This window comes from Bos mutus, chromosome X (assembly GCF_027580195.1).
Source record: "Bos mutus isolate GX-2022 chromosome X, NWIPB_WYAK_1.1, whole genome shotgun sequence".
Taxonomy (NCBI): domain Eukaryota; kingdom Metazoa; phylum Chordata; class Mammalia; order Artiodactyla; family Bovidae; genus Bos; species Bos mutus.
The window spans coordinates 32,375,846-32,520,024 of NC_091646.1; the positions used below are offsets into that span (position 1 = coordinate 32,375,846).

Below are 144,179 nucleotides of genomic sequence, written 5' to 3' on the forward strand. Positions count from 1 at the left end.
GGATGGCATCAGCAACTTAATGGACTTGAAGTTGAGCAAGCTCTTGAAGATGGTGAAGGACAGGGAAGCCTAGTGTGCTGCAGTCCATGGGGTCGCAAATAGTTGCACACGATTGAGTGAGTAAACAACTACAATTCCCACCAAGAATGCATTAGACATTCAGTTTCTGTGTGTTCTCACCAGCATCTAGTATCATCACTGTTTTTCATTTGAACTTTTCTAATACATCTGTGATGATATCACATTGTGCTTTTAATTTGCATTGCTCTAATGGCTAATGATGTTGAACCTTTTTTCATGTGTTTATTTATCATCTGTGTACTATTCATTCTCTTTGGTAAAATGTCTGTTCATGTCTTTTGACCTTTTTCTAACTGGATTTTTTATTGCTTTTATTGCTGAGTTTTGAGCCCACTTTATATATTATGCATACAAATCCTTTATCAGACATGTGGTTTGCAAATATTTTGTCTCAATCTGCACCTTGCATTTAATACTATTTTCACAGTGCAAAAGTTTTTAGGTTTGATGAAAGTCCAATATATCATTTTTTTTTAATTTTATGGATTGTACTTTTGGTGTGATGTCTAAGAATATATTGTCTGTCTCTAGGTCTCAAAGATTTATCCTATGTTAACTTCTAAAAATATTTACAGTTTTACACTTTACACTTAAATCTATGCTCTATTTTAAATAAATTTTTGTATAAGGTGTGAGGTTTAGATGCTAATTCATTTTTAGGTGAATGGATTCATATATTATTTGGATAATTCAAATTTAATTGAAATTAGAGGTGATAATAATATCAGGTTAAACACACTCCTATATTTAACTATTCCTATTAATTCTCCATTTTGAAGATATAGAATCTTTCTAAAATACAATTCATATCGTGTTGCTCACCTTCTTATGGGTCTTCAGTCAGTTCAGTTCAGTCACTCAGTCATGTCTGACTCTTTGTGATCCCATGGACTGAAGCATGCCATCCTTCCCTGTCCATCACCAACTCCTAGAGCATGCTCAAACTCATGTCCATCGAGTTGGTGATGCCATCCAACCATCTCATCCTCTGTCATCCCCTTCTCCTCCTGCCTTCAATCTTGCCCAGCATCAGGGTCCTTTCCAAGGAGACAGTTCTTCCCATCAGGTGGCCAAAGTATTGCAGTTTCAGTTTCAGGACTGATTTCCTTTAGGATTGATGGGTTTGCCCTCCTTGCAGTCCAAGGGACTCTCAAGAGTCTTCTCCAACACCACACTTCAAAAGCATCAATTCTTTGGCGCTCAGTTTCATTATAGTCCAACTCACATCCATACATAACTACTGGAAAAATCATAGCTTTGACTAAACAGATGTTTGTCAGCAATTAATGTCTCTACTTTTTAATATGCTGTCTAGGTTGGTCATAGCTTTTATTCCAAGGAGCAAGTGTCTCTTAATTTCACGGCTGCAGTCACCATCTGCAGTGATTTTGGAGCCCTCACAAATAAGGTCTCTCACTGTTTCCATTGTTTCCCCATCTATTTGCCACGAAGTGATGGGACCGGATGCCATGATCTTAGTTTTTGAATACTGAATTTTAAGCCAATGTTTTCATTCTGCTCTTTCTCTTTCATCAAGAGGCTTTGTAGTTCCTCTTCACTTTCTGTCATAAGGGTGGTGTCATCTGCATATCCGAGGTTATTGATATTTCTCCTGGTAATCTTGATTCCAGCTTGTGCTTCATCCAGCTTGGCATTTTGCATGATGTACTCTGCATATAAGTTAAATAAGCAGGGTGACAATATACAGCCTTAATGTACTCCTTTCCTGATTTGGAATCAGTCTGTTGTTCCATGTCCGGTTCTAACTGTTGCTTCTTGACCTGCATACAGATTTCTCAGGAGGCAGGTCAGGTGGTCTGGTATTCCCATCTCTTTAAGAACTTCCCAAGGTTTGTTACGATCCACACAGTCAAAGGCTTTGGCGTAATCAACAAAGCAGGAGTAGATGTTTTTCTGGTATTCCCTTGCTTTTTCTATGATCCAACAGATGTTTTCAATTTGATCTCTGTTTCCTCTGCATTTTCTAAATCCAGCTTGAACATCTGAAAATTCATGGTTCACATACTATTGAAGCCTGGCTTAGAGAAGTTGGAGCATTACTTTGCTAGTGTGTGAGATGAGTGCAATTGTTCAGTAGTTTGAACATTCTTAGGCATTGCCTTTCTTTGGGATTGGAATGAAAACTGACCTTTTCCAGAAATTAGAGGTGGTAATAATATAAGGTTAAACACACTCCTATATTTCACTATTCCAATTCATTCTCCATTTTAAAGTTAGAGAATCTTTCTAAAATATAATTCATATTGTGTTGCTCACCTGCTTAAGTGTCTTCAATGGTCCTCACTTATCTTAAGATAAATTCCAAATTCCTTAATATGAGCAAAAGCTTCACATAATTTGGGAACTCTCCAGTCTCATTTTGACACTTTGCCCTCTTCCCTTCCCCCAGTTACACTGCACAATCCAGCTACAGTGAACTCTTTATGTTCCTACAAACCATTGCTAACTATCACCTCCAGTTCTTCAAACATGTTTGGAACATTTAAAAATTCTCCTTTTCTTGGTTAGCTCCTATTCATCCTTTAGGTCTCAGATTGGTCATAATTTCTTTCAAGAAAGCTTTACCTGACTTTCCAGTCTATCTATACTAGGTGCCCTTCCTATGTTCCTACATAGAGTTCTGTATCACCCACATTATGGCATTTTTCACTTTGCATTGTAGTTGTCTATTTACTCGTCTATATCTTACCTCCTAACTTTGAGTCTCACAAGAACAAGAATTGTTTCTATTTTGCTCATCATTGTCTCATAGGTCACTAACACAGTGTCTGAATTATATTCATGTTCAAGTATTTGTTGAATAAGAAAGACAGAATATATGAATAATATAATTAACAATGTGGATCACATTTAGCATATTATTAGAAATTATTTTCAAATGTCTATAAAAATGCTATAAAATTCCTTGTGTAATATGCTATAAAGAAAACAAAATGTTTAAGAATAGCAAACTTAGAGGACAAATTCTCTGACCACTAATTAAAGTAAAAATTAAATAAAAACTAAAATGTAAACACTTGGAAATTTTTCAACCTCATTTTAAATATATTGGACTGAAGCAATTCTTAAAATGCAACAACTATTAAAAATTATGAAAATTAAGCTAAATTCACTTCTGTTTTCTGATCTGACATGTAAAGAGCTTTAAAGTCAACATAACTGTCCTCACAACAAGAAGAAAGCTGAAAAACTTGAAATCAACAACTCTTCTTAGGTTCTTCAGAGAATTGAGGTTACAGGGCAAGCCACTTCCACAAAAACTGGAGAGGCAGATAAGACAGGTGGGTCATAGCTTAGTGGGAGCAGAAACTGCACTGAAGCCAGTATGGATTAGAAACACTTAAAGGATAATTGGCTAATTGCTGGACACTGAGCATATTAAGTAATGCTTAAGAAGCTGAAGTTGAATGGTTCTATGAAGACCTACAAGACCTTTTAGAACTAACACCCCAAAAAGATGTCCTTTTCATTATAGGGGACTGGAATGCAAAGTAGGAAGTCAAGAAACACCTGGGGTAACAGGCAAATTTGGCCTTGGAATACGGAATGATGCAGGGCAAAGGCTAATAGAGTTTTACTGAGAGAATGCACTGGTCATAGCAAACACCCTCTTCCAACAACACAGGAGAAGACTCTACACATGGACATCACCAGATGGTCAACACTGAGATCAGATTGATTATATTCTTTGCAGCCAGAGATGGAGAAGCTCTATACAGTCAGCAAAAACAAGACCAGGAGCTGACTGTGGCTCAGATCATGAACTCCTTATTGCCAAATTCAGACTTAAATTGAAGAAAGTGGGGAAAACCACTAGACCATTCAGGTATGACCTAAATCAAATCCCTTATGATTATACAGTGGAAGTGAGAAATAGATTTAAGGGATTAGACCTGACAGATAGAGTGCCTGATGAACTATGGATGGAGGTTCGTGACATTGTACAAGAGACAGGGATCAAGACCATCCCCAAGAAAAAGAAATGCCAAAAAGCAAAATGGTTGTCTGAGGAGGCCTTACAAATAGCTGTGAAAAGAAGAGAAGTGAAAAGCAAAGGAGAAAAGGAAAGATATAAGCATCTGAATGAAGAGTTCTAAAGAATAGCAAGGAGAGATAAGAAAGCCTTCCTCAGTGATCAATGCAAATAAATAGAGGAAAACAACAGAATGGGAAAGACTAGAGACCTCTTCAAGAAAATTAGAGATACCAAGTTTTAACAAACTGTGGAAAACTCTTAAAGAGATAGGAATACCAGACTATCTTACCTGTCTCCTGAGACACCTGTATGTGGGCCAAGAAGCAACAGTTAGAACCCTGTATGGAAAAATTGACTGGTTAGTAGTATCACCGATTCAGTGGACATGAACTTGGGTAAACTCTGGGAAATGGTGAGCAACAGGGAAGCCTGGAGTGCTGCTGTCCATGGGGTCACAAAGATTCAGACATGACATGGTGACTGAACAACAACAACAAGCATAAATGAAAGTGAAATAAAGTATTTCATATTTATTGTTCTTAAATGATCTAAAGTGAAAGTGAAGTCATGTCCGACTCTTTGCAACACCACGGACTGTAGTCTACCAGGCTTCTCTGTCCATGGGATTTTCCAGGCAAGAATACTGGAGTGGGTTGCCATTTCCTTCTCCAGGAGATCTTCCCAACCCAGGGATTGAACCCAAGTCTCCCGCATTGTAGGCTTTACCATCTGAGCCACCAAGGAAGTCAAATGACCTAAAAGTTTATTCAAAATCATAATTTCAATAATATATTGGATGATTATTGCTTATAAATAAGCAAAATGTATGACAGCAATGTTATAAGACATGCAAGAGAGAAATTAGAACTATTTTGTTTTTGTAAGGTACTCACACTACCCGTGAAGCAGTATAGTATTATATAAAGGTTGATTTAGATTAGTTGAAAATGTATATTGAAAACTCCAAGGTAAACACATAACATTTTTTTAAAGTATAATGTTAGGAGGGGAGACAAAATGGAATCATAAAATGCACAACTAAATCAAAGAAAGTAAAACAAGAGTGGAAAACAAAGAATCGAAGAAAAAAGACAATGATTAGAGAACTGTCACAAATAAGGTAAATATTTATTAATCAACTGTTAATACTGACTTTAAATGTAAATGATCCAAATATTCCAATTAAAAGGCAGAATATCAGAATGAATAAAATCCAAAACTCAACAACATGCTGTCTACAAGAAATCCACTTTAAATATAGACATTGTTACATTAAAAGTAAAAGGATGGATAATAATATACCATGCTAAAACCAATCAAAAGAAAGCTGAATTACCTATGTGAATTTCAGACAAAGCAGATTTCAGAGCAAGAAAAAGTTTCAGAGATAAAGAGGAGCATTACATAATGATCAAGGGGTCAATACTAAAGACACAACAATCCTTTGTATGTATATATATGCCTAAAAACAGACAATCAAAATACATGAGGCAAAAACTGACAGAACTGCAAGGAGAAATAGACAAATTCATTATTAGAGTTGGAGACCAACATTCCTTTCTCAGAAATTAGATCCAGAAGACAGAAAAATTAGTGAGGAAATAATTGAACTTATAGCACCATTAACTAACTGGATCTATTAATAATTGACATTTATAGAATGCTTCATCCAGCAATAGCAATACACACTCTCAATCTCACATGGAATATTCACCATGACTGACCACATTTGGGGCCATGAAACACACCTTAATAAAAAGAATTAAAAAAACATACAATGTATGCTCTTAAACCACAATGGAATTAAACAGCAAGATAACTAGAAAAACCTCAAAGTATTTGGAGATTAAACAACACGCTTCTAAATAACACATGGGTTTAAAATGTGGTCTCAAAAGAAATTTTAAAAATATTTTGAAATAAATGAAAATGAAAATACAACTTATCAAACTAAGTGGGATACAACAAAAGTAGTGCTTAGAGGAAAATTTACAACCCTGAATGTATACACTAGAAGAGAAGATGTAAAATCAATAATCTAAGCTTCTAACTTAGGAAAGAAAAAAAGAACAAATGTAATGCAAGTAATGCAAAAGTAATGAAACAATAAAAATAGGGCAGAAATCAGTGACATGGAAAACAGGACACTGATAGAGAAAATCAATGAAACCAAAGCTAGTTCTCTGAAAAAAATCAATAAAATAGATAAAACTTCAGCCCAGCTAACCAAGAAAAATAGAGAGAAAACAGCAATTACCAATATCAGAAGTGGAAAATGGGCCATCACAATTGATCCCATGGACATTAAAAGGATAATAACATTATATTGTGAGCAACACCAGCCCACAAATTTGATAACTTAAATGAAATAGACTAATTCCTTGAAAGACACAATATCCCAAAACTCACAAAGAGAAATAAATCATCTGAATTGGTTTATATCCAATTAAAGAAGTTGAACCAGCAGTTAATAAAGTTCCAAAACAGAAAGCACCCAGATGATTTCACTGGTGAATTCTACATAACATTTAAAGAAATTATATCATTTTTTCTACAATCTCTCCCCCCAAAATTGAATAAAGATAACACATCCTAATTCATTCTAGAAGGCCAGTACTAACACTAAAACTAGAAAAAGATGATTACAAACAAATACAGATGTAAAAACATAGATGAACATAGATGTAGAAATCCTCCCAGAATATTAGCAAAAACTCTCTGAAAATATTAGCAAATTCAATCCAAGACTGTATAAAAAGAATTAGACACCACAATCAAATGATATTTATTCCAGGTATGGAAGACTGATTTGACATTCAAAAATCAATTAAATTCATCATTAATAGGCTGAAGAATAAAAATCATACAATTCAGTAAATTTTTTAAAAAAGTCAAAGTCCAGCACCCATGCATGATAAGAACTTTCAGCAAACTAGGTTTAAAGGGGAACTTTCTCAACTTTATAAAGAACATCTTCAAAAACCTACTTAATGATGAGGAACTAAATGCTCTACTACTAAGATGTGTGAGTGTGCTCAGTCATGTCTGACTCTTTGTGACCCCGTGGACTGCAGGCTGGCAGGCTCCTCTGTCCATGGATTTCTCCAGGCAAGAATACTGGAGTGGGTTGCCATGTCCTCATCCAGGGGATTTTTCCAACCTAGGGATGGAACTCGTGTCTTCTCTCCTGCATTGGCAGGCAGATTCTTACCACTAGCAACATCTGGGAAGCACACTCCTAAGACTGGTAACAAAATAAAGATGGTCTCTCTCACTGCTCATTATACAAAATTGTACTGGAAGTAATAGTTAATGCAATAAGACAAGAAGGGAAGATAAAAATACACATATTGGGAAGTTTATGCTCTTTTCCAAGGCAAATGATTCAATATCACAGTAATCCACGTCTATGCCCCAACCGCTTATGCCTAAGAAGCTGAAGTTGAATGGTTCCATGAAGACCTATAAGACCTTCTAGAACTAACATGAAAAAAATGATGTCTTTTTCATCATAGGGGAATGGCATGCAAAAGAAAGAAGTCAAGAGATACCTGGAATAACAGGCAAGTTTGGTCTTGGAGGACAAAATGAAGCAGGACAAAGCCTAACACAGTTCTGTCAAGAGAACACACTGGTCATAGCAAACACCCTCTTCCAACAACACAAGAGATGACTCTACACATGGACATCACTAGATGGTAAATACCAAAATCAGATTGATTATATCCTTTGCAACCAAAGATGGAGAAGCTCCATACAGTCAGCAAAAAAAATCATGACCTCCTTATTGCCAAATTCAGACTTAAATTGAAGAAAGTAGGGAAAACTACTAGACCATTCAGGTATGGCCTAAGTCAAATCCCTTATGACTATACAGTAGAAATGACAAAGAGATTCAAGGGATTGGATCTGATAGACAGAGTGCCTGAAGACCTATGGATGGAGGTTTGTGACATTGTATAGGAGGCAGGGATCAAGACCACCACCAAGAAGAAGAAATGCAAAAATGCAAAATGACTGTCTGAAGAGACCTTACAAATAGCTGTGAAAAGAAAAGAAGTGAAAAGCAAAGGAGAAAAGGAAAGATATAAGCATCTGAATGCAGAGTTCCAAAGAATAGCAAGGACAGATAAGAAAGATTTCCTTAGTGATCACTTCAAAGAAATAGAGGAAAACAATAGAATGGGAATCTCTTCAAGAAAATTGAAGATGCAAAGGGAACATTTCATGTAAAGATGGACTCAATAAAGGACAGAAATGGTATGGACCTAAGAGAAGCAGAAGATATTAAGAAGAGGTGGCAAGAATACACAGAAGAACTGTACAAAAAAGAGCTTCATGACCCAAATAATCATGATGGTGTGATCACTCACCTAGAGCCAGACATCCTGGAATGTGAAGTCAAGTGGACCTTAGAAAGCATCACTACGAACAAAGCTAGTGGAGGTGATGGAATTCCAGCTGAGCTATTTCAAATCCTGAAAGATGATGCTGTTAAAATGCTGCACTCAATATGCCAGCAAATTTGGAACACTCAGCAGTGGCCACAGGACTGGAAAAGGTCAGTTTTCATTCCAATCCCAAAGAAAGGCAATGCCAAAGAATGCTCAAACTACCACACAATTGCACTCATCTCACACACTAGTAAAGTAATGCTCAAAATTCTCCAACCAGGCTTCAACAGTATGTGAACCAAAAATTTCCAGATGTTCAAGCTGGTTTTAGAAAAGGCAGAGGAACCAGAGATCAAATTGCCAACGTCTGTTGGATCTTGGAAAAAGCAAGAGAGTTCCAGAAAAACATCTATTTCTGCTTTATTGACTATGCCAAAGCCTTTGACTGTGTGGATCACAATAAACTGTGGAAAATTCTGAAAGAGATGGGAATAGAGACCACCTGACCTGCCTCTTGAGAAACCTGTATGCAGGTCAGGAAGCAACAGTTAGAACTGGACATGGAACAACAGACTGGCTCCAAATAGGAAAAGGAGTACGGCAATGCTGTATATTGTCACCCTGCTTATTTAACTTATATGCAGAGTACATCAGGAGAAATGCTGGGCTGGAAGAAGCACAAACTGGAATCAAGATTGCCAGGAGAAATATTAATAACCTCAGATATGCAGATGACACCACCTTTATGGCGGAAAGCAAAACGGAACTAAAAAGCCTCTTGATCAAAGTGAAAGAGAAGAGTGAAAATGTTGGCTTAAAGCTCAACAGTCAGGAAACTAAGATCATGGCATCTGATCCCATCACTTCATGGGAAATAGATGGCGAAACAGTAGAAACAGTGTCAGACTTTATTTTTGGGGGCTCCAAAATCACTGCAGATGGTGATTGCAGCCATGAAATTAAAATATGCTTGCTCCTTGGAAGAAAAGCTATGATAAACCTAGACAACATATTAAAAATCAGAGACATTACTTTGCCAGCAAAGGTCCATCTAGTCAAAGCTATGGTTTTCCGGTAGTCATGTATGGATGTGAGAGTTGGACTTAAGAAAAGCTGAGTGCCAAAGAATTGATGCTTTTGAACCGTGGTGTTGGAGAAGACTCTTGAGAGTCCCTTGGACAGCAAGGATTTCAAACCAGTCCATCCTAAAGGAAATCAGTCCTGAATATTCATTGGAAGGATTGATGCTGAAGCTGAAACTCCTATACTTTAGCCACCTGATGCAAAGAGCTGAATCATTGGAAAAGACCCTGATGCTGAGAAAGATTGAAGGTGGGAGGAGAAGGGGACAACAAAGGATGAGATGGTTGGATGGCATCACCAACTCAGTGGCATCACCAACTCGATGGACATGAATTTGAGGAAGCTCCAGAAGTTGGTGATAGACAGGGAGGCCTGGAATGCTGCAGTCCATGGTGCTGCAAAGAGTCAAACACAACTGAGTGACTGAACTGAACTAATATTGGGAAGAAATAAAACTGCCTTTTTTTTTTTACATGATGATATCCCTTTCTACATGGAAAAATCCCCTCCCCCCAAAAAAGCAAGGAAACAACACATGAAATTCATAAGTAATTATACCATGGTTTCAGCATACAAGGTTAATAATATACAAAATTCAATTGCTAATTGAGAGAATGGCATTGACATACACACACTACGGTGTGTAAAATAGATAACTAGTAGGAAACTGCTGTAGGGCACAAAGAGATCAGCTTGGGGCTCTGAGATAACCCAGAGGGGTGGAGGAGTAGAATGGTGGTAGCAACAAGCTGGGTGTGGGAGAAATGGGCAGATGTTGGTCAAAGGATAGAAAGTTTAAATTACACAGGAAGAATAAGATATAGGCATTCTAATGGCTATAGTTAATAATACTGTATTTATACTTGTAATTTACTGAGAGTAGATCTTAAGTGTTCTTATCACATACACAAAAATGTCAACTAGGTGAGGCAATGAATATGATAGTTGAATTAATTATGGTAATCATTTCACAATGTTCACATGTATCAAAACATCACACTGTACATCTTAAATATATACAACTTCATTTGTCAATTATAATTCAATAAAACTGGAGGAAAAGACCTTGATGCTGGGAAAGATTGAAGGCAGGAAGAGAAGGGGACAACAGAGGATGAGATGGTTGGATGGCATCACTGACTCAATGGACATGGGTTTGGATGGGCTCCAGGAGTTGGTGATGAACAGGGAGGCCTGGAGTGCTGTGGTTCATGGGGTCACAAAGAGTCGGACACGATTGAGCTACTGAACTGAAAGCTAGGGGAAAGCAAACTACAAAATTCTGATGAAAGAAATTAAAAAGATCTAATAACTGAAGAGATATTCTATGTTTATTGATTAGAAGACTTACTATTAGAAGGATGTCAATCCTTCCCACTTTGATCTATAGCTTCAATACAACCCCAGTCAAAAATCTCAGCAAGTTATTTTGTAGATTCTGACAAACTTGTTCTAAAGTTTACACAAAATTTATATGTTTCACAAAAACTAACACCAAACGGATCATAGTCCTAAATTTTAAAATGCAAAATTATATAAATTCTAGATAAATAATATAGGAGAAAACTTGGTGACCTTGGGGTTGATGATAACTTTTTAGATATAATACTAAAAGCATGATCCATGAAAGGGAGGAAAAGCCATGAAAAGGAAAAAAAAATGATGCCGAACTTCATTAAAATTAAAAACTTCTGCTCTGCAAAAGATACTGTAGAGAATGAAAAGACAAGCCATGGACTGGGAGAAGATGCTTGCAAAACACATCATATGTTATAAAGGGCTTGTATTAAAAACATATAAACTAATCTTAAAACTCAACAATAAAAAACAAACAACTCATTTACAAAATAAGCAAAGGATATGAACAGACACTCAGAAAAGAAAATTACAGATGGCAAATAAGCATAAAAAAGATGCTCAACATCATATGTTATTCAGTTCAGTTCAGTTCAGTCACTCAGTCGTGTCCGACTCTTTGTGACCCCATGAACTGCAGCACACCAGGCCTCCCTGTCCATCACCAACTCCCGGAGTTCATCAAGTTCATCAAGTTCATCAAGTCGGTGATGCCATTCAGCCATCTCATCCTCTGTCGTCCCCTTCTCCTCCTGCCCCCAATCCCTCCCAGCATCAGAGTCTTTTCCAATGAGTCAACTCTTCACTTGAGGTGGCCAAAGTATTGGAGTTTCAGCTTTAGCATCAGTCCTTCCAAAGAACACCCAGGACTGATCTCCTTTAGAATGGACTGGTTGGATCTCCTTGCAGTCTATGGGACACTCAAGAGTCTTCTCCAACACCACAGCTCAAAAACATCAATTCTTAGGCGCTCAGCATTCTTTATGGTCTAACTCTCACATCTATACACAACTACTAGAAAAACCATAGCTTTGACTAGACGGACTTTTGTTGGCAAAGTAATGTCTCTGCTTTTTAATATGCTTCTAGGTTGATCATAGCTTTTCTTCCAAGAAGCAAGCGTCTTAATTTCATGGCTGCAGTCACCATCTGCAGTGATTTTAGAGCCCAAGAAAAGAAAATCTGTCAGTGTTTCCATTATTTACCCATCTATTTGCCATGAAGTGATGGGACCAGATGCCATGATCTTAGGTTTCTGAATATTGAATTTTAAGCCAGCAGCTTCACTCTCCTATTTCACTTTCATCAAGAGGCTCTTTAGTTCTTCACTTTCTGCCATAAGGGTGGTATCATCTGCATATCTGAGGTTACTGATATTTCTCCCAGTAATCTGGATTCCAGGTTGTGCTTCATCCAGCCTGGTATTTCCCATGAAGTATTTAGCATATAAGTTAAGTCAGCAGGGTGACAATATACAGCCTTGATGTACTCCTTTTCTGATTTGGAACCAGTCTGTTGTTCCATGTCCAGTTCTAACTGTTGCTTCTTGAACTGCATACAGATTTCTCAGGAGGCAGGTAAGGTGGTCTGGTATTCCCATCTCTTTAAGAATTTTCCACAGTTTGCTGTGATCCACACAGTCAAAGACTTTGGTGTAGTCAATAAAGCAGAAGTAGATGTTATTCTGGAACTCTTGCTTTTTCCATGATCCAACAGACATTGGCAATTTGATCTCTGGTTCCTCTGCCTTTTCTAAATCCAGCTTGAATGTCTCACGGTTCACAAACTGTTCAATCATGGCTTGGGGAATTTTGAGCATTACTTTGCTAGTGTATGAGATGAGTGCAATTGTGCGGTAGTTTGAACTTTCTTTGGAATTTCCTTTCTTTGGAATTGGAATGAAAACTGACCTTTTCCAGTCCTGTGGCCACTGCTGAGTTTTCCAAATTTGCTGGCTTATTGAAGGCAGCACTTTCACAGAATCATCTTTTACAATTTGAAATAGCTCAACTGGAATTCCATCACTTCCACTAGCTTTGTTCCTAGTGATGCTTCCCACTTGACTTCACATTCCAGGATGTCTGGCTCTAGGTGAGTGATCACACAATCATGGTTATCTGGGTCATGAAGACCTTTTTTTGTACAGTTCTTCTCTGTATTCTTCCCCTCTTCTTACCACCTTCTGCTTCTGTTAGGTTCGTACCATTTCTGTCCTTTATTGTGCCCATCTTTGCATGAAATGTTCCCTTGTTATCTCTAATTTTCTTGAAGAGATCTCTAGTCTTTCCCATTCTATTATTTTCCTCTATTTCTTTGCAGTGATCACTGAGGAAGGCTTTTTTATCTCTCCTTGCTATTCTTTGGAACTCTGCATTCAAATGGTATATCTTTCCTTTTCTCCTTTGCCTTTAGCTTACCTTCTTTTCTCAGTTATGTATAAGGCCTCCTCAGACAGCTGGTTTGCCTTTTAGCATTTCTTTTTGGGGGGAATGATTTGATCACTGCCTCTTGTACAATGTCATGAAGCTCTGTCCATAGTTCTTCAAGCACTCTGTCTATCAGATCTAATCACTTGAATCTATTTTTCACTTCCACTGTATAATTCTAAGGGATTTGATTAAGGGCATACCTGAATGGTCTAGTGGTTTTCCCTACTTTCTTAAATTTACTTTTGAATTTGGCAATAAGGAGTTCATGATCTGAGCCACAGTCAGCTCCCAGTCTTGTTTTTGCTGACTATATAGAGCTTCTCCATCTTTGGCTGCAAAGAATATAATCAATCTGATTTCATATTGACCATCTGGTGATGTCCCTGTGTAGAGTCTTCTCTTGCGTTGTTGGATTAGGGTGTTTGCTATGGAAAAACTCTATTAGCCTTTGCCCTGCTTCATTCTGTACTCCAAGGCCAAATTTGCCTGTTACTCCAGTTATCTCTTGACTTCCTACTTTTGCATTCCAGTCCCCTATAATGAAAAAGACATCTTTTGGGGGTGTTAGTTCTAGAAGATCTTGTAGGTTTTCATAGAGCTGTTTAACTTCAGCTTCTTCTCATTCCTGGTTGGGGAATAGACTTGGATTACTGTGATATTGAATGCTTTGCCTTAGAAACGAATAGAGATCCTTCTGTCGTTTTGAGATTGCATCCAAGTACTGCATTTCGGACTCTTTTGTTGACTATGATGGCTACTCCATTTATTCTAAGGGATTCTATCCCACAGTAGTAGATAAAATGGTCATCTGAGTTCAATTCACCTATTCCAGTCTATTTTATTTCGCTGATTCCTAAAATGTCAATGTTCACTCTTGCCATCTCCTGTTTCACCACTTCCAATTTGCCTTGATTCATGGACCTAACATTCCAGGTTCCTATGCAACACTGCTCTTTACAGCATTGGACTTTACCTCCATCACCAGTCACATCCACAACTGGGTGCTGTTTTTGCCTTGGCTCCATCTCATCATTCTTTCTGGAGTTATTTCTCCACTGATCTCCAGTAGCATATTGGGCACCTACCAACCTGGGGAGTTCATCTTTCAGTGTCCTATCTTTTTGCCTTTCATGCTGTTCATGGGGTTCTAAAGGCAACAGTACTCTAGTGGTTTGCCATTCCCTTCTCCAGTGGACCATGTTTTGTCAGAACTCTCCAGCATGGCCCATCCATCTTGATTGTTTTAGATACTTCATATAAATGGAATCATGCAGTATTTGTTTTTTTGCACTTGATTCATTTCACTTAGCATAATATCCTCAAGATTCATCTATTTGTAGCATGTAACAGGATTTCCTTCCTTTTAAGGCAGAGTAATATTCCATTGTAGGTATATACCACATTTCCTTTATCCATTCATCTGTTGATTAATCTGTCAAATTCATTTTTATAAGGCATGAGATAGAACAGATGTTTTTTTGCACCATGGTGTTTCAGCACCATTTTCTTGAACAGGCTCTAATTTCTCCTTTGAAATATCTTTTCACTTTTTCCAAAGATCATATTCCTATATTTATGTGAATTTATTTCTGGGCTCTCTATTCTGTTCCATTGAGCTATGGGTCTATTCTTTCATAAATATCACACTATCTTAATTACAGTAGCATTACAGTAAGTCTTGAAATCAGATAGTGTGGGTCTTCCAACTTTGTCTTTTTCCAAAATTGTTTTGGTTTTCATGGTCTCTTTGCCTTCCCTATAAATTTCAGAGATTAAATTTAATATTAATATCTTCAAATAAAGCCTTATTGCACTGAATCTAAAGATCAAATTGAAGAGAACTTACATGTTAACAATATTGAATCTTCAGTCTCTGAACATAGTATATCTCTCCATTTATTTAGGCCTTTGATTTCTTTTAACAGCATTTTGTAGTTGTCAGCATACTGACACTGGACATAATTTATTAGGTCTATACTTAAGTGTTTCCCTAATGGAAGTTATTGAGTTCTCTCAGTATAGTATACATTTGTTAATTCTTTCTCCCATCATCCATTGCCTCTTCATCTGGTAGCACCACTGTGATTTTACTTTGGGAAGATCATCACTGATGATCAGAAACGTGCTTTGTTTATGTGCTTTGAGTAAAGTTGACTCTATCTCTGGTTCCAAGAGTATACATGTAACACAGGTCTGGTCACTACTAGGCCATAATGTATGATTAGGATATGGGCAGATGATTCAAGTAAAACATTTTGATCCAATCAGAGATAATACCAGGAATCTTGTTTGAGCAATAAAAAGATGTTCTCTATTTTCTGTTGGACTTGTCATAAAGTTGTAAATCAGGAGTTATCAGTAACTATATTGTCATAATAAGGTAAGAAACTATATGAAAATACATATAATACTGAGGAAAGCACAACTGAGAAATGGAGAGTTCATGTCTTGATGATATTCTGAAGTCCTGGATTAGGTCATATTATCTAAAACTAGATCTGTCCCTGGACTATTCTGTTAGTGAGCCAGCACACTGCCCTTTTTATAAAGCTGATTTAGATTGAAATTTTCACCAACTGCAAATATAAGTCTTAACTGAAATATCAGTCAAGAATTATTTCTTTTAGTATGGAGGTATACTGACTGCAAGTCTGCCTGGCCTACATTGATAAATGAAAGGCAAGTGGGTCAGAGACTCACTAAGCCAGGTTTAATTTGGAACATTCCTTGATCAATTTAGAAATGCTGTTGAATTGAAAATATATAATGGAAGAACACCATAATTTGAAGTACGCCAAAGAAGTACCATGTTTTTCATTTTGGTATATCCTGGCTTCAACTCAGTCCAGTTCAGTCACTCAGTCATGTCCGACACTTTGTGACCCCATGAACCACAGCACACCAGGCCTCCCTGTCCATCACCAACTGTCAGAATCTACCCCAACCCATGTCCACTGAGTCGGTGATGCCATCCACCCACCTCATCCTCTGTCGTCCCCTTCTTCTCCTGCCCTCAATCTTTCCCAGCATAAGGGTCTTTTCAAATGAGTCAGCTCTTCGCATCAGGTGGCCAAAGTATTGGAGTTTTAGCTTCAACATCAGTCCTTCCAATGAATATTCAGGACTGATTTCCTTTAGGATGGACTGGCTAGATCTCCTTGCAGTCCAAGGGACTCTGAAGAGTCTTCTCCAACACCACAATTCAAAAGCATCAATTCTTCAGCGCTCAGCTTTCTTTATAGTCCAACTCTCACATTCGTACATGACTATGGGAAAAACCATAGCTTTGACTAGTCAGACCTTTGATGGCAAAATAATGCCTCTGCTTTTTTTTAAAATCAATTTATTTATGTTAATTGGAGGCTAGTTACTTTACAATATTGTAGTGGTTTTTGCCATACATTGATATGAATGAGCCATGAGTGTACATATGCTGTCTAGGTTGGTCATAGCTTTTCTTCCAAGGAGTAAGCATCTTTTAATTTTATGGTGGCAGTCAGCATCTGCAGTGATTTTGAGCCAAGAAAAGAAAGACTGTCACTGTTTCCATTGTTTCCCCATCTATTTGCCAAGAAATGATGGGACCAAATACCATGATATTCATTTTCTGAATGTTGAGTTTTAAGCTAGTAGTTTTACTCTCCTCTTTCTCTTTCAAGAGGCTCTTTAGTTCTTCTCCACTTTCTGCCGTAAGGGTGGTGTCATCTGCATATCTGAAGCCATTGATCTTTTCCCCTGCAATCTTGATTCCAGCCTATGCTTCATCCAGCCCAGCATTTCACATGAAGTACTTACCATATAAGTTAAATCAGCAGGGTGACAATATACAACCTTGACATACTCCTTTTCCAATTTGGAACCAGTCTGTTGTTCCATGTCCAGTTCTAACTGTTGCTTCTTGACCTGAATATAGATTTCTCAGGAGGCAGGTCAGGTGGTCTGGTATTCCCATCTCTTGATTGTGATCCAAAAGATTGGATCTTGTTGTGATCCAAACAGTCAAAGACTTTGGCATAATCAATAAAGCAGAAGTAGATGTTTTTCTGAAATTATCTTGCTTTTTCTATGATCCAACAGCTATCGGCAATTTGATCTCTGATTCCTGTGCCTTTTATAAATCCAGCTTGAACATCTGGAAGTTATTGGTTCATGTACTGTTGAAATTTAGCTTGGAGATTTGAGCATTACTTTGCTAGTGTGTGAGATGAGTGCAACTGTGCAGTTTTATAAACATTCTTAGGCATTCCCTTTATTGGGGATTGGGATGAAAACCGACCTTTTCCAGTGCTGTGGCCACTGCTGAGTTTTCAAAATTTGCTGGGGATATTGAGTGTAGCACTACTGAGTGTAACAGAATCACATTTTAGGATTTCTGAAATTCCATCACCTCCACTAGCTGTGTTAATAGTGATGCTTCCTAAGGCCCACTTGACTCTGCATTTCAGGATGTCTGGCTCTAGGTGAGTGATCACACCATCATGATTATCTGGGCTGTGAAGATCTTTTTTGTATAGTTCTTCTGTGTATTCTTGTCACCTCTTCTTAATATCTTCTACTTCTGTTAGGTCCATACCATTACTCTTTTATTGTGCCTGTCTTTGTATGAAATGTTTCCTTGAGGAGATTTTCTTGAAGAGATCTCTAGTCTTTCCCATTCTACTGTTTTCCTCTATTTTTTTTTTCAGTGATCATTAAGGAAGGCTTTCTTATCTCTCCTTGCTATTCTTTGGAACTCTGCATTCAGATGGGTATGTCTTTTCTTTTCTCCTTTACCTTTAGCTTCTCTTTTCTCAGCTATTTGTAAGGCCTCCTCAAACAACCATTTTGCATTTCTTTTTCTTGGTGATGGTTTTGATCACAGCTTTCTGCACAATGATGCAAACCTCTGTCCATAGTTTTCTTTAGATTTCAACCTAAAGAAAAGGTAAAACCTAAAGGTCATGTGTAGGGAATCTCTAATTTTTCTCCATTATTTTCATTTTCTTGTGCTCCAACCTCCAAACAATCCTGTGGCAGCAATACTGGCTGGCAATGGAGTTATTTGTTGTTTCTTGTTCAGTTGCTCAGTTATGTCCAAGTCTTTGCAACCTCCTGAACTGCAGCACACCAGGCATTCCTGTCATTCACCATCTCCCAGGGCTTGCTCAAACTCATGTCCATCGAGTCAGTGATGCCACTCAACCATCTAATCCTCTGTCATCCCCTTATCCTCCTGCTTTCAATCTTTCCCAGCATCAGGGTCTTTTCCAATGAGTTAGTTCTTCGCACCAGGTGGCCAAAGTATTGGAGCTTCAGATTCATCATCAGTCCTTCCAATGAATATTCAGGATTCCATATCCTTTAGGATTCACTGGTTTGATTTCCTTGCAGTTCAAGGGACTCTTAGGAGTCTTCTCCAACACCACAGTTCGAAAGCATCAATTCTTTGGCACTCAACTTTCTTTATGGTCCAACTCTATTGACATCCATACATGACTACTGGAAAAACCATAGCCTTGACTAGACGGACCTTTGTCAGGAAATTAATGTATCTGCTTTTAAGTATGCTGTCTAGGTTGGTTTTAGCTTTTCTTCCAAGGAGCAAGCATCTTGTAATTTTGTGGCTGCAGTCGCCATCTGCAGTGATTTTGAAGCCCAAGAAAATAAAGTCTGTCACTGTTTCCATTGTTTCCCCATCTATTTGCCATGAAGTGATGGGACCAGACGCCATGATCTTAGTTTTTTTAATGTTGATTCTTAAGCCAGCTTTTTCACTCTCCTTTTTCACTTTCATCAAGAGATCTTTCATTCCTCTTTGCTTTCTGCCATAAGGGTGGTGTTATCTGCATATCTGAGGTTATTGGTATTTCTCCTGGCAATCTTGATTTGAGCTTGTGTTTCATCCAGCTCAGCATTTCCCATGATATTCTTTGCATATAAGTTAAATAAGCAGGGTGACAATATACAGCCTTGACATACTCCTTCCCCAATTTTGAAGCAGTCTGTTGTTCCATGTCTGGTTTTAACTGTTGCTTCTTGACCTGCATACAGAGTTCTCAGGAGGCAGGTCAGGTGGTCTTGTATTCCCATCTCTTTAAGAATTTTCCAGTTTGTTGTGATCCACACAGTCAAAGACATGTGGGAGCCAAAACTCAGAGAGGGTTACATTTCCCTCCATTGAATGGAGTCATCACTCCAAAAGGGCAGGAACATATCCCATTGCTTTTTCCCCCTTTCTTTGTCTTCTTTCTGCTTGACTTTGGACATGGTGTAATCACAGAAGTGGGCAGTTTTGGGTGGAAGAATAAAAAGAAGAAACTTGGGAGCTAAAAAAACATTTTGGAGATAATGGGTGGGGGAGATTTTGGAAGAGTGACCCCCATAAAGTTGTTTATGAACTCCTGAACCAGTGTGACACACTCATGCATGCATTTGACAGTGATTTATATACCAAAGATTTTAAGAATTGAGCTAACAGGTAGATCTTCACTCAGGTGTCAGGCTGACCACAGGATGGTGCATATGTTGGACAGCTGCAATTAGTACTGCAAAACCTGAAAATTGAACTGACACGAACCCGCAGCTCACCAAAGACCAAAGCAAAAATATCAGCATTTTCCTAGGATGTAAACAAATCTGAGACTCTCATGATGTAACATTCTATATGTCCAGGATACAAACCAAAATATACTTGGCATAAAAATAAGCAAGAAAATATCAACTTGCTAAATGACAATCAATAGTAGCAACAATGAGAGGACAGTGATTTGATGAGAACTTTAAAGCAGCTATTATAAGAAGTCTCTGTTGGACAACTGTCAATACTATTTAAACAAATATTAAAATAGAAAGGATCGGCAAAGAAATAAAAGATATAAAGAAGAACCAAATATAAATTTTAGAACTGAAACAATCAGTTAAGAAAAAATCTTCAGATGGACTCAATGGTAAAATAGAGATGACGTAGGAAAGAATAAATGAACTTGGAGATAGGATGCTAGAAATTATTCAATCTGAACAGAGAGAAAAGAGGTTGTAAAAAACATGAGCAGAGCTTGGGAATCCGTGGGTCAATAACAAAAATTCTAAAAATCAAATCAATGGAATCCAAGAAGGAGAGCAGGAAGAGTGCTGTATTGAAAAACTAATGACTAAAAATACCCCAAGTTTTAGGGAAAAAAACATAAATCTACAGATTCAAGAAGATGAGCAAACCCCATACAGGATATACACAAAGGAATCCATGCCTAGATATATCATAATCAAATGCTAAAAGCTAAACAGAAAGAAAAGGTCTTGAAATCAGCCAAGGACAAATAATATATTAGGGGAAAACAGCTTTCATGTCAAAAGCCATGGGATCAAGAAGGAAGTAAATACTATTTTCCAGGTACTGAAAAAAAAGAATTGTCAATCCAGAATTCTAAATCCAGCAAAAATATCATTCACAATGAAGGTAAAATAAATGCATTCTCAGATGAAGAAAAACTAAAAGAATTTGAAACCAGAAACCTGCTCTAAAAGAATTACTAAAAAATTTCTTAGGATAGAAAGGAAATGATACCAGAAGAAAAGTTACATCATTGGGAATAAAAAAAAATTCAAGAGAAATGGTAAATATCTAGGTAAATATAGTAGACTTCTTTCCTCTTGAGTTCTTTATAGCATATTTGATAGTTGAAAGCAAAAAATATAATGATCTTTGATAGAATTTTCAATGCACATAGATATAATATACAATACCTATAGCATAACTATGTGGAAGGTAAAGGTATTTATATGGCAATAGGGTGTCTACATTTCAGTTGAATAGTAAGATATTTATCTGAAATAGATATATTAATTCTAAATAGTTTGTGAAAAGTTAATCCCTACAGCAACCACTAAAGATAATGTATAAAGAGAAATACTCAAAAACACTATAAATAAGTTATAATGGAATACCAGAAACATGTTCAAAATAAAAGAAACATAAAATAGTAGACTTAAATCCAAACATCTCAATAATCACACTAAATGTAAATAAGCTAAAAACACCAATTAAGAGAGAGATTATCAAGTTGGATAGAAGAAAACATGACTCAAATATATTCTGTTCATAAGAGTTAAACAATTAAAATGTTCCTCAGTGAGTGAATGGATAAATGGTAATACATTCATACAATGAAATATTACTTAATATAAAATAACAGCTATTGATACAACAGAAAAGCTTGACCAATTCTCAAAGGCATTATGCTAAGTGAAAGAAGTCAGTGATTTACATACCAGTTTACATACCAGTTCCTGCAATACAGGAGATGCAGTTTCGAAGCCTGGGTCAGGAAGATCCCCTGGAGAAGGAAATGGCAACCCACTCCAGTACTCTTGCCTGGAGAATCCCAGGGACAGAGGAGCCTGGTAGGCTACAGTCCATGGGGTCGCAAAGAGTTGGACACCACTGAGCGACTTCATTCATTCAAAAATAAAAGTATGTAGGTGAGGTGTCCCCAGCAAGGAGGGGCTGAGTTCCCTCCCCATCTCAGAACCCAGTGGAAAGCCTCCAGGGACCAATGAGGGCGTCATCCCCAAGATTCAGCCAAAGCCCCCCTGCCCCCTACTCAGGGCCCAGTGACTCCAACTGAACTGAATGAATTCTAATGAGTGGGGATTGGTGTGTCCAGCCAAAGCAACTGGATGGTAAGGGTCAGGCTGTGCCCGACACCAAGAGGCAGACCAGCGAGGACAGCTCCCGGTGTCCTGCCAGGGGGAAACAGACAAACCAGACCGCTGCCAGACCCGTCCTGAGCCTCAGCCCACAGGTCCGGTTGCCTGCCACCAGCAACCCTCCTAGCAGGGTGAGGGAAAGTCCCACACTCACTGGTGAAGAGATGCTGGATCCGAGGAAAGCCAAGGCCACTGAGGAGGATGCTGACTACGATCCAGGTGACACCCACAGTGATGACCAGGGCCACAATGTGAAGGGGTCCTGGAGGCAGAACAGACGTGAACGAGGCCACCTTCAAGGGCAGCGAGCTCCCGGACGACCCCAGGCCTCCTCATGACCGGATCTCCCCATCCGCTGGGGAGGAAGGGATGGGAGAACAGAAAGGTGAACATCTGCGGTGCCCACCAGGCACGAGAAGGGGACCAGCTCCTGACAGGTGAAGGAGGAAAAGCCACTGCAACTGGAAGGCTCTTGGCTTGGTTCTCCCTGGCAGTGTGGAGGGGCCTTCAGAGCCCCTGCTGGAGAGGGCTTTACCCACCTCCCGTGCTGACAGAGAAGCCCCCTAACCCCTGAGGTCCCCATGTATTTGAGTCCCCACAACCCTGCCCTCCTTTCTCCTGCAATGATGGAGGAGAAGGCTCTTACCCCTTTAGAAGGCCAGGCAGCCCTCCCGTATCCTGTTGTGAGCTGGGCTCCCAGCTCCCCACCCTGCTTGGGGTTCTTGGAATAGCTCACTCTGTCTCACTCTTGGTCCTCTATTGTCAACATTCCCCATTTTCCAAAGGCACAGGAGGAAAGGCCTCTTTGGGAATCATGTCCCCAGCCAGTCGCTGGCCTCTGTCCGCTCCCGTCCTCTCCTTGCAGGCCCCTCCAGAGTTGCATATGCTGACTCCTTACTCCTCACATAGACTTCCCTCCTGGTCTCTCTGTCTCCCGATCTCCTCCACTCAGCCTGGGCTTCCATCAGCCCCACAGGACAGCCTGTCACCAAGGTCCCCAGCCTGGGACCTTCTTGGGGTCAGCATCCCGGGGTTACCTGTGGGCCCTCCTTGTCTCTCATCTTAGCTGGCCATGCCAGGCTGAAGCCCTCCTGCAGAAACCCTTCTGGGCTGGCACCCTAGAAGCCCATAGGATGCTCCTCACCCTTCTTGTCCTCCAAGACTCTGCCCTGAAGAGCTGGTCTTGTCCTGATTCCTGTCCCACATTGGCCTTCTCACCTCCTTCCATGGACTCTTCCCGTATCATGTCATCCATTCTCATTGTCCTTAACGTATAGCTCTGGTTCTGTCCTCTCTTCTGAGCCATATCTGCTACTTTACTATTGCTATTTGGATATTTCACAGGTGTCTTGAACTAAATATCTTCTCTCTTCTACCCCAAATATGCAAACTCTATTCTTCCAGTATTTTATCTTTCAGTAAACGATCCTTCCATTCATACAGTCTGGCAAGGGAAAACAGTGCAGAATGACATTGGGGAATCCCCAAATCCTGTGTCCAACCTAGCACTAAGTGACCAAAACACCTGAAATTTGACTGTTTTCCTCATCTCCACAATTTACCATTTCTACTCTAACTCTGATAGCTCAGTTGGTAAAGAATCTGCCTGCAATGCAGGAGACTCCAGTTCACTTCCTGGGTCGGGAAGATCCGCTGGAGAAGGGATAGGCTACCCACTCCGATATTCTTGGGCTTCCCTGGTGGCTCAGCTGGTAAAGAATCTGCCTGCAAAACGGGAGACCTGGATTCAATCCCTGGGTTGGGAAGATCCCCTGGAGAAGGGATAGGCTACTTACCCACTCCAGTATTCTGGCCTGGAGAACTCCATGGACTGTATAGTCCATGGGGTTGCAAATAGTCGGACACAACTGAGCGACTTGCACTTTCACTTTCACCTCGCTCTAACTCAGTCACCATCATGTCTCACATGGTGATTTTAGTAGTCTCTAGACATGTCTCCTTGTTCTCTTTATAAATCCCTTATATTCTAGTCTCCATACTAGAGCCAGAATAGTCACTCTATACAATACAAATGTGACTGACTTTCCCTCCCTCTCCTACCACATACATACACACGCTGGTATCACTTAAGACCTTTCAGTGGTTCCCCACTGCCCTTAAAATAAAGTCCAGTCTTTAACATAGTTTATGAACCCTGCAAGATCTGTCCCATATTTACCATTTTGGTCTCACTTTTTGGTATTCTTGCTTGGTTTTTACCTTGTAGCCACACTGTCTTTCTTTCAATTATTCATTAGTTCTAGATACTAATAACTCTGGGCCTCTTCATATGCTGCTCCCATTGCCCTAAATATCTCTCTGCTCCTTTCACATACAAATGTTTACCTCATTTTTATCTACCTTTTAGCTTTCAGTGTAAACATCCCATTCACAGGTAAATTTTTGCAAATTATTCAGCTTACACAAGATCAGCTGTATATGCTCTTACAGTTCTCTGTAATTTTTCTTTATAAATGCTATACAGGCTACTATTATGTGACTATTTCATAAATATCCCCCTTCATATTTGAAAGCTCAGCTAAAATAGGGACCATATCTGTTGTTTGCTCATAATGAAAACTTTATTGCCTTATACGTGCCTGACACAGAGTAGCAACTCATTTTATTCATTTGTGTACTGAGTCTATCCTATCTCAATATTGATTGGAGTGTGAAAAAACTCACTAGACTATTATTTCAGTTGAAAACAGAATTTCCAAAAGTTAAACTTTGCTAAGAAAATAAGGAAAAATAAAACACATAATAATAAGTGATATATAGATTATAAATTTCAAAGTCTTTAAATAAAATCTAGCCTAGAGTGACTTGGTTCATCCAGTTTGAAAGGTATCACAATTTCCTATTTCTTTCCCTTGCTTTAACAAAGTATATTAGAAAATCATCCAAAAAAATAAAAATAAAGAAATAAAAACATCATCCAAAAGCCACTCTTTTCAATTATTTAATCGTGTAATTTTCTCCTCTGCTACTTTTGGTCCTCTTTTTTTGATCTAAGGGAAAGGGCTGTTTTGGAAGCTCTGGCAAAGAAACACAGACTGTTAATTTGCTAAGTATTTGCTAAGGGATTTCTCCAGCCAGAAAAATAGGACATTAGAAGTGGATACTTTATAGATTAACATAATAGAATCACAAGTAGACAGGCCAGTATCTTACTCAGCATGGTTTTTCCTCTGCCTGCTGAAGGATACTAGAGTCATTCTATTGCAATTGTCAAAGGTTTTTTTTTTTTTTTTTTCCCTCTTGAAATAAGATTTATAGGAATTTTCTTCTACATTTTAGAAGGTTGGAGGTAGAATGATTTTCTCCTAAATTCAGAGCACATACAATAAAGGTAACTAACACTGTGATCAGTTGTGTCTAACTCTTTGCAACCCACCAGGGTTGAAACCCACCAGGCTTCTCTGTCCGTGGAATTTTCCTGGCAAGAATACTGGAGCGGGTTGCCATTTCCTCCTCCAGGGGATCTTCCTGAACCAGGCATTGAACCTGTTTCTCTTCCATCTCCTGCATTGGCAGGTGGATTCTTTATCACTAGCACCATCTGAGAAGCCCCAATAAAGATAAGGAGAGAAGAAATTCTGCTACACTAGGGGAAGTCCCATATGATAACAAGCTCATTCAGTCCAGAAGTAAAATTCACTGGAGTCTGTAGGAATCCTCACATTTCAGTCCAGGCCATTTCATTCAATGTGGCAGTGCTGAGATATCCCCAGGGATATCTTCCTTTGCCTGTTCAAAAAGCTTACAGGTTTATATGAAAGGTACCAGTATAGCCAAGCCACAAGTATAAGGGTTTTTCAAAGAACCAGATCTTGTGCGTTATCTTTCTGGTGGGAGTTTTCCAAAGCTACTGGATTGGCCAGAAGAAAATACTCATTCAGTAGGCATTTCAGTTTGTTAATGGGAGTAATACAGGAGTCTACTATTAGAAGATCCACAAATTATTGGCCAGGAAACCAATCAACCTTTTTGTTCTGATAAGACATTTGTTGGAATGAGTCCCCAGATACACAATGGAGCATGATGAAGTTCACAGAGGTTGCATGTGACTTCTAGGTTTATAGGAGTTCTTCTTTCTGATTATAAGGGCTTTAGGGGACTGGAATATAGCTCCTCATTTCTTTCCTAAGTTTGAAACCAATTGAAAGATGGAGAAGTCATGCACATGAAGATCAAAAATGTCATCTTTATTACTGATAAAGCAAATGTTGGAGAATGTGGCTTCCTTAATATTGCACAATCCATTTACAGGCAATACTATACAACCTTATATGAAAGACTGTCCATATAAAATGTAAAGAATAAAGAAGTGGGGGGGGGGGAGTAGGCTTCTTGTAGGCAGTGGCAACCAAGGGAACAGGAGAAGGAAGAAGCTCGGTTACAAATGATTAGTTCAGGCTCTCAGTGAAGTGAGTCACCAGAATTAGTAGATGAAGGAATAAACAGATTCCTGGAGAGTGTAGGGAAAATCTTTCCTCATGGAAACCATAGGAGAATGGAAAATTTGGTCTTCACCTTTTAGAACATCAGTTTTTCACCTGCAAAATCGAATGTTCTAAAAGTCTATGTCTACAGATAATTAGATATTTCCAAACTTTGCATCAGTATTTTATTGATGAGTGTTCATTTTTAACGTGATGCTACTAGCAACTTTATGGTACCTTTGCAAGTGAGTCTTTATAATTTGTTGGTGTTTCTCACTGTGAACATGCTGTGGAAGATGCAACTATACAAGTCTATGATTCAATTAACATCTATAATTACTGATCTGAATTGGCTAAAGCCCATCTAGAAATGAACAAAATAAAAGAAAAACATAGGAAGAACACAAAAGGGGCCCAAGATATCTGTAGGGACAATGGATAACATAAAAGCAGTGGGCAGCCAAAACTACAGAAGTTTCATATCTAATGGACCCTTGGAATTACAGAATCTGTAGAAGATAATTGGCATCATTTGTCTCAAATCATTTGATGCTAGGGTTCATAGAAGGGAAGCAACTTGCCAAAAATCACAACAGCAAATGTAAGCATAGGGATGGAAGTGGGTTTAAAATTCAAGTCTTTTGGGTTTTTTTTTTAATATAAATTTATTTATTTTAATTGGAGGCTAATTACTTTACAATATTGTATTGGTTTATTCAAGGCTTTTGATCCCACTACAAGATATCCCACCTTTATCCTTTGACCATCCCTCACATATGCTAATTAATATGGGGAAAATGCTTGGGCCATATGCTACATTAACATGTGATTTAAAAAAAGATCAGAATTTATAAGCTATCATTTTGCCCCCATCCTTTCTGTCAAAGACAATGATTTTTATACTGGACATATTAAAAGTTTGAAAAGGAACATTTTAAGCCCAGTATAAGTGATGAAACAGAGGAAAGTATGTAGTTCATGCAATAGGTCAAGTCTCCTGACCAAATAATTCATAATTATAGTGAGAAAAGTTATGGATGAGACCTTTTTTGGTGATCTTTAAAGACTTATGGAAAATGGAAGAAGAATTCTAAAAGATGGTCAACATCGCTAATCATCAGAGAAATGCATATCTCAACTATAATAAGTTCTCACCTTACATCTGTTAGGATAGATATTATCAAAAGATAACAAGTGCTTAGAGAATGTGGAAAAATTGGAACCCTTGTACACTGTTGATGGGAATGTAAAATTATATAGTCGCTATGGAAAACATATGGGGGGGTCCTCAAAACTTACAAATAAAGCCATCATATGATTACCACTCTGGGTATATACACAAAAGGATTGAAATCAGGATCATGAAGATGTATCTGCACTCACATCTTCATTGCAGTATTATTCGCAATATCCAAGACATGGAAACAAACTAAATGTCCATTAGCAGATGAGTAGAGAAAGAAACTGTCATATATAAACACATTGGAATACTATTCAGCCTTAAATAGAAGGAAATCCTGCCATATGTGACAACATGGATATACCTGAAGGATATTGTGCTAAGTGAAATAAGCCAGTCACAGAAAGATAAATACTGCATGATTCCACTTACATGAGGTATTTAAAATAGTCAAGTTCACTGAATCAGAGAGTGGAATGGTGGTTGCCAGGGACTGAAGAGAGAGGAAAATGGGGAGATGGTGTTCAGTGGCTGTAAAGTTTCAATGCTACAAGATGGATAAGTTCTAGAGATCTGCTGTACAACATAGTGCCTAGAGTTAACAGTTCTGTATTACACACTTCAAAATTTTGTTGAGTGTAGATCTCATGTTAAGTGTTCTCATTTTGATTTTTTTTAATGGGCAAAATATCTGAAAAGACTCCTTATCAAGGATATACAGATGGCAAATGAGAATATGAAAAAATGCTCCTCACATGTCATCAGGGAAATGCAAATCAAAACTGCAATGAGCTACTACTACACACCTATGAGAATGATGAAAATTCAGTGAAGATGAGGCACAACAGGAGCTCTCATTCATTGCTGGAGGGAATGAAAAATTGTACAGTCACTTTGGAAGACAGTTTTGACAGGTTCTTACAAAACTAAACACATTCTTACCATATGATCCAGCAATTATGCTCCTTGGTATTTACACAAAGGAGGTGAAAACTCAGGTCCACACAAAAACTGCACACAAATGCTTAGAGCAGATTTATTCATAATTACCCAAACTTGGAAGCGACCAAGATGCTATTGGTAAGCAAGTGGAGAAATAAACTGTGGTCCATCTGGACAATGGAATAATATTCACTGCTAAAAAGAAATGATCTATCAAGCTATGAAAAGATATGCAAGAAGCCTAAAGCCTAATGCATATGACTAAGTGAAAGAAAACAACCTGAAAGGGCTACTATATACTGTAGGATTCTGGCTTTAAGGCATTCTGGAAAAGACAAAACTATGGAGACAGTAAAGGCATCAGTGGTTGCCAGGGGGTTAGGAAGGGGATGGAGGGATGAATATATGGCACACAGGGCATTCTTAGGGCAGTGAGACTACTCTGTATGACACTATAATGACAGACACATGTCATAGGGCTTATGTTCAAACCCATCAAATGTACAACACAAGAGCGGACACTAATGTAAACTATGGACTTTAGTAAGAACATATCAATACTGTCTCATGAATAGTAACAAATGTTCCACTCTGGTGAAGGGTGTTGATAATGGGGAGGCTATGTGAGTATAGGGTCAGGGGCTATATAGGAAAAATACATCTCTATACTTTTTTCTTTTTTCAGTTTTCTTTTTTTTTAATATAAATTTATTTATTTTAATTGGAGGTTAATTACTTTACAATATTGTATTGGTTTTGCCATACATCAACATGAATCTGCCACAGGTATACACATGTTCCCCATCCTGAACCCCCCTCCCACCTCCCTCCCGTACCATCCCTCTGGGTCGTCCCAGTGCACAAGCCCCAAGCATCCAGTATCATGCATTGAACCTGGACTGGAGATTCATTTCATATATGATATTATACATGTTTCAATGCCATTCTCCCAAATCTTCCCACCCTCTCCCTCTCCCACAGAGTCCAAAAGACTGTTCTATACATCTGTGTCTATTTTGCTGTCTCGCATACAAGGTTATCATTACCATCTTTCTAAATTCCATACATATGTGTTAGTATACTGAATTGGTGTTTTTCTTTCTGGCTTACTTCACTGTTTATAATAGGCTCCAGTTTCATCCAACTCATTAGAACTGATTCAAATGTATTCTTTTCAATGGCTGAGTAATACTCCATTGTGTATATGTACCACAGCTTTCTTATCCAAACATCTGCTGATGGACATCTAGGTTGCTTCCATGTCCTGGCTATTATAAACAGTGCTGCGATGTACATCTCTATACTTAATACTCAATTTTGCTATGAAACTAAAACTGCCTTTAAAAATAAAGCCTATTCAAAATAGAGGCCAGGAAATATACTCCTTAGTTTCAACAGAATAAGGGGAAATTTCAGAACTTATAAATGTGATCTCAATGTAAAGTTTAGTCAGGGCTTTAGAACTGATTACCAAAAAGATGCCAACAAAGGTCCATCTAGTCAAAGCTATGGTTTTTCCAACAGTCATGTATGGATGTGAGAATTGGACCATAATGAAGGCTGAGCACCAAAGAACTGGTGCTTTTGAACAGTGGTGTAGAAGAAGATTCTTGAGAGTCGCTTGGACTTCAAGGAGATCAAACCAATCAATCCTAAAGGAAATCAGTCATGAATATTCATTGGAAGAACTGATCCTGAAGCTGAAGCTCCAGTACTTTGGCCACCTGATGAGAAGAGCTGACTCATTGGAAAAGACCCTGATGCTGGGAAAGATTGAAGGTGGGAGGAGAAGGGGATGACAGAGGATGAGATGGTTGGATGGCATCACAGACTCAATGGACATGAGTTTTAGCAAGCTCTGGGAGATGGTGAAGGACAGGGAAGCCTGGTGTGCTGCAGTCCATGGGGTTGCAAAGAGTCGGACATGACTGAGCAACTGAACAGCAACAAGAATCAAAAAGATATATTGATGACAAGGGAGAACAAGTGATCATTAGAAACTCAACATATATTACCAGAAGATAGAATATTCAAATTTCCTAATGAAAACTCCATGCTGATTTTTGATTGAACAAAAGGCCTAAGTTACTATGAATACTCTATTTTGGTAGCATATGGTACAGCTAGAAATATCTGATGCACCATGACAAGCAGCTTTCTTTTCCCAAAACATCATAATTTGCATGGTGTGCACCCTTGGCCACAATATTACATTAAGAAGCTCAATTAACAAAAAACAATATATAACAATATTGTCAGTAACTGGCATATATAGCTGGCCAGTCATGCCTTTCCCACATTGCCTAATTCATAGTCTTTTGTACATCATTTGTTGATCCCCTGGAGAAGTGCTTGGCAACCCACTCCATTATTCTTGCCTGGAGAACCCCTTGGACAGAGGAGTCTGGTGGGCTACAGTCAGTGGGGTTGCAAAGAGCCAGACATGACTGAGCGACTACCACAATACTTGTCTCACTCATAATGACCAAAGTTGTAGAAAATATTGCTGTTTGGGAACCACGATCTTTGCTTGGTCTCCTAATGCCTTTTAAAATCTTGCCCTCCCCACCTTGGTGTGCCTCAGTTGATTACTTTACTTGTTACTTCTGGAGTTACTGGCATATCTTTAAGCTATGTGTTAATCATTCTCAATTACTCTGATACCTCTCCCTTCTCATTCTAGGACACACACACACCACCTCATTTTCTTCTTCTACTTCCATGAAGAAACATATTTCAGGTTTCCCTTTAAGCCCTTCTCCTCAAGCAAGCCAGAGACACATCTTCAGTAAATCTTCCTGTGTACTTACTGGTAAGTGACAGGCTTCCAACTTAAAATTCCATGCATACTTACACGTATGTTGCACTTCTTTCCTAGGGTTATTAGGTTCGTATATAAGATGAATGCTGTATTCATAGTAATAGTATATCTGTATTGAACAATACAGCCTTGACAAAGTTTCATGTGATATACTTATGAAAGCAACAGGAAGGTAACAACACAATTAGACGCTGCTGCTGCTGCTAAGTCACTTCAGTCATGACTCTGTGCAACCCCATAGACGGCAGCCCACAGGCTCACCCATCCTTGAGATTTTCCAGGCAAGACTACTGGAGTGGGTTGCCATTTCCTTCTCCAATGCATGAAGGTGAAAAGTGAAAGTGAGTTTGCTCAGTCGTGTCCGACTCTTAGCGACCCCATGGACTGCAGCCTACCAGGCTCCTCTGTCCATGGGATATTCCAGGCAAGAGTACTGGAGTGGGGTGCCATTGCCTTCTCTGACAATTAGATGAGATCAGGACTAATTGAACAATCACACCAAAATAGTTCTGTTTAAGGATTCATCATGAGATCCATGAGGATGGAAACTGTAGATGTTTTGTTTGTTCAGTACATAAAAAGTGATCAAGAAAAGTTAATTAAGGGATAAAATGTATCAAATACAGGGAGATATGTAGTTTCTGGCTTATTCAAAAAAAATTTGCTGATGACCTTTATAGGGATGAAGAGAGCTAAAATGGGCCAATATTTTTAAAAAATGAAATGTGATAATGATCAATGGAAAAATCCTTCAAATACACAGGATGGATCAGACTTAAGAGCTTCATATGTGAAAAAAAAAAAAAAAGACTTAGGGGATTCAGTTGAAATTAAGTCTGTGAGTCAGTAGTCTGTAGTTAATTTTTAAAAGCTGGTAAAATTTCAATCTTCTTTAATAAAAGGATGGAATACATAGGGAGGTGTAAAAATTCTAGTTAAATTTGCTCTTACCAAATCCCACCTAAAGGAATGTGTTCTGAGAGGCAAATTTTAGCTTTATAACAAGTGGAACTATATAAACAGACTTCCTTCCTTGAGGGGCAGTGAGTTGCCCAACAGTGGACATATTCAGAGAATATAAAATCTACTTGGAAATCTTGGAAACTCCCAATTGGTGTGTTGTTTTTGCAACACTGGTTCTTCACAAATAGACTATAGGCATGTAATAAGACATAAATTCCTTCAACTCTCAAGGTGATCAGACATGGCTTTGGTTGCTTCTAGCTCCAAGAAGACTTACCTGTATGCCCCAGTCAGATATACAAATATTATCTTCTATTTGTATCATGATGCAAAACAAAATTAGGAACCACTGTACATGAACTCTGGTTTCCTTTCAACTATGATAAATAAATTGTGTAGGTCATTATTAGAGTTGTCACTACAAATGAATCCAGTGTTCTTTCTAAATTACAGCACCTAAAATAACAGAATATAGAAACTTGAAGCAAAGTATTAATAAACATAACTACTATGGAATTGGACTTAGAGAAAGATGGTAAAGAAAACCAATGGGATAGGCTACTTTTCTAATGATCTGGTGCAAGGAGAAGAAACCCCATCCTTCATGCATGGATAGTAGAATTAAACAGAGGCAAATAGCGCTTCCCTCTACTTAAATGTATCTTGAACCAGTGTGTATCTCCAGAGGGTTAGTCTCTCCAAGTCTTCTGAAAAAGAGTATAGATACATTTTGACCAGCAAAAGACTAAATAGGAAAACTCAAACCAAGAACCTCCTAAGTAAGGCATATCTGGGTGAGATGCAATTGGAAGAAGGCTTGGAAAAGTGGGGGACAGTTTGAAGGCACTGAAGATTTGAGAGCCAGTAGTAAGGGAGGTTGGAAGGGCACCAAAGAAACCTTGGCTGATTTCACACTTTGGCAGCACTTCTAACAAACTTCGGCCAGAAACCTCTCCCACTGCAATGTTCCCTTTGGAAAATACGATGCAGAATTTACTAAAACCAACAAATGCTTTTCACAGAAGCAATACCAATATCTTTTCAAATCAACTTCATATGTAGTGAGCAAAGAAGAAAACAGAGTTTTATACAGGCAGTAGTTTGAAAACACATCATGCTCATCGTCATGTTTTGTGCTCATGACATGAGGTCCTTAAGGAAAGAAACTGTCTTGAGGTTTCATATTTGCATTCTATGGTCTAACAGAATACAGCACGGATAGGCAGAGTGATAATAGATAGATAGATAGAGACATAGATATGGATAGGCAGATGGATAGGGACGCTGGATATCTGCTCAAAACAAACGTTTGAATTAAATTGTTGGATAATTGTTAAGACTTGGAAATGACACCCATTAGAAGACAGAGAATTATTTGTCCTAGCACTTGGCATGCTCTGGGCTTCCCTGGTGGCTCAGAGGTTAAAGCATCTGCCTGGAATGCGGGAGACCCAGGTTCGATCCCTGGGTCGGGAAGGTCCCCTGGAGAAGGAAATGGCAACCCACTCCAGTACTCTTGGCTGGAGAATCCCATGAAAGGAGGAGCCTGGTAGGCTACAGTCCATGGGGTCCCAAAGAGTCGGACATGACTGAGCGACTTCACTTTCACTTTCTTTGGCATGCTCTTCCTTCTCCCTCACCAGCCCTCAAGATATCCCCATTCCCCAGAATATTAAGAGAAGCAATAACCTTTCTGTGGAAGAAACTGGCTCCCTGCCTCAGGGATCAGAATGACTCAGGGGAGAGAGTGATTAACAAAAACGTTATCAGGCTAAAATATTACTGCTTAAATTATGAGCAGCCTGGAGTGAAAACCACTTAAAATAAGCAACTGTCTTCCTCTTCCCAGCCCATCATTTCTCTCTGTCTCTTAATTCGACATTCCAAAGCCCCCAGCTTTAAAGTATCACACTCAGCAGGTTATCTCTGCAGCTTCCAAGGCCACAGAAGGTGGGAATATGGTTGGCATGGAGTGTGTCAAGTGTGTTATATGAAAGGAAAATGTTGCTATGGAAGCAAAGATCAGTTCAGTTCAGTTCAGTTGCTCAGTCATGTCTGACTCTTTGCAACTCCATGGACTGTAGCACGTCATGGTTCTCTGTCCATCACCAACTCCTGGTGATGCCATCCAACCATCTCATCCTCTATCGTCCCCTGCTCCTCCTGAGTAAAATCTTGCCCAGCATCAGGGTCTTTTGCAATGAGTCAGTTCTTCGCATCAGGTGGCTTAAGTATTGGAGCTTTAGCTTCAGCATCAGTCCTTCCAATGAATATTCAGGACTGATGTCTTTTAGGATTGACTGGTTGGATCTCTTTGCAGTCCAAGAGACTCTCAAGAGTCTTCTCCAACACCACAGTTTAAAAGCACCAATTCTTTGGTGCTAGCTTTCTTTCTGGTCCAATTCTCACATCCATACATGACTACTGGAAAAACCATAGCTTTGACTAGGCGAACCTTTATTGGCAAAGTAATACCTCTGCTTTTTAACATGCTGTCTAGGTTGGTCATAACTTTTCTTCCAAGGAGCAAGTGTCTTTTAATTTCATGGCCGCAGTAACCATCTGCAGTGATTTTGGAGCCCAAGAAAAGTCTGTCACTGTTTCCATCATTTCCCCATATATTTGCCATTAACTGTGTTTTCCAGTGGTCATGTATGGATGTGAGAGTTGGACTATGAAGAAAGCTGAGTGTGGAAGAATTGATGCTTTTGAACTGTGGTATTGGAGACAACTCTTGAGAATCCATTGGACTGCAAGGAGATCCAACCAGTCCATTCTAAAGGAGATCAGCCCTGGGTGTTCTTTGGAAGGAATGATGCTAAGGCTGAAACTCCAATACTTTGGCCACCTCATGTGAAGAGTTGACTCACTAGAAAAGACTCTGATGATGGGAGGGATTGGGGGCAGGAGGAGAAGGGGACGACAGAGGATGAGATGGCTGGATGGCATCACTGACTCGATAGACATGAGTTTGAGTGAACTACGGGAGTTGATGATGGACAGACAGGCCTGGAGTGCTGTGATTCATGGGGTCGCAAAGAGTTGGACACGACTGAGCGATTGAACTGAATTAATGGAACCAGATGCCATGATCTTCATTTTTTGAATGTTGAGTTTTAAGCCAGCTTTTAAACTCACCTCTTTCACTTTCATCAAGAGGCTCTTTAGTTCCTCTTCGCTTTCTGCCATAAGGGCGGTGTCATCTGTATACCAGAGGTTATTAACTTTTCTCCCAGCAATCTTGATTCTAGCTTGTGTTTCATCCAGCCCGGCATTTTGCATGAGGTACTCTGCATATAAGTTAAATAAGCAAGGTGACAATATACAGCCTTGATGTATGTTTCCCAATTTATATTGTTCCATGTCTGGTTTTAACTGTTGCTTCTTGAGGTGCATACAGATTTCTCAGAAGGCAGGTAAGGTGATTTGGTATTCCTATCTCTTTAAGAATTTTCCACAATTTGTTGTGATCACTGCCTCCTGTACAATGTCATGAACCTCCATCCATAGTTCTTCAGGCATTCTGTCTGTCAGATCTAATCCCCTAAATCTATTTGTCACTTCCAATGTATAATCATAAGGGATTTGATTCAGGTCAAACCTGAATCGTCTAATGGTTTTCCCACTTTCTTCTATTTAAGTCTGAAGTTGGCAATAAGCAGTTTATAATCTGAGCCACAGATAGCTCCTGGTCTTGTTTTTGCTGACTATATGGAGCTTCTCCATATTTGGCTACAAAGAATATAATCAATCTGATTTTGGTATTGACCATCTGGTGATGTCCATGTATAGAGTTGTCTCTTGTGTTGTTGGAAGAGGGTGTTTGCTATGACCAGTGAATTCTCTTCGCAAAACTCTGTTAGCCTTTGCCCTGATTCATTTTGTACTTCAAGGCCAAACCTGCCTGTTACTTCAGGTATCTGCTGACTTCCTACTTTTTCATTCCAGTTCCCTAAGATGAAAAGAACACTTTTTATGGTGTTAGTTCTAGAAGGTCTTGTAGGTCTTCACAGAACCGTTCAACTTCAGCTTCTTTGGCATTAGTGGTTGGGGCATAGACCTGGATTACTGTGATATTGAATGATTTGTCTTGGAAACAAACAGAAATCATTCTGTCATTTTTGAGACTGCACCCAAGTACTGCATTTCAGACTCTTTTGTTGACTATGAGGGCTACTCCATTTCTTCTAAGAGATTCTTGCCCATAGCAGTAGATATAATGTTCATCTGAATTAAATTCGTCCATTCCAGTCCATTTTAGTTCACTGATTCCTAAAATGTCAATGTTCACTCTTGCCATCTCCTGTTTGACCACTTCCAATTTACCTTGATTCATGAACCTAACACTCCAGGTTCCTAAGATATTGTTCTTTACAGGATCAAACTTTACTTCCATCACCAGTCACATCCACAGTTGGGCATTGTTTTCACTTTGACTCCATCTCTTCATTCTTTCTGGAGTTATTTCTCCACTCTTTTCCAGTAGCATATTGGGTACCAACCAACCTGGGGAGTTCATCTTTCAGTGTCATATCTTTTTGCCTTTTCATACTGCTCAGGGGGTTCTCAAGGCAAGAATACTGACCAGGTTTGCCATTCCTTTTCCAATGGACCACGTTCTATCAGAACTCTCCACTATGACCTGTCCATCTTGGGTGGCTCTACATGGCATGGCTCGTAGTTTCATTTAGTTTGACAAAGCTGTGGTCCATGTGATCAGTTTGACTAGTTTTTTGTGATTGTGGTTTTCATTCAGTCTGCCCTCTGATGGATAAGGATAAGTGGCTTATGGAAGCTTCCTCAAGATGTTTTAAGCAAAGATCATGGACTAGTAATTGGTACAGCTTGCCTCAGGAAACTCTTGTTTGAGGATGATCAGTGCATCTGGCCCCCATGAGCCTGCTCACTCAGTAGTGTTCAACTCTTTGCAATACCATGGACTGTATCCCACCAGGCTTCTCTGTCCATGGGATTTCTCAAGCAAGAATACTGGAGTGAGTTGCCATTTCTCCTCCAGGGGATCTTCCTGACACAGGGATCGAACCTGTGTCTCCTAGATTGGCATGTAGATTCTTTACCACTGAGCTGCCTGGGAAGCCTAAAGGGCTTTAAAGGGCCAGTATAGTAGTATGGAAAGAACATTGAAAAAGAAAGACTCTAGATCTGATTCTTTGTGACCTTGACCAAGTCTTTTTGCCAAACCGCTCCTAATTTGTAAAATAGGAAAAATCATACCCACTCTGCCTAATTCATAGATTGTTTTGAGGTCAGACAAGATAGATCTTACAAATGAATTTTTTAAACTGTGAAACAAAATGCAAATAAAAGGAATTTTCTACCATAACTTCTCCATTTCACGGATAATTCTAAAGCCAACAGATATTATGGTACTTCCTCAAAAATACATAGCTAGTTAGTAACAGAGCCAAAACGAGAACTAATTCTCGTGACTCCTAGTCAAGTGCTTTCTACACTATGCTATTTTACCTTCTTCACTAATTTAGTATGTGTGAGAACTCAATTCACTGAGCATGCAAATATGTGATATCCAATTCATTTAGAATAATAATCTACACATTTGCATTCACACTGTGATTCAATTTACTGAGGAATGTCTAGATATTCTCATTGTAAATTTAAGTGTTTTATGTGGAGTTTCATTTGAAATTTTTTTGTAATGTTAAATACGTCTAGCCATTAGTTACACCAGTACTGTTGTCTTTACTGTGATTAGCAAATAATGTATCAGCATTCAGTTCAGTTTAGTTCAGTCACTCAGTCGTGTCCAACTGCTTGCGACCCCATGAATTGCAGCACGCCAGGCCTCCCTATTCATCACCAACTCCCGGAATAAACTCAAACTCATGTCTATCGAGTTGGTGATGCCATCTAGCCATCTCATTCTCTGTGGTACCCTTCTCCTCCTGCCCCCAATCCCTCCCAGATCAGAGTCTTTTCCAATGAGTCAACTCTTCACATGAGGTGGCCAAAGTATTGGAGTTTCAGCTTCATCATCAGTCCTTCCAATGAACACCAAGGACTGATCTCCTTTAGAATGGACAGGTTGGATCTCCTTGCAGTCCCAGGGACCCTCAAGAGTCTTCTCAAACACCACACTTCAAAAGCATCAATTCTTCCACACTCAGCTTTCTTCACAGTCCAGCTCTCACATCCATACATGACCACTGGAAAAACCATAGCCTTGACTAGACGGACCTTTGTTGGCAAAGTAATATCTCTGCTTTTCAATATAGATTGGTCATAACTTTCCTTCCAAGGAGTAAGTGTCTTTTAATTTCATGGCTGCAATCACCATCTGCAGTGATTTTGGAGTACAAAAAAATAGTCTGACACTGTTTCCACTGTTTCCCCATCTATTTTCCATGAAGTGATGGGACCAGATGCCATGATCTTAGTTTTCTGAATGTTGAACTTTAAACCAACTTTCTCACTCTCCTCTTTCACTTTCATCAAGAGGCTCTTTAGCTCCTCTTCACTTTCTGCCATAAGGGTGGTGTCATCTGCATATCTTAGGTTATTGATATTTCTCCCAGCAATCTTGATTCCAACTTGTGCTTCTTCCAGGCCAGCGTTTCTCATGATGTACTCTGCATATAAGTTAAATAAGCAGGGTGTCAATATACAGCCTTGCCATACTCCTTTTCCTATTTGGAACCAGTCTGTTGGTCCACATCCAGTTCTAACTGTTGCTTCCTGACCTGCATACAGGTTTCTGAAGAGGCAGATCAGGTGGTCTGGTATTCCCATCTCTTTCAGAATTTTCCATGGTTTATTGTGATCCACACAGTCAAAGGCTTTGGCATAGTCAATAAAGCAGAAAGATATGTTTTTCCTTAACTCTCTTGCTTTTTTGATGATCCAGCGGATGTTGGCAATTTGATCTCTGGTTCCTCTGCCTTTTCTAAAACCAGCTTGAACATCAGGAAGTTCATGGTTCATGCACTGCTGAAGCCTGGCTTGGAGAATTTTGAGCATTACTTTACTAGGGCATGAGATGAGTGCAATTGTGCAGTAGTTTGAGCATTCTTTGGTGTTGCCTTTCTTTGGGATTAGAATGAAAACTGACCTTTTCCAGTCCTGTGGCCACTGCTGAGTTTTGCAAATTTGCTGGCATATTGAGTGCAGCACTTTCACAGCACCATCTTTCAGGATTTGAAATAGCTCAACTGGAATTCCATCACCTCCACTAGCTGTGTTCGTAGTGATGCTTTCTAAGGCCCACTTGACTTGGCATTCCAGGATGTCTGGCTCTAGGTGAGTGATCACACCATCGTGATTATCTGGGTCATGAAGCTCTTTTTTGTACAGTACTTTGTATTCTTGCCACCTCTTCTTAATACCTTCTGCTTCTCTTAGGTCCCTACCATTTCTGTCCTTTATCGAGCCCATCTTTGCATGAAATGCTCCCTTGGTATCTCTAATTTTCTTGAAGAGATCTCTAGTCTTTCCCATTCTGTTGTTTTCCTCTATTTCTTTGCATTTATCGCTGAGGTTTCCTCTATTTCTTTGCATTGATCACTGAGGTTTCCTCTATTTCTTTGCATTGATCGCTGAGGAAGGCTTTCTTATCTCTCCTTGCTGTTCTTTGGAACTCTGCATTCAGATGCTTATATCTTTCCTTTTCTCCTTTGCATTTCACTTCTCTTCTTTTCATAGCTATTTGTAAGGCCTCCTCAGACAGCCATTTTGCTTTCTTGCATTTCTTTTCCTATGTATCAGCACAGGGATTATAAATATACTTATGATTCATCTTTCTGGCGGGTGTGAGTTTAAAGTCAGTTTCTTAAGATACAGGTAAAAATATAGAATAATAATTTGATTTACATAAATTGCACATCTTAAATAGTTCAAGGTTTAGAATGTCGGGAGTGGGAGGTCCATGGAAAATTTTAAAAGGTTTTGTGGAAGATCACTGAGGAGTATAATAGTATAAGTATTTAAAATGGATTGCATTATGTGAAGGAATAGAAATATAAAAATAGAGAAAGGATGAGAAAAGAAGACAAAAGCAAATTAGCTTAAAGGTAACTCCATAATGCAATGGATATGACCTTGGGCAAACTTCAGGAGATGGTGAGGGACAGAGAGGCCTGGCATGCTGCAGTCCATGTGGTCACAAAGAGTTGGACATGACGGGCTACTGAACAACAACAACTCTATAAAAGCCATTGATGATTATTTAGAGACACATTAGAAATTATTCAGTAGGTACTTAAAGCTCAAAAAGAATCGCTTTATTATTTGTATGATCTAGGTTGTTTATCTCCAAAAGCAAATCATTGGAATGGAGCCAGTACTGCATTAGGGTTCCTAATAGCTCACTGTTTATGATGCCCTACTTTTTGTATTTAAAAGACACTTAAAGAACAAATTCTTCATAAGTATGCCTGGGCTCCTGGAACTTTATAACATGGATAATCCTAAATCATGGAACATGGAAGAGGGTAAAAATAGAATACCCTAGAGCTAGTAGATAACACTGGCCTAAACAAAAGATTTCTGCTTTATTGACTATGCCTAAGCCTTTCACTGTGTGGATCACAATAAACTGTGGAAAATTCTGAAAGAGATGGGAATACCAGACCACCTGACCTGCCTCTTGAGAAACCTATATGTAGGTCAGGAAACAACAGTTAGAACTGGACATGGAACAACAGACTGGTTCCAAATAGGAAAAGGAGTATATCAAGGCTGTATATTGTCACCCTGCTTATTTAACTTATTTACAGGGTACATCATGAGAAACGCTGGGCTTGAGGAAGCACAAGCTGGAATCAAGATTGCCAGGAGAAATATCAATAACCTCAGATATGCAGATGACACCATCCTTATGGCAGAAAGTGAAGAGGAACTAAAAAGCCTCTTGAGGAAGGTGAAAGAAGAGAGTGAAAAAGCTGGCTTAAAGCTCAACATTCAGAAAACTAAGATCATGGCATCTGGTCTCATCACTTCATGGCAAATAGATGGGGAAACAGTGGAAACAGTGTCACACTTTATTTTGGGGGACTCCAAAATCACTGCAGATGGTGATTGCAGCCATGAAATTAAAAGACGCTTACTCCTTGGAAGGAAAGTTATGACCAACCTGGATAGCGTATTGAAAAGCAGGGACATTACTTTGCCAACAAAGGTCTGTCTAGTCAAGGCTATGGTTTTTCCAGTGGTCATGTATGGATGTGAGAGTTGGACTGTGAAGAAAGCTGAGTGCGGAAGGATTGATGCTTTTGAAGTGTGGTGTTTGAGAAGACTCTTGAGAGTCCCTTGGACTGCAAGGAGATCCGACCAGTCCATTCTAAAGGAGATCAGCCCTGGGTGTTCTTTGGAAGGAATGATCCTAAAGCTGAAAATCCAATACTTTGGCCACCTCATGTGAAGAGTTGACTCATTGGAAAAGATTCTTATGCTGGGAGGGATTGGGGGCAGGAGGAAAAGGGGATGACAGAGGATGAGATGGCTAGATGGCATCACTGACTCGATAGACATAAGTTTGAGTGAACTCCGGGAGTTGGTGATGGACAGGGAGTCCTAGTTGTGCTGCAATTCATGGGGTCGCAAAGAGTCAGACACGACTGAGTGACTGAACTGAACTGAACTCTGCATTCTGTTGGCAGAATTCAGTGAGCCTTTGTCCTGCTTCATTTTTTTTTTTTGATAAGATTCTTTTTTTTTTTTTTTTAAACTTTACATAATTGTATTAGTTTTGCGAAATATCAAAATGAATCCGCCACAGGTATACATGTGTTCCCCACCCTGAACCCTCCTCATTCCTCCCTCCGCATACCATCCCTCTGGGTCGTCCCAGTGCACTAGCCCCAAGCATCCAGTATCGTGCATCGAACCTGGACTGGCAACTCGTTTCTTACATGATATTTTACATGTTTCAATGTCATTCTCCCAAATCTTCCCACCCTCTCCCTCTCCCACAGAGTCCATAAGACTGTTCTATACATCAGTGTCTCTTTTGCTGTCTCGTACACCAGGTTATTGTTACCATCTTTCTAAATTCCATATATATGCGTTAGTATACTGTATTTATGTTTTTCCTTCTGGCTTACTTCACTCTGTATAATAGGCTCCTGCTTCATTTTTTTTCTCCAAGGCCAAACTTGCCTGTTACTCCAGGTATCTCTTGACTTCTTATTTTTGCATCCTGGTCCCCAGTGATAAATAGAACCTCTTTTTTGGTGTTGGTTCTAGGTGATCTTCTAGGTCTTAATAGAACTGATCAATTTCAGCTTCTTCAGCATCAGTAGTAGGGGCATAGGCTTAAATTACTGTGATGTTGAATGGCTTGCCTTGGAAACAAACCGAGATCATTCTGTCATTTTTAAGGTTGCATCCAAGTACTGCATTTCAGACTCTTTTGTTGACTATGAGGGCTACTCCATTTCTTCCATGAGATTCTTGCCCACAGTAGTAGATATAGTGGTCATCTGAATTAAATTTGCCCACTGCCATCCATTTTAGTTCACTGATTCCTAAGATGTCAATGTTAACTCTTGCCATCTTCTGCTTGACCAAGTCCCATTTACCTTGATTCATGGACCTAACATTCTAGGTTCCTATGCAATTCTGTTCTTTGAAGCATTGAATTTTACTTTCACCACCAGACACATCCACAACTGAGCATCGTTTTCTATTTGGCCCAGCTACTTCATTCTTTCTGGGGCTATTAGTAGCTGTCCTCCACTCTTCCCCAGTAGCAAACTGGACACCTTCTGAACTGGGGCAGTCATCTTTTGATGTCATATCTTTCTGTCTTTTTATACAGTTCATGAGGTTTTCATGGCAAGTATACTGGGGTGGTTTGCCATATTGCCATATGGTTTGTACATATTACAATTATCTTGTACTCTGTGGATTTCCTTTCCCTTCTATTAATAGTATCTCTTGATGAACAGAAATAATGCATACATATCACATACCACCATCCTCCCAGCAGACAAATTTACCTCTTTTACTGGGGCAACAAAAGCCTCCAGATAGATAGGAGTTCCCTCATTTTCTTGCCACTAACCTTACACTTCCTTACAGCCTTGACATTGAGGCTGTATATTGTCTCCCTGCTTATTTAACTTATATTCAGAGTACATCATGCGAAATGCTGGATTGGATGAAGCACAAGCTGGAATCAAGATTTCCAAGAGACATATCAATAACCTCAGATATACAGATGTCACCACCCTTATGGCAGAAATAGAAGAACTAAAGAGCCTCTTGATGAAAGTGAAAGGGGAGAGTGAAAAAGCTTAAAACTCAACATTCAAAAAACTAAGATCATAGCTTCCAGTCCCATCATTTCATGGCAAATAGATGGGGAAACAATGGAAACAGTGACAGACTTTATTATTTTGGGCTCCAAAAATCACTGCATATGGTCACTGCAGCAATGAAATTAAAAGACACTTGCTCCTTGGAAGAAAAGTTATGACCAACCTAGACAGTGTATTAAAAAGCAGAGACATTACTTTGCCAACAAATGTCCGTCTAGTCAAAGCTATGGTTTTTCCAGTAGTCATATATGGATGTGAGAGTTGGACCATAAAGAAAGCTGAGGGCCAAAGAATTGATGCTTTTGGACTGTTGTGTTGGAGAAGCCTCTTGAGGATGGTTGGATGGCATCACCAATTCGATGGACATGAGTTTGAGCAAGCTCTGGGAGTTGGTGATCGACAGAGAAGCCTAGTGTGCTACAGTCCTGGGGTCACAAAGAGTCAGACACGACCGAGCAACTGAACTGAACTGAACTGAATTTACACTTCCTTTCAACTTATTAGAATTGGAGGCCACAGAGAGACCAGAGAAAGACCAGAGGAAGAAGTAAGTGAAGAACATAAGTGAAGAACCAGTGAGGTTTACAAGACAGCAAATGGCAAGGGGATTTTCTTTATCTGAGGAGGCATTGGTTAGTTTTTGAAGCCCAGGACCTGAACCTAGAATGGTACATGAATGTTGCAGCAGGTATTCAGAATGCAATCCACTGCTACTGTGTCATCTATGGTGAGAAATAGAGTAACTACCTAGACATCACTGGATTTTTTTTTAATTTTTTTTTTAAATTTTATTTTTAAACCTTACATAATTGTATTAGTTTTGCCAAATATCAAAATGAATCCGCCACAGGTATACATGTGTTCCCCATCCTGAACCCTCCTCCCTCTTCCCTCCTCCCTCCCCATACCATCCCTCTGGGTCGTCCCAGTGCACTAGCCCCAAGCATCCAGTATCGTGTAATGAACCTGGACTGGCAACTCGTTTCTTACATGATATTTTACATGTTTCAATGGATTGTTTCTTCAAGAGGGTGGATAGAATTGAGTCCAGCAAGGAGCCAGACACTGTCCCATCAATGCAGGCATGAGTGACATTGCAGCTCACCCTCTGTCTCCTACTGCTCTTGACTTTTCAGCTCTACTATCTCCCACTTCGTCTCCCTCCTCTAGTCAGTAATCCTTGCCTGTTCACTGGATGCCAGCTGTTGTACTGCACTACTGCACTTTTCAAGGTGCTGTGCTATAGATTAAAAATGTTCCCTTTTTTTTTTGCTTGTTTACATTTTATGTATTATTAGTGTGAAAAGTATTAAAAACCTATTACAGTGCAGTACTATATAGCTGATTGCGTTAATTGGGTACCTAGGCAATGGCACCCCACTCCAGTACTCTTGCCTGGAAAACCCCATGGATGGAGGAGCCTGGTAGGCTGCAGTCCATGGGGTCGCTAAGAGTCGGACATGACTGAGCGATTTCACTTTCACTTTTCACTTTCCTGCATTGGAGAAGGAAATGGCAACCCATTCCAGTGTTCTTGCCTGGAGAATCCCAGGGATGGGGGAGCCTGGTGGCTGCCATCTACGGGGTCACACAGAGTCGGACATGACTGAAGTGACTTAGCAGCAGGTTAACTTTGTTGGACTTACAAATTGGACTTATGAACATGCTCTCGGAACAGAACTCATTCATATGTAGGAGACTTACTGTAATATATAATGTATATATACAACTTCATGTATATATAAATGGTTTCATATTGGACACACCTTTTAAAAGTTACTTTTTTCACTTAATTGTATGTTTTTATGATGTATCTATATCGTTAAAAATAGATCTAGCCCATTCACTTTTACTATATACATGTGTGTGTGTTTGTGTGTGTGTATATACATATATATGCTTTTTCTTAGGATTTAACTCAGAAAATAAATTCTTAAATGTCTGTGAGTGGTGTGAGGTATTGATCTACATTTATCTGCTTCCCTAAGAGCCAATTATCCTAACTCTGTTTATTGAAGAGTCAATCATTTCACCCACTGACTTATTGTTCTCTATGTGTCATATAATAAGATTAGATTTATACATAATTCTGCTTATAAGTTCATTATTTTCTCCATCAGTTATTTGTCTACTCATGTGTGCCTTAATACTATACTGTTTCATTATTATGGATTTGTAGTAAATTTTGCTATCTACTAATATAAGTTCTTTATACTTATTCTTCAGAAGTTTCATGACTCCTTTTATCTATTTTCTCTTCTACATGAATTATAATATGAATTTTAGTATCAGCATGTCAAGTTCTATAAGAATAAAATTCTATTGATATCTTGATTGTATTTTCATTTAATGTGTAGAATAATTTGAAAAAAGTAACTAAGTTTATGACAATGAATCTTCCCTTATGAACATATTATAACTTATATTCACCTAGGTCTTTTAAATGTTTCTAAAGTTTTAAAATTCTTTTCCTAAAAACATTACATCTTTTATAGGATTTATTTTAATAGACCTTGTAATTTTTGTTCCTATTATAAATAGTAACTTTGGGAGGAGGGTCTCAGTTTTGGCATATGAATATATGTGTGTATGTGAGTGTGTATTATGCACATAAAATATTTCACTTTACTTTTTGATATATATTTTGCTATTTAGAAAGGTTTCATTTTTATTCTAATGATATTTTTATTCTGGTGGTTTTCAAACTTTACCATATATCAGAATTCCTGGAGAGCTGTTACAACACAGGTTGCTGAGTTCCAACACCAGAGTTCTTATTCAATAGGTCTGGGGTAGGATGGGAGACTTTGCATTTCTAACAACTTTCTAATAGATAAGGACCTAGAAGTCCAGTACCACACTTGAAGAATCATTATTTTATACTAATATTTTCACATACTTTTTTCTTGATTATATTTAATTTTAACTTTTTACTTTGAAATAATTTACATTTAAAGGTAAGTTTCATTTAGGAAGCTAAACAGTTATGAGGGTCTTGGGTACATCTTTCACTCAGATTTACTAATTGTTAACATTTTGCAAATACTTGCTTTATTACTTCATCCCCTCTCTCTTCTCTCTCTCTATGCAAATGTTTATACATGTTTCTGTATATATTTATATTTACAAAGATATATTTGTATGTATATATTTAATCTTTGGTATTATTATTACTTTCTAAACCATCTAAGAGTAAGTCACTGACCTCATACCTCTTTTCCCCTTAAATACTTCAATGTGTATTACTTTAGAACAGGGATATTCTACCAGCAACAGATGAATGGATAAAGAAGATGTGCATGTATTTCATATAGACAATGGAATACTACTTAGCCATAAAAAAGAATGAAATAATATATTATTTGTGTGAAAAGCATTGTAAACCTATTATAGTACAGCACTATATAGCCAATTGTGCTAGTTGAGTACCTAGGCAAACTTTGTAGGATTTACAACAAATTTTCAGACTCATCCAGGAAAAAAAGGGAGATGGTTCAAATCAGTCTAATTAGAAATTAAAAAGGAGAAGTCACAACTGATACTGCAGAAATACAAAGGATTACAAGAGACTGTTTCAAGCAACTATATGCCAGTGAAATGGACAACCTGGAAGAAATGGACAAGTTCTTAGAAAGGTACAATCTCCCAAGACTGAACCAGGAAGAAATATAAAGTATGAACAGACCAACCACAAGTAATGAAATTGAAAAACAGTGAATAAAAATCTTCCAACAAACAAAAGTTCAGGACCACATGGCTCCACAGGTGAATTCTATCATACATTTAGAGAAGACTTGTGAAACTCTTCTGAATATTTGTAGAGGGAGGAACACTCCCAAGCTCATTCTACAAGGATCATCACTCTGATGATCCAACCAGTGATTGAAGCTGTAGGGTGAAAATTTAGGGAGGTGTCAGTAATCATATTTCCTGTTGCATGGACTTGAGAAACAAAAGGAACTTTGGCAGAAGGGGCAGAGGGGTAGAGAAAGGAAGAGAAAAAAAGAGGGGCAGAGAGAGAAAGAGAGTGTACCAATAAATGTATGAGGAAGAATAGATTAAAGAATGATAGAGAATCTTAATAACATTTGAACCCTTGGTTTTGATCATTCTTGAGGCCTAACTGTACCTTGTCCTTTCCAAGTTCTGAATGTTCCACTCCTACCTTTTTGTGAGACAGCCCATTATCTTTTCATAAATTTTTCTCTTTCACTTTAGTTGCAGGTAGGTTTTTGTGCCTTTTTTTTTTTTTTTTTAAGAAAAGAATAACTTTATCCCTTTGCCACGCAAAGGGAGACATAGTGGGCTGCTGCCCCCAAAACCATGTGTCCTCACTTTGGAGAGACAGTGAGAAGTTTTACAGTAATTATTCAAAGAGGAGGTTGTGATCAGCTAGTGGACATTCTTCTGACGGGTTGATGGTGAAATAAGTGGGAGTCAGCATCATCAACCTTCAGGTCCAACTGGCCTGGGGTCTACATGCTTGTGGGCAGCATACAATTGTTAATTGCTAACTGCTCCCACATTGAGAGAGTTTCAATATCTGTAAAGCAAATCTAAGATATTGTTGTATGTATCCATTTGAGGGGAACCAGGACCCTATCCCAAGGCTGCTCTTGACCGTTTCTCCCTGGTCTGGCATCCCCTCCCTTCCCTAATTAAGAACTGCTTGAATCTGCCCATTGGAACTCGCATTGGGTCAAGGAGGGTGAGTGAAGGCTGCTTCCTATCATCAAAGAAAAGGAGGACACAGGCTTTGTGCCCCAGAATCCCACAGGGCCCTGCACAATATCACTATGTTGTGAGGGAGGAACAGATTTTCTTCTACCCTTCTGGGTTCTTCTGGCTGCACAAAGAATTAAATCAACATAAGACAGATTAAGAGGAGGACATCAAAGTTTAAAAACATGTATATATAGGAGGCTCAGCAATAAAGAATCTGTCTGCAGTGCAGTAGATGCAGGAGACCAGAGTTCAATCCCTGGGTCAGGAAGATCCCCTGGAGGAGGGCATGACAACCCACTGCAGCATTCTCATTGGAGAATCCCATGTGTGCCTTTAAACTACTAAAATGCCTTTACAGTGCAAAACTTACTGTACAGGCTACTAAGTTTGTGCTGAACCGTATTCCTGATTAGAGTCAGAAATGTCCATATCCTGTTCATATTCTCATACACAAAATTAATATAATTTTCAGCTTTTACCCAATTTTTATCCATCAGTAGATGAGGGAAGTTTTGTATGGCCTAAACGATTTCTTCTGAAAACCTTTAGGATTCATGTGTTTCTGTATATAGACTAGAATTAATGTTATAGACCAAAGCCTCAACCAAATTCAACATTGCACTGTGTACAGAATATTTATTTTCTGGCTAAAGTCACTTTAAGTTACATAATAAAAGTTACTTTTATTATGAATCTTCATTTTCTTTCTTTTGTAACCTTTCAAAGATAAGAAATTTCTTTTCTAACCTTTCAAAGATTAGAAATTTGAAAGCTTTGAAATCAATTAGAAATTTATTTCAAAGAATCAAAATGGTTGATTCTTTTAGAGATCATTTTGATGAACAAAAATTCAAAATTGCAATACACACTTTGATTCACTTTTCAACAATTCTCAAGGTTATGAACAGCATTAGAAAGCATGAAGCCTTCACTAAAATGCTGATAAAACCAAGATGTAGATGTTGACCAAAGATGATGGCTCCCATACATCATTCCTATACAACAGCTCATTTTAGGCTAGAGCATGCATGCATGCTCAATCACTAAGCCATGTCTGACTTTGTGGAAACCCATGGACTGTAGCCTGCCAGGCTCCCCTGTCCATGGGATATCCCAGACAAGAATACTAGAATGAGTTGCCATTTCCTCCTCCAGGGGATCTTCCTGACCCAGGGATTGAACCTACATCCCCTGTGTCTCCTGCATTGCGGGTGGATTCTTTACCACTGCACCACATGGAAAGCTAAACTGTAAAATTAAGGCCTACAGGCCTAATTCTGCCTCCTGTCTATGTTCATAAATAAATGTTAATGGGAATATATCCACGCTCATCATCTAAATATTACCTGTGACTGCTTTTGGTCAATGAATGTGGATTTGAATGGTGGCAGACAGAGACTGCGTGTGCCCCACAAAGCCTAAAATATTTACTATCTGACCCTTTGAAAAAAATTGCCAACACTTGGCCTCAAATATTAGCAGTACAAGTGGAGACAAATAGATGAGCAGATTATATTTTTTGAGTCAGAGAAGGAACAAGCCTGGTGAGTTCTAGCAACATAAGGGAAGGCAGGCCAGGGTGGTTAAAACATAAAATAACCCAGATATTACCGTTGGTTTTTCCATTTCTTATTTTGTAGCAATTTACAACCATTGCTTACTAATCAGACATTAACTCACTCATTCAACAAATGTTCTTTAAGTTCCCACTCTGTCCTAGACACTATGTTAGCTGCTTCACATAAACACATACATATCATAATAAGGGAAAACAACAATTAAGTAATTCTAACAGAATCATAACTAACTAACTCTGTGCTCAGTCTTGTCTGACTCTTTGTGACCCCATGGACTACAGCATACCACGCTTCCCTGTCCTTCACTATCTCCCGGAGCTTGCTCAAACTCATGTCCATCGAGTTGGTGATGCCATCCAACTATCTCGTCCTCTGTTGTCCCCTTCTCCTCCCACCTTCAATCTTGCCCAGCATCAGGGTCTTTTCCAATGACTCAGCTCTTCACATCAGGTGGCCAAAGTATTGGAGCTTCAGCTTCAGCATAAGTCCTTCCAACGACTATTCAGGACCTATTTCCTTTAGGATGGACTGGTTGGATTTCCTTGCTGTCCAAGGGACTCTCAAGAGTCTTCTCCAACATCACAGTTCAAAAGCATCAAATCTTCCGCACTCAGCTTTCTTTACGGTCCAACTCTCACATCCATGCATGACTACTGGAAAAACCATAGCTTTGACTAGAGGGACCTTTGTTGGCAAAGTAATGTCTCTGCTTTTTAATATGCTGTCTAGATTGGTCATAGCTTTTATTCCAAGGAGCTAGCATCTTTTAATTTCATGGCTGCAGTCACCATCTGCAGTGATTTTGCAGCCCAAGAAAATAAAGTCTCTCACTGTTTCCATGGAGCCTGATTAACTAGGTTTCAGTGTCAGCCCTGACACTTAACTACTGTGTGATCCTTGTAAAACTGCTTAATTTCTCTGAGCCCCAGTGTCCTTATCCTTAAAGCAAAGATATCCTTATCCTTAAAGCAAGGATAATAATATTATCTATCTTAAATGTTATAAATACTTAGTTCAGCCTTTGGCCTATGGTGGTAAATTTAATAAATGTCGGTTACTATTATTAAGGCAAATGGCTTCTTTTTCCCCAGCTGTTAAACAGGCTTTATCTATCAACCTCTGGCCTCTTTCTGGGTACTTTCTACCTGTTGATTTCAACTTCCCCTTATCGATCTTGTCACTCTAGTTGCTATCGTCATGCTCTTTCCTATTACAGGACCTTTGGTCATACTGTTCCTTCCATCTGGAATGTTCCTTTTCCTGTTTGCCTGGCTAATTCCTATTTGCTCTTTAAACTCCATAGGGCATGAACTCTCTCCAGTTTTTGTTTACTATCTTACACTCAGTGGTTAATACTGCACCTGGAGTTTGGTCGACACTCATTAATGTTTGCTGCATGAGTAAACACGAGTCTGAGTCTATCATCTCACATTATTCAGTATTCTTATGTACATTAATTCACATCCTAGCTATAGCCTTTTTTCTTTCTACTCACTGGTTCTAGATAATGCTCACCAAATATTCACTACACACAAGATTTGTTAGGTTCTGGCTAGGGACTCTGAAAATAAATTTGAAAAATATGAATTTCCAGCTTTCAAGAAGCTACCTGCTCACGGAGGGACACAGGCATGCAAACAGAGAAACTATAATCCAGAATGATAAGTGGTTATACTTGAGGCCTGTGACCATTGGTCACACTGGACTCATGAAAAACCAGAATATACACTTACCTAGGAAAGAAAAGGAAGGATTCATAGAGGAGGTAGTATCTCAATTGAGCCAAAAATAATGAGTAGCAATTTTGAAAATAGACAATTAGGGATAAAGCATTTGGCAGAAAGAATTCCAGGGTAAAAGTATGAAGGGGTTTTTTTCCTTTGTTGGTCCTGACTTCTACAAACCTTTTCCTTTTCTATTACCATTTTGAATAACAATTTGCATGTTCAATAACTACGAGACTGCTCAGTCTCTCATTTTCAATGTCTATACATGACATTTGTTATTTGTTGCTCTCAGTTTTTCCCTTTGCCCTGAATTTCCATCACACATAGTATTTCAGTGAGCTTAATTTGTCCTTCTTTGTTATATGTATACTATTCTTCCGTGTTTGCGTGCCTAAGATGTGTGTTCCTAATGATTCGTTCCATTCTAGCGCTCACTGTACTTAACACTGTACCTGGACCTTGGATTCAAAGTGCTCAACTAAATTGAGGGGAAGCCTGGCGTGCCACAGTCCACGGGGTCGCAAAGGATCGAACACGACCGAGCGCCTGAACAAGAGAGTTGGTGGGAGGCCAGCAGTGAGTGCTGTGTTCACGTAAGCTCAAGAGAGCGGCGGAGTCTATTGGAAGAAGGTAAATTCAGTGAACCTCAATAAAACTACCGGAAATAGGAGCATCCGAGGCGGAGTCCTGAAAAGGCAAGCAAGGCGACCTGGGTCTTACACGCATCATTTTATGGGTCCATCTATTTTGCTGTCTGCAACTGATGGGTCCCAATCTGCTAGGAATCGACCTCAGCGACCCGTCTCCATCCTGCTGACCCCAAAGATCCAGCGCGCGCGGCCACCAGTTGCATGCCCGGCGCGAGGCACCGCCCTCCGGCCGGAAGGAGAGGGGCGGGGCCTCCGGGCGGGTAATGGGGCCTCGCGCCGCGGGAGGGGGGAACGTGGGGCTGCCGGTTTCGGGGCCAAAAGCAAAAGGGCGGGCGCAGGGCTGCCTTCCGAGGCTCTCCTCGCTTGCGATTCGTCCACTTGGCTGAATCGGGAGTCGCGACCTCTGGCACAGGTGGGTCCCGCCCCATGGAGCGGGGAAGGGGTGTTCTGGGTGGGTTCGATGAGTGGTGTGGCCAAGGCGCTGGCTTGCAGGCCCGGGGAAGTGAGAGAGTGGCCGCCCCCACCCTGGCTACTTGGGCCCCAGGGCGGTGGTACTTACCTTCACCCTGGCACTGGAGAAGGCCACTTGTGCCTTGCTGCAGGGCTTCCGTTACACGGTGGGAGGCACTTGCGCGACCCAGAGCCCGGAGATCAGCGCGTGGTCTGCTGGACCCAGTGCTTGGGAACAGCTTGCAGAGCTGCAGCAGCCTCGCTTTGGGACTGCTGCCCAGAGGACATAGTCTCAAACTCGAGCAGACTTCCCCGCCCTGGGTCTGTCCTTCACTGTGACCAGCTTTCAGCGAATCCCTCCCATCTCCATGCTTCGCCTGGCTGGGCAGTGCAGTGCACGCTGGAATTCGGTTGTCTGCAGGACCTTGCAGCACCGACTCTTTCTTGCTAATGTTTTCTGCCCAGATAGTACCCTTTCTCAGCCCCTCCGGAGCAGGAAACCTAGCAAGAGGCAGGGCAGGGCCTTGGGGAAGTTAGGCCAGATCTCTCTCTGTTATGCAAACAATTCTGCAAAGCCCAAGGAGGCTTCCTTTACCGCCTGCTGGGAAAACTGGAAACAACATTAATTCAATGCCTTGGTTGAATGTTAACTCTAAAGAATGCCCTTCTGAATGCTTTACCATTAAAGAGTTTAACCAGATGATAAATCATTTTCCAAAACCTTATGGGTTGAATGAGCATTGTACACGGTCTGACAAAAAGTCTAATCGGAAAGATTTGGGTGACTTAGCTGTGTACTCAAACGCTGCAAGACAGACCTGAGCTCTCATATGGAGGAATGCTTTCATATGCCATTCCCGTAGAGTTGTCTTTTAGGGTTGCCTCTTAGCTTGGTATTTTCAGGAAACACTCTATTAAAAATTACACTTGATTTTGCATTAACTATAAGGGCAAAGGAGAAGGCAATGGCAACTCACTCCACTACTCTTGCCTGGAAAATCCCATGGACGGAGGAGCCTGGTAGGCTGCAGTCCATGGGGTCACGAAGAGTTGGACACGACTGAGCGACTTCACTTTCATGCATTGGAGAAGGAAATGGCAACCCACTCCAGTGTTCTTGCCTGGAGAATCCCAGAGACGGCGGAGCTTGGTGGGCTGTCATCTATGGGGTCGCACAGAGTCGGACATGACTGAAGCGACAGCAGCAGCATAAGGGCAAAGAATTAGAAACACTATCGAGGGACATGATGCTATCCCTCTAATTCCTTCTCATTAAGGAACTAGTGACAATGATAATGGCAACCATATATTATGCAAAACACTGTAATCTTCACAACCACAAGAGGTAAATGTGTTTATCTGTCATGATACTTAAAGATGTTATACTTTATCTCATAACCAGTATGATGAAGGGAATGTTCAAAGGGTGGGTTAAGTCTGGGGGTGTCTTTTGCATGTCCCCCGGTTTCTTAGAAGAATGGTGGACTGGGAGGGATCACTTTCTGATTTTAGTATCTGTATGAGGAACCACAAGCAGCTCTGTATCTCTGCTTGTCAACTTTGGAAACAGCAGTAAAATATCCTAACTGATCACTCATTCTCTGCAGTGTTTCTGGCAGCTGTGTTTTCTGCCTGTCAGAATGAGGTGGGGTGGGGTGGACTCAGGCCCTGGGTGAATACACCCTTCTGATGGGAAGAGTCTCTTTCTGCTTGGAGCCAAAGTGAACACGGATCCACAAGCTGGGCACCATTGCGACCCTCTGTCTACAACACCACATGTCCCCCATGCTCATATGGGCTGTACATGCACCTGCTGTTGCCCACATGTAAATAATTTTGCAGGACAATTTACAGGCTTTGGGCAAAATCTGGTCTCTGCCACGCCCGCAGGGTTTAAACAAGGAGTGGTCACTGGTTATGAATGCGAATGTCCTTTAGGATGGGGGACCTGATGATTTCCCAAGTGATCAACATGGTGAGAGGGAACTTCTGCTAGACATCTGCTGAGCCGACCTCGTGGGTGAACATAGGACTGGCTGTTTGGCAGGACCCCGTGGAGGCTTTGGCCATATTTTTCCTCTGTTCATTCACACTGTCACTCCGAAGACAATCAGTGAATACTTCCTCTGTGCCAGGATGCTGATCCACTCTGAGATGAGCAGCACAGGAGGACAGTAAGTTTGAGAGGACAACAGAAATTCAACTTGAAGCATGCTAAGTCCGAGGCATCCTCTTCCTCATTCCTAATATCTGATCAGTGCAAAATCTTGCCACTTCTGCGTCCTGAATAATTTTTTGTAAACCCACTCACTTCTCTTTCCTCCCCTGTTACTCAGAATTTCAACCCAGCAACACTCTTTCTTTTTCTGTTAATTACAAAACTGTATTAAAGGATTCAAGTCCTTGCTTGACCCTCAGTCCTCATGGGAAAATCTTCACTCCTACCATAACCACAACAGCAACATCAACAACATACAGCAGCTCAATGAGGCGTGTATGACCCCTAATGAATAATCAAACACACAAACTTTCTGTTTTTCTCTCCTTCCCAAAGTGTTTTTAAAATTTTGTATTGAGATATAATTTACACACCATAAATTTGACTCCTTTTACATGTACTTTCAAGGATTTTTAGTAAATTTATCAAGTGGTGCAACCATCACTGCATCCAACGTTAGCTATTTCTATCACCTCAATAGCATCTCTCTTGCCCATGTGCACTTAGTCCCCATTACCATCCCAACCCCCTTAACAACCACTAACCCACATCATTTTACATTGTTTACATTCACATGCACCACCAGCACCATATAAAAGTTCTAATTTCTCTACATCCTCACCAATATTTTGTCATTTTTCCTCTTAGAAAATGTATAGCTGCCCTTGTGGATGTAAAGTAATATCTCATTTTAGATTTGATGTACATTTCCCTAATGTAAAGATATTGAACATCCTTTCATCTGTCTTGTCCATTTGTAAATGTTCTTTGAAGAAATATCTATCTAATATTTTGCCCATTTTTTCAATTAGGTTATTTCCCTTCCTATTATTGAGATGTAAGATTTTTTAAGTATATTTAGGATACAAGTGCTTTATCAGGTATATCATTTGAATTTTTTTTTTTTTCCTATCTGTGACTTGTCTTTTCATTGTTTAAATATTTTTAGTTTTTTTCATTTTTAATGATGCCTTTTGAAAAGCAAAGGTTTTTAATTCTGGTTAAGCTCAAGTTATCATTTTTCTTTTGCAAATTGTGCTTTTTCATGTTGTATCTAAGAACTCTTTGCTTAATCCAAGGTCATGAAGATTTTCTCCTATATGTTCTTCTGAAAGTTTTATAGTTTAATCTTACATTTATTTCTAATCCATTTTGACTTCTTTTGTGTGTGTGGTGTGAGGTAGGCGGTCTAAAGCCACCTATTTTTTAAGCTGAAGTATGACCTACAATACCATATTACTTCCAGGTGTGCAATATAGTGATTGGATATTTCTATACATTATGAAATTATCACCATGATAAGTCTAGTTACCACCTATCACCATACAAAGATATTATAATGTTATTGGCTATATTCCCTATGTATACATTATGCCCACACAGCTAATTTATTTTGTATCCAGAAGTTTGTACCTCTTAGGATCCCTTATCTGTTTCTCTCATCCCCCATTACTTCCCTCTTCTCTGGCAACGGCCAGTTTGTGCTTTGTTTCTATGAGCCTGTTTCTGTTTTATTTATTCATTTGTATTGTTTTTTACATCTGACACATACCTGAAATCATATGGTATTTCTCTTTCTCTCTTTGACTTATCTCACTCAGCACACTACTCTCTAGGCCCATCAGTGTTATTGAAGATGGCAAGATTTCATCCTTCTTTATGGCTGACTAATATGCCATCATATATACATATCACATCTTCTTTGTCCATTCCTCCATCAATGAACACTTAGGTTGTTTCCATCTTTTGGATATTGTAAGTAATGCTGAATTTTGGGGCATTTGGAGAGAGGACCTTCAGTGTCCACTCTTGAGGCAACTGGCCCCTGGGAAAGTCTGCACCATGCAGGTGCAGAGTAAGACTCCCGTGTCTTACCTGACTGGGCCCCTGGGGAGACATGCCAGGCCCTTGGATACCCATTCACCTTGTGATGTGTGGGCCCTGGTGGGCGGTGGTCATCTCCGTGAGTGGATAGGGCAGCGTTCTGGGCTGGTGGTGGACAGAGACATCAGTCCTGCTCAGGGGTCATGGCGAGTCCCCTGGACCCAAGAGCGCCATTCTATGCTATCTGCTGCGGCAGCCACTGGCAATCGTGATTCAGACTTGAACCCAAGGGAGACAGTCGGTTCCCCCATCATACCAGCCGCATCTTAGGAACCACCACTGTGGACGTGCCAGCCGCCTTACTGGGCAGCGTGGAGAGGCCACCTTGCCTCCATGGCAGGAGGTTCCATGGGACAGTGCTGCTCCAGATCCTTGGACACACATGTGCAAGGACAACCAGCCCCAGAGGAAAGCCTGTGCCACCCCAGTCCAGTTCTCCAAGCCGGGCTGTATTCTCATGCAAATGTGCCAGAGGCCCGAGCTCTGAGCCCTGTTGCCTCCTTGCAGCCCCAGGGCAGGCAGGAGAGAATGGTGTCCCCTACCCATCCGAGTGGGTGAGCCGGCTGTGAGCAATCCAGGAGGACTTCTGGTGTGGGCGCTGGCAGTAGGGTAGGAGTGGGGAACCCTTTGAATACAGTAGAGTGACCATCTCTGACTGCCCCCCACTGGATGCCCAACACCTGTGAAGGCCTCAGTGTGTTGGGAAACCATGGAACTTTCCCCCAAGGCCTGCTTGCTTTGGGAGACTTTGGTTCTCTTGACCTTCCTCTTGGATTCTCTAGAACTTTCTGGCCCAGCTGAGCAAACAGGGGGTTCTGCATTTGGCCCTGGGCTCCCAGGGAAAAGTCATTCCAGTTCCCTTTGCCCTGACCATACACCCACCTGTCTGATCCCTCCAACCTGTAGTCACAGGTCTATTGTCTTTGGGGTTTGATGGTGGGTTTCTTTTTGGACTGTGCAGCTGGTGGGATCTCAGTTGCCTGTGCCTGTACGCTCAATTGGTAAGTCGTGTCCATCTCTTTGCAACCCCATGGACTGCAGCCCGCCAAGCTCCTCTGTCCATGGGATTGTCCGGGCAAGAATCCTGGAATGGGTGGCCATTTCCCTCTCCCGGGGATCTCCCCACCCAGGGATCGAACCCTATCCTGAGTCTCCTACATTGGCAGGCGGATTCTTTACCATCTCACCACCTGGGAAATCTACCTTAGTTCTCCCTGACCATGGATCAGACCCCTGCCTCCTGCAGTGAGAGTGCAGAGTCTTAAGCACTGACCACCAGGTGAGATCTCAGGATTTGTGTTTTCTAGAGGGGACGTGGTGATATATTTTAGGAGACAGGTCTTTGCTCACTTAGGGGTCGTGGCTGGCAGGTGTGTGATCCTCAAGGATGATGGGGAAGGTATGGGCTTGGTTACAGACTCAGCAGATGCTGAAAAGGTGGGAAGGGAAGGCTGGGGGTGGCGCCCAGGGCTACCCAGGGAGCTATAAGCAGCATCAGTGTCTGGAGGTCCTGTTCCCCCAAGGCCCAGGGGTCCTCCCTTTGCAGAAGTGTGGGGCCCAGCTGCCAAGGTGGGCGGCCAACCTGTTGAGCACGTGGTTGAACTGACACTTGCTGAGGCTTCCTCTCCTGAGCCTGGACTCAGGAACAACTGGCTGTGATCATACTCTGCTGCTCGGGAAGGGACATGTGTTTCTCCTGATGGAGGAGGGCCCGTTGTTACAGAGAAGCAGTTGAGGCTAGGGGCATGCTTGGGGAGCTTTCACTCCTTCCCCAGACCTTTTGCAGAGACAGAGTGCTAATGAGAGGGTGCTGGGGTCCTCCCCCACCTGACTCCTAAGCTGTCACCCAGCAGGTAGGCCCTCCAGACTTTAGAGCTGTGTTGTAACATGCTTGAGAGTGGGAGGAGGGCAGGGAAGGACCCAACAACTCCCCTTCCTGTCCCCCACAGTTTGGAATGTGAAGTTTTGCACTTAGCTGTGCCACCTGTTGGTTTAATAAAAGTGGCTCAGAGCCACTCCCTTTGTCACCGAGCCCACCTGGCCCTGGGACAGATACCTGCATTGGGTTGTTGGTGTTCAGAATCTCCCAAGGCTGCTCCCTGGAGAACTTTGGGGCTGGCCAGTGCATCGTCTAGTCCCTACAGATTTAAGGTGTTACTATATCCCATGCCAGGCCTCCCTGGTGGGCTGCTGGTGATCCCTAGCTGCCTCACATCCCCAAGAATCATGGATGTATTGGCTCATCCCCATGGTCAGCAAGGTGATGCTAGCAGTAAAGAATCTGCCTCCATTGCAGGTGATGTGAGAGACGTGGGTTCGATCTCTCAGCCAGGAAGATGCCCCTGGAGGAGGGCATGGCAACCTGCTCCAGTATTCTTGCCTGGAGAATGGACAGAAGAGCCTGGTGGGCTACAGTCCATAGGGTTGCACAGAGTCAGACAGGACTGAAGCAACTTAGCATGGAGTCTGAGCATCCCTACGGCAGTGGCAGGATGTGTGAGAACCAGAGAAGATGGAAGGGAGGATTTTAGGAAGCATAGCTCTAGCTTATGAACTAAATTCACATGGAAATGTTTGTTGAGGGTCACAACTAACGATCAGAATCATTAAAAAAAAAATAACGCCGCATTGAAACACACAGGTACATATATATTTTCAAGTTACTATTTTGGGTTTTTAAGGTACATGCCCAGGAGTGTTATTGCTGGATCATATGGTATCTCTGGTTTTAATTTTTTAAGCAACCCCCATACTGTTTTCCATAGTGACTGTACCAATTTACATTCCCATCAACAGTGTTGGAGGGCTCCCTTTTCTCTACATCCTTGCCAATACTTGTTACTTGTTGGGTTTTTGATAATAGCCTTTATGACAGATAGGTGGTGGTATCTCATTGTGGTTTAGATTTGCATTTACCCTTTTCCACAGAGATTAGACCTACATCATGACACAACTCTCCTGGACTTCTCAGACTCTGTCTCTATTTTCTGTCAAATGTTTCCCCAGATAAACCACTTGCACAATCTGTGTCTGTCATGGCACCTCCTTTTCAAAGGACCTGGACTAATGCAGTTGTCAACATTACAGATTGGGATATTTCTCATAGAATATACATTTCTGGCTCCTCTCAAATATGGCAACATTAAGACTCTCTGGCAATAATTAGCTAGAGCTACGTAGTGGCTAGGATTTTTGGACAGATCAAGCATTCTTCGATTCACCCATCTCACCACAGTCTCCTATTGTCTCTTATGCTTCACCTATTTATGTTTCTTGCCTAGACCCTGTGGGCATTTAATTTTGAGACCCTCATGTAAAGGAGCATCCTCTTAACTCATGCAGTCCAATATGTTCTTGCACTAGTTAAACCCAGACAAAGATACGTATGACAGATGCAATCTCAGCTTAGAGCTTTTGCTTTGGCCTTCTTTAAACCAGAACGATATCATCATGCACAATTCCCTTTTTGTTCAAACGTCGTTTTTCTCAATAAAGTCTACCCTGATCACCATGTTTAAAAGTCCTACTTCCTTCAGCACACCCCTTTATCCTGCTGCATCGCTCTGACTGCCTTCTAATATTTATTGATTATATTTATCTTTGTCCTTCCACTAGAAGATAAGCTCCATGAAAGCAGTCATTTTTGTTTGTTTTGTTCCCTGATAAATCCCAAGTGCCTAAAATAGTTTCTGGCACAAAGTTGACCCCCAATAAATATGTGTTAAATGAATTGAGCAGGAATAATGAGAGGGAGAAATACAGTAGGCAGAGGAAACCGCATATGTGAAGGCACTGAGGCACGGGGCAAGATAGATGGGGCCAGGAGATGCGTCAATAGTTTTGTCTGCCCTCAAGGAGCTCTCAGCGAATGGAAGAGAGAAGTAATTAAATGGGTAATTATTGGATGTGTTGTAAGCTCATAAGGATATGCACAAAGTGCTGTGAGAACACTGGGTAGGCAGCTCCTAACTCTTCCTAGGAGGGTTAGGAAGATTTTACAAAGGTGACATTTGAGCTAGGTCTCAGGCAGGAGAGTGATATGCTTAAAGTGTTTTAAGAAAATTAATCTGGCAGTAGTATGGAAGGTGGATTGGAATATGGATAGAATGGAGGCAAGGAAACCATCTAGTCTATGGCAGTAGTCCAGGTATGAGCTGATGACGGCATCTATAGGAATGGAAAGAGAAGAACAAATCTGAGAGACATTTGAAAGGAAAAATTGACAGAGGCTAAATGGACTCTTGGCTTTAAGCCTTTTAGGAGGGAATGCTTCTTCCTTAGCAATAACCATGCAAAGGTTCAGATTGACCTATTATGTAATTGCTTACTCTGACTAGAATTTCTAGTGATTGCTGTTCTCCAAAAGTTTCCCTTAGGATGATTGATACTTGATGGACCTTAATTTACATTACGATGGCGTTAGACTCTAAAGATTGGGAAGCTCTCAAAAACATCATTTCGACCATGAAACAGCAAATTATCCTATTAAAGGAGAACTGAGGGAAGCCATGGGTTGCAGGGGAAGTTTTACAATGACCTCATAGGTGCTATTTTTCTTTTTAAAGAATAATATATAAAACAATGAAAAGAAGGATGAATATAGCAGATGGCACGTTCCTAAAGGATTAGTATTTGAAAGGATTAAGGCCCAAAATTATCTCGAGCTTGTATAAACATGTATTTGCAAAGACAGGACAATGTTAACTATGTTCTCAGAAGGAAAAAGTACATGTGTCCTGGGTTGGATAAGTTATAACTTGATATTGTTTAACAATTCCCAATGATCAAAAGAATTAATAAGAATAAAGAAAGGTGCTTTAACACTTAATTTATATAAGTATACTACCACTTCTAACAAAGAAGGAGGAAGTTTTCAATCTACTAATCAATGAGCTAAATATGTCCTTGGTTAGCTTCTAGAACAGGTTTTCAAGTAAACGAATACCTAGAAAATTGCAAAGTTATCAACAAAGACATTCCACACAGATCTAATTTTATTAGAGGTGTTTATGGAAATATGACAGCTATAACATGTACATTGAATGAATGCAATTTCAGCAAGATTTTAACAAGTCTTTTATGATACCCTTGGGAACAAGAATTATGAATCCATATTGGTGGGTTATATAATTAATACAATTATATATTAATAACCATACTCAAAGAGTGCTGATCGCAGACCATAAGCAATGGAAGAATTTGAGATGGCCTATTGCAAACCCTACCTTTGGTTTGATCTCATCAACACTTTCATTACTTAAGTGAAGATTTAGAGCAGACACCTTACCAGATTTAAAGATGCTATGAAACTCGAAGAAAATTAATTCAATCCAATGTCCACAAATGTTTATGAAATTCTCCTAAGTACTAGGAACCATGCTAGATGTTAGGGTACAAACATGAATGACCCATAGGTTTCCTGTTGAGATGTATCCAGGTCTTACTGGTAGTAAAGCATAAAAACATATAATTTATTTTTTTTTAATTTTTGCAATCATCAGAATTTAATTTTAGAGCATTTACATCCCTGCAAAAAGAAACTGCCCACATATTAGCTGTCATTCCCCAATTCCTCCCTCCCCACTGCTCCAGCTGGAGACAAGCACTAATCTACCTTTTATCTCTTTGAATTTGCCTTTTCTGGACATTTCATATAAATGGGATCATATAGCATATGGCCTTTTGTGTCTGACTTCTTTTTGTTTATATTGGAGTATAGCCAATTAACAATGTCATAATAGAAAGGCATACAATTTCAACAAAATGTATTGAGAAGGAAGACAGAGGCATAAACAGACTGTTATGAGAGAACTAAAGAAAGCTGCTAGTTCATTCTGAGAATCTAGGGGAGAATTCTTAGATGAGATGATATATCTCCACTGATTCTTAAAAGATGAATAGAAGAGAGTAGGAAGGGCTTCCACTTTAGAGGAACAAATAGCATGAACAAGAGTTTCTCAAAATTTAGAAAGTATAGTGAGTCTGGGAAACTATGAACAAAATAAGTACAAGGAAGTAAATAATAGGAAGTCAGGCTGAGAGGTGGCCTAGGATCAGGTAATTGGAGGCATTACCTAATATGATGACTAAATTGGGCTTTTCCCAGAAGACCATGTGCTTAGTTGCTCAGTCATGTCCAGCTCTTTGTGACCCCCATGGACTGCAGTCTGCCAGGCTCCTCTGTCCATGGGATTTTCCAGGCAAGAATACTGGTGTGGGTTGCCATGCCCTCCTCCAGGGGTGAAAACCCTAACCTATTTCAGAAACCTCCCTCAGTCATCAGCAAATTATTTTATATCTCTAGCTATGGACTTGGTATATGTGATTGGTTTCATCCCCCATCCACATGAAATTCAGTTCCTTTATCAACTTTTACCACATAGTAACATGTACACATCCACTCAAAGCAAGCATTTTTGCAAGGAGTTATTGAGAAGGTTCACATCAAGCTCCATATTGCTTCTCTGCAGTGGCATGACCTTTTTTTCCCACAAGATGAATGAATTCCTTTTAAGATCATATGCAAATGGTGTCATTTTATTAATATTTATGAAAGCATCACATTCAGGTTGTCATCAACTCCGAGAAAGGTACTTTTGCCAGTAGATATAGCTTATCCCTAATAACAATAATGATGAGGATGGTTAGAATGATAACAGCTAACATATATAGGTCTTACTATGTGACAACACAGTTCTAAGTACACTAAACCCATGAGATAAGTGTTATTGTTATACTCATTTTACAGAACAGGAAACAGAGTCACTGAAAGTTTAAGAAACTCCCACAATTACACATAATCAGTGGAAAAGAAAGTTTCAAGGCGTCAAGATGAGGGTGATCAATAGTGTCACAGTGATGAGTCCCAGAAGGACAAGATCTAAAAAGGCAACCCTTACATGTGGTTGGAAGATTAGAATTAGTGATTTTCTAAAGAACCACTTCAGTTAGATAGTGAGATAGAAGCAAGATTACAGTGCATAATACGAGTGGCTGGTAAGAAAATAGAAGTAATGGTTATCGACCACTTATGGTTAGCTTTTCAGAATTTCTCCTTTAATGCTCTGTGGTTGAGATAAGAAAATCAATTATTTTACATAGTTACATATGTAGTGTTATTCCTATAGCCTTATAAACCTTGTTTTATATTGTTACTAACACTCTCGTTGTTGAATTTTCTAGGATGTGGTGTCACAGGTTGTCCCACCTACAAAGCAGGCTCCAGGACCTGCTGAGGGGACGGGTCACACGTTGGGCCCTTCAACAGTCCAACTTCAAAAGCTTATTTCCACTAGCCATCTATTGGCACCATACAGCCTCCAAGTCTCTGAATTGTGTTTGGCAGCAACATGAAGATCATTTTGGTAAGACGTGTAGAGACAGATACTTTATTTTTAATTGTGATAAAAAAGTAACATAAAATATATCATCTTAACCATTTTAAGTATAAACTTCAGTAAGTGTAAAGTATATTTACATCATCGTGCAATGACACATACTTTTCATGTGGACTGAAAATACTTTCTGTGGAGTTGTGACAACTTCTAGCCATGTATTTCCAGGATTCTTTTACAGGTTGTGAGAAAGACAGAAATAATATGGGGTAATAGTAAAATCTCATCCCAGCTAGGGGAAGGGAGGTCTGCCATGGTCCACCCCACTTTGTCTCCCCGGGTCATCTAAGGAAAAAGGAAAGAAAAAATCAAAGCCTCAGTATACAGGGGAGGGAGCTCAGTGGTAAAGAATCCGCCTGACAATGCAGGAGACATGGGTTCAATCCCTGGGTCGAGAAGATGCCTTGAAGGAGGAAATGGCAAACCACTCTAGGATTCTTGCCTGAGAAATCCCACGGACAGAGGAGCCTGGCAGGTGTTGCAGAGAGGTGGACACGATTGAGTGACTGAGCTTGAGTGTACTCTACAGGGAAGAGAATTTCAAAGACATAGACTGGAAATTCTACAGCCAGGGAAGGTATTAGGTGGCAGAGGGGCCAAAAGCTTTACTCCTGTGTTTTAGTTTCCTGGCACTGCTATGATAAATTTACCATGAACTAGTCAACAGAGAACAGCAGAAATTCTTTCACAGTTCTAAAGGTAGAAAATCTGAAATGAAGTTGTTGGCAGGGCCATGTCCTCTCTGAAGGCTCTAGGAGAGAATTCTTTCTTCCCTCTCATTGGTATTATTTGGCTTGTGGCAACATCACTCCACTGTTTGCCTCCATCATTACATAACCTTCTTTACTGGGTCTCTTCTGTGTGTTCCAATTTCTCTCTCCTTATAAGGGCACCTTCAGTGGATTGAGGGCCCACCCAAATCCAGTATGACCTCATCCTGTCTTGATTATCTTCAAAGGTACTATTTCCAAATGAGGTCTCATTCACAGGTATTAGAGGTGAGAACTTCAACATATCTTTTGGGGGAATACAGTTCAACTTACAATACCCTGGAAAGGGCCAAAAGCAACTGTGAGGACCATACTCCCAAGACACAGACCCACGATGCACTCCAAAGACTTAGACTTAATTCCAAGATCAGAGAATTCCCTTTCCTCCCCTGGCTCCAGCAAGCTAATAAGTCTTCGTTAAAATAGCAGTGGATGACAGCTACAAACACTGTCTCGGACATGAAGCACCAAGAAAAGGGGCAAGGCCAAGAGGGGAGGTAAAAACAAGACCACTAAAGGGATTTAAAGCCTCTGGGACTCATAGACAGAGCAAACATCAGACATAGCGCAACTCTTGGTCAGATTGATATAAATAGTCACCATGAAATCCTATTCACTTCAGTATCTACTGCTCTATACAATATGTCTGGCTGTCAACAACAAGCACAAAATTACAAAACGTACATGCTAAAAGGCAAGAAATAACACAAGTTGAAGAGAAAAAGCACCATCAGAACTAGACTCACATGTGACATATGTATTGAAATTTTCAGTCAGGAAATTTAAAATAACTGTGGTTAATATTTTAAGGATTCTAAATGGAAGAGGTAGACAAAATGGAAGACCAGATGGATAGTGTCAACAGAGTGACAGAAAAATACAAGAAAGAATCAAAAAGAAATCAGAAGCATAGTAACAGGAATGAAGAATGACTTTGTGGGGCTTATCAGACACACCCACGAATAGAATCAGTGAATGTAAAAATAGGTCATTAAAAATTACCTACACTGAAATGAACAGAGAAAATGAGAGTGGAAACAAACAAACAAACAAACAAAAACATAACAGAGTATTCAGGAAATGTGGAATGGTAGCAAAAGGTATATAATATACATGAATGGAATACTAAAAGAAGAAAGAAAGAACTAAGTGGAAGAAATATTTGATGAAATAATTTCTGAAAGCTTTCCAAAATGCATGACAAACACCAAACCACATATCCAAGAAGTTTAGAGAAGCTTAGGATACATTTTAAAAACCCATGCACACACAAACACAACCCCACACTTAGGCAAAAGAGCAAAAACAAAGAGCAAATCTTGAAGGCAGTCAAAGGAGAGAAAAACACTTTACCTACAGAGAAAGATGAGAATTATGTAAAGTTCTCATGAGAAACTATACAAGCAGGAACACAATGGAATGACAATTTTAAGACATTAAAGGGAGGAAAAAAACTGCCACCTATGATTCTATATCCAGCAATCCTTCAAAAGTGATAAGAGAAATAGACTTTCTCATCTAACTTCTCAAAATATTGTAAAAGAATTTCTTCTGGCAGAAGAAAAATGATATAGGTAACAAACTTGGATCTACATAAAAATAAAGAGTGTTAGAAAGGAATGAAGATAAAAAACAAACTTTTCTCCTTCTGAATTACATGAAATTTTAACTATTTAAATGGTAATAGCAATGTGTTTGGTGTTCATAGCACATATAAAAATGAAATAAGTGACAATAATATGACAGGATAGGAGGAAGAAATTAGGAATATTCTATTTATAATACCAAGTTCTAACTAGGATGATGAGGAATCAGAAGTCTTTTTCATAGTTAGTGGTATGCAAAATACTATACAACTTTGAGTGACACTTTAGATTTATTTAAAAATGGGTTTAGATTATTTAAAATGTACATTGTAAACATTTGGAAGAATAATTTTTAAATGTTTTTAAAAATAGTGTGAATAATAAGTCAATGGAATCATAAATATACAATGAAAATCAGAAAGACAGAGAAAGAAGAAAAAAATGGAGGTAAGGAATAAATAAAACTATAGAAAACAGCAAGAAGGCAGATTTAAAGTCAACTACATTGGTAATCTCTTCAAATATAAATTGTCTGATCATACCAGTCAAAATACAAAAATTGTCAAAATGAATCAAAAAATATTCACCTACATGTTGTCTACAAGAAACACGCTTTAAATGTAAAGACTCAGAATAAAAGTTAAGGGATGAGGTGGGGACAGAGGATATATGGATCTCTCTGAACCTTTGTCTCAGTTTTGCTGTGAACCTAAAACTTTATTCTTTAACTTAAGTTGTTGTTGTTCAGTTGCTCAATCATGTCTGACTCTTTGCAATCCTATGAACTACAGCAAACCAGGTTTCCCCTGTCCTTTACCATCACCATATCCTGGAGCTTGCTCCAACTCACGTCCACTGAGTCGATGATGCCATCCAACCATCTTGTCCTCTGTCATTGTCTTCTCCTCCCGCCTTCAATCTTCAGGTCTTTTCCAAAGAGTCAGCTCTTTGCATCAGGTGGTCAAAGTATTAGAGCTTCAGCTATAGCATCAGTCCTTCCAACCAATATTGAGGGTTGATTTCCTTTAGGATTGACTGGTTTGACCTCCTAGCAATCTGAGGGACTCTCAAGGGTCTTCCCCAATACCACAATTTGAAAGCATCAATTCTTTGGTGCTTAGCCTTCTTTATGGTCCAATTCTCAAATCTGTATATGACTACTGGAAAAACCATAGTTTTGACTATATGGTCCTTTGTAGGCAAAGTGATGTTTCTGCTTTTTAATTCACTGTGAATGTTTGTCATAGTCTTTCTTCCATGGAGGAAGTGTCTTTTAATTTCATGGCTGTAGTCACTGTCCACAGTGATTTTGGAGCCCATGAAAATAAAATCTATCACTGCTTCCTCTTTTTCCCCTTTCATTTGCCATGAAGTGATGTGACCCAATGCCATGATCTTAGGTTTTTGAATGTTGAGTTTCAAGCCAGCTTTTTCACTCTCCTCTTTCACCCACATCAAGAGTCTCTTTAGTTCTTCTTCCCTTTCTGCCATTAGAGTGGTATCATCTGCATATCTGAGGTTGTTGATGTTTCTCTCAGAAATCTTGATTCCAGCTTGTGATTCGTCCAGCTCAGCATTTCACACAATGTAATATGTATATAAGTTAAATAAGCAGGGTGACAGTATACAGCCTTGACACTCTCCTTTCCCAATTTTGAACCAATCCGTTGTTTCATGTAAGGTTCCAACTGTTGCTTCTTGACCTGCATACGGGTTTCTCAGGAGGCAGGTAAAGTGATCTGGTATTCTCATCTCTTTAAGGATTTTCCACAGTTTTTTGTGATTCATACAGTCAAAGGCTTTAGCATAGTCAATGAACCAGAAGTAGATGTTTTTCTGGAACTCCCTTGTTTTCTCCATGGTCCAACGCATGTTGGTAATTTGACCTCTGGTTCCTCTGTCTTTTCTAAACCTAGCTTGTACATCTGGAAGTTCTCAGTTCACGTACTGCTGAAGCCTAGCTTGAAGAATTTTGAGCATTACCTTACTAACATGTGAAATGAGTGAAATTATGTGGTAGTTTGAACATTATTTGGCATTGCCCTTCTTTGGGATTGGAATGAAAACTGACCTTTTCCAGTCCTGTGGCCACTGCTGAGTGTTCCAAATTTGCTGGCATATTGAGTGCAGCACTCTCACAGCTTTGTCTTAAGGATTTGCAAGAGCTCAGCTGGAATTCCATCACCTCCACTCACTTTGTTCATTGTGATGCTTCCTAAGGCCCACTTGACTTCACACTCCAGGATGTCTGGCTCTAAGTGACTGACCACACCATCATGGTTATCTGGATCATTAAGACCTTTTTTGTACAGTTCTTCTGTGTATTCTTGGCACCTGTTCTTAATAACTTCTGCTTCTGTTAGGTCCTTACCTTTTTCTGTCCTTTAATCATGCTATCCTTATGTTAAATATTCGCTTGGTATCTCCAATTTTCTTGAAGAGATCTCTAGTCTTCCCCATTCTGTTGTTTTCCTCTATTTCTTTGCATTGTTCACTTAAGAAGGCTTTCTTATCTCTCCTTGTTCTCTGGACCTCTGAATTCAGTTGGGTATATTTTTCCCTTTCTCCTTTGTCTTTTGCTTTTCTTCTTTCCTCAGCTATTTGTAAAGCCTCCTCAGACAACCACTTTGACTTGTTGCATTTCTTTTTCTTTGTGATGGTTTCAGTCACTGACTCCCATACATAGTTACAAACCTCTGTCCATAGTTCTTCAGGCACTCTATCAGATTTAATCTGTTGAATCTATTCCTTACCTCCATTGTATAATCATAAGGGTTTGATTAAGGTCATACCTAAATGGTCTGGTGGTTTTCCTTACTTTCTTCAGTTTAAGCCTCAATTTTGCATAAGGATCTCATGATCTGAGCTACAGTCAGCTCCACGTCTTGTTTTTACTGACTCTATAGAGCTTCTCTATCTTTGACTGCAAAGAACATAATCAATTTGAGTTTGGTATTGATCTCCACATATGTCTGTGTACGGAGTGGTCTCTTGTGTTGTTGGCAGAGGGTGTTTGCTATGAGCAGTGCATTCTCTTGGCAAAACTCTCTTAGCCTTTGCACTGCTTCATCTTTAACTCTAAGGTCCAACTTGCCTGTGATTCCAGGTATCTCTTGGCTTCCTAATTTTACATTCCAATCCCCTCTGATGAAAAAGACATTTTGGGGGGATGTTAGTTCTAGAAGGTGTTGTAGGTCTTCATAGAACCAATCAACTTCAGCTTCTTTGGCATTAGTGGTTGAGGCATAGACTTGGATCACTGTGATGTTGAATGGTTTGTCTTAGAAACAGACTGAAATCATTCTGTCGTTTATTAGATTGTACCCAAGTACTGCATTTCAGACTCTTTTGTTGACTATGATGGCTACTCCATTTCTTCTAAGGGATTCTTGCCCATAGTAGTAGATACAATGGTCATCTGAGTTAAATTTGCCCATTCCTGTCCATTTTAGTTCACCGATTCCTAAGATTTTGATGTGCTTGCCATCTCCTGCTTGACCACATTCAATTTACCTTGATTCATAGACCTAACCTTCCTGGTTCCTATGCAATATTGTTATTTACAGCATCTGGCTTTACTTTCCCAACCAGACACATCCACAACTAAGCATCATTTCCGGTTTGGCCCAGCCTCTTCATTCTTTCTGAAGCTATTAGTAATTGCCCTCCACTCTTCCCCAGTAGCTTGTTGGACAGCTCCTGACCTGGGGGGCTCATCTTTAATTGTCATATCTTTTTGCCTTATCATATTGCCCATGGAGTTCTTGAGGCAAGAATACTGGAGTAGTTTGCCACGTCCTCCTCCAGTGGACCACATTTTGTCAGAATTCTCCACTATGACCTGTCCATCTTGGGTGGCCCTGCACAGCATAGCTCATTGAGTTAGACAAGCCCCTTCACCTGAACAAGGCTATGATCCATGAATGGGTGGTACAGTTTAGTGGCCAGCCAACAATTGGACAGAGGTTAAGCTAAAACCCTTTAGCCAATAAGGTTTCCACTCTTTTTCTTTGTCAAAAGTATTACTTTGTTAATTCTGAATATGAATCTTGGAATTAGTCTGTCCAGTACATGAAAATTTTCACAGGGATTTGGGTTGGAAGTACATGGAGTTTTATGTATTAATTTATGGAAGAACTTCTGTCTTTTCATTTTTGAATCTGCCCAACTGTGAGCATATTTTTCCATTCAAGTTTCCTTCAAGTCCTTCAGAATTTCTCCACAGTTATCTTCCACATTTTCATTTATTCCCAGACACTTTATAGTTTTTATTCCTGTTATAAATTTGAAATCATTTTTATTTACCCTGTCTAAATGAATAATCTGATAGAGTGTTTGATATTTTTTGGTAACTTTTTTTTGATACATCTTCAAGCTAATAGGAAAGTTGCAAGAATAGTTCAAGGACCTCCTTTATATCCTCTATCCATGTTCATTTTCGAAATTTAGAACTCTTATCTGTTTTGAGTTTATCTTGGAAACCTGGTGACAATATGAGGTATGGACTCGATTTTATAGTTTTCCAAATGATTATCAGTTGTCCTGACACCATTTACTTAAAAAGTCATATTTTTCACAGTGATTATATGTGTCAGTTTTTACTAACCAAATTTCTATGTGCATTCATGTATATTTTTTTACTTTTTATACTCTTCTGTTGTTTTGTCTGCCTATTCCTATACCAACATCACACTATTTTAATTGTAGAAGTTCCATGCTATATTTTAATAGTAGGGGGCCAGTGTCCCTCGCATTGCCCTTGTTCATTTGTTGGTAGAAGACTTTTTGAAGGGAGTTTTCTGAATCCAGATTTTTTAGTTTTCCTAAATATTTTATTGTTTTTATAGAATAAATAACGTAATAAATACTAATAAAAGAATGTGATCTTTTCCCTAGAACTGCAATATGCTAACAATGTGATGCGCTTTGATTATGTCTGGCTTCGAGACCACTGCCGCTCAGCATCTTGCTACAACTCTAAGACTCACCAGCGCAGCCTAGACACTGCCAGCGTGGATTTATGTATCCAGCCACAGACCATTCATCTGGATGAGACCACACTCTTTTTCACTTGTGAGTGGACAGGAGACATGGTCTTCTATGGGTACTTTTTTAAAGAACAATTGTTTTATAAAAAATGGTTTGCCCCTTTACAAAGTAGGATATTCTTTTAGTTACTCTTCCTTTTTCCTTTCTTTGGCAGCATTTCTTTTGTGTACCTTTTATTTTTGTTCTTAAATGAAATTGTTATAATCTACAGCTAACATCATAGTTTTGAAAAATATTTTTCCAGCTTTATTGAGATATATTTGACATATCTGTATATATTGTGAAATGACCACAATAAGCTTAGTTAACACATTCATCACTTCACATAATTAGCACATTTGCATTGTGGCTAGAGTATTAATGATTTACTATCTTAGTAACTTTCAATATACAATACAGTATTGTTAAGTATATCACTGTGCTATACATCAGATCTCCAGAACTTATTCATCTTATAACTGGAAAATTGTAGCGTTGATGAACATCTTCCATTTCTTCAAACCCATAGCCTCAGGCAACCATCAATCTACTCTCTGTAGACAGTATTTATCTTTCTCTGTCTGACTTATTTCACATAATACACTCAAGGTCTATCTATCAATGTTGTTGCTAATTGCAGGAATGCCTTCGTTTTATGGCTGAATAATATTCCACTGTATTTATATACCACATTTTATTTATCTATTTATGCATCAATGAACACTTAGGTTGTTTCCACGTCTTGGCTATTATAAATTGTGTGGCTATGAACATTAGGGTGCATGTATCTTTTTGAAACAATGATTTTATTTCCTTTGGATATATGCTCAGAAGTGGGATTGTTGGATGATATGGTTCTTTCATTTTTGATTTTTTCCAAAGTGGCTACACCAATTTAGACTCCAATCAACAGTGTAGGAGAAGTCCCTTCTCTCCACACCCTCACCAACATTTGTTGTATGTTGTCGTTCTTTTTTTGAGGAGGGTAGTGACATTTGAGGTTTTTTTTTCTTTATTTTTAAATTGAAGATAATTAAATGTTGTGTTAATTTCTGCCTATGTTATCTTTTTGATAATAGCCATTCTGACAGGATTGAGATGGTATCTCTGATTTGCATTTCCCTGATGATTATAGATATTTAGCATCTTTTCAACTAACATCATCTATAATGGTGAGGCTGAACACATTTAACATTTCACTTTCGTTTTTATTTAACACAGTTCTGGAACTTCTAGTCATTACAATAAGGCAAGAAAAGAAATAAAATTCATATATATTAGAATGGAAGAAATAAAACTATATATTTGTGGTTTTGATGGAGGGATAGACATGTAGACCAATAAAACAGAAAAAGAAACCAAGAAATAGAATCACACAAATAGAGTCAACTGATCTTTGACAAAGGTGCAAGAGCCAGTCAATGAAGGAGGATAATCTTTTTAAGTAATGATGCTGAGATAATTGGACACTCAATTAAAAGACGCTTACTCCTTGGAACAAAAGTTATGACCAACCTAGATAGCATATTGAAAAGCAGAGACATTACTTTGCCAACAAAGGTCCATCGAGTCAAGGCTATGGTTTTCCCAGTGGTCATGTATGGATGTGAGAGTTGGACTGTGAAGAAGGCTGAGTGCGGAAGAATTGATGCTTTTGAACTGTGGTGTTGGAGAAGACTCTTAAGAGTCCCTTGGACTGCAAGGAGATCCAACCAGTCCATTCTGAAGGAGATCAGCCCTGGGATTTCTTTGGAAGGAATGATGCTAAAGCTGAATCTCCAGTACTTTGGCCACCTCCTGCGAAGAGTTGACTCACTGGAAAAGACTGATGCTGGGAGGGATTGGGGGCAGGAGGAGAAGGGGACAACAGAGGATGAGATGGCTGGATGGCATCACCGACTCGATGGACGTGAGTCTGAGTGAACTCCAAGAGTTGGTGATGGACAGGGAGGCCTGGCATGCTGTGATTCATGGGGTCGCAAAGAGTCAGACACGACTGAGCGACTGAACTGAACTGAACTGAGGCAAAAGTAAAAAAAATAATAACTTCAACCAGAGTTTCACACTTTATACAAAAATTAACTCAAAATAGATCATGGACTTAAATGTAAACATAAAGCTACAAAACTTCTAGAGAAGAATATAGGAGAACATCTTCAAGACCTTGACCTAGGTACTGACTGGCACTAGAACTAAATAACTTTCAAAACTCAATATAAGAAAAACAATCCAATTAGACAATGAATAAAAGACATGCACAGACATTTCACTGAATGGGACATACAAATGTCAGATAAACATTTGAAATATGTTCAGCATTATAAGCCATTAGAGAAACAAAAGTTATTAGCACAGTAAAATTTCACTATATACCTAGCAGAATGACTAAAAGTTTTAAAAAGTCTTGATAACACAAAATGCTATAAAAGATTTGGAAAAATTCTATCAGTTATACACTGCTACTGAGAGTATAAAATGGTATGGTTACTTTAGGCTTCCCTGGTGGCTCAGTTGGTAAGGAATCTGCCTTCAATGCAGTAGACCTGGGTCCGATCTCTGGGATGGGAAGATCCCCTGGAGAAGGACACGGCTACCCACTCCAGTATTCTGGCCTGGAGAATTCCATGGACTGTATAGTCCATGGGGTTGCAAAGAGTTGGACACGACTGAACAACTTTCACACACACTCTGGAAAATAGTTTGCCCATTTCTTAAAAAAAAAAGACTAAACATGTGAGTAACCATGTGTGTGTGCTCAGTCACTCAATTTGTGTCTGACTCTTTGTGACCCCATGGACTGTAGCCTGCCAGTTCCTCTGTCCATAGAATTTCTCATGCAAGAATACTGGAGTGGGTTCCCATTTCCTATTCCAGGGGATCTTCTTGACCCAGGGATTGAACCTGGGTCTCCTGCATTGGCAGGCAAATTCTTTACCACTGAGCCACCTGTGAAGCCTCCTGGGAAGCACGTACTATACAACCCAACAATTGAATTGATAGGCATTTATTCCAGAGAAATGAGAACTTATGTTCACACAAAAATGTGTGCATTAATGTTCACAGCAGCCTTATTTGTAACAGCCAAGAACTGGAAACTACTTTAATATCCTCCAATGTGTGAGGTGTTAAACAAATCATCCACATAATGAAAAACCATTCAGTAATAAAAAATAATGAAAGATTGGTAAGCATGATAACTTGGGAAAACCACAAAGGAATAACAGTGAAGGAAAAATGTAACTGCATGATTCCATTTATGTAACATTCATGAAATAACAGAATTATAAAGATAGTGAACAGATTAGCAGTTGCCAGGAAGAGAGGAGGAATGGTGTGGCTTTAAAGAGGTAACATAAAGGAGTCTTGTGGTAATGGCACACTTGAGTATTTTGACTATAGTACTGGTTACATAAAGTTGCACATGTAATAACACTGCGTTGAATACACACACACACACACACACACACACACACACACACAAATAATTATATATATATATATATATATATATATATATATATATATATAAAACTCATGAGATCTGAATGAGCTCTATGGATTGTATCAATATCACTTTCTAGGTTTTGATATTGTACTGTGGTTGTACAAGATGTTAAACATTGGAGAAGGCTCAGGGAAGGGTGCATGAGACCTCTTTTATATATTTCTTTGTGACTTTCTGTGAATCTGTATTTCAAAATAACAAAAAAGCATTTGAAGAAGAAATATTTATTTGAGTACATTTTACTACTGATTTTTCTACAATGAAAAGAAAACATACCATAGATAACACTTAATTTTTCCAGCAAGTATACTGAAAGATGATGCTGTTAAAGTGCTGCACTCAATATGCCAGCAAATTTGGAAAACTCAGCAGTGGCCACAGGACTGGAAATCGTCAGTTTTCATTCCAATCCCAAAGAAAGGGAATGCTTAAGAATGTTCAAACTACTGCACTATTTCACTCATCTCACGCACTAGCAAAGTAATGCTCAAAATTATACAAGCCAGGCTTCAACAGTATGTCAACTGTGAACTTCCAGATGTTCAAGCTGGATTTAGAAAAGGCCGAGAACCAGAAATCAAATTTCCAACATCCATTGGATCATCGAAAAAGCAAGAGAGTTCCAGAAAATCATCTACTTCTGTTTCGTTGACTATGTCAAAGCCTTTGACTGTGTGGATAACCACAAACTGTTGAAAATTCTTCAAGAGATGGGAATGCCAGACCAGGTAACCTTCCTCCTGAGAAATCTGTGTGTAGGTCAAGAAGCAAGACTTAGAACTGGACATGGAACAAGAGACTGGTTCCAAATAGGGAAGGGAGTACGTCAAGGCTGTATATTGTCACCCTGCTTATTTAACTTATATGCAGGGTACATCGTGAGAAATGCTGGGCTGGAGGAAGCACAAGCTGGAATCAAGATTACTGGGAGAAATATCAATAACCTCAGATATGCAGATGACACCACCCTTATGGAAGAAAGCAAAGAAGAACTAAAGAGCCTCTTGATGAAACTGAAGGAGGAGAGTGGAAGAGTTGGCTTAAAACTCAACGTTCAGAAAACCAAGATCATGGCATCTGGTCCCATCACTTCATGACAAATAGATGGGGTAACAATGGAAACAGTGAGAGACTTTATTTTGGGGGCTTCAAAATCACTGCAGATGGTGATTGCAGCCATGAAATTAAAAAATGCTTCCTCCTTGGAAGAAAAGCTATGACTAACCTAGACATAGGTTAGTCGTAGCAAAGGACTGAGGAGAGCTAGCCGGCTGTGGACTGGCCCACCCCCTGCAAGAGACAGGCAGGCAAGAGCAGCCAGAGCCGGAAGGGGGCAATTGCGGCCCCAGAGAGGCATCCTCTACCAAACTGCAAGCAGGCTTCATTGCTAACCAAGACTTCTTGGGTTTCTGGATGGTCGACATCTGCCAGGAGGGTCGCAGCCAGAGATCAGCTCCCCAGAAGAGACACACCCAGAAAACCGAGCGGCTGGGACAGGGGAGGGCTAAGTCGCAGCCTTCAACTGGGGGTGACTACATGCGCCAAGCACCTGGTCACCTGAACTGCTCGGACCTGGGACAGTGCAAAACGCAGGCCCAACGAAGTCTGCGCCTTTGTGGAGTATCAGAGAACCTGAATCTGAGCGGCTTAGACCTGGGAAGTGCAGGCAAACCAGGGCCCACATTAGACAGTTCCCAGCAGAGCAACCTAGAGTCTGAGCAGTGTAGACTGGGAAAGCACACACATCATGATCGGGGGCAAACCCAGTGCGGCTGAAACACTGCGAGCACTCCCCACACATGCCAGTAATATTTGTTTGCAGTGTTCCTCACTCCCCACAGCACTACTGAACAAGTGAGCCGAAAAAAGTGACCATTAGCACCCCCTTGTGTCAGGGCAGAAATCAGACACTGAAGAGACCAGGAAACAGAAGAAGCTAAAATAAACAGAGGGAACTGCTTTGGAAGTGACAGGTGCAATAGATTAAGACGCTGTAGTTAGCACCAACTACATAGGAAATGGCCTATAGATATTGAGAAGTATAAGCCGGATCAAGGAATTATCTGAAAATGAACTGACCCCACACTATCCACAACAGCTCCAGAGAAAGTCCTAGATATATTTTTACTATTTTTTAATTTTTAATTTTTTTTTAATTTTTAAGTCATCTATTACTCCTTTAATTTTCATTTTTATAACCTACCATTACCTTGCAAAAAAAAGACCCTATTTTTAAAACAAACTTCATATATATATTTTATAATTTTTGTGACTTTGTTTTGTTTTTTTAATATTGTACTTTTGAGAATCTAACCTCTAGTGTAGATTTTTAATCTTTGCTTTTTGGTATTTGTTATCAATTTTGTACCTTTAAGAACCCAATCTTCAGTACCCATTTTTACTTGGGAGTGAGATTACTGGCTTGATTGCTCTCTCCCACTTTTGACTCTCCTTTTTCTCCACCAGGTCTCCTCTATCTCCTCCCTCGCCCTTCTCTTCTCTACCCAACTCTGTGAATCTCTTTGTGTGTTCCGGGCTGTGGAAAACACTTAGGAAACTGATTACTGGCTGGATCTGTCTCTCTCCTTTTGATTCCCCCTTTTATCATCCTGGCCACCTCTGTCTCCTTCCTCTTCTCTTCTCTGTGTAACTCTGTGAACATCTCTGAAGGGTCCAGACTGGGGAGAGCACATTGGGGAGCGATTACTGGCTAGCTTGCTCTCTCCCCTTTTTATTCCCCCTCTTCTCCTCCTGGTCACCTCTATCTCTGTCCTCCCTCTTCTTTTCTCCATGTAACTCTGTGAACCTCTCTGGGTTTCCCTCACTATGGAGAAACTTTTCATCATTAACCTAGATGTTTTATCATCGGTGCTGTATAGATGGAGAAGTCTTGAGGCTACTGTAAGAAAAAGATTGAAAACCAGAGGCAGGAGGCTTAAGTCCAAAACCTGAGAACACCAGAGGACTCCTGACTCCAGGAAACGTTAATCAATAAGAGCTCATCAAAAGCCTCCATACCTACACTGAAACCAAGCACCACCCAAGGGCCAACAAGTTCCAGAGCAAGACATACCACGCAAATTCTACAGAAACACAGGAAGATAACCCTGAGCTTCAATATACAGACTGCCCAAAGTCACACCAAACCCACTGACATCTCAAAATTCACTACTGCACACTTCTTTGCACTCCAGAGAAAAGAAATCCAGCCCCACCCACCAGAACACTGACACAAGCTTCCTTAACCAGGAAACCTTTACAAGGCACCCATCCAACTCCACCCACAGTGAGGAACCTCCACAATAAAGAGGAACCACAAACTGCGAAAATACAGAAAGGCCACCCCAAACACAGGAATATAAACAAGATGAAAAGGCAGAGAAATACTCAGCAGGTAAAGGAACAGGATGAATGCCCACCAAACCAAACAAAAGAGGAAGAGATAGGGAATCTACCTGATAAAGAATTCTGAATAATGATAGTGAAAATGATCTAAAATCTTGAAAACAAAATGGAGTTACAGATAAATAGACTGGAGACAAGGATCGAGAGGATGCAAGAAATGTTTAACAAGGACCTAGAAGAAAAAAAAAGAGTCAATATATAGTGAATAAGGCAACAAATGAGATCAAAAACACTCTGGAGGGAACCAACAGTAGAATAACAGAGGCATAAGATATGATAAATGAGGTAGAACATAAAATGGTAGAAATAAATGAAGCAGAGAGGAAAAAAAGAAAGAAAACAAATGAGGACAACCTCAGAGACCTCTGTGACAATGTTAAACGCCCCAACGTTCAAATCATAGGAGTCCCAGATGAAGACAAAAAGAAAAACCATGAGAAAATACATGAGGATATAATAGTTGAAAACTACCCTAAAATGGGGACGGAAATAGTCACCCAAGTCCAAGAAACCCAGAGAGTCCCAAACAGGATAAACCCAAGGCGAAACACCCCAAGACACATACTAATCAAATTAACAAAGATCAAACACAAAGAACACATTAAAAGGAGCAAGGGAAAAACAACAAATAACACACAAGGGGATTCCCATAAGGATAACAACTGATGTTTCAATAGAAACTCTTCAGGCCAGGAGGGAATGGCAGGACATACTTAAAGTGATGAAAGAGGAAAACCTACAACCCAGATTACTGTACCCAGCAAGGATCTCATTCAAATATGAAGGAGAAATCAAAAGCTTTACAGACAAGCAAAAGCTGAGAGAATTCAGCACCACCAAAACAGCTCTCCAACAAATGTTAAAGGATCTTCTCTAGACAAGAAACACAGAAAGGGTTTATAAACTCGAAGCCAAAACAACAAAGTAACTGACAACGTGATCATACTTATCAATAATTGCCTTAAATGTAAATGGGTTGAATGCCCCAACCAAAAGACAAAGACTGGATGAATGGACACAAAAACAAGACCCCTATATATGCTGTCTACAAGAGACCCACCTCAAAACAAGGGACATACACAGACTGAAAGTGAAAGGCTGGAAAAAGATATTCCACACAAATAGAGACCAAAAGAAATCAGGAGTAGCAATACTCATATCAGATAAGATAGACTTTAAAATAAAGGCCATGAAAAGAGACAAAGAAGGACACTACATAATGATCAAAGGATCAATACAATAAGATACAGCAATTAAAATATATATGCACCCAACATAGGAGCACCGCAATGTGTAGGGCAAATGCTAACAAGTATGAAAGGGGAAATTAACAGTAACACAATGATAGTGGGAGACTTTAATACCCCACTCACACCTATGGATAGATCAACTAAACAGAAAATTAACAAGGAAACACAAACTTTAAATGATACAATAGACCAGTTAAACCTAATTGATATCTATAGGACATTTCACCCCAAAACAATGAATTTCACCTTTCTCTCAAGTGCACATGGAACCTTCTCCAGGATAGATCACATCCTGGGCCATCAACCTAGCCTTGGTAAATTCAAAAAAATTGAAATCATTCCAAGCATCTTTTCTGACCACAGTGCAGTAAGATAGATGTCAATTACAGGACAAAAACTATTAAAAATTCCAACACATGGAGGCTGAACCACACGCTGCTCAATAACCAACAAATCACAGAAGAAATCAAAAAAGAAATCAAAATATGCATAGAAACGATTGAAAATGAAAACACAACAACCCGAAATGTATGGGACACTGTAAAAGCAGTGCTAAGGGGAAGGTTCATAGCAATACAAGCTTACCTCGAGAAACAAGAAAAAAGTCAAATAAATAACTCTACACCTAAAGCAACTAGAAAAGGAAGAAATGAAGAACCCCAGGGTTAGTAGGAGGAAAGAAATCTTAAAAAGTAGGGCAGAAATAAATGCAAAAGAAACAAAAGAGACCATAGCAAAAATCAACAAAGCCAAAAGCTGGTTCTTTGAGAAGATAAATAAAATTGACAAACCATTAGTCAGACTCATCAAGAAACAAAGGGAGAAGAATCAAATCAAAATTAGAAATGGAAATGGAGAGATCACAGCAGACAATACAGAAATACAAAGGATCATAAGAGACTACTATCAGCAACTATATGCCAATAAAATGGGCAACGTGGAAGAAATGGACATATTCTTAGAAAAGTACAACTTTCCAAAACTGAACCAAGGAGAAATGGAAAATCTTAACAGACCCATCACAAGCACAGAAATTGAAACTGTAATCAGAAATCTTCCAGCAAACAAAAGTCCAGGACCCAAGCCTTCACAGCTGAATTCTACCACAAATTTAGAGAAGAGCTAAGACCTATCCTACTCAAACTCTTCCAGAAAATTGCAGAGGAAGGTAAACTTCCAAACTCATTCTATGAGGCTACCATCACCCTAATACCAAAACCAGACAAAGATGCCACCAAAACAAAACTACAGGCCAGTATCACTGATGAACATATATGCAAAAATCCTTAACAAAATTCTAGCAAACAGAATCCAACGACGTATTAAAAAGATCATACATCATGACCAAGTGGGCTTTATCCCAGGGATGCAAGGATTCTTCAATATCTGCCCGCAAAGCAATCAACATAATATACCACATTAACAAATTGAAAGATAAAAACCATATGATTATCTCAATAGATGCAGAGAAAGCCTTTGACAAAATTCAACATCCATTTATGATAAAAAAACCCTCCAGAAAGCAGGAATAAAAGGAACATAGCTCAACATAATAAAAGCTATATATGACAAACCCACAGCAAACATTATCCACAATGGTGAAAAATTGACAGCATTTCCCCTAAAGTCAGGAACAAGACAAGGGTGCCCATTCTCACCACTACTACTCAACAGAATTTTGGAAGTTTTGGCCACAGCAATCAGAGCAGAAAAAGAAATAAAAGGAATCCAGGTTGGAAAGGAAGAAGTAAAACTCTCACTCTTTACAGATGGCATGAACCTCTACATAGATAACCCTGAAGACTCCACCAGAAAATTACTAGACCTAATCAATGAATATAGTAAAGTTGCAGGATATAACATTAACACAGAGAAATCCCTTGCATTCCTATACCTAACGATGAGAAAACAGAAAGAGAAATTAAGGAAACAATTCCATTCACCATTGCAACAAAAAGAATTAAATAGTTAGGAACATATCTACCTAAAGAAACAAAAGACCTATATATAGAAAACTATAAAACACTGATGAAAGAAAGCAAAGAGGACACAAATAGATGGAGAAATATACCATGTTCATGGATTGGAAGAATCAATATAGTGAAAAATGAGTATACTACCCAAAGCAATCTATAGATTCAATGCAATCCCTATCAAGCTGCCAACGGTATTTCTCACAGAACTAAAACAAATAATCTCACAATTTGTATGGAAATACAAAAACCTGGAATAGCCAAAGCAATCTTGAGAAAGAAGAATGGAACTGGAGGAATCAACCTGCCTGACTTCAGGCTCTACTACAAAGCTACAGTCATCAAGACAGTATGGTACTGGCACAAAGACAGAAATATAGATCAATGGAACAAAATACAAAGCCCAGAGATAAATCCATGCACCTATGGACACCTTATCTTCGACAAAGGAGGCAAGAATATACAATGGAGAAAAGACAATCTCTTTAACAAGTGGTGCTGGGGAAACTGGTCAACCTCTTGTAAAAGAATGAAACTAGAACACTTTCTAACACCATACACAAAAATAAACTCAAAATGGGTTACAGATCTAAACATAAGACCAGAAACTATAAAAATCCTAGAGGAAAACATAAGCAAAACACTCTCCGACATAAACCACAGCAGGATCCTCTATGACCCACCTCCCAGAGTAATGGAAATAAAGCAAAAATAAACAAATGGGACCTAGTTCAACTTAAAACCTTTTGCACAACAAAGGAAACTATAAGCAAGGTGAAAAGACAGCCTTCAGAATGGGAGAAAATAATAGCAAATGAAGCAACTGACAAGGAATTAATCTCAAAAATATACAAGGAACTCCTGTAGCTCAATTCCAGAAAAATGAGCGACCCAATCAAAAAATGGGCCAAAGAACTAAACAGACATTTCTCCAAAGAAGACATACAGATGGCTAACAAACACATGAAAAGATGCTCAACATCACTCATTATCAGAGAAATGCAAATCAAAACCACAATGAGGTGCCATTTCACACAAGTCAGAATGGCTGCTATCCAAAAGTCTACAAGCAATAAGTGCTGGAGAGGGTGTGGAGAAAAGGGATCTCTCTTACACTGTTGGTGGAAGTGGAAACTAGTACAGCCACTATGGAGAATAGTGTGGAGATTCCTTAAAAAACTGGAAATAGAACTGCCTTATGGCCCAGCAATCCCACTGTTCAGCATACACACTGAGGAAACCAGAATTGAAAGAGACACGTGTACCCCAATGTTCATCACAGCTCTGTTTATAATAGCCAGGACATGGAAGCAACCTAGATGTCCATCAGCAGATGAATGGTTAAGAAAGCTGTGGTACATATACACAATGGAATATTACTCAGCCATTAAAAAGAATACCTTTGAATCAGTTCTAATGAGGTGGATGAAACTGGAGCCTATTATACAGAGAGAAGTAAGCCAGAAAGAAAAACACCAATATGGTATACTAACACACATGTATCGAATTTAGAAAGATGGTAACGATAACCCTATATGTGAGACAGCAAAAGAGACACAGATGTATAAAACAGTCTTTTGGACTCTGTGGGAGAGGGCGAGGGTGGGATGATTTGGGAGAATGGCATGGAAACTTGCATATTATCGTATGTGACACGAATTGCCAGTCCAGGTTCGATGCATGGGACAGGGTGCTCGGGGCTGGTGCACTGGGATGACCCAGAGGGATGTGATGGGGAGGGAGGGGGAGGGGGGTTCAGGATGGGGAAGACATGTACACCCGTGGCGGATTCATGTCAATGTATGGCAAAACCACTACAATATTTTAAAGTAATTACCCTCCTACTAAAAATAAATAAATTTATATTTTAAAAAATGATTCGTCTAGTCAAAGCTATGGTTTTCCAGTAGTTGTGTATGAATGTGAGAGTTGGACTATAAAGCAAGCTGAGCATCGAAGAATTGATGCTTTAACTGCAGTGTTGGAGGACACTCTTGAGAGTCCCTTGGACTGCAAGGAGATCCAACCAGTCAATCCTAAAGGAAATCAGTCCTGAATATTCATTGGAAGGATCAATGCTGAAGCTGAAACTCCAATGCTTTGGCCACCTGAGGCAAAGAACCAACTCAGTGAATAAGAACTTGATGTTCAAAAGATTGAGGGCAGGAGGAGAAGGGAATGACAGAGGATGAGATGGTTGGATGGCATCACTGACTCAATGGACATGAGTTTGAGTAAGCTCTGGTATTTCGTGATGGACAGGGAAACCTGGCATGTTGCAGTCCATGGGGTTGCAAAGAGTCGGCCACGACTGAGCAACTAAACTGAACTGATACTAGAAGAGGACACCTAGAAACTTGTGCCTGGTTTTTTCTGGACTCAGCCCTATGTACCTTTTCCCTTTGTTGATTTCAATCTGTATCCTTTAACTGTAATAAACCTTAACTGGACTATAACAGCTTTTAAAAAAAGAAAGAAAGCATACCAAAGAAAGGTTTAAAAAAAAACTGACTTTGCAAAATATTTGTAATATATATGATTATATGTGTGTGTGTGTGTGTGCATGTGTATAGTGCTATTAGTGTTCCAATAGAAAAATGTGAGAAAGAAGTGAACGATCATTAAACCACAAGTGAGGAAACATTTTCTAAAGGGCCAGATAGTAAAGATTTTTAATCTTTTTTGAAACACTGTCTCTGCACAACGATTCAGTTCTTTGGTAGTAGGGTAGAAACAGCTATAGAAAATACATACTACACAGCAGATGTTAGAAAAACAATTCTGGGCAGGTTTGGCTACTAGCTCAGTTTGGTAACCCTTGCATGTAAAAAATATAGATGTCTAACAAATGTTCTTCTTCACCTTAAATAACTTAAATTTATTATAATAAGATGAGTTTTATTTACCAAATTAGAAAAATATATGTTTAAAAAATAAGAATACTCAATTTTGATGGGCATGCATATATGCATATATTGTTGGTGGGGATGAAAATCGGTAGACTTTCTAGAAAGTAATCTAGTTATATGTATCAAGACTTTTAAACGTTTGTGTCTTTGGATTTAACAATTCTACCTTCTGTGTGTCTATTTTAAGAAAATTATCAGAAAAATGGACAAGGATGATCACTATTAAATAATAGGGAAACTTTCCAAAAATACAACTACATGCCCCAGGAGAACAGACTGCTTAGGTAAATCTTGGTAGTCCATATTCTGAAAATTATAGAAATTAACTTTTTGAAGCCTTAATTTTTTAATGATAAAATTATTCTTAGAATTTAAGTGACAGAGGTAGGGTGCAAACTAATACATATTTTCACAATATGTTATGTAAAGTAAAAGTATGCATACAAAAAACTAGAAGGGATGATTGCAAGCTGTGGATAGTGGTTTCATCTAGATAATCGAATAAGTATATCTGACCTTTTCATTTCCTCATACTTTTTTATGCTTTCCAAATTCTTTATGATACTTTTACTATAATGGTATAGAAATTTGAAAGAGAGAAACAGACAGAGAGGTAGAAAGAAAAGGAGAGAGAAAATGTCAGGATAGCCTTTCACTCCTCTTGCTGTATCCTTTGCTTACTCATTTGCTTATCCTGAATATTTTCTAAGACATTTTAGGAGCTGGCTTTTTGACTTTTTGTAGAGCAGCGGGTGAAGTTATCATGTTGTACTGATATCATATCATTAGACCAAACTGACCTAATTCATTTATAAGAGGGAGATCGAGGCCCTTTACTATGTAGCTAAGTTTCATAAACTTATTTACCTGCTGGGAAGATTTATTTGTTCATTCATTCACTTATTAATTTATACTACTCAACTGACAAATATTTCTGTCTCAGGAACATTCTAGGCGTTCATTTGAATTTGGTCTCATAAACAATACATATTTGCATGTGTGCTAAGTCGCTTCAGTCATGTCTGACTCTTTGTGACTCCATGTACTGTAGCCCACCAGGCTCCTCTGTCCATAGGATTCTCCAGGCAAGAATACTGGAGTGGGTTGCCATGCACTCCTCTAGGGGATCTTCCCGACCCAGGAATCGAACCTGCATCTTTTATGTCTCCTGCATTGGCACAGTTTCTTTACCACTAGTGCTACCTGGGAAACCCCATAAACAATACCATACTGGGTAACTGGTTGCTGAAAATAATATTCTTAACCAGTAAATTATTGGCAGTATATATAATTATTATTTTTAATACCTTTTATTTTTCCTAAAAAGGGCCAGATGGTCATGTGACTAGATATGATTTGGATTGGCTCATGAAAAACAGCTATGAAGGGCAGAAACAAAAGGTCATCCAGCCTAGAATCTTATGGAATGCTGAAATCTACCAGCAAGCCCAAGTTCCAGCTGTAGATTTCCAGACGTTCTTAGAAACCAAGGAGGGACTGAAGAACTTTCTGCAGAACTTTCTGCTCTATGGAATTGCTTTTGTGGAAAATGTCCCTCCTACTCAGAAACACACAGAGAAGCTGGCAGAAAGGATCAGCTTGATCAGGTGAGTCATTAGTTTTCTTATATGTGCAGAAGTTAATTTCCAGAGCATGAATATGAGTAAAATAATATGACAGGTATGGTCACCCTTGTTTTACCAGAATATTCTGTGGCCTGAATAAGGAGATTACCATTTATAGTGCTTTATTTGAAGCCCAGATTTCTAATCTCTAAAGACACTTACATGTTGACTTCAAATATGATGACTTCAAAGTTGTTGTCTTTTCTCAAGCCCAGTGACGCTCAAAGTAAGAGTCATTCATTGTACACTAGAAAGAGCACTAACTTTGAATAAAGAGAACCAGACTGTAGTCTCAGTTCTCCCATCAAGCAGTTGGATAAACATACATTCCTACCCACATTCACTGTCCCTGTTACCTCTATTTTCCCATCTGACCAGTAAAAGGATTGAATAAGATGTTATCTAAAGATATCTACTTTTGACCTATTATTCCTAAGGCTTGATTCAGACACTGGTTGTTAATAATAATGAGTCCAAAATGCAGTACTTGGATGCAATCTCAAAAACAACTGAATAATCTCTGTTCGCTTCCAAGGCAAACCATTCAGTATCACAGTAATCCAAACCTATGCCCCAACCAGTAACGCTAAAGAAGGTGAAGTTGAACCATTCTATGAAGACCTACAAGGCCTTTTAGAACTAACACCCAAAAAAGATGTCCTTTTCATTATAGGGGACTGGAATGCAAAATAGGAAGTCAAGGAACACCTGGGGTAATAGGCAAATTTGGCCTTGGAATACGGAATGAAGCAGGGCAAAGCAAATAGAGTTTTGTGAAGAGAACGCACTGTTCATAGCAAACACCCTCTTCCAACAACACAAGAGAAGACTCTACACATGGACATCACCAGATGGTCAACACTGAAATCAGATTGATTATATTCTTTGCAGCCAGAGATGGAGAAGCTCTATACAGTCAGCAAAAACAAGACTCGGAGCTGACTGTGGTTCAGATCATGAACTCCTTATTGCCAAATTCAGACTTAAATTGAAGAAAGTGGGGAAAACCACTAGACCATTCAGGTATGACCTAAATCAAATCCCTTATGATTACACAGTGAAAGTGAGAAATAGATTTAAGGGACTAGATCTGATAGAGTGCCTGATGAACTATAGACGGAGGTTCGTGACATTGTACAGGAGACAGGGATCAAGACCATCCCCATGGAAAAGGAAAAAAAAGCAAAATAGCTGTCTGGGGAGGCCTTACAAATAGCTGTGAAAAGAAGAGAAGTGAAAAGCAAAGGAGAAAAGGAAAGATATAAGCATCTGAATGCAGAGTTCCAAAGAATAGCAAGGAGAGGTAAGAAAGCCTTCCTCAGCAATCAATGCAAGGAAATAAAGGAAAACAACAGAATGGGAAAGACTAGAGATCTCTTCAAGAAAATTAGAGATACCAAGGGAACATTTCCTGAAAAGATGTGCTCGATAAAGGACAGAAATGGTATGGACCTAACAATTGCACTCATCTCACATGCTAGTAAAGTAATGCTCAAAAGTCTCCAAGCCTGGCTTCAGCAATACGTGAACTGTGAACTTCCAGATGTTCAAGCTGGTTTTAGAAAAGGCAGAGGAACCAGAAATCAAATTGCCAACATCCGCTGGATCATTGAAAAAGTAAGAGAGTTCCAGAAAAACATCTATTTCTGCTTTATTGACTATGCCAAAGCCTTTGACTGTGTGGATCACAATAAACTGTGGAAAATTCTGAAAGATGGGAATACCAGACCACCTGACCTGCCTCTTGAGAAACCTATATGCAGGTCAGGAAGCAACAGTTAGAACTGGACATGGAACAACAGACTGGTTCCAAATAGGAAAAGGAGTACAGCAAGTCTGTATATTGTCACCCTGCTTATTTAACTTATATGCTGAGTAAGTACATCATGAGAAACGCTAGGCTGGAAGAAGCACAAGCTGGAATCAAGATTGCCGGGAGAAATATCAATAACCTCAGATATGCAGATGACACCACCCTTATGGCAGAAAGTGAAGAGGAACTAAAAAGCCTCTTGATGAAATTAAAAGAGGAGAGTGGAAAAGTTGGCTTAAAGCTCAACATTTAGAAAACTAAGATCATGGCATCTGGTCCCATCACTTTATGGGAAATAGATGGGGAAACAGTGGAAACAGTGTCAGACTTTATTTTTGGGGGGCTCCAATATCGCTGCAGATGGTGATTGCAGCCATGAAATTAAAAGACTCTTACTCCTTGGAAGGAAAGTTATGACCAACCTAGATAGCATATGAAAAAGCAGAGACATTACTTTGCCAACAAAGGTCTGTCTAGTCAAGGCTATGGTTTTTCCAGTGGTCATGTTTGGATGTGAGAGTTGGACTGTGAAGAAAGCTGAGCGCCAAAGAATTTATGCTTTATTTTTTTAAATTTTATTTTATTTTTAAACTTTACAATATTGTATTAGTTTTGCCAAATATCGAAATGAATCCACCACAGGTATACCTGTGTTCCCCATCCTGAACCCTCCTCCCTCCTCCCTCCTATACCCTCCCTCAGGGTCGTTCCAGTGCACCAGCCCCAAGCATCCCTGTGCACGAGACAGCAAAAGAGACACTGATGTATAGATCAGTCTTATGGACTCTTTGGGAGAGGGAGAATTGATGCTTTTGAACTGTGGTGTTGGAGAAGACTCTTGAGAGTCCCTTGGACTGCAAGGAGATCCAACCAGTCCATTCTAAAGGAGATCAGTCCTGGGTGCTCATTGGAAGAACTGATGTTAAAGCTGAAACTGCAATACTTTGGCCATATCATGCGAAGAATTGACTCACTGGAAAAGACCCTGATGCTGGGAGGGATTGGGGGCAGGAGGAGAAGGGGACGACAGAGGATGAGATGGCTGGATGGCATCACTGACTCGATGGACATGAGTTTGAGTGAACTCCAGGAGTTGGTGATGGACAGGGAGGCCTGGCTTGCTGCGATTCATGGGGTCACAAAGAGTCAGACACAACTGAGCGACTGAACTGAACTGATACTGTACAGCATTTAACCAACATATTCACATCAATGATTTCAATTGTTTAGTATAGTAGTCCTGATAAGCGTGTATTTTATCTCCTGTTCTACTGATGAGGCACTTGAGGATCAGATATGTTAAGTGCCTGGACCAGAATTGCTGTGCTAGTAAGCAGTAGAACTGGAATTCAAAAGAGCTCAGGTTTTCTGATCTTAAGTACAAAGTTTTTTCCATTGCATTTCTAGGTAGTATATAGGTTTATCTTCTGTAGTACTACATGATACATAAACTGACTTTGTCATAGTTAATATTTTCCTTTTATTTCATAAAAAGCAGATATAGCTCATTGTGTAGCAGATAGTATGCTGGGTCATTTACCTATGATGTCTATATCTCAAGGAGAGATACAGTGATACAGCAAGTCTCACTAAATACTTGCTAATATAAACTATTCTTTTCTCTTTTTTTTATTCTTCCATGTCTAAAAGGTGGCTGAAGATCTACATTAATCAGTTCTAAAAGCAGCTACCCAAAAACATCTTTTTCTATGTGAGGAAGGTGAGTGCAGGACAGAAATGTGAACCTGAAAGCTGTTCAAAGCAGGCACATAAACAGAGTGAGATGGTTCCCTATTTTCTGTCTACATTATCCTTCCACTAATTCCCCGCAGCTTCCTAGAATATTACTCAGTGGTGGGCTCATTAAGATGGGTGATGAGTTCAACTGATTTCTTTACTTTATAGTTGGATATCTGGACCAAAAAAAAAAATTATATTTTTATTTGTAAATAAAAAAAAGTATTGTAAAGAGTCTTGAATTACAAGAATGAAAATTTCAAATAGCTAAAAGGTCTTCCTATGCTACATTTGACAGAGAAACCATCTATGGAAGGATGTGGTTTTTCACTTCAGACTTCTCCAGAGGTGACACTGCATACACCAAGCTAGCTCTGGATCGGCACACTGACACCACCTATTTTCAAGAGCCCTGTGGGTAGGTGGATTAGAATTTTCCAAAGTGAGATCATTAAATGTGATGGTCTTGAATACTTTCTTAATCATTTTCTGTTTTATTTGAATCAACATCATACTTGCTGCTGCTTACTTACATAATTATCTCTTTTCTCCTTAGAAATATCATTTTTAAAGTCTCATAGGAATAAAAATTTTTTAAATGATTGAAAATCTACCTTACTACATTAATGGATCTTAATTTTGTTTAATTTACATTTTTATCAAAGTGATTGCAAATAATTTACAAAAAATGTATTGATTAACTGTTGGTTTGGGAATTTGTACAGTTTTTCATATTTAGTTATGATATTGCAAGTTCAGTTCAGTTCAGTCACTCAGTCTTGTCTGACTCTTTGTGATCCCATGGAGTGCAGCATTCCAGGCCTCCCTGTCCATCACCAATTCCCGGAGTTTACTCAAACTCATGTCCATTGAGTCTGTGATGCCATCCAACTATCTCATCCTCTGTCGTCCCCTTCTCCTCCTGCCTTCAGTCTTCTCCAGCATCAGGGTCTTTTCAAATTAGTCAGCTCTTCGCGTCAGGTGGCCAAAGTATTGGAGTTTCAGCTTCAGCCTCAGTCTTTCCAATGAATATTCAGGACTGATTCCTTTAGGATAGACTGGTTGGATTTCCTTGCATTTGCAGGATCTCCTTGCAATTATATTGCAAAGGGGTAAAGAGTCTAAACATAGCTGCTTTGGGTATGGTATTAAGAGGAATTTGAATCCAATTTACAAGAAGTTGGAGGGAAAAAGTGAATGAAAAATAACCTTTTTCAAATAAATTCATTCATTTTAATTGGAGGCTAACTACTTTAAAACATTGTAGTGGTTTTGCCATACATTGACATGAATCTGCCACAGTGTACATGTATTCCCCATCCTGGACCCCCCTCCCATCTCCCTCCCCATCCCATCCCTCTGGGTCATCCCAGTGCACCAGCCCCGAGCACCCTGTCCCATGCATCGAACCTGGACTGGCAATTCGTGTCACATACGATAATATGCAAGTTTCCATGCCATTCTCCCAAATCATCCCACCCTCGCCCTCTCCCACAGAGTCCAAAAGACTGTTTTATACATCTGTGTCTCTTTTGCTGTCTCACATATAGGGTTATTGTTACCATCTTTCTAAATTCGATACATGTGTGTTAGTATACCATATTGGTGTTTTTCTTTCTGGCTTACTTCTCTCTGTATAATAGGCTCCAGTTTCATCCACCTCATTAGAACTGATTCAAAGGTATTCTTTTTAATGGCTGAGTAATATTCCATTGTGTATATGTACCACAGCTTTCTTCTTAACCATTCATCTGCTGATGGACATCTAGGTTGCTTCCATGTCCTGGCTATTATAAACAGAGCTGTGATGAACATTGGGGTACACGTGTCTCTTTCAATTCTGGTTTCCTCAGTGTGTATGCTGAACAGTGGGATTGCTGGGCCATAAGGCAGTTCTATTTCCAGTTTTTAAGGAATCTCCACACTATTCTCCATAGTGGCTGTACTAGTTTCCACTTCCACCAACAGTGTAGAGAGATCCTTTTCTCCACACCCTCTCCAGCACTTATTGCTTGTAGACTTTTGGATAGCAGCCATTCTGACTTGTGTGAAATGGCACCTCATTGTGGTTTTGATTTGCATTTCTCTGATAATGAGTGATGTTGAGCATCTTTTCATGTGTTTGTTAGCCATCTGTATGTCTTCTTTGGAGAAATGTCTGTTTAGTTCTTTGGCCCATTTTTTTGATTGGGTCGCTCATTTTTCTGGAATTGAGCTACAGGAGTTCCTTGTATATTTTGAGATTATTAATTCCTTGTCAGTTGCTTCATTTGCTATTATTTTCTCCCATTCTGAAGGCTGTCTTTTCACCTTGCTTATAGTTTCCTTTGTTGTGCAAAAGGTTTTAAGTTGAACTAGGTCCCATTTGTTTATTTTTGCTTTATTTCCATTACTCTGGGAGGTGGGTCATAGAGGATCCTGCTGTGGTTTATGTCGGAGAGAGTGTTTTGCTTATGTTTTCCTCTAGGATTTTTATAGTTTCTGGTCTTATGTTTAGATCTGTAACCCATTTTGAGTTTATTTTTGTGTATGGTGTTAGAAAGTGTTCTAGTTTCATTCTTTTACAAGAGGTTGACCAGTTTCCCCAGCACCACTTGTTAAAGAGATTGTCTTTTCTCCATTGTATATTCTTGCCTCCTTTGTCGAAGATAAGGTGTCCATAGGTGCATGGATTTATCTCTGGGCTTTGTATTTTGTTCCATTGATCTATATTTCTGTCTTTGTGCCAGTACCATACTGTCTTGATGACTGTAGCTTTGTAGTAGAGCCTGAAGTCAGGCAGGTTGATTCCTCCAGTTCCATTCTTCTTTCTCAAGATTGCTTTGGCTATTCCAGGTTTTTTGTATTTCCATACAAATTGTGAGATTATTTGTTTTAGTTCTGTGAGAAATACCGTTGGCAGCTTGATAGGGATTGCATTGAATCTATAGATTGCTTTGGGTAGTATACTCATTTTCACTATATTGATTCTTCCAATCCATGAACATGGTATATTTCTCCATCTATTTGTGTCCTCTTTGCTTTCTTTCATCAGTGTTTTATAGTTTTCTATATATAGGTCTTTTGTTTCTTTAGGTAGATATGTTCCTAACTATTTAATTCTTTTTGTTGCAATGGTGAATGGAATTGTTTCCTTAATTTCTCTTTCTGTTTTCTCATCGTTAGGGTATAGGAATGCAAGGGATTTCTCTGTGTTAATGTTATATCCTGCAACTTTACTATATTCATTGATTAGGTCTAGTAATTTTCTGGTGGAGTCTTCAGGGTTATCTATGTAGAGGTTCATGCCATCTGTAAAGAGTGAGAGTTTTACTTCTTCCTTTCCAACCTGGATTCCTTTTATTTCTTTTTCTGCTCTGATTGCTGTGGCCAAAACTTCCAAAATTCTGTTGAGTAGTAGTGGTGAGAATGGGCACCCTTGTCTTGTTCCTGACTTTAGGGGAAATGCTGTCAATTTTTCACCATTGTGGATAATGTTTGCTGTGGGTTTGTCATATATAGCTTTTATTATGTTGAGCTATGTTCCTTTTATTCCTGCTTTCTGGAGGGTTTTTTTATCATAAATGGATGTTGAATTTTGTCAAAGGCTTTCTCTGCATCTATTGAGATAATCATATGGTTTTTATCTTTCAATTTGTTAATGTGGTATATTATGTTGATTGCTTTATGGGCAGATATTGAAGAATCCTTGCATCCCTGGGATAAAGCCCACTTGGTCATGATGTATGATCTTTTAATACGTTGTTGATTCTGTTTGCTAGAATTTTGTTAAGGATTTTTGCATATATGTTCATCAGTGACACTGGCCTGTAGTTTTGTTTTGGTGGCATCTTTGTCTGGTTTTGGTATTAGGGTGATGGTAGCCTCATAGAATGAGTTTGGAAGTTTACCTTCCTCTGCAATTTTCTGGAAGAGTTTGAGTAGGATAGGTCTTAGCTCTTCTCTAAATTTGTGGTAGAATTCAGCTGTGAAGGCTTGGGTCCTGGACTTTTGTTTGCTGGAAGATTTCTGATTACAGTTTCAATTTCTGTGCTTGTGATGGGTCTGTTAAGATTTTCCATTTCTCCTTGGTTCAGTTTTGGAAAGTTGTACTTTTCTAAGAATATGTCCATTTCTTCCACGTTGCCCATTTTATTGGCATATAGTTGCTGATAGTAGTCTCTTATGATCCTTTGTATTTCTGTATTGTCTGCTGTGATCTCTCCATTTCCATTTCTAATTTTGATTTGATTCTTCTCCTTTGTTTCTTGATGAGTCTGACTAATGGTTTGTCAATTTTATTTATCTTCTCAAAGAACCAGCTTTTGGCTTTGTTGATTTTTGCTATGGTCTCTTTTGTTTCTTTTGCATTTATTTCTGCCCTACTTTTTAAGATTTCTTTCCTCCTACTAACCCTGGGGTTCTTCATTTCTTCCTTTTCTAGTTGCTTTAGGTGTAGAGTTATTTATTTGACTTTTTTCTTGTTTCTCGAGGTAAGCTTGTATTGCTATGAACCTTCCCCTTAGCACTGCTTTTACAGTGCCCCATACATTTCGGGTTGTTGTGTTTTCATTTTCAATCGTTTCTATGCATATTTTGATTTCTTTTTTGATTTCTTCTGTGATTTGTTGGTTATTGAGCAGCGTGTGGTTCAGCCTCCATGTGTTGGAATTTTTAATAGTTTTTGTCCTGTAATTGACATCTATCTTACTGCACTGTGGTCAGAAAAGATGCTTGGAATGATTTCAATTTTTTTGAATTTACCAAGGCTAGGTTGATGGCCCAGGATGTGATCTATCCTGGAGAAGGTTCCATGTGCACTTGAGAGAAAGGTGAAATTCATTGTTTTGGGGTGAAATGTCCTATAGATATCAATTAGGTTTAACTGGTCTATTGTATCATTTAAAGTTTGTGTTTCCTTGTTAATTTTCTGTTTAGTTGATCTATCCATAGGTGTGAGTGGGGTATTAAAGTCTCCCACTATCATTGTGTTACTGTTAATTTCCCCTTTCATACTTGTTAGCATTTGCCCTACACATTCATTGGTGCTCCTATGTTGGGTGCATATATATTTTAATTGCTGTATCTTATTGTATTGATCCTTTGATCATTATGTAGTGTCCTTCTTTGTCTCTTTTCATGGCCTTTATTTTAAAGTCTATCTTATCTGATATGAGTATTGCTACTCCTGATTTCTTTTGGTCTCTATTTGTGTGGAATATCTTTTTCCAGCCTTTCACTTTCAGTCTGTGTATGTCCCTTGTTTTGAGGTGGGTCTCTTGTAGACAGCATATATAGGGGTCTTGTTTTTGTGTCCATTCATCCAGTCTTTGTCTTTTGGTTGGGGCATTCAACCCATTTACATTTAAGGCAATTATTGATAAGTATGATCCCGTTGCCATTTACTTTGTTGTTTTGATTTCAAGTTTATAAACCCTTTCTGTGTTTCCTGTCTAGAGAAGATCCTTTAACATTTGTTGGAGAGCTGGTTTGGTGGTGCTGAATTCTCTCAGCTTTTGCTTGTCTGTAAAGCTTTTGATTTCTCCTTCATATTTGAATGAGATCCTTGCTGGGTACAGTAATCTGGGTTGTAGATTTTTCTCTTTCATCACTTTAAGTATGTCTTGCCATTCCCTTCTGTCCTCAAGAGTTTCTATTGAAAGATCAGCTCTTATCCTTATGGGAATCCCCTTGTGTGTTATTTGTTGTTTTTCCCTTGCTGCTTTTAATATGTGTTCTTTGTGTTTGATCTTTGTTAATTTGATTAGTATGTGTCTTGGGGTGTTTCGCCTTGGGTTTATCCTGTTTGGGACTCTCTGGGTTTCTTGGACTTGGGTGACTATTTCCTTCCCCATTTTAGGGAAGTTTTCAACTATTATCTCCTCAATTATTTTCTCATGGTTTTTCTTTTTGTCTTCATCTGGGACTCCTATGATTTGAACGTTGGGGCGTTTAACATTGTCACAGAGGTCTCTGAGGTTGTCCTCATTCCTTTTAATTCTTTTTTTCTTTTTTCCTCTCTGCTTCATTTATTTCTACCATTCTATTTTTTACCTCGTTTATCCTATCTTCTGCCTCCGTTATTCTACTGTTAGTTCCCAGAGTGTTTTTGATCTCATTTGTTGCATTATTCACTATACATTGACTCTTCTTTATTTCTTCTTGGTCAAAAAATAACCTTCTTGTGTGGACTTAGTAGCTATTGAGCCAAAGATAATATATGCCATACTTTTTATCCATGTTTATTGAGATATAATTGATGTATAACATTTTGTAAATATGAGGTGTACTTGTGTTGATTTGATAGTTATGTACTGCAGTATGATCACCACTAGTAGCTAACAGAGACTAGATCTTTCTCATCACAGAGAAGAAATGGTAATTACTTGATGTGATAGATACCATACTTAACTTTCCTACCATTTGCCACTTATTAGAGGGACCTCTGTGGTTATTTTGTTACTGCTATTGCTGTTGTTTGTTGATCTTCGACATATAGATAATGAACCCAAGGCACAAATATATGAGTAAAACGTGCATAAGTATGAATTCATAAGGGCTTTCCAGGTGGCACTAGTGGTAAAGAATGCACCTGCCAATGTAGGAGACATAAGAGATACAAGTTCAATCCCTGGGTTGGGAAGATGCCTTGGAGGAGATCATGGCAACCCACTCCAGTATTCCTGCCTGGAAAACCCCATGGACAGAGGAGCCTGGTGGGCAACAGTCCATGGGGTTGCACAGAGTCAGACATGACTGAAATGACTTAGCACACACACACGCATGAATTCATAAAGACAATACTAGAGGATGATAATATCCAGTTGATTGTAGTTACTCCGATTTCCTTTGAGGATTGGAACCTAAGAATGTTTGCTTCAGAAAAGGTAGAATAAAACGTGTTTTAGATGTCTGGCTCAATGTCATCAATATACAAAACCACCCACAGCCCTGCATTCTCATTCTCTGGGACACAGAAAGAAGAATATGAGGAAATGGGATGAGAAACAGTTGGACAGGTGTTGAGGTCCAAATATTGACTAGCTCTTTTCTCTCTGACCACTACTGTAGATACACAGTTAGCTGTGCCTTTAATTTAACCCTTTCTAGTCAATGGGGAGAGCCAAGGCATTAGCAGTACAGTGAGAGTGGTTGAGTTCAGGCTATGGCATCAACCAGACCTGGATTTGCATCCCAGCTGAAATATACATTAGCTTTGTGATCTTGGAAAAGAACTTCTCAGTACCTCAGTTTTTTTCATCTGTAGAATGGAACTAGTAATAAAACCTGCCAATTAGTATTGCTTAGGGATTAACTTGGGCTTCCAGGTGGCCCTAGTGATAAAAAACTCACCTGCCAGTGCCGGAGACGTAAGAGCCATGGGTTCGATCCCTGGGTCGGGAAGATTCTCTGGAGGAAAGAATGGCAACCCACTCCAGTATTCTTGCCTGGAGAATCCCATAGATAGGGAAGCCTGGCAGGCTACAGCCCATGGCGTCACAAAGAGTCAGACACCACTGAAGTGGCTTAGCACACACACAGGGATTAAGTTACATGATATATTTAAAGCACTTGGATACTTTCTGGAACATATGAGGTGTTCAATAAATGCTGGTTATTATTCTTATCATTTTAGCCTTTGTCGTCATCATCATCATCGTTTTATGCCTTATGCTTTCTAAAGTTACCTTTGCTCAGGATCTCATTCTTTCCAACCTCCTTGGGGATTTCTCCTGCCTATCAACTTCTCAGTTCTTAAATCTCTATTTTTGTACACTTCCTTTGACTCTGTCTTCCTCTACTTACAGCCCCACCTTATTACTCACCCTCACAGCTAGACTTATTAAAATAATTATCTACATTTGGTATCTTTTCATTCTCACTTCTTATTCACTCTTCAAACCCATAGTCAGCTAGTTTATCCAACCCCCTCTCAATTAAAATTACTCTGTCCAAAGTCACCAGCAAGTAACTTATTGCCATCTCCAGTGTGTACCTTTCAGTCTTTATCTCATTTGAATCCTGGGGCCATTAACCTCTACCTCTTCTTGAATAGCCTTTCTTTTCTAGTTTTCCTTCTACATCTATAGTCAGTTTTCCTCAGTCTCCTATGCTGTCTTATTTTCTTTTATCTGTGTCATAAATATTGTTGTTCCTCAAAATTTTCTCCTTCTCCTTCTTCTCTCGCTTGAAATTATCTCTCCAAATGACTGCTGTGCTCTTGGCTTTAGCCATCACCTACAGATAGCTACAGACAGGACTTCCCTGGTGGCTCAGACAGTAAAGCATTTGCCTAAAATGCAGGAGACCCGGGTTCAATCCCTGGATCAGGAAGATCTCCTGAAGAAGGAAACAGCAACTCACTCCAGTACTCTTGCCTGGAAAACCCATGGACGGAGGAGCCTGGTGGGCTACAGTCCATGGGGTCGCAAAGAGTCAGACACGACTGAGTGACTTCACTTCACTTCACAGACAGCTACAAAATCTACCTCTCTTCTAAGATAAACATCTTCCACTTACTAAATAATCCTAACCTAGAAATTTTGCAGAAAGCTCAACATAGCCAGGACTGACCTTATTCATTTTAATTATATTTACCCTATATTCTCCTTGATTTTATTCCTTCTACCTTTATTTATGTTTATCACTTATTTTACTTCGTTGTTTACTTTTCCTTATTTTTGTTTTTTTCCCTAAATTACTATTGATTTTATTTTTCCCTTGTTAATTGGAAATTATTACTTTAGGTTTCCAGTCCATTAATAATTGACTTGCCTTTTCCTATTAATTTTTCAGTCATATGTAACTTAATTATTTCAAAATGTCCCTAAACTGAACGACTTCCTCAACCCTTCACAGCCCCTTATTACCATCGAATTATGCATCTGCCTCATTCTCTTGGCAAATGGGCATTATTACTTGTCAAGTTGCCCAGGGGAAAAACCTACAGTCATTCTAGATTTTTGCCTATTCTTCATCCTCCACATCTAATCATTTATTTCTTAGATGTGTCCTCTTTTCTATAAGCTCAAGTTCTCAGTATTTTTCTCTCCAGTTTCAGTTATCCATGTTGTTTTTCATGTTTTTGTCATCTTGCTTCTCACCAGTTAATCTTGCATCTTAGTTTAAAATCCTGTGATTCTCTGTGCTAAGCCAACAGAAACTTATCACTCTCTTCCTTGAATATACCTTGCTGTTCTACATTGATATGTTTGGTCATACCTTTTTCCTGCCTGAAATGCCCTCTCCTCACCTCAATCTCATTCCAGCCCAAGCCTTGCTCATTCTTTAAAACTAAGCAAAATCGTTCTCATCCACATCTCAAAAAATTTATCTATACAACATTCCACTACAATAATTTCCTCTTTTTGTGGCTCCACTGTCTTGTATACAACTTTATTATAGTGCCTATCATATTTTATCTGTACTTACTTGGTTCATTCTTCTAGATAGACTATGGGCTTCTTTAAAAGAGAGACTATATCTTATTCATACCTGTATTGCCCAAGTCTGACACATACAGGTTTCAGTACATGTTAAATATGTTTAGAAGGAAACCTTAGTGACATTAATATGGCAAAGTACACAAAAAAGTACAACTGGAAGACAATTGGGAAATGAGATTTATTTCTTAATGAAAAGAAAATGACACAAGTAGAATCAGTAATCATTTTATATATTTTTTTCTAAAAGTTTTATGTATTCTCTTTTCTCCACTGAACAGAGTAATTTAATTTTTCCTTTCTTTAGCATTCAAGTGTTTCACTGTCTTAAGCATGAAGGAACAGGTGGCAGGACACTGCTAGTTGATGGATTCTATGCAGCAGAACAAGTACTTCAAAAGGCACCTGAGGAATTTGAACTCCTCAGTAAAGTGCCATTGAAGCATGAATATATTGAAAATGTTGGAGAATGTCAAAACCACATGATTGGGGTTGGGCCAGTCTTAAATATCTACCCATGGAATAAAGAGCTCTATTTGATCAGGTGAGTACCAAAGAACTATCCCTCAATGTAATATATTTGCCAGATATTAGTTTTCTAATGTAATGAAAATTCCTAAGATCCTATATCTGTCACATTTTAATATTGGTATTCCATAGCTTTTTATTAGTACAATTTCTATTCTTATTAAAATTCCCATGGAATAATAAATAGGCCAACAGCCAAGGAACACTAGATTGGAGGGGTAGATATTTCACATGGCATTTAAAAATGAAAACACTTTTAAAACAAAACAAAAAAAAAGCCAGTTATTAAATTGTGCTCAGTGATCAAGCAGCTAGGGTGCCTAAAGGCATGATAACCACATTTGACTCTTGTCCAGATTTATGCATTTCTCCTGACCTGTGTATATTGCCACCTAGTATCTTATACAGTCATAAAGCACATCATATCCAAAACTGAACTTGTCATCTCCACTCATTTCAAGCCTGCTCCTTCACACACAATTATGAAGATAAAAATAAATTGTTGCCCCTGTATTGTAGTAGGAACTACATAAATCCTAAATCACTTCCCTGGGATAAGCGCCCACTGGAAAACTCTCCCTCCATCATTTCTTGTATCTCAATTGCCTAGAACAATGAGTAGGTGCTCAATATTTTCCCCAACATTTTATTATGAAACTTTTAAATACAAAAAAGTTGAAAGCATTTACAAGGAAAACTTGTATACCTACCACCGAGATTCTACCATTAAGATATTACTATACTTGCTTTGGGCTTCCCTGGTAGCTCAGCTGGTAAAGAATCCACCTGCAGTGCAGGAGACCCCAGCTTGATTCCTGGGCGGGGAAGATCCCCTAGAGGAGGGATAGGCTACCCACTCCAGTATTCTTGCCTGGAGAATCCCCATGGACAGAGGAACCTGGCAGGCTACAGTCCATGGGGTTGCAAAGAGTCGAACATGACTGAGCGACTAAACACAGCACAGCACATACTTGCTTTATTACCTATATATCTATGTTTCTATCCTTCTGTTTATAAATTAATCTTATTTTTGATACATTGCACAGAACATTGAAGGTATATGTCTCCCAATATACTTCAACATTTATAACTTTAAGTCTAACATTCACTATTTGTTTACAGATGTTTAATTTTGATATAAAATATACATACAATGTATATACATACAATGTTGGTATAAATACTGAATATACACTTGCTGAGTTTTTAGAACTGCATACACCTATGTAACCCAAATGCCTATCAAGATATAGACTATTACCATCACTACAGAAAGTACCTTTATACCCCTTTTCAGCCCAACCCTACACACACACACAGAGGAAACATCTGTTTTTATTTTTTACCACCATAGATTTGTTTTGCCTGTTCTAGAAATTCACATCCTGGAACAAATCCATTCTTTTATGAATAAACACCTGGGCTGTTTCCTGTTTGGGATTATTATGAATAAAGCTGCCATCAATGTTCATGTAAAACTATCGTTGTAGATATGTGTTTTCATTTCACACATATAAATACCTAAGAGTGGAACCACTGGATCATAGAGTACGTGACTTTTTAGTTTCATTAGCAACTACTAATGTGTTCCATTTTACAGTTGTCAACAATGTACAAAAGTTGTAGCTTCTCCACATCCTTGCTAATACTTGGTGTTTTCAGTCATTAATTATAGCCATTATATTGGATATCTCCTTGGTGTTCTACTGTGTATTTTTTGGTGACTGATGATGTTGAGCTTATTTCCATGTGCATATTGGCCATTCATATATCTTCTTTTGCTAAGTAACTAGTTAGATTTTTGCCCACTTTTTCACTGGATTGTCTTTTCATTATTGAGTTGTCTCAGCCTTTCCTATCCATTTTGATATGTTTTTTATTTCTCATTCACCAATATGTAGGAGTTACTCAGTTTCCAGATTTCTTTCATAGGGAATTGTTCTCTGTGTAACTAGATTTGTTTCTATCATGGACCAGAACCTCCAGCACTATTTGTAATAGTTACAAACTGGAAATTACTTACACATCTGTCAATAGAATGGATGAATGGGTGAAAGTCCCTCAGTCATGTCCAAAAGTCCCTCAGTTGTGTCCAACTCTTTGTGATCCCATGGACTATAGGGCCCATGGAATTCTCCAGGCCAGAATACTGGAGTGGGTAGCCGTTCCCTTCTCCAGAGGATCTTCCCAACCCAGGGATCGAACCCAGGTCTCCCACACTGCAGGCAGATTCTTTATTAGCTGAGCCACAAGGGAAACCTTGAATGGATGAATACATTGTGGTATAGTCCCACAATAAAATTCTGTTCAACATGAAGGATGAACTATTTACATGTGGTACAATAATGATAAATCTTATAAATATAACATTAAATGAAAGAAGCCAGACACAAAAGAGTACATACTATAGTATTCCATTTATATAAAGTTTTATAAATAAGCAAACTAACCTGTGATTACAGAAGTCATGATGGTATAACAGTTATCCTTGGATGAGGTGAGAGACATACCATGTGGCATGGCCCAAAAATATATTAAAACAAACAAAACATAATATTCTAAGATAGTAGAAACCAGCTAGAACTTTCTTCTATCCCCTACCCTCAGATTTTTCAAAGGAAAAAAAATATGGTCAACAGGCAATGGAACTCTTCTCTAAAATCATATAGTCTTGAGAGAACATTAGCTTATTATTGCCACATCATCATGGGACAACTAATGAATATAGGGAAAGCCTTATATAAAATTGCCCCATCAGCAACAGATGTTTTAACATGTTTTGGGGAAAATCTTTCTTTCTCACAATTTCACCTTAGGTACAACAACTATGACCGGGCTGTCATAAATACTGTACCTTATGATGTTGTCCATCGTTGGTATACAGCACACCGGACTCTAACCAGAGAGTTGAGGAGGCCTGAGAATGAGTTTTGGGTCAAACTCAAGCCTGGCAAGGTGGGTGCCAAGCTCAATAGATGTCACTTAAGCAGTGAAGAGTGAGGACTTATGGAATATGTGAGTCAAAACGTTACAAAGGAAAAAAAAGAAGAGAGTCCTGGGTATTGGCCCTAGTCCTACCACTTACTTACCGAATGACCCAGAAGCAGGCTCCCCCGAGTATCTACCCATCAATGATTCTATTTGTATGATGAAGGAGTTGAACTTGATAGTCCCTAAGAGTCCATCTGGCTTCATGATTCCTTTTTTTTTTTTTTTTTTTGCTCTTCATATTTCCTCTGGATAAAGAATATTTCTAGCTTAGTGTAAGACAGTGAAACAGTTTAACTCTTTGAGAGAGAGAGAGAATTAAAAGAAAAGAACAAAAGAAACCAATGATCTGGTTTGCTTTGATAAAAGAATAATTACTCAAGAAATATAACCTCCTCAGATACAGGGCCTGTTACCTACTGTTGCCTTTGTTATTTCCATTTAGCCTAATACAGAGCTATGCACTTCCTAGTTGTCAAATGTTTAAAGAAAGAAAGAAAGTGAAGCCACTCAGTCGTGTCTGACTCTTTGTGACTCCATAGACTATAGCCCACCAGGCTCCTCCATCCATGGAATTTTCTAGGCAAGAGTACTGGAGTCAAATGTTTACTTAAAAGAAAAAAAAAATCTCATTTAATGTAATCAGAGAACAACCTAAAGTTTTTATTTTAAATGATCTCTTCTGATTTATGATTCCTATGTTCTGTGTTTGTTCTGAGTATTTTTCCTTTCTCTTTTTTTTTCCCCCATTCACAGGTACTATTTATAGACAACTGGCGTGTCCTACATGGCAGGGAATCCTTCACAGGCTACCGCCAACTCTGTGGCTGCTATTTAACAAGGGATGATGTATTAAACACTGCTCGTCTCTTGGGCCTTCAGGCTTAAAATTGATGGCATTGAGATTATGAACATACCTGACACCCTGGCTATCAGAATTTCATTTCATATCAGCAGAATAATATTATGTCAATACCGACTTCAAATTGTCTCATGTCATCACATGAAACTAAAGCCTCCCCTTTTTCTAGTAAGGAAAACCTTAGAGATAGGCCATCTCATATGGTATCTCTCTTCCCCAAGTTACAACATGGACTCGTTTGGTTTTTAGATCCTTTGATGTAATTTTGGTCAATCTTCTTCAGAAATATAATCATCACATTGATGAGAATCAATAATAGTCACTAGGTAAAAATTTGTTTCAACAGGATCTGTCAGAAAGAAGAGCATTATAGGAATAACAGAGTCTAACTAGAGCAGAAATTTGCAACATTTTTTGGTCTTAAGACATCTAAACACGTAAACGTTATTGAGGACACCAAAAGGTGCTTAGATGTGGGTTATATCTATTGTTACTAATTATATTAGATATGAAGACTTAGAAATATTTAAAATTTAAGAATAAAAAAGCATACATCCATCAGAGAGATGACTTTATCACATGTCATATAGCCTCTGGAAAAGTCTTCTGTACATTCATTAGATAATTAAATGGAAAAGGCAATATCATCTTAATATTGTTATTAAAAATATTTTATTGATAATACATAGACCCACTAAAAGAATCTCAGGGACTGTTCCAGGTGTCTTTAGACTACACTTTTGAGAACCAGTGGCCCAGAGCAGCAGTCCCCAAGCTTTTTGGCACCAGGGGCTGGTTTCATGGAAGACAGTTTTTCCAAGAACTGGACCAGGGTGGCGGGAGTGGGGGGTGTGTGGTTTCGAGACAATTCAAGTACAACAATGAGCAAAGGCTGTAAATAGGAAGTTTCGCTCACTCACCCACTGCTCACCTGCTGCTGTGTGGCCTGGTTCCTCACCTGGTTAGGGACCCCTTGGTTTAACTGAAACCTTAAATTTTTCTCTGTGGTCTCCTAGAACTATAGATATTGTAGGAATTGCTTCATAGCACAAGCTCAATGATAAGGTGGGAACTGAATACATAGTATTTTATCTTGTGAGAAGAATTATCTCTTCTAAATCATCTCTCGAGGAGTAAAACTAAGAAATCACAATAGTTCCTGTGGAACAAACCCATCAGTTTGGTAATTCTGTGAGGGATAATTGCACAAAGGTTTTAGAGATTTCTGAGGTTCCATATGATAATTCACATATGCACATACATACACACATACATGTGCATGCCCACATGCACACAAAACAGTAAGTGGAGATTACTATCCAAACTTGCATTTTAATTTTTGAAGGAATTTAGGATGCAATATTTTCCTCCATTTCTACTGCTCTCTTTTTCTGTCTTAAAATATTATACATATCAACTGCCAAGATTTGGCTGGGTTAAGTATACTTTGTTATTTATTTTTAATGATTTTCCTTTATATGTGGAGAGAGAGAGGGAAAAAGAGACAGAAGGATAGATGTGAGATTTATTTTCTCTTGGCTTTCATTGAAAATGAAGTTGTACAATAACCACATTGACTGCTATAGAATGATGTAAGACAATCCAGGCTAGGATGTATGTAAGAGGAAAAAAGCATTATTAGTGAGGATAGAAGTCACAAATCAAAGTCAGTATTCTCTGACAGGGAATAGAGCCTAATCTGATGTTTACAGAAAGTTCTTAATTCACATTTAACAATTTATACATTATTTTATTGACCCATCCAGGGCACAAAACTATGTTCTCAAATATTTCTGCATTTTGATTGTACTACATAGGAATCCTTAGGGGTCTTCCATGAAAAGTGTTTTCCTCTTAAGTCAAAGGATTGATGATTAAGTTCATGTATTAAAGAGTATTTGTTGTTGTTTAGTCACTAAGTGGTGTCTGAGTCTTTGCAACCCCACGGACTGTAGCCCACCAGGTTCCTCTGTCCATGGGGTTCTCCAGGAATACTGGAGTAGGTTGCCATGCTCTCCTCCAGGGAATCTTCCTGACCCAAGAACAAACTCACATATCTTATGTATCCTGCACTGGCAGGTGGATCCTTTACCACCTGGGAAGCCCTTTACTATAATTATAAAATCCTCCACATCTGTTACAATCTGTCCCCCACTCACAAGACATCTAGTCTAAATCATTATGGTAATAGTGTAGAGTATCTACTTTGCTCTACTGGCAAAGACTCCATTTTTCTGTTCTCCAGAACAAGTATATGATATCACTTATATGAGGAATCTTTAAAAAAAAAAAAAAAAAAGAGCTTATTTACAAAACAGAAACAGAATTACATAGAAAACAAAATTATGGTTACCAAAGGGGAAAGGGAGGAGGAATAAGTTGAAAGTATGAGATTAACAGATACATACTACCATATATGAGCTTACTAACTGCACGGGGAACTATATTCCATATCTTGCAATAAACTATAATGGGAAAGAATCCAAACCAAATAGCATTGCAAAGCCTTTGAAAATAGAACTACATTAAGACCACGAACCATACAGGGCTGGTCACAACATGTGGCTGGGACCCAAATGAGTGGGGGAAAAAATAAACAGAGCCGTGGGGACCTGTGGGCATATAACAAAAGGGTTGAGATTTTTCTCATTGGTGTGCTAGAGGACAGGAGAAAGAAGGTGGGACTGGAAAGTATTCAAAGAAAAAATGGCCGAAAATTTTCTGTGTGGCAAAAGACATAAACCTACAGATTGAAGAAGTTGAGTGAATCCTAGATAGAATAAGCCCAAAGAAATCCACATCAAGATATACTACCGTCAAACTTCTGAAAACTAAAGGCCTAGAAAAAAGTCTTGAAAGCAGCAAGAGAGAAACAATATCTTCCACGTATGAGGAAAACAGAGTTACATGGATTTCACATCAGAAACCACTGAGGCCAGAAGGAACTGGCACGACACTTCTCAGGTGGTGAAAGAAAAGAATCAGAATTGGTGGTTCAGACGGTAAAGAATCCACCTGCAATGCGGGAGACCTGGGTTTGATCCTTGGGTTGGGAAGATACCCTGGAGGAGGGCATGGCAACCCATTCCAGTATTCTTGCCTGGAGAAACCCCATGGACCTATGAGCTGGACAGGCTACAGTCCATGGGGTTGCACAAAGTTGGGCACAACTGAGTGACGAAGCACAGTACAGCACATATATGATGATCAAGTGAGATTTATTGGGTGAATATAATGTTGGTTCAACACATGGAAATCAATGTAATATACCATATTTATAGAATGTGGAGAAGGCACTCATGATCATCTCATAGATGTGTGTGGGGGTAAGGAGGGCGTTTGACAAAATCCAACACCAGTTGCATAAAAATGAATTCAACAAAATCCAACACCCGTTTCATAAAAATGAATTCAACAAAATAGGAATAGAAGGGAATTTCCTCAACCTAATAGAGAGCACCTAATGGAGAAGTCACAGATAGCACCATGCTGCTGCTGCTAAGTCGCTTCAGTCGTGTTCAACTCTGTGCGACCCCATAGATGGCAGCCCACCAGGCTCCTCCATCCCTGGGATTCTCCAGGCAAGAACACTGGAGTGGGTTGCCATTTCCTTCTCCAATGCATGAAAGTGAAAAGTGAAAGTGAAGTCGCTCAGTCATGTCTGACTCTTAGCGACCCCATGGACTGCAGCCTACCAGGCTCCTCTGCCCATGGGATTTGCCAGGCAAGAGTACTGGAGTGGGGTGCCATTGCCTTCTCCAAGATAGCATCATACTTAATGGTAAAAGAGTAGATGGCTTCCCTCTAGCATCAGGAACAAGACAAGGATGTCTGTTATTGTCACTTCTATTCAATATTGTATTCAAAGCTCTAGTCAGGATAATTAGGCAGGAAAAATAAAGGGATCCAGACTACAAAGGAATGAGGAAAACTATCTCTATTTTATACATAAAACAATAAAGAATCCACCAAAAATCCACAACAACCTATTCAAATATGCAATGAGCTCAGCAAAGCTGCAGAATCCAAGACCAATGTGCAATAATCAATTATGCTTCTTTCTATATGCTAGAAATGAACAACTAAAAATGAGTTTAGGAAAGTAATTCATTTTACAGTATTGTCAAAAGTAATAAAATACTGAGAAATAAATTTAACAGAAAATGTGCAAGTCTTGTACTCTAAGAACTGCAAAATGTTGCTGAAAGAAATGAAAGAGACCTAAAGGAAATGTAAACCCATCCCATGTAAGTGGATGAACATATAACATTGTTAAGATGGCCATAATCCCACAGGCAATATACAGATTCAGTCCTATGCCTGTTAGAATCTAACCTGGCTTATTTGTAAAAACTGAAAAGCTGATCCTAAAATTCATATGGAAATGCAAGGAAGGCAGATAGCCAAAACAATCTTGAGAAAGAAGAACAAAGTTGGAGAACACACACTTCCTAATTTAAGAACTTCCAACAAGACTATACCAATTCTAAAAAGTGTGGTGCTGGCATAATGGCAGTCATATAGGCCAATGTTTCAGGATTTCGAATCAAAAATAAATCCCATGTGTCTGTAAATAGTTGATTTTCAATAAGGGTGCCAAGATCATTCAGTGGAGGAATGACTAAACTCCTCAAAAAATGCTGGTGAGATGAGAGGATATCCATAAACAAAAGAATTAATTTGGACCCCTAATCTCACATTATGTAAAAGAAAATTAACACTAAATGGATCACAGACTGAAATGTAAAGAATGTAAATGAAAATGTAAATGAAACTATAAAATGCTTGTAATAAAACATGTAAATCTCCATGACTTTGAATTAGGCAATGGTTACTTAAATATGACAGCAAAAACACAAGCACAAAAAAAATTAATTGGACACTATCCAAATCAAAAACTTTGGTGCATCAAAGAATTCTATCTAGAAATTGAGAACCATAATTGAAAGAGATTCATGTACCTCAATGTGAATTGCAGCACTATTTACAATAACTAGGACATGGAAGCAACCTAGATGTCTATTAACAAATGAACGGATAAAGAAGTTGTGGTACATATATACAATGGAATATTACTCAGCCATTAAAAAGAACACATTTGAGTCAGTCCTAATGATATGGATGAACCTAGAGACTATTACACAATGAAGTAAATCAGAAAGAGAAAACTAAATATTATATATTAATGCATGCATATGGAATCTAGAAAGATGGTACTGATGAGCCTATTTGCAGGGCAGCAATAGAGATGCACCAGGACTAAGGGAAAGGAGCAGTGACCCTCACAAGAGACTGAGCCAGAACTGCCTTTGAGTGTCTGAGGGTCTCCTGCAGAAGCATGAGTCAGCAGTGACCTGCTGCGGGGACAGAGGATCTCCAGTTTTTTCATTCAAAAAAACTAAGATCATAGCAGCCAGTCCCATCACTTCATGGCAAATAGATGGGGAAACAATGGAAACAGTGACAGGCTTTATTTTCTTGGACTCCAAAATCATTGCAGATGGTGACTGCTATATTTTCATGGCGCAGCCATGAAATTAAAAGACTCTTGCTCCTTGGAAGAAAATCTATGACAAACCTATATGGTGTATTAAAAAGCAGAGATATTACTTTGCCAACAAAGTTCTGTCTAGTCAGTCTATGGTTTTTCCACTAGTCATGTATGGATGTTAGAGTTGGACTATAAAGAAAGCTGAGCACCGAAGAATTGATGCCATTGAACTGCGGTGTTAGAGAAGACTCTTGAGAGTCCCTTGGACTGCAAGGAGATCCAACCAGTCAATCCTAAAGGAAATGAACCCTGAATATTCAGTGGAAGCACTGATGCTGAAGCTGAAGCTCCAGTGTTTTGGCCACCTTTTGCAAAGATCTGACTCATTGGAAAAGACCCTGATGCTGGGAAAGATTGAAGGCAGGAGAAGAAGGGGATGACAGAGATGAGATGGTTGGATGGCATCACTGACTCAATGGACATGAGTTGGAACAAACTCCAGGATATGGTGAAGGACAGGGAAGCCTGTTGTGCTGCAGTTCATAGGGTCGCAAAGAGTGGGACACCACTGATTGACTGAACAATGACAAATGGAGATGCAGACATAGAGAACAAACTTGTGTACACAGTGGGGAAAGGAGAGGGTGGGATGAATTGAGATAGTAGCATAGAAATATATACATTACCACATGTAAAACAGATAGCCAGTGGAAATTTACCGTATATCAAAGGGAGCTCAGATCTGGTGCTCTGTACAACCTAGAGGGATGAGATGGAGTGGGAAGTGGGAAGGACGATCAGAGGATCAAGAGGGAGGGGACATATGTATACTTACGGCTGATTCATGTTGATGTATGGCAGAAGCCAATGCAACATTGTAAAGCAATTCTCCAATTAAAAGTAAATAAAGAAAAAATTACAATTAAGAACTGAGGCTAAATTATGGTTATAAAGTAGATAGTGTGTAGTATGTAATATCTCTATATACTGACAATGTAGATATAGAAGAAACTCGGAAAAAAAGAGGGGAAATCAGGAGAGGGTATGAAAAATAGAAAAATCTGTTTTTAACATTTTTTTTTTTACCCAAAGTCTAAACTTTTTACTTTGTATTGGGATATAACTGAGTAACAATTCTGTGGTAGTTTCAGGTGAACAATAAAGGAACTCAGCCATACATGTGCATGTATCCATTTTCCCCCAAACTCCCCTCTGATCCAGGTGGCCACATGACATTGAGCAGAGTTCCCTGTGCTATGCCATTGGTCCTTATTACTGATGCATTTTACATATAGCGGTGTGTAAATGACCTTCCCAAAGTCCCTGACTATCCCTTCCTTTCGGCAACCATAAGTTAATTTTCTAAGTCTGTGAGTCTCTTTCTGTTTAAAAGTAAGTTCGTTTGTGTCATTTCTTTTTAGATCCCACCTATAAGGGATGTCATACAGTATTTCTCCTTTCTGTCTGGCTTAAAAATAAAAGAAATTGAAAGGACAATCCACACAATGGGAGAAACATTTGCAAATCTGATGAGTGTACTTTCCAGAATGCATAAAGAACCATTACCAGTTAATGATAAAAAGATAAGCAACCTAATTAAATAACAGGCAAAGGACTTGAATAGGCCTTCCTCCAAAGCAGAGGTGCAAATGTCCAAGAAGCACAAGAAAAGATGCTCAATATCTTTAGCCATTCAGTTCAGCTCAGTCGCTCAGTCATGTCCAACTCTGCGACCTCATGAACCACAACACACCAGGCCTCCCTGTCCATCACCAACTCCCAGAGTCCACCCAAACCCATGTCCATTGAGTCAGTGATGCCATCCAGCCATCTCATCCTCTGTCGTCTCCTTCTCCTCCTGCCCCCAGTCCCTCCCAGCATCAGAATCTTTTCAAATGAGTCAGCTCTTCACATGATGTGGCCAAAGTATTGGAGTTTCAGCTTCAACATCAGTCCTTCCAGTGAACACCCAGGACTGATCTCCTTTAGGATGGACTGGTTGGATCTCCTTGCAGTCCAAGGGACTCTCAAGAGTCTTCTCAAACACCACACTTCAAAAGCATCAACTCTTGAGCACTCAGCTTTCTTTATAGTTCAACTCTCACATCCATACATGACCACTGGAAAAACCATAGCCTTGACTAGACAGACCTTTGTTGGCAAAGTAATGTCTCTGCTTTTCAATACACTATCCAGGTTGGTCATAACTTTCCTTCCAAGGAGTAAGTGCCTTTTAATTTCATGGCTGCAATCACCATCTGCAGTGATTTTGGAGCCCTCCAAAATAAAGTCAACAACTGTTTTCACTGTTTCTCCATATATTTGCCATTAAGTGATGGGACCAGATGCCATAATCTTAATTTTTTGAATGTTGAGCTTTAAGCCAACATTTTCACTCTTTTCTTTCACTTTCATCAAGAGGCTCTTTAGTTCTTCACTTTCCGCCATAAGGGTGGTATTATCTGCATATCTGAGGTTATTGATATTTAGCCATTAAAGAAATGCAAATAAAAATCACCATGAGATACCACTTCACACCCACTACAATGGTTATTACAAGCAAAACAAACAAAAAATAGCAAGTTTTGGAGAAGATGTGGACAAACTGGGACCCTAATTCACTGCTTGTTGAGAATGCAAAAATGGCAGACCACTGTGGAAATCAGTGAGGTGGGCAGTTCCTCAATAAAAGAAACATAAAATTACCATTGTGTTGTTGTTCAGTCACCCAGTCATGGAGTGACACACAACAGGCCTCCCTGTCCCTGACCATCTCCTGAAGTTTGCCCAAGTTTATGTCCATAGCATTGGTGATGCCATCCAGACATATCCTCTGACGTCCTCTTCTCCTTCTACCCTCAATCTTTCCAAGCATCAGGGGCTTTTCCAATGAGTTGACTGTTCCATCAGATGACAAAATACTGGAGCTTCAACATTAGTTCTTCCAACAAGTATTCAGGATTGATTTCCTTAAGACTTACTGGTTTGATCTCCTAGCTGTCCAAGGGACTTTCAGGAGTCTCCACCACCACAGTCTGAAGGCATCAATTCTTTGGTGTTCTGCTAAATTTACAGTAAAGATCTCACAACTGTACATGAGCACTGGGAAGACCATAGCCTTGTCTATACAGACCTTTGTCAGCAATTTCTCTGCTTTTCAACACACTGTCTAGGTTTGTCATCAGCTTTTCTTCCAAGGAGCAAGCATCTTTTAATTTCATGGCTGCAGTCACCATACACAGTGACTTTGGAGCCCCAGAGGACAAAATCTATCACTACATCCACATTTTCCCCTTCTATTTGCCATGAAGTTATGGGACTGGATGACATGAATGTAGGTTTTTGAATGTTGAGTTTTAAGCCAGATCTTTCACTCTCTTCTTTCACCCTCAAGAGGTTCTTTAGTTCCTCTTCACTTTTTGACATTAGAGTGGTATCATTTGCATATCTGAGGTTGTTGGCATTTCTCCCAGCAATCTTGATTCCAGCTTGTGATTGATTCAGCTCAGCATTTGGCATGAATCAGTTCAGTTCAGTCACTCAGTCATGCCCGACTCTTTGCGACCCCATGAATCGCAGCATGCCAGGCCTCCCTATCCATCACCAACTCCCAGAGTTCACCCAGACTCACGTCCATTGAGTCAGTGATGCCATCCAGTCATCTCATCCTCTGGCGTCCCCTTCTCCTCCTGCCCCCAATCCCTCCCAGCATCAGGGTCTTTTCCAATGAGTCAACTCTTCACATGAGGTGGCCAAAGTACTGGAGATTCAGTTTCAGCATCATTCCTTCCAAAGAAATCCCAGGGCTGATCTCCTTCAGAATGGACTGGTTGGATCTCCTTGCAGTCCAAGGGACTCTCAAGAGTCTTCTCAAACACCACAGTTCAAAAGCATCAATTCTTCGGCGCTCAGCCTTCTTCACAGTCCAACTCTCACATCCATACATGACCACAGGAAAAACCATAGCCTTGACTAGATGGACCTTTGTTGGCAAAGTAATGTCTCTGCTTTTCAATACGCTATCCAGGTTGGTCATAACTTTCCTTCCAAGGAGTAAGTGTCTTTTAATTTCATGGCTGCAGTCACCATCTGCTCTGCATATAAGATAAATAAGCAGGATGACAATATACAGCCTTGTCATACTCCTTTCTGAATATTGAACCAGTATTTTGTTCCATGTCCCAGTCTAACTGTTGCTTCTTGACCTGCATACAGGTTTCTCAGGAGACAGGTAAGGTGATCTGGTATGGTTTCCCATCTCTTTAAGAATTTTCCACAGTTTGCTATGATCCACACAGTCAGTGGTTTTCCTCTTATTTATTTGCATTGTTCTTTTAATAAGTCTTCCTTATCTCTCCATGCTATTCTCTGGAACTCTGCATTCAGTTGGGTATATCTTTCCCTTTCCCATTTGCCTTTTGATTCTCTTCTTTGCTCAGTTGTTTGTAAAACCTCCTCAGACAACCACTTTGCCTTCTTGCATTCCTCTTTTGGGGGGATAATTTTGGTCACTGCCTACTGTACAATGTTATGAACCCCTGTCCATAGTCCTTCAGGCACTCTTTCTACTACATCTAATCACTTGAATCTATTCATCACCTCCAGTGTATAATCATAAGGGATTTGGTTTAAGTTATACCTGAATGGCCTGTTGGTTTTCCCTACATTCTTCCTGTACATTCATTCACTACATTCTTCTTCCCATTCTTTCCCTACTTTCTTCCCTTCCATTCTACCTGTATGCCTGGATTTTGCAATCAAGAGCTCATGATCTGAGCCACAGTCAGCTCCACGTCTTGTTTTTGCTGACTGTATAGAACTTCTGCATCTTTGGCTGCAGAAAATATAATCAATCTGATTTAGGTATTGACCATCTGATGATGTTCATATGTAGAGTTGTCTCTTGTGTTGTTGGAAGAGAGTGTTTGCTATGACCAGTGCATTCTGTTGGCAAAACACTGTTAGCCTTTGCCCTGCTTCATCTTGTACTCCAAGGCCAAATTTGCCTGTTATTTTGGGTGTCACTTGACTTCTTACTTTTGCATTCCAGTCCCCTATGATGAAAAGGACATCTTTTTTTTTTTTTTTTTTGGTGTTAGTTCTATAAGGTGTTTTAGGTCTTCATAGAACCATTCAACTTCAGCTTCTTAGGCATCAGTGGTTGGGACATAGACTTGGATTACTGTGATGTTGAATGGTTTGCTTGGAAACAGACTGAAATCATTCTGTCATTTTTGAGATTGGACACAAGAATTCCATTTTAGTCTCTTTTGTTGACTATGAGGGCTCTTCCATTACTTCTAAGGGATTCTTGGCCACATAGTAGATATAATGGTATCTGAATTGACCTCCACTCTTTGCCAGTTGCATATTGGACACCTTCCAACCTGGGGAGCTCATCTTCCAGTGTCATCTTTTTATCTTTTCCTATTGTCCATGGAGTTCTCAAGGCAGAATACTGAAGTGGGTTGCCATTTCCTCTTCCAATGGACCATGATATGTCAGAACTCTCCAATATGACTGATCTGTCTTCAGTGGGCCTGCATGGCATGGCTCATAGCCTCATTGAGTTATGCAAGCACCTTCACCATGACAAGGCTGTGATCCATGAAGGGGGCAGGTAGCAAGGCACTGGAGATGTCAATTTGTGCAAGCAATGAAACTACATTGGTACAGTACCTAAAATTGAAATCACCACCTGATCAAGCTAATGAAAACCCACTCTCATTCTCCAAGACCATCTGTTTTCTGCATGGGCCAAATAGGCTACTTTAATGGGGATATGGAGGAAATCATCACTCCTGCATGTTTGTAGCCCTTGATGGTACTGCAAATCGCTGAAATCCACTCAGGTATGTGCAACGATTTGGTTTACTATATTTCTAGACAGAGGAAATTCTAATTGCTTCCATTTCGCCATCCATGCCAAAATAGCCCTCACTCTGCAGGTCAGGGAACAGATGAGTTGTGGACTCTGCCAGCTGCTGAATATGTCTATCCTAATTTTGCATTCTAGAACTGTGTAGACAAGCACAGGATTGGTTTGGGTTCACACTGCACCAAATGGAGGTGGGCCTAAGCTAAAATTTCATTGATCCCTTGACCTAAAATAAGCTCCTACTATGACTGATGGATCATAGTGACACTTGGGGCATGTTGGAATTACTGTGAGATCAGAGCCAGTGTCCAATAGGCCCCAAAAGGTATTCTCATAATTTAAAATCACACTCACTAAAAACCTCTAGGTCCCTTTCAGTAAGGCCAGGAAACAGACTAACAATATATATTTTGGGACAGTGTACCGAAGCATGATGGACACCTACTTCCAGATTTCAAAACTTACTCCAAAACTACAGCTATCAAAACTGTGTGGACTAGCATAAGGATAGACACATAGATCAGTGGAATAGATTTAAGAGTCTGGAAAGAAACCCATAAATATATTCATGGACATACATCCCAAAGAGTTGAAAACAGGCATTCACACAGAACCCCATAGAGGAATGTCCACCACAGTAGGCACAAGGGAGAAGGCACCCTAATGTCCATCCACTGCTGAGCAGAAACAAAACATGTGTGGTCTAGCCAAACGGCGGAATACTATTCAGCCAGGAAAAGGAAAGAAGTACTGATTTGTGCTACCACGGGCATAGACCCTATGCTCAGTGACAGCAGTCAGACACAGAAGGCCATTTATTGTATGCCTCCCAAGTCTCCAGAGTAGGCAAAGGGCTGTGGACTGGAAGCTGATGAGAGGTTGCCTGAGGTCTATGGGGGAAGGGTAGGGGAAACTGCAGGAGGGGCAGTGCGGAGTGACTGCCTGGCCGGTACAGGGGTTTCTCCTTGTGGTGGTGCCAATGTTTTGGAACTAGACACAGTGGTGATGGTGGCCCAGCACTGCCAGTGTATACTTGGTGCCACTGGGTGGTCTGCTGCCTTCTCTGTACAAAGGTCCCATCCAGTGGAAAGGGAGAGTTCCAATAAAGAGAGCGTCCAATGGGCAGTGTGAGCAGGATTCTGCAAAGACCATTTCTTCACAGGCCCAGGCCTGCGAGGAGTGGGGTGGGGGGCATGGGAAAACAGTGACCTCAGGGAGTCTACCCATCACAGAGGTGTGCCCAACCAATGAGGGACCAGCCTGTGGTTGCAAAAAGAACATGATATTATAGAGTACTTGAAATTCTCAATAGTTGTCAAACTCTTTCTTCAGACCTAATCCTTGACAACCACTGCTCTTGTCTCCATCTCTTAAAAAACTACCTTTCCCATGTGTCTTGTAAGTAGATTCATTAAGTCTGTCAGCTTTTGAGGCTGGCTGCTATCAATAAACATACTTCTTTTGAGGTTCATCAAGATTGTTGTGTGTATCAATAGTTATGTTCTATTGTTGAGTAGTATTCCATTGTGTGGACATACCACAGTTTGTTTAACCCTCGGCCTATTGGAGGACATTTTGGTTGTTTCCAGGTTTTTGGCAATGTTGAATAAAGCAGATATGAACATTCATGGATAAGTTTTTATATGAACATAAAGTTTCATTTCTCTAAGGTGTATACCCAGGAGTTGGCCGACTGAATCATACAAAAAGGTTCTTCAGTTCTCTTCACAATTAGCCTCATTCTCATGCCCTAGGGGCAACCACTGTTCTTATGTTTTTCACCACATGTTGGTTTTTCCTGTTTTAGAACTTCAAGTAATGGAATCATACATGTAAGTACTTTCAGTGAAGCCTCTTTTGAAAGACACTGGAACCCTGTGTGCCCTGTTCCCAGCTTCCTGGATGTGTTCCACTGATCAGTGGGCTAGCAGCCACTCTATACAACACAGCCTTTATGAAATGAAACCCAGGACAGCCCAGCCTACAATTATACCCACAGTAATCCACCTTGTTACAACAGAAGCATCCATGAAGTACACATAGGGGACACCTCCATACCTCTTATCACTGATAACTAGTAGGTAATGTACTGTTGTGGCCCATAAGGTGTCTCCTACATGACAGCACTTCTCCAAGATCAGGGAATGTAACTGACCTACTTAGTACATAGAAACAAACACTGAGATTCAGGCAAAGTGAAAAGAAAGATAAATGTGTTCCACATGAAGAACAAGACAAAATATCAGAAAAAGAACTAAACAAACTGGACATAAACAATCTATCCAGTAAAGATTTCAAGGTAATGATCATAAAGATGCTCAATGAGTTTGAGAGAAGAATTGATGAACATAGTGAGAATTTTAACAGAGTTAAAAACTATAAAGCAGAACCAAATAAAGATGAAAAATACCATAACTGAAATGTTAAAATACTCTAGAAGGAATCAGCAGAAGAGTAAATGATACAGAGTCTCAGGTCTCCCACATGGCAGGCAGATTCTTTACCAGCTGTGCCACCAGGGAAGCCCAAGAATACTGGAGTGGGTAGCCTATCCCTATCCAGCGGATCTTCCTGGCCCAGGAATCAAACCCAGGTCTCTTGGATTGCAGGCAGATTCTTTACCAGTGGAGCCACCAGGAAAACCTAATTAAAATATGCTAGAAGGAATCAACAGAAGAGTAGATGAAACAGAGGAATGGATCTATGAGCTGGAAGGCATAGCAGTGGAAATCATCTAACTGAAGAGAAACAGAGAAAAAAGGAATTTGATAAAATGAAGATAGTGTAAAAGAACCCTGGGACAACATCAAGTGTTCTAACATTCACATCATATGGGTCTCAAAGGACAAGAAATACAAAGTTTCAGCCATACAAAATGCATTAGTTTTTGAGATTTACTATAGAGCATATAGCCTATAATTAAAAATACTGCACTATATACTTAAATTTTACTAAAAGGGTAGATCTTCTGCTAAGCATCATCACAAGATAATAACAACAATAATAATAAAGAGGGTAGGAAAAAACTCTAAATCAAATCCCTTATGATTATAGAGAGGGATTAGATTTGATAGACGGAGTGCCTGAAGAACTATGCATGGAGCTTCATAACATTGTACAGGAGGTGGTGACCAAAACCATCCCCCCCAAAAAAGAAACATAAGAAGGCAAAGTGGTTGTCTGAGTGGTTGTCTGGTTGTCTAGGTTGTCTCACCTACAAATAGGTGAGAAAAAGAAGAGAAGCAAAAGGCAAAGGAGGAGAAAGATACACCCAATTGAATGCAGAGTTCCAGAGAACAGCAAGAAGAGATAAGAAAGCCTTTTTAAGTGAACAGTGCAAAGAAATAGAGGGAAACAATATAACTGGAAAGACTAGAGATCTCTTCAAGAAAATTAGAGATACCAAGGGAACATTTCATGGAAAAATGGGCACAATAAAGGACAGAAACTGTATGGACTTAACAGAAGCAGAAGAGATTTAGAAGAGGTGGCAAGAATACACAGCAGAACTTTACCAAAAAGGCCTTAATGACCTGGATAACCACGATGGTGTGATCACTCAGAGAGAGCCAGGTGTCCTGGATTGTGAAATCAAATAAGCCTTAGGGAGCATTACTACAAACAAAGCTGGTGGAGGTGATGGAATTCCAGTTGAACTATTTCAAATCCTAAAGGATGATGCTGTTAACATGCTGCACTTACTATGCCAGCAAATCTGGAAAACTCAGCAGTGGCCACAGGACTGGAAAAGGTCAGTTTTCATTCCAATCCCAAAGAAGGGCAATGGCAAAGAATGTTCAAATTGCCATACAATTTCACTCATTTCACATGCTAACAAGATTATGCTAAAAATCCTTCAAGCTAGGCTTCGGCAGTACACAAGCCAAGAGTTTCCAGATGTACAAACTGGATTTAGAAAAGTCAGAGGAACCAGAGATCAAATTTCCAACATCTACTGGATCATAGAAAAAGTGAGGGAATTCCAAGACAAAATCTACTTCTGCTTCATTGACTATGCCAAAGCATTTGACTGTGTGGATCACAACAAACTATGGAAAATTCTTAAAGAGATGGGAATATCAGACCACCTGACCTGCCTCCTGAGAAACCTGTATGCAGGACAAGAAGCAGCAGTTAGTACTGGACGTGGAACAATGGACTAGTTCTAAATTGGGAAAGGAGTACATCAAGGCTGTATATTGTCACCCTGCTTATTTAACTTCTATGCAGAGTACATCATGCGAAATGCCATGCTGGATAAGTCACAAGCTGGAATCAAGACTGCCAGGAGAAATATAAACAACTTCAGGTATGTAGATGATACCACTTTAATAGCAGAAAGCGAAGAGAAATTAAAAAGCTTCTTGATGACAGTGAAAGAGAAGAGTGAAAAATCTGGCTTAAAACTGAACATTCAAAAAACTAAGATCATGGCACCTAGTCCCATCATTCCATGCAAATAGATGGGGAAACAATGGATACAGTGACAGATTTTATTTCCTTGGGCTCCAAAATCACTCTGGATGGTGACTACAGCCATGAAATTAAAAGACACTTGTTCCTTGAACAAAAAGCTATGACACACCTAGACAGTGTATTAAAAACCAGAGACATCACTTTGCTGACAAAGGTCCTATGTATAGTCAAAGCTGTGGGTTTTTCCAGTAGTACAGATGTGAGAGTTGGACCCTAAAGAAGGGGAGTGTGGAAGAATTGATGCTTTCAAACTGTGGTGTTGCAGAAGACTCTTGAGAGTCCCTTGGACTGCAAGGAGATCAAGCCAGTCTATCCTAAAGGAAATCAACCCTGAATATTCATTGGAAGGACTGATGCTGAAGCTGAAGCTCCAATTCTTTGACCACCTGATGCGAAGAGCCAACTCATTGGAAAAGATACTGATGTTAGGAAAGATGGAGGGCTGGAGGAGAAGAGGATGAAAGAGGATTAGATGGTTGAATGGTATCATCAACTCAATGGACATGAGTTTGAGCAAATTCTGGGAGATACTGAAGGACAGGGAAGCCTGACGTGCTGCTGTCCATGCGGTGGCAAAATATCAGATGTGACTGACTGACTGAACAGCAACATAGCTTCTGGGGCCTTACTGTAAACTGAAAACTCATAGTCTAAATGAGACAATTGAAAACTAATATATTAACAATAATACGTTTCCATCCATATTACCCAGTACTTTTGGGCATTTCTGTATTTAACGTATAGAATTATGTCTTTACACCTGGAAACTAGGTAAGTTGCACATTGTGTTTCATTTTATTTTGTGGCAGTTTTGATTTTGTAAATAGCATAAAGACTAGGCTCTTTGGCTATCCAGATTTCATCTCTTTCTTCCGTTAGCTGAATGCTCTAAAGCTGCAGTCAGCTCAGGGCAAAACATGCTATTCAAGGATGGATAGGTGTACGTAAAGTGGTGGAAAGAGGAACCAGAAGAACTGTCATCATTGTGGTTTTCTTCTTCTTCCTGATCCTGTAGCTTTTTCTTGCCCAACTTGGAATTTATACACCCAGAAACTTCTTTCATTTCTTGGACAAAGATCATTTTGGAAGTAAAGATGCGTAATAGAAAGATAAGGCTTCCAGAGACACCACACAGGAAATACAGGCCCATTTTCTCAGGGATGCCTGTGAGGAAAACAATAAACAATAAACCCATACTCTATAATGGTGTCAAAATGAGAAATACTAAAACAAACAAAGAATAAATGCCAAATGACAAACCAGTTCTTTAGTGTCTTGGTGACTTTTATATCCCTGAATGCTGTGGATTGAATTGTGTACCCTCTCCCAACAACAACAACCTCACTCAACCTCAATATGATGGTATTTGGAGATAAGGCCTTTGGAAAAGAAGTTTACAAAAGGTCATGATGGTGGGGCCTTCATGATGGGGTTATTGCCCTTATAAGGAGAGACAGCATAAGGGTATCTCTTTCCTCCTCCCTCCCTTTCTTGTCTCTGTCTCTGTCTCTCTCTCTCCCGTTTATGGACATACAGTGAAAAAGCAGATGTCTACAATATAGGAAGAGAGTTTCCACCAGAAACCTCCTATGCTGGCACCTTAATCTGAATCTTCTTGTCCCCAGATCTGTGAGAAAATAAATTTTTGTTGTTTAAGCCAACTTGTCTATGTTGTTTTGTTTTGGAAGCCTGAGCAGACTAAGACATTGAATGAGAATTGGACTGGAATTTTGTGTTCGTTTAATCATTATAAATGTGAAGCCCAAGCATGTTTTAGTGGGTTTTTTTCTAACGTCTCAAGCAAAAGATAGTAGTTGTATATGCATTTTCCATTGTCAAACTTGAAAATACAGAGAATAAAATGTTACACTTCCTATTCCTACCTTCAAACTATGGGCTTATTTCACACCAGTTCTGTATTAAATGCAACATACTGCACCAGAGAAACACATCCAGTGAAAAAAATTCCCTTGAAAACTCTGTATTGGTTGAGATGACAAGCTAGTTATCATCATATAACAATCTCTATCTCCTTGTATTTAATGTTATGACATTTACTCTTTTAAAATAACAATGTTGCTTTAACTATCGCTATTTCTCCCCTTACTATCAATTCAGAAAGAAGAATTTATCTTTTTTATGACCTTTACCTATCACTAGTTGTCTTTTTGGGTGTTTAAAAATTATTTATTATGACAGGGGAAACTGCTAATGAGAGTTTACTTGGAAAAAAGCAGTTGACATTATGTACAATATTATCTCTTTTTCTTTTGTTTTTTTAAATGACTTTATTTTTTAGAGCAATGTTATGGGCACAATATTATGATTTTTTCATGAAATGACCAGATAGCCTCTCTTTCCCTCTGAGAGTTGGATTAAATTTTTTCTTTGTATGTTTTTATTATAAAGGTGAGATATATTATGAAAAAACCTTAGAAAATACAGAAAATGGAAAAAACCACCAACAATACCATCACTTAGGAATGCTATTAACTGTTTGATTTAGATCTTTCAAATATTTTTCTAAATTTCTTTTAATGGCATTATAGTCTATAGGACCTAAACTTGTTAAAACTCTAAGTAGATACTATCAAACTCCCTTTCAATGGTATACCAATAATACACACCACTGGCATTTTAACCAACATGGAGTATTGCACTTTCTATGTTACCACTTTAACAAGACACGTTATCACAATGTTTAATTATGTATGACTCTGATTTCCAGTAATGTTAAACATTTTGACAATTTTATTAGACATTTATGTTTCTCCTTTCTGTCAATTTTTTTATTACTATCTTTTGCTTAATCGAAAGAAGTAAGTGATTTTGTTATAGATTTCAAAGAGCTCTTATACATTGTTATTATTAGCTCTTTGTCAGGATTATTACAAACAGTTTTTGTAATTTGCCTCAACATTAATTGTAGCAATTTTTGATGTCCATAGGCTTAATTTTATTAATTTACTCAAATCTAGAACTCTTTTCCTTGTGGCTCCTGTTTTTGAATCATAATAATAATAATTAGAGATTTATTTCCCACCACAATATATTTCACTTCCATTGTGAATAGCCAAATGGATAAGTTCTTTTTCCTTTTGAAAATTTCTATTGCTCTTATGCCTCTAAAGGAAAAATTTTAGATTATCAACATCCATATTTTCCTTTATATTTTTATTATTTTTAACAGACTGAAGACTTTTAAAGTTTTTTAGAACAAGTTTTTAGTTTACAGAGTAATTGTCAGAAAGCAGAGACTTCCCATGTACCTCCCCTCACTACTCCCTCCACCCCATTCACACACAATTTCTCCTATTATTAACATTTTGCATTTGTGTGATTTGTGCAATGCATTTGGTACAATTGATGAATCAATGCTGATATATTATTATTAACTAAAGTCCATAGTTTATATTAGGATTCAGTCTTTCTGTTGTACAGTTCTGTGGATTTTGATACATGTAGATAGCTCAGTTGGTAAAGAGTCCACCTGCAATGCAGGAGACCCCAGTTCGATTCCTGGGTTGGGAAGATCCCCTGGAGAAGGGATAGGCTACCCACTCCAGTATTCTTGGGCTTCTCTTGTGGCTCAGCTGGTAAAGAATCCGCCTGCAATGTGGGAGACTGGGGTTCGATCCCTGGGTTGGGAAGATTCCCTAGAGAAGGGAAAGGCTACCCACTCCAGTACTCTGGCCTGGAGAATTCCATGGACTGTATAGTTCATGGGGTCACAAAGAGTCAGACAACTGAGCGACTTTCACTTCACTTCACATAATGTTCTATGTTCACCATTATATATATAATAGTTTCACTTCTCTAAAACTGCCCTGTGCCCCACCTATTCATCTTTATCTCCACTCTCAAAAAAGAACAGAATCCATCTGACAGAAACTCCCTCATCTTCCTAAATCTGAATTAATCTATACCTACACCTATTTTATTATTCCTCTCTCAACTTGCTTTCTTTAGAGAACCTGTCCCTCTATTTCAACTGGTCTATCTTTAATTTCACTGATTCTTTCTTCTATCAGCTCAAATATAATTTTGAGCTCTCTAGTAAACTTTTCATTTTAGTTATATTTTTCAACTCCAGAATTTATATCAAGCTTAATTTTTATAGCTTCTTTTTATTGAAATTCTCTATTTGGTGAGACAGATGAATGGGTAAAGAAGATGTGACACACATATACGGTGGAATATTACTCAGCCATAGAAAGGAACGAAACTGGGTCATTTGTAGTGATGTGGATGAACCTAAAGTCTGTCATACAGAGTGAAGTAAGTCAGAAAGAGAAAAACAAATATTGTATATTAACTCATATACATGGACTCTAGAGAAATGGTACCAATAAACTTACTTGCAGGGCAGGAGTAGAGATGCACATGTAGAGAACAGACTTGTGGACATGGGGAGGGGAGAAGGAGAGGGTGGGACAAATTGAGAGAGTAGCATTGACATATATTTAAGACAATATGTAAAATAGCTAGTGAGAAGCTGCTATATGACACAGGGAACCCAGCCTGGTCCTCTGTGATGACCTAGAGGGACGGGATGGAGGTGGAGTAGGAGGGAGATCCAAGAGGGAGAAGATTTATATAGTTGATTATACATATAGTTGATTCATGTTGTTGTACTGCAAAAATTAACACAGCATTGTAAAGCAATTATGTTCCAATTAAGAGAATAAAGATGAAAAAATGCCAGTCCCAAAAGTAGAAATCAATAGGATGGTTAAAGATACAACAGGAAAATGCAAACCATAAAATGTTGGTATAACTCTATTAGCATCAAGCACAATAGATATTAAGGTAATAAAACTTACTGAAGATTTAAATGGTCACAACATTCAAATGAAAAGGTCAATATGCCAGGATGATATAACATCGTAGGCAAGTGATAACATAGCTTCAACATCCATAATCAAAAATTTACAGGAGTAAAGAAGGAATGTGAAAAATCAGCACTATATTACCTCCTTTAAGAACTAATGGAGAAAGCAAGGTGGCTCAGATGATAAAGAATCCACCTACAATGCAGGAGACCCGGGTTAGATCCATGGGTCTGGAAGATCTCCTGGAAAAGAGAATGTCAACCCATTCTAGTATTCTGGCCTGGAGAATCCCATGGACAGAGGGGCCTGTTGTGCTACAGTCCATGCAGTCGCAAAGAGCCAGGCATGACTGCAGGACTAACATTTCACTTTTTTTTTTTCCAGTAAAAACAGTCATAAATGCAATGAAGATATGAAATATTGGTTTAACACAATTAATAATATTGATCTAATAGTCACAAACAGAAAACTTCACCCATTACTATAGAAAGGAAAATAGTCACCCTTGTGCCACAAACCTCAAGAAATGAGGCTAAATGTATGTTTGTGAGAGTAATGTGTATAAGATGGAGCAGTCATACTTCTTTTCCTAATGACCATATAGAAAGTATGTCAACCCTATGGGAAATAGGTCTCAAGAGAGTGGCAACCTATTCTTTCTCACCAGTTTGTTGGCCTGCTTTGGCATATTGGCAAGGCAGTGTCACCTAGGACCATCTATAAGAGACCTGCTCAAAAAGTTATCCATCTACACATACTTTCACCAAAAAGAGCTACAGTACTTAGCATAATTTGAAAACTGCATTGGACTGATAATATATCTACATTCTTAACTATTTTTGCATCAACAGATCTCTGGTGAATCCAATGTAAGTTACTAATGAGCACAAGATTTCTTTGGGGAGAGGTGATAAAATGTTCTAAAATGTGACCATGGTAATGGTTACACAACTCTCTGCATATACTAAAAAGCATTCATTGTATGCCTAATAGGATGAATTTTATGATATATAAACTATACCTTCAAAAGTCTGCAAAAAAAAAGAAATAAAACTTGTTGAAGGAAGTTTGCCATTTGAGAATGAGTCAAAGATTAACGGAGTTTGGACTAATCACCTTAGACTCTGATATTATATATTAACTCTATAATTTAACTCTTTAATTTAAATATATATAGTTATGGTACAAAATCTGACTCTGTGAGACTGTATGTATGGAAGATGCTCTCCACCATTAGATGTTCTAAGCAAGCTTTCCAATAGACTTAGACAATAAAGCACCATTTCAAATACTAAATTCCATTTTTATGAGACTTTATCTTTCCACCTAAAACTGCCTAGTCTTAGTTTAGATTAAATTCCCATGATTGTGTGAGAATGAAAGAGATATTTTATAGGAAGGCAGTATGTAGATCAGATTAGACCCAAGTTTTTAAGAGGGGAAAGGATGAAGAAAGGAATATTTAGTATTAAATAAGACTATTTAGCTATTCTGTTTCTAATCATTCACCTGTAGGCATACTATGCAGAGTGTCTTCTGATACTTACCATATATATATAATCAGACAGGGTAAATGGGTCCAGTGAGCTATGGTCAATTTTTTGCAGCAGCTTTACAGGCACTGAAATGCAAAACATCAAAGAGTTGAAAATTGGCATGGGAATTCCAATTACTGTTCATACAACTGGGATGGTTAAAAAGTTGATATTTGGCATACTTTCATTTAAAGTAATATATTGTGAGAGACTAAATTAAAGTAGTGTTAATCTAAGTTTTAAAGTGACAGCCTTATCATACCTATTTATTTCCATGGAATAAATCCTGAGTATTGAATCAAGTAATGGTCTAGGCATTGTCACAGAACAGAGGAAGGAATAAATGAACTAAGGAGATTTCAAAGCACAGAAGCAAGGAGTGTACACTAAAGTACTAAGGATGCTTGAAATGGAATGTAGTGAAGACTTTGAATTAAAGCAATTTCAAAATAAGGATTTACCAAACACCAAAGAAGATGAAGCCATTGTTTTAATGTATGGAATGGCTCCTTCCTCTCAGTTTAGAAAAATGTTGGCATATTTTAAATCAAAAATAAAAAGATATCTGTAATCTCACATCCCCCTAGAACTATCTCTGAGTTTTCATCTCACTGTTCGTCATAACATTATAGACACAGCTGATTAATTCTTCCTTTCCATCAGTCTTCTCCCTTTTTGCTTTCACACCACATTCTTCTCATCTTCTTCATACTTCACCTCTTCTTAGTTCCCTTTGAATTAATCCTGGAATGTGGAATCAAGTGGGCCTTAGGAAGTATCACTACAAACAAAGCTAGTGGAGGTGATGGAATTCCAGTTGAGCTATTTCAATTCCTAAAAGATGATGCTGTTAAAGTGCTGCACTCAAAATGCCAGCAAATTTAGAAAATTCAGTAGTGGCCACAGGACTGGAAAAGTCAGTTTTCATTCCAATCCCAAAGAAGAGCAATGGCAAAGAATGTTCAAACTACCACACAGTTGCACTCATTTCTCATGCTAGCAAAGTAATATTCAAAATTCTCCAAGCCAGACTTCAACAGTATGTCAACCGTGAACTTCCAGATGTTCAAGCTGGATTTAGAAAAGGTAGAGGAACCAGAGATCAAATTGCCAATATCCATTGGATCATCAAAAAAGCAAGAGAATTCCAGAAAAACAGCTACTCTGCTTTATTGATTATGCCAAAGCCTTTGTGTGGATCACAGCAAACTCTGGAAAATTCTTCAAGACATGGAAATAATAGGCCACCTTATCTGCCTCCTAAGAAATTTGTATGCAGGTCAAGAAGCAACAGTTAGAACCAGACATGGAACATCAGACTGGTTCCAAATTGGGAAAGGAGTACATCAAGGCTGTATATTGTCACCTTGCTTACTTAAACTTATATGCAGAGTACATCATGAGAAATACCAGACTCGATGAAGCACAATCTGGAACAAAGATTGCCGGGAGAAATTTTAATAACCTCAGATATTCAGATGACACCACCCTTATGACATAAAGCAAAGAACTAAAGAGCCTCTTGATGAAAGTGAAAGAGGAGAGTTTAAAAGCTGGCTTAAAACTCAACATTCAGAAAACTAAGATCATGGCATCTAGTCCCATCACTTCATGGCAAATAGATGGGAAAACAGTGGAAACAGTGACACATGTTATTTTGGGGGGCTCCAAAATCACTGCAGATGGTGACTGCAGCCATGAAATTCAAAGACGCTTGCTCCTTGGAAGAAAAGCTATGACCAACCTAGACAGCATATAAAAAAGCAGAGGCATTACTTTGCTGACAAAGGTCTGTCTAATCAGTGCTATGGTTTTTCTAGTAGTCATGTATGGATATGAGAGTTGGACCATAAAGAAGGCTGAGCACCAAAGAATCGATGTTTTTGAAATGTGGTGTTGGAGAAGACCCTTGAGAGTCCCTTGGACTGCAAGGAGATCCATCCAGTCAGTCCTAAAGGAAATCAGTCCTGAACATTCACTGGAAGGTCTGATGCCGAAGCTGAAACTCCAGTACTTTGGCCACCTGATGCGAAGAACTGACTCATTGGAAAAGGCCCTGATGCTGGGAAAGATTGAAGGCAGGAGGAGAAGGAGAGGACAGAGGATGAGATGACTTGATGGCATCACTGACTCGATGGACATGAGTTTGAGCAAACTCCGGGAGTTGGTGATGGACAGGGAGGCCTGGAGTGTTGCAGTCCATGGGGTCGCAAAGAGTCAGACATGACTGAGCAACTGAACTGAACTGAACTGAGTCCCCTTTGAAATTTTCTTCTTCTCTGCAAGTCTCTTAAGTGCTAACATTCCTTTGGACTTTGTTCTAACCCCTCTTCAAACTATACACAGCAGTTATCCTGCTATGTCAACTTTTTGTTTGGAGATTTCTCCATTCTACAAATATTAGTAGGATAAGTATCATTAACCTTTTAGGAAGAATATAATCATATTTTAAATATAAATGACAACTATGCTGTTTTGGCTACTCAAAGCCTTAGCCCCTTTCTGCAATGGGTTAATATGACTGCAGTATTAACCCACATTATAGGTTTTTGTAGGAAGAAAACTTTACCTCCTATCACAGGGGATGAAAATTCAAGTGCTGACTTTCCCAATCTCCCTTACAACTAGGGATTTGGAACATGATCTAAGCTCGCCCAGTCAGATGTGTCTGTGACACCTGGACTTGGAAGCTAATGACTTAAAAACTTTTCTCTCTTTAGTGGCAGCAGCTGTTTAATGGAAGAAGCATTTTTCTTAACAGAAAGTTCCAAAGTACAGTTTGGGGCATTTTTCTTAGATATATAGCTAAGCCAGGTTATACATCCCTCTCAGCAACTTCTATGAGATATCCACTGCCCTTTTAATAAACTACTTTTATGCTAAAACAGCTTAGGTTGACCTCTACTGCAGGTATCTAACCATCCCAGCTGATACAGCTCCTAATACCTTCAGTACTGGCCCCATACTCAAATCAACACACACACACATATATATGTGTGTATATATATATGCTAACTTATCATTTTCTCCTGAATATCTCACAGGCATGGAATCAAAGTCACTTAATACCTGTATAATCTTGAACGTGTTACTTTTCCTTTCTGAATCTCTGTTTTCTTTTCTATAGAATGGGAATAAAAGCAAGGGAGAAAGAGAAAGTTACATCAAACTAAACACAGAGTTCCAAAGTAGCAGGGAGAGACAAGAAGACCTTCTTCAATGAACGGTGCATAAAAGTAGAGGAAAACAACAGAAGGGGAAAGACTAGAGATCCCTTTAGGAAAATTGGAAGTATCAAGGGAACATTTTGCCCAAAGATGGCCACAATAAAGGACAGAAATGGTAGAGACCTAGTAGATGCAGAAGGGATCAAGAGGAGATGGAAAGAATACATGGAAGAACTGTACAAAAGAGATTTTAATGAACTGGATAACTGTGATGGTGTGGTCAGTCACCCAGAACCAGACATTCTGGAGTGTGAAGTCAAGTGGGCCTTTGGAAGCACTGTTGTCAGTAAAGCTATTTGATGCGATAGAATTTCAGTAGAGCTATTCAAAACCCTAAAGGATGATGCTGTCAATGTGTTGCACTCAATATATCAGCAAATCTGGAAGACCCAGCAGTGGCCACAGAACTGAAAAAGTCAAGCTTCATCCCAATTCCCAAGAAGGGTAGTACCAAAGAATATGTTAACCATCAGACAACTGCACTCATCTCCCCTGCTAGTAAAGTGAAAGTGAAAGTTGCTCAGTCATGTCTGACTCTTTGCCACCCCATGGACTATACAGTCCATGAAATTCTCCAGGCCAGAATACTGGAGTGGGTAGCCTATCCCTTCTCCTGACCCAGGAATCGAACCAAGGTCTCCTGCAATGCAGGCGGATTCTTTACCAATTGAGCTATCAGGGAAGCCCCCCATGCTAGTAAGGTCATGCTTAAAATCTTGCATGCTAGGCTTCAGCATTATGGGAACCAAGAATTTTCAGATGTCCAAGCTGGGTTTAGAAAAGGCAGAGGAACAAGAGATGAAATTGCCAACATTCATTGGATCATAGAGAGCTAGGGAATTCCAGAAAAACATCTACCTCTGTTTCATCGACTATGCTAAAGCCTTTGACTGTGTGGATCATAACTTACTGTGGAAAGCTCTTAAAGAAATGGGAACACCAGACCATCTTACCTGTCTACTGAGAAACCTGTATGAGTCAAGAAGCAACATTTAGAGTGAAAGAACCAGCTTAAAACTAAATATTACAAAAACTAAGATCATGGCATCAGGCCCCATTACTTCATGGCAAATAGAAAGGGAAAAGGTGGGCTTCCCAGGTGGCACTAGTGGTAAAGAATCTACCTGCCAATGAAGAAAACTGAAGAGATGCTGGTTCAATCCTCTTGGTTTGGAAAGATCTCCTGGAGAAGGAAATGGCAACCCACTCAAGTATTCTCACCTGGGAAATCCCATGGACAGAGGAACCTTGCAGGCTACAGTCCATAGGATCACAAGAGTCAGACACGACTGAGCATCTGAGCACACCATGGCATCTGGCCCCCTTACTTCATGACATATAGAAAGGGAGAAAGGTGGAAGTAACAACAAATTTCCTCTTCTTGGGCTCTAAAATCACTGCAAATGGTGACTGCAACCCTGAAATCAGAAGACGTTTGCTTCTTGGCAAGAAAGCTATGACAAACCTAGACAGCGTGTTGAAAAGCAGATACATTACTCTGCTGACAAAGGTCTGTAAAGTCAAGGCTATGGTCTTCCCAGTGGTCACATAAGGGTTGCGAGAGCTGGACCATAAAGAAGGCAAAGTGCCAAAGAATTGATGCCTTTGAACTGTGGTGCTGGAGAAGACTCCGTAGAGTCCCTTGCACAGCAAGGAGATCAAACTAGTCAATCCTAAATGAAATCAACCCTGAATATTCTTGGGAAGTACTGATGCTGAAGCTGATGCTCCAGTATTTCGGTCATCTGATGCGAATAGACGACTCATCTGTTGAGGACAGAAGGAAAAAAGGATGTCCTAGGATGAGATGGCTGGATGGCATCACCAATGCAATGGACATGAACTTGGGCAAACTTCGGGAGATGGTGAGGGACAGGGAGGCCTGTTGTACTGCAGTCCATGGGGGTCGCAAAGAGTCAGACATGACTGGGCAACTGAACAATAACAACAACGCCTCACAGGATTATTGTAATGACCAAATGAGAAACATGGATATAAAAAAAATTGAAAACTGAAAAGTGCTATAAAGATTTTAGCTATTATTGTAATTGTAGGATGAGAGTTATAATATTGTAGCTTTCCACAGTAATTTATTAATTGGTAGGGACACCCTCTTTTTATTACTACATATACAGGAAACTTGCAGCTGTTTCTTCACTCCTGGGAAACAAGGTTCACCAAAAGTAGCTGTATCTGCAAACAATGTACAGTTTTCTCTCTTTTGACACTGTCTCAAGACTCCTTGTAGAGCGTCAGGAGCTAAGCACTCTGTTGGTTATGATTCAAACAAACAAATGATTTGAGTTGGGGAAGAAAAAAAGAAGTAGAATGCATAGAAGAACCAGAATAGGTATTTCTGCAATGCAGGCTTGAGAGTTTTTTAAAATATGCAAAATACTTTAAGATCTCAAGGAAATAGAACTAAAAGGGTGGTCTTGCAGTCAAAATAGTCTATTCAGGATGCCTTCACTGGGGTGAATGAACCTGAATACTGTTATCCTCTTTGTCATTTTATTTGAGATACAAATAATCACGGAAGGAACACCTATTACCTTGGCCTGACTTGGCTAGCATGCCCACTCCTTGGCTAGTGAAGAGCATTGTCCCTTTAGACTATAGTCAATGTTAATAATTTCCTAACAGGAAATTCAGGATGTTAGTAGGATGGGAAAATAGATCTTAGGTAACCACTACAAATGCACACTATTCTTGGATGGAAAGAGCAATCTTGATTTTTTTTTTTCTATCACATCATACTGGCAGGCTTTAACAGCACACCAGGTCCAGAATTGTCTTTAACTTAGAAAGAAGCTGACGTCTTGTCTTATCTTCCCTAGAAAACCATACCGTAAGATCTCCCAAGTTCTTGGCAGATATCAAATACTGCCGAATATTGGGTCTTCTTTCCTTTGAAATGCATGAAGGAGATTTGTCATTTTTGTACTTGGAAAAAAAATGCAATACAACTTTTGTTTGCCAAGAGTTATAAAGATTTAAAATTTTCTCCAAGTTCCTAACAGCTCAAATTCTTTTTACTGCTCTAAATATGTAGTTTACAATGTATTATTTTAGATTTTCAGTATCTATGAGTAGTTGGCAATTAAAGATATTAGTACAGCTTAGTGACTTTGAAAAATACAAATTTACAAATACTAAATTTCTTCTGTCTTTTATGGAAGAAGTAATTGAAGTGTAGATGAGGGAGCCAAGTTAGAGGTATCTTGTACTCTATCACTGGGCTCCCCTGGTGGCTTAGACGGTAAAGAATCCACCTGCAATGCAGGAGACTTGGGTTTGATCCTTGGGTTGGGAAGATCTCCTGGAGGGGGGCATGGCAACCCACTCCAGTATTCTTGCCTGGAGAATCCCCATGGACAGAGTAGCCTGGCAGGCTCTAGTCCATGGGATCGCAGAGAGTAGGACACGACTGAATGACTAAGCACAAGCATGCACTATCACTAGAGCAGAATTTCTCAACCTTGGAAGTATTTACTTTAAAGGTTGGATAGTTCTCAGTTGCAGGGGGCTGTCCTGTACATTGTATAATGTTTAACAGCATCCTTGACCTCTACCCACTAGACGTCAGGAACAACTGACCCCAGTTGTGATAACCAAACATGTTTCTAGACACAGTGTCTTTGTGGAAGAGGTTAAAATCACTGCTGATTGACAATCACTGGACAGAGGTTAAGCTAAATAATCCTGTGCATAATAATGTTTAATAAGAAAAAGGTTTATGATGATTTTCCCTGAACTATGCCAAGGTTTATGAGAATCAACAAAGGTTATTCAAAGCTTTTTTGATCTGAAGCATTCAAGAGGCATGTCTTCTACAGAACCATGAATATACCAGAAAGCAACACAATGCAGCAATAATCACAGAGCAACAGCACTGAAACTGAGATCAGTTTAGGCCAAAGACAGAAATTATGGCAGTGGAAATTGCACACAGACCCTATTTATTTGTACTAAAGTTACAGCTTACTTCAGCAATAATGTGATACAGTGTTGCATTATTAACTGAGAATATGTCAATGTAAGAGAGTTTTCCAATCAAATTCTTAAGGATGTTAATTTTTGTGGCATATACTCCCGGATAAACTGGAGTAGGCAGAGGCTACTGAGTTTGCACATTTTAAAGCTAAGCATTGTTTAGTTTTACACCTACGCTGTCTCTGGAAAACATATAAGGCATAGCCTTCAAAAGAAACATTTCTGTGGCTCTGCACTAGCTAATCATGATTATACTCTTGTTCATAAAATAGTTGCAACCAGTTGAGAATGTTCATATTATATACTCAGTGCTAGTATTTTAATACCATGGTGATCTGGAATATATTAATCAATTATTTAAAGTTCAGAGAATTTGGAAATTTCTACTGTAGATTTGTGTGTCTTCTATTTCCAACATACCTATGACAGGTCCGTTTTTATTCATTACATTACATTCTTGTTTTCCTTCCATGAATTTGCCATAACTTGCAGAGAAAATTGTCAAGACAAATTTATTTCTGCATCGAAGCCTCAGTGTACCATTCTCACACACTGTCTTTATTCAGTAGTTCACTAGGAAACAAAGCTGATACTTTAGATTCCCTTTCAAACTCAACATTATATTCCAATATGTATATTTTTAAACTGTTTTAAAGCACTGATAGTTTAAACCTCCTTAAAATGAGGAAAAATATATAATAAAGTCATCTGAACTTGTAGAAATCAGCTGTCAGAAGAACTGCAATCCAAATTTTGGATTCCATGAAAATTTTTTAAATGAGAGGAGGGTTAAAGTGGAAGTAGCTCTTACTTTTGGGTAAATTTCAAATCTTGAGTTATAGAATAGAAATAGGCCTCTATCACCAAGAAGTATTTTGTGTTTCTGGGTTAATACAGCTTAAGATATTATACAGTGTTTTAAAATTGCTAAGCATGAAAACAAAGACACAACACTTAGAAATGAGCCCACAAACTATATAGGTCCCATCCTTTTTGGTAAATTGCCTCTTGATTTTAAACACCACTGTAAAACTTGCCTGATCTACATTTATAAGATACTATACGATACTTGTGGAGAAGGCCCTGGCACCCCACTCCAGTACTCTTGCCTGGAAATTCCCATGGATGGAGGAGCCTGGTAGGCTGCAGTCCATGGGGTCTCTAAGAGTTGGATACGATTGAACGACTTCACTTTCACTTTTCACTTTCATGCATTGGAGAAGGAAATGGCAACCCACTCCAGTGTTCTTGCCTGGAGAATCCCAGGGACGGTGGAGCCTGGTGGGCTGCCGTCTATGGGGTCACACAGAGTCGGACACGACTGAAGCCACTTAGCAGCAGCAGCATATGATACTTGTATATCCCAGGACATGGATCTTGTCAAAACATTTGACTATTCACCGATATCTGACACCAGCGTTTGTCCTTGCACTCATCCTGGAGTTTCTTGTGAAGAAGGAAAAGAGAGAAATTACTGAATAGAAGTTCACATAAATGTGTTATCATTTCCACTAATGAATTTTACAGAATTTTACAAAATTTTAAAAAGTTTAATTCTTTAACTTACCAATAAAATGTTTATTTTACCCCTGACACATAGATGTTCTATTTATTGAACTTTGAGAAGAGAATATATATACAGTGATGGATTAGACATAAAAAGTAAGGCCTTGAATTACAGTTCTGTTACTTACTTGCTATTGAGAGAGTCAGTTCCTAGGCAGGTTGATAGGGAGTCTAGGGGTCCCCAAGGAGAGAGGGGTCTGGAATTCTCAAGGAGGAAGAAAGGACAAACTTTTTTTTCTTTCTCTACATTCCTTAGGATTATATAAAAATAATGTATCCTGCCTAAGGACAGTCTTTGGATTCAACCTTCTGTTATCTTAAAATGTTAATTATGGGAGTAGACCTGGTCTTTACAAGGATGTATCTTGCCTGAGGACGGTGTTATCTTAAAATGTAAATTATGAGAGTAGGTCTGATGAGGTCTTTACAACCTCCAGACATTCTTTGGATTATATAACCTCATTGTTAACACTAGCAAGCAGGTACTCTTTCTGCCCCCTTCTGATGCCTATGTCAGAAGCTTTTTCTATCTCCTTTATACTTTAATAAAACTTTATCACACAAGCTCTGAGCGATCAAGCCTCATCTCTGGCCCCGGATTGAATTCTTCTCCTCTGGGGGCCAAGAATCCCGGTGTATTCGCGTGATTCAACAACAACCTTTCATCCTGGGGGCTCCTCCGGGATCCTTCAGGACAAGGTAAGGATTCTTGAAGCTTTAGTTCTTTGTTCTCTTAGCGAACACGTTTTCTGCTGTGCTTTACTAACTCTACCGTGTGCTTGTGTGAATGAATGACATGCCCTGCGTGAAGCAAGTAATGAGCCCTGCTCTGCGGTTCCACGGTGATCTCATAGGGCTTATGGCAGAAACCTGTCGGGGCATTATACTGACCTGCCAATGCCAAGAGGCACCCAATGTCTGCTTCAGGAACCGACCAGAAATGGGCAAAGCATGTGGACCGAACTCTGCTTTCTCGGTCAAACTTTTCGGTCTCTTTGACCATTTCATAACTCCTTGGGAATTAGAAGTACTAACCTAATCTATTGGATCATAGACTTTCAAGGGACTTGTGATCTATACTGTTATTGTACTGTGGCTTAGGTCCCAAACTTGGATTGGTATTCAAGAAAGCGCCTAGCCTCGCTAGGAATCGAAAGTTAGGAAGCTAGATGGAGCTCTAGCTCCAAGAACATCTCTGAGGTTAAAGGTTACTCAGATTGGGACTGCAATGGGTTTTTTTCTTTGGTAACACCGGCTCTTAGTAGATCAGAGGAGGCTGTTATACTGGTGTGGTGATGCGTGGAAAGAACATCTCAGTTTTATGTTCGTGTCGGTCTTATTGTAGTCAAGAAATACTCAGGGTCTTGCACAGGCACTCAGGTGACGAATGTTTCCCACAGCGGTCTTAGCTTGGGAGGCATTCCGGAAGGTTACTCTGATTCACCCTGGGTGACATCAGAGGCAAGCAAGGTTAAAGGTGAAGAGCTGGACGTCAAGTAGGGATGCTATCAAGTCTACCCCTGGAACATCCCCACCCCATCTCGGTGGTAGAACCGGGAGGGACACAGACTGTGCCTGTGTCGGTAAGGGACAGACTAAGTCTGACCAGGAAGGAAAAGCTTTTGGTGTAATGTCTGTCTACACCCCCATCTAGAGCACGGAGGGACGCCTCCGGTAGAAAAAATGGCGCTGGTCGCTTTTTTTCTCTCTTACAGATGGGAGCTAACAATTCCAGCCTCACTCCTTTGAACCGTATCCTGAAAAACTGGGATAGATTTGATCCCCAGGGCTTAAAGAAGACACACCTGGTCTTCCTATGTGATACTGCATGGCCACGGTATCCATTGGAGGACGGCGAACGGTGGCCAGTTGGAGGGTCTCTTAAGTATAATACTGTTCTACAATTAGACCGGTTCTGTAAGGAACAAGGGATATGGGTAGAAGTAGCATATGTGTTGCCCTTTTTCTCTCTGCAAAACATGCCAGACTTATGTCCTAAGGGTATAGATTTGGGCGTGAAACCTTCAGCTCCCTCCTGTCCTCTTACTTTGCCCCCATACCGGGGACTCCAAACTGGGATTCAAACTGCCCACATGGAGGTCCAAACAACTCCTGTCTCAGGATGACTTCAGACTACTCTGGTTTCAGTAGAAACTCAGACCATCGAAATAAGAGATGAAATGGAGGACAGGAGACAAAGAGAAGAGGAAAAACAGGTTTCTCCAATCTATCCCTGGGATCATATGCACAGAGCAGTCAAAGAGACTGAGGAACAGCCACACAAGCTGTTGCCTCTTTATGAAACACCCACCAGGAGAAATAATCAGTCTGTGAGAGTTAATCAGCCTTTCTCTTATCAAGAAATACAAAGAATCAAGGAGGATCTGGGAGACTATTTAGAGGACCCAGAAAAATATATTAGAGCTTTTAAAGGTGTTACTCTGCTTTATGACCTCACTTGGAAGGATGTGATGTGTATCTTGGGACAAACGCTGACTCCCGAGTCAAAGACTCAGAGTTTTGGGAAAAGCGGTTGCTTATGGAGATGAATGGCTTGGTAATGGATCAGTAGGGAAGAGGGAGAACGAGATAGCGGCCCTCCCCACTGGGAATCAGGCGGTCCCAACTATAGAACCAGACTGGGACTACAACACAGCTAAAGGAAGATGGGATCAGAGTCATTTTGTTAGATGTATTCTTGAAGGACTTAGGCAGGCGCGTTCTAAGCCTTTAAACTATGGCAAATTGGCAGACATAGAACAGGAGGAGAAGGAAGCTCCTGGTAAATTCCTAGACAGAGAGAAGGCCTTCGCAGATTCACTGAGATTGATCCCAAAAGTGAAGAGGGGAAAGTGATCTTAAAGGATAGATTTCTCACTCAGTTGGCTCCAGATATCCGCCATAAGCTATTAAAACAGGCATATGGACTGAATCAGTCTTTAGATACTCTGTTACAACTGGCTCAGACAGTATTATGGTAGGGAATATGAGGAAAAGAAAGAAAGGCAAAAAAAGACAAAGGAAAAGGCGGAAGCCTTCACCATGGCTATGAAAAACGTTCTTAAACAGCCTGAGAAAAATGCCCAGAGGGACCCAGGTGAAAAGGAATGGGCTTGCTATTACTGTGGAAAGGAGGGGCACCTCAAGCGGGATTGCCCTCAGGCATCTAAGCTGCCACCCCCCCCCCCCCCCGGCTCCATGTCTGGTCTGCAAAGGACCACACTGGAAGAGAGACTGCCCCCAGAGGCGTAGGTCTCCTGGGTCAGACTCTCAAGACAATCAGGACTGAAGGTGCCCAGGGGTCTCCACACAGGCTCCCATCCTAATTACACCTGAGGAACCCTGGGTATTAATAACTGTGGGGGGCCAATCGGTCGATTTCCTTTTAGATACTGGGGCAACTTATTCTGTGCTTACTGAAGCCCCTGGCCCACTTTCTTCCCGATCCGTTTCCGTAATGGGACTGTCTGGACGAGCCAAAGGTATTATTTCAGTTATTCTTTATCTTGCAACTGGGATTCTGTGCTGTTTTCACACGAGTTTCTGATCGTGCCAGAATCTCCCTCACCCCTTTTGGGAAGGGATATACTGAGCAAGGTCCATGCCTCTGTTTTCATGAATATGGAGCCCTTCCTTTCTCTCCCTTTAGTTGAACAAAATGTAAATCCTAGAGTATGGGCTGATGGAAAATCTGTGGGTCAAACACGAAATGCTACTCCTGTAGTTGTTAAGCTCAAAGACCCACACGTATTTCCACATAAGAAGCAGTATCCACTGAAACCTGAAGTTAAGGAAGGGTTAAAACCCATCATCGAAAATTTAAAGGAGCAGGGACTATTCCCTGTAACAGTCCTTGCAACACTCCTATTTTGGGTATAAAGAAATCGAATGGTAAATGGAAACTAGTTCAAGATTTACAAATAATAAATGAGGCTGTAGTTCCTTTACACCCCGTGGTGCCTAATCCTTATACTCTATTGTCTGAAATTCCTGAACAGGCCAAATATTTCTCAGTAATTGATTTAAAGGATGCCTTCTATTCAGTGCTTTTGGCGGAAGAAAGTCAATTTCTATTTGCCTTTGAAGACCCTACACAGCCAGCTTCTCAGTTAACCTGGACAGTTTTGCCCCAGGGATTTCGTGACAGTCCTCACTTATTTGGACAAAGTTTGTCACGGGATCTACAAAACTTTAATAGCTCTGAAGCAGTGGTGTTACAATATGTAGATGATATTTTGCTCTGTGCTGAGACAGAGGAAGCTTGTTCGCCAGCCTCAGAAGATTTCTTAAACTTTCTGGCAGACTGTGGTTACCAGGCATCAAGAGAAAAGGCTCAGCTTTGTCAACAATCGGTTAGATATCTGGGCCTAATCATATCAGAAGGGACTAGGGCCATAGGTCCTGAGAGAATTAAACCTATACTAAATCACCCCCTACTTATGACTTTAAGACAATTGAGAGGATTTTGGGGAATCACGGGTTACTGTTGAATTTGGATTCCGGGTTGGGAACTTGCCGGGCCTTTATATAAACTTATAGCTGAAACTCAGCAGGCCCAAACCGACAAACTGGTTTGGTCTCCAGAAACTCAAAAGGCTTTTAAGGTTCTTCAGACTGCCCTCCTGCAAGCTTCAGCTCTGAGCTTGCCCACAAGGTCAGAATTTAATTTGTTTGTCACTGAAAGAAAAGGTGTGGCATTGGGAGTTTTGACACAACCCCGAGGGCCTCACCAGCAACCTATTGCTTATCTAAACAGAGAATTAGATGTAGTTTCACATGGGTGGCCCCACTGCCTAAGAGTAATTGGGGCAGCGGCTTTATTAGCACCTGAAGCTTTAAAAATAATTAATGGATGAAACCTTAGTGTACTGACTTCTCATGATGTGAGTGGAATCTTAAATTCTAAGGTTAATATTTGGATGACACACAGTAGGCTTCTTAAGAATCAGTCATTGTTGTTAGAAGGACCAGTAATTAAGCTTAAAGTTTGTGGAAATTTAAATCCTGCCACTTTCCTTCCTGAGAAGGAAAATGAAACACCTGATCACGATTGTTCTCAGTTCCTAACTTTAAACTATGCAGCTTGGGAGGATCTAAAGGATACCCCATTAGACAATCCTGACATGGAAATATTTACAGATGGCAGTTCTTTCGTTCAGGATGGAAAGCGTAAAGCAGGTTACACCATGGTCACTGCTGAACAGGTTTTGGAAGCAAAATCTCTCCCCCAGGAAACCAGTGCTCAGTTAGTGGAGCTTGTGGCCCTGACCCGAGCTCTAGAGTTAAGCAAAGGGCAGCGGGTAAATATCTACACAGATTCTAAGTGTGCTTATTTGACTTTACATGCTCATGTTGCAATATGGAAAGAAACACAGTTTAAAACAGCAACAGGAGAACCTATTAAGCATTTCAGAGAGATCGAGAGACTTTTAACTGCTATATATTGTCCTAAAGAAGTAGCTGTTATGCACTGCAAAGGACACAGCAGGGATGGGAGTAAAATAGCCGAAGGTAATCATCTGGCTGACTGTCAAGCCAAAAAAGCGGCACTTTACAAAACCCCTTCACCACAGACGCCTTTGATCTGGGCAGGTCCTGTGGAACCGGAAAAACCCCAATATACTGAGGAAGAATTAGAAAGATATGAGAAACGAGGAGCAAAGATTACTGATAAAGGATGGTTACAGTCTGAGGATGGACGATTAATAATTCCTGAAAATGCTCAGTGGAAAATTCTTAAGGGTTTACATCAGAGTTTTCATTTGGGTGCTGAGAGTACTTACCAAATGCTTTCTCGTTTGTTTGAAGGTAAAAATGTAATGAAAACTTTAAAGAATATTATCAAAAGGTGTGAGATTTGTCAAAAAAATAACCCAAAGACTGAAAAGCTAGCAAAATCTGGATTACAACGAAGTGGGAAGTATCCTGGAGAGGATTGGGAAATTGATTTTACTCATATGCCAAAAACTAACGGATATTCTTGCTTACAAGTTTGGGTAGATACCTTTACTGGGTGGATTGAGGTTTTTCCCTGTCATAGTGAACAGGCTAAGGCGGTTATAAAGATTTTAATCCATAAATTATCCCCAGGTTTGGGCTGCCACGGAGCCTTCAGGGTGACAATGGCTCCGCCTTTAAAGCTGCTGTAACTCAGGGGGTGTCTAAAGCTCTAGGAATAGAATATCACTTACACTGTTCCTGGAGACCCCAATCCTCCGGAAAAGTTGAAAAAGCTAATGACATTATCAAAAGACATCTGTGCAAATTAACTCAAGAGACACAGGACAGTTAAAGTCCTACCCATAGCTTTAATGAGGGCTCGAACTACCCCCCAAAAGGAGGGACTGCCCCCCTTTGAATGTATTTATGGAAGGCCTTTCTTACGCACAGACATTGTTATAGACCCTGAAGCCTTGGAATTAACTAATTATGTAACTCAGCTCTCAGCTTTTCAACAGGCATTAACAGAACTCCGGGAGACGACTCCTGACCCAGTCTCCGAGACAAGCAAGCCTCTATTTGAGCCAGGAACCGAGGTCCTCATAAAAACACTGGGATCTGGGGGCCCATCCCTCGAGCCTCTCTGGGAAGGTCCTTACCAGGTTATTCTTTCTTCTCCCACAGCTGTCAAAGTGCCAGGAATTGATTCGTGGGTACATCATACTCGAGTTAAGAGGCGGCACCCTGACCAAAATTAAGTGACTTCGTTTTATGTCTTTACTTTCTATGCTCTGACTTTGTACCTTTTAGATGGACCTGATAACCTATGTGAGCTTACTTCTGCTGACTCCAAATATCCTGAGTCTGCCGTTGGATCCTCAAGACAATGTCTTCCTGTCCTGGGCTCACTCCTATGCTGCATTCCACAATCGGTCTAACTGCTGGGCCTGAGGAGCGCTCCCCTCTTCGTCAGTGGCTTCCCGTGGTGGACATCCCCACTTCAAGGAAAAGACTTTCTCCAAGTCTGTGAATACCTTCAACAACAATCACATGCAATGCCTCTTCTTCATCTGATGACATCTACCAACCCTAAAATGGACTGGTGCAACACTTCGTACTCTAACTATGGACATAATGTGACTTTTAATTTTGATTATACATTGTCTCGGTTCAATGACTATTTTGCTACATATAAGGTAAATAGGTCTAGATCTAATGGTTTTTTACCTGACGTTTATCAAATATGGGATGAGGTTACATGGCTAACTCCTGAAAAAGGACGTTTAATATCTACTGCCTCTATATGCTGGGAACAAACAGAGCCGTCCCCAAAAGTTAGCCAACAACGTAATTACAATGATTGGAAACAATTGGGATTTTTGTCTCAGGAAACATGCAATGTAATCATTCCCATGTTTTCCAATCCCAGTTCAGGTTCTCCCTTTGTCTGGCCAGGGACTGATTGGGACTGGATATCTCAGTCGCGCTGGCTTGCTCCAAACGGGACTTATTGGATATGTGGCTCTTACCTATGGGCATGGTTTCCCCCTGGTTGGATAGGGAGATGCACCCTGGGTCTAGCCTTTACTCACGGCTTTATATTTTCAGAGCTTCCAGAAAAGCCTGCTAATTTACCCCACCTTAAAACTCAGTGGGCAAGGTCTGTATTTTATTGGTATGATTATTTGGCTGCAGCGTTTGTTCCCTCTTTGGGAACTACAGATGTTATGTTACGAGTGGATGCTTTGACTAATTTTACTCAACAGGCATTACAAGATTCTCAAAAGGCTATTTCAGCTCTTAATGCTGAACAAGCACAAATTAGAAAGGTGGTTTTACAAAACAGATTGGCTCTAGATATTCTGACAGCTGCACAAGGAGGAACTTGTGCCATTATTCATACCCAATGCTGTACATATATACCTGATATGAGCACGAATGTTACTCATTTTACTAACCACATAAACAAGATGATTAGGGCCATGGATACTCCTGAAGCCTCAATTGCCTCACTTTGGGAGACGTTAACTAGTTCCCCATGGTGGACAACTATCTTAATTACAATAATTCTGCTTGTTTTGTTCTTGCTGTTTGCTCCCTGCATCTGTAATTGTATAACTGGGTTTGTTTCTAGCCGCATGAAAGCTTTTAAGTTACAAATGGTTGCTCAAACTCCTGCTACTGCTGTAGCTTCCTCCAGCTACTATTTGGGGCCCCTGGATCAGATATCCTCAATATGAGGATTAGGAGAATATGTTGCCTCACCAATTTAGGGACAACGCCCCTTGTCAGCTCGGAAGTGGTTATGGAACAAGAACGACGCCCCTTTTCCCTAGGCAACATAATTCTCCTAAAAGAAAAGGGGGGAATGAAAGAGTCAGTTCCTAGGCAGGTTGATAGGGAGTCTAGGGGTCCCCAAGGAGAGAGGGGTCTGGAATTCTCAAGGAGGAAGAAAGGACAAACTTTTTCTTTCTCTACATTCCTTAGGATTATATAACAATAATGTATCCTGCCTAAGGACAGTCTTTGGATTCAACCTTCTGTTATCTTAAAATGTTAATTATGGGAGTAGACCTGGTATTTACAAGGATGCATCTTGCCTGAGGACAGTGTTATCTTAAAATGTAAATTATGGGAGTAGGTCTGATGAGGTCTTTACAACCTCCAGACATTCTTTGGATTATATAACCTCATTGTTAACACTAGCAAGTGGGTACTCTTTCTGCCCCCTTCTGATGCCTATGTCAGAAGCTTTTTCTATCTCCTTTATACTTTAATAAAACTTTATCACACAAGCTCTGAGCGATCAAGCCTCGTCTCTGGCCCCGGATTGAATTCTTCTCCTCCAGGGGCTAAGAATCCCGGTGTATTCGCGTGATTCAACAACAACCTTTCACTATGTGACTACCAGCAAATTGCCTCTGCAAAATTATATTTGCCTGTATGTTAAATGGAGATACTAATTCCTGGCACAAGTTAAGCAAAGAGCTATTTTCAAATCTAATTTCTACATAAATGAAAGCTTTTAATATATGACAAATTGAATACTCTCTGATTCTGGAAATAGAAAAAGCAGGTAGCCAAACAATTAATGTGGTTAGTTACAATGGGAAGGAGAGAAGAAGCTCTTAAAAGTGAAGGGGGTGGGGAGAGAGAGCCTGGTATCATGAGAGCCAAAGGAACTGCGTGTTTAAAGAAAGGTAGAATGATAGACTGTCAGATGACATCAATAAGTCACATTAGATAAAGACATAAAAGGGTCCACTGGTGAAGATCAGTGGTGATCTCAGTGGAGCTAGTGGTGGCAGGAATAAGACTGAGTTGCTACCAAGAAAATAAAGATGGAAAGTGTATTCTTTTAAGATTAATGATGGGTCAATCAGGAAGCTGCCCGTACATTAATCTCTTGTTGCTGTTGTTTTTAGTTGCTAAGTCATGTCCAACTCTTTATGAGCCCACAGACTGTAGCCTGCCAGGCTCCTCTGTCCATGGAATTCTCCAGGCAAGAATACTGGAGTGAGTTGCCATTTCCTCCTCCAGGGGAT

General features: G+C 39.5%; 1 protein-coding gene and 1 non-coding gene across 2 annotated transcripts; both read left to right on the forward strand.

Annotated features, from left to right (window-relative positions):
• The first annotated feature begins 33,780 nt into the window (after positions 1–33,780).
• On the forward strand, positions 33,781–33,852 carry TRNAS-GGA (transfer RNA serine (anticodon GGA)). The gene has a single exon. It is a non-coding gene; the product is annotated as a tRNA-Ser (tRNA).
• Positions 33,853–52,607: 18,755 nt separating this feature from the next.
• Positions 52,608–105,611, forward strand: TMLHE (trimethyllysine hydroxylase, epsilon). The gene is made up of 8 exons (XM_005900052.3): positions 52,608–52,761; positions 64,084–64,265; positions 71,548–71,724; positions 86,049–86,328; positions 90,195–90,314; positions 99,626–99,862; positions 102,663–102,801; positions 103,591–105,611. The coding sequence occupies exons 2-8, from the start codon at positions 64,085–64,087 to the stop codon at positions 103,720–103,722; spliced, it is 1,266 nt and encodes a 421-aa protein (XP_005900114.1). The 5' UTR covers positions 52,608–52,761; position 64,084; the 3' UTR covers positions 103,723–105,611.
• Positions 105,612–144,179: the final 38,568 nt, after the last annotated feature.

What these genes read in the sequence shown, in the direction of transcription:
- TMLHE (XM_005900052.3), top strand. Translation starts at nt 64,085, where the DNA reads ATGTGGTGTCACAGGTTGTCCCACCTACAAAGCAGGCTCCAGGACCTG. An exon ending in GAAAGGATCAGCTTGATCAG is followed by an intron (nt 86,329 to 90,194) that starts GTGAGTCATTAG and finishes TACATTTGACAG; the next exon opens with AGAAACCATCTATGGAAGGA. An exon ending in TCAAACTCAAGCCTGGCAAG is followed by an intron (nt 102,802 to 103,590) that starts GTGGGTGCCAAG and finishes CCCCATTCACAG; the next exon opens with GTACTATTTATAGACAACTG.